The 144,179-nt window shown below is 41.0% G+C and overlaps 2 protein-coding genes across 3 annotated transcripts; both read left to right on the top strand.

Moving 5' to 3' along the window:
* The first annotated feature begins 23,426 nt into the window (after positions 1-23,426).
* LOC139754529 (xanthine dehydrogenase/oxidase-like) lies at positions 23,427-50,503 on the top strand. Of its 2 annotated transcripts, none has more exons than XM_071671835.1 (6): positions 23,427-23,582; positions 42,253-42,310; positions 46,859-46,955; positions 47,240-47,475; positions 49,645-49,770; positions 50,187-50,503. In XM_071671835.1, exons 1-6 carry the CDS (start codon positions 23,526-23,528, stop codon positions 50,486-50,488), a joined length of 876 nt encoding a protein of 291 aa, XP_071527936.1. In that variant the 5' UTR covers positions 23,427-23,525; the 3' UTR covers positions 50,489-50,503. The 2 variants fall into 2 exon arrangements, with proteins under 2 accessions (XP_071527936.1, XP_071527935.1); XM_071671834.1 differs by having other exon boundaries at positions 50,184-50,503.
* A 6,365-nt stretch (positions 50,504-56,868) lies between these two features.
* Positions 56,869-133,457, top strand: ry (xanthine dehydrogenase rosy). The gene is made up of 21 exons (XM_071671833.1): positions 56,869-57,109; positions 59,037-59,113; positions 62,847-62,940; positions 65,630-65,742; positions 69,947-70,117; positions 72,688-72,815; positions 80,463-80,607; positions 90,646-90,883; positions 95,432-95,613; positions 95,830-96,182; positions 99,552-99,767; positions 100,141-100,291; positions 101,080-101,225; positions 105,565-105,742; positions 112,433-112,561; positions 114,081-114,208; positions 115,132-115,249; positions 121,568-121,742; positions 128,252-128,331; positions 128,569-128,736; positions 131,769-133,457. Exons 1-21 carry the CDS (start codon positions 56,884-56,886, stop codon positions 131,817-131,819), a joined length of 3,267 nt encoding a protein of 1,088 aa, XP_071527934.1. The 5' UTR covers positions 56,869-56,883; the 3' UTR covers positions 131,820-133,457.
* The last annotated feature ends 10,722 nt before the right edge of the window (positions 133,458-144,179 follow it).

The following is a 144,179-nucleotide window of genomic DNA, read 5'->3' as shown; positions in this document are numbered from 1 at the left end:
ACCATCACCTACAGTTATCATGAAACTTAAAGCTAGAAGTTATAGTGATGATAGATGATTGAAAAGCAGAATGCTTTTAGGTACAAACGACTTTTTGTATCTATCAGTGTGCAGCTTGGGCAGAGCTAGCCTTCTACCAGATTTAAGATACGTGTAACAATTATGTAGCGGATGCGTTACATCTTTCATCATTCTGTCTACTTGTTTCACTGTACCTTTTTGATAAAGCTTATTCAGTGATGTAGTCTCTGCACCTAGTTTTCTTGCTTTCTTAACAATCCTTCCCAACTTCTTTTTATCTTTGCAAGTAAGTTTTCCATACTAGGCAGTATAAAGTATTTGCAAGACGTGAAAATGTTGAACAGAGAAATAAAGATGCATGTTTCTTTGTAGGGAGGAAAGGAACTTTAGATTCACTGATCAGCAGGAGTCCAACGTTTGAAAACATTGGCGTTTGCAATAAATCAATACATTAAGAAAAAGTTATAATGTTTAGTTCATGTAGATCCCTTTACATGTGGGGATTTGCCTTAAAGAAGCACTGGATATGACAACCAAAAGAGCCACTGAAAACGCCGGAAGTCGACATTACCAGAATTCAAACCTCGAGAGACAGGTAAAGATCAAAATAAGGATCACAGTCTGATGATCACTGAAGGAGTTTGTATCCAAGTTTTGCCCACGAGCGGGAAATCAGACGAATCAAGTCATAAGTAACTTGATAGATCAAGACTGTAAAAGCCTTTGATAAATGTGAATACTTGTATTAAATCATCTTAACATTCAATTTTCTGAGCCAAACTGAGGTCGTTTAATCGGCTTTCGTAGGATTACCTCCACAGCCGGGAATCATCTTGATAGCAGTGACTCAATGCCGCATTCACTCCATTCTTTTGTTTCTTTCTTTCTTTTCTTGATATGGTGACCAAAACTAAACACAATATTCAAGACGTGGACGAACCAATGAAGTGTAGAGCAAGGTTGATTTCCCTGGACTACATCCGAAAGCACTACCTATGAATCGAAGTGTTTTGTTCGCTCTTTTCACTACTTCTAAGCGTTGCTTATATGGTTTTTAGGTCATCAGAGATTATTACGTCCAAGTCGTTTTCCTCATTCAATTTTTGCAGTTTAACAGAATTCATATTGTACCACACCTCTTCGTTTTTCCTGTCGATATTTAAAACTTTGTACTTAATATTCATTTGCCACCAATGAGCTTAGTCCATCATCAGTTTGTCTACGTCAATTCGAAGCTGATACACTACATGTCATGTCTAACCATTCCGAGATTGCACATTAATCATAACTCTAGTTTACTGCCAGTCAACCCATGTCCTATCCACCGAAGTACAACTCCATCACGCCATGCGAATATAATTTTCGCTAATAACCTCTGACGCGGAGCTTTATCATCAAATACTTTCTGAAAATCTAGATGAATGAAGTTAACTGCTATAATTTCATGAAAAGAAATCAAATGGATTTGTCATACATGACCAGTTTCGCCAAAACCGATGCTGATCACGGTTTCTTAAAGGTGGTCCTCTAAATGGTTTACAATTTCATCTCGAATGATAGATTCTACAAGTTTTCCAACTATAAGCGTTAAGCTAATTGGACGAAAATATCCGGGCCATGACAATACCTTGTCTGAACATCGGTTTTACACTGCCATACTTCCAATCATCTGGAACTTTTCCCTTAGCATATGAATTACTGAAATGGGCAGACAAGGGCTTAACTATCTCGTTCTTCCCTTCTTTCATTGTTGATAATAAGTCTTCAGCTTTTATGTCAAAATATCGCAGAACGTTCTCCTCCTATCAATGAAACTGGATTCCGCATACGAGTGGTCTTCGATCGTAAATACATTAAAAAAAAAATAAATTTTGACCTGGTTTCGTTGTTTTGCACTAAGTCGCTGTTTTCTGTAATTCATCGACCAACACCGTTTTCTGCAATATAAGATTTACGCTAACAGGTATTCTGAGGCGATCTAGAGATATTTTTGTAACCAAACCATGTCGCATGCCTTGAATTGAACCTTAGGTAATATTTCCCTGGATTTACCTCAAAATGATGCGCGGCTACAAACAGTCTTTGACAACAACAACGAACCAACCTTACACGAGTCCATCGCGACAGCTACGCTTCTGTTTCATCCCCGACAAAATTCACTCTCCAGCACTGGTAAACTACCATATCCAGCAACTTCAGAGGAAGAAATCTGGCGAAATACTACAGTGAAGGTATCTTGTCAAAGCTTATATCTCAAACCTACCTGAATATAGTAAATAAACATGGACATGATCACCTTAACTAATTTTAAACACAACAAACTTATTCAGGCTTGGCAAGGCATAATAATTTTACCGTCTTAACCAGTCTCCTACGTATCAAGACCAGTAATTGAAAAACTACCTTACTCAGCACAACTTCAGTAGATACAGATCCTTTTTTGAGCAGAACCAGTTCCCAGTCAAGCTAAACCAGCGACGATTACCTGAACCATGATTCACTTTAAACACGATCAGATAAGAATTCAATAATCTATATCACATTAAAAAAAAATGAGATAGTTCATGTATCAAGTTTATGAAAAACAACAGCTCATATTATAATTAAAGATATAAAGATATACATACACTTTTCGGCCCGACATTATCTTTGATGTATACATCATACTTTTGTCATTAAATCGATTCAAATTACCTGTGGGTCGTGATGATGACGTATTAGTAGCTGGGGAAACTCTTGCTGCATTCAACTTTTAGCAGAATATCGTTCATTTTCATCTAGACACCGGTCTACTATCAGACACACACTGTCCTATACACTTTTTCTTCTAATAAATACCTCCAAAATACATATCAACAGACTTAAGTCAAATCCATGGACAAATGTTTGACATTTGACATGATCTGGAAACTGGGGTCCTTGTCTAATTACTCCAAACCTCTATAAAAAAAAAGCAAATGTCCTAACTTTATTTAATGCAAATCAATAAGATAATATATCCATATTCAACACAAGTCATTCGGCTTTATACCAAATGAACTTTGATCATTAAAACGTAACATATGTATCATTACCTGCCGTACTCTGGAAATAACAATCCCTCAACATTACTCAAACTGCATAACATTTCGATGTAGGTAAACTCCGGCAATGGGCCACCTCGCACATAGTCATCGACACGCTTTTCACACGCTGGTGGCTACACAAGAACCAGTTAGTGCTAGCATACTTGAGAACTGTAATTTCACCAATCTGTTTTTCTTATCGTTTACAGCTCGTCTATCACATAATATTCCGTTAGTATTTGCAATAACACTTACCCCGTAACCGAGCCTTACACATATTAACAATGGGTTCCTTGAGATGTAGTCGAGGATAATATTCTAGTTCACTATGGAATTGGGAAATCAAAAAAATCAAACCATCTTACACTTAGCAGTCTTAACCGATACAGGCGCACCGTGATTTGGAGTGTTAGATTTTACTCCTTGAAATTAATGTTGCCATAGCGATAAGGTTATAAAGATCATGGAAAACGTGGGTTATTTCAACATATCAATGCAGGTGAAATACTTTAAGAAAGCGAATGAACATATGAAACCCTACTTAACTCTTCTAGCCGATACTTACCTTAAATTTCAACCCTTCATCGAAATATGCTACCGTAATTCTCGCGCGCTTCATAAAGATGCGTAGTAAAAGGCGTTTGTCAATGGATTCAGTACAACTCTATAATCACGAAATGGAGGGGTTCCATAACGTAAAATAAGTAGGAACAATCTTAGAAATCAAGTTCGCCTACTTCATTATGTGGTAATATACTATAACATTGAAATCGTTGATATCCTCGTGTGTGTAAACGACCGTACATAAATCGCACAATACACATATCCTATAAATTTTAAAACAAACACTAGAAATTCTACAAATATCGGCTGCAAGGTGACATTTTCAAAGGTTTTGTTGATATCAATCGGTAGTTCACCTACTTTCACGTTAATCCCATGTTTAATCTATCTTCATGACCCTCACCACTCCCACCTTCCTGTCACTGAAAAAAAAAAAAATATCGCGCTGCTGTCAATCGATTCCAAGGGTAAAACATGCACTGATACCTGCTGCCTCCAATCTTATATTGAAATGAAGTGACAATCCTAAACTGGCATTTAACCAATTCAATCAAACATGAATGAAATCCTCCCCACCCTCTCAGTTAAAGAAAAAAAAAACTAGCCAGTTCTAGCTAACACTTATTAGTAACCATGAATATTATTCAAGAAACACGAGAAAGCAACAACATATTCATGACACAATAGTGTGAGCTGTTCATTTTCTCACAGCCCGCACCAGCGACAGTAAGCAAGGATACTTATAAGCTGCTAATTTAATATTCATGATTGGTGAATTATGATTTTCTCTGGTACATCTAAATATTCTGATTGCACCTGAGCTCATAAAATTTACTAGTATTCCACAGTGTTCGTTAATGGCCGTTAAGTAACTTCCTGAAAGTGAACGAATGCTTGTCGTTAAATCTGCTCGCGGGGTGACTGCCTCACATATAACTCTTAAATCATGTCACAGTCTTGTTTCTAGAGATATGACGCTATTATACACATTCTTAACGTAGACTACCGTCACAGTCATCCATCGCTAGTCTGCTGATAAAACACATAAAACAATGATAAGTACAGCAACATCAAATACCGTAAGCACAAAAGACAAGTACGTAGTCATATTAAATACCGGTACGTCTGAAGGGCATCCAACGATACAAGTGTCAGAGTAAGTCGCCTCAAGACGATTTATTCTTACCCAGTAACTTCTTCAGAGCACCACCATTTAGATGCACATACTGCCGCTGGTGTAGATGCAGTGGCGTCACTTTGACGGTCGAGTCAAAAACTTATCACAAGTCTCCACACTTACAAAAATACTGTCAGTCGGTCACGGAATCCGTGTATGGCGACGGCAAGAACACAATTTGGAGGAAGATTACAAAACAGACGACTCTCCTCAGCTAGGGGGGTGTGAGCATCAAACAACCTGGCAAGGATTAGGGGAGGGGGGGTTAAGAGGGAGCGTCACTGGCAGCACTACAAGCGACGGTATACACCCAACGCCGGCCGACCACACACTGCCTCCGGAACGTTAAATGAAGCCCCAGTTATGGCAAGTTTGCGCATGCGCATTGCGAGAAATTATTAGGGATTTTTAGCGATGAATAATCAGGATTTTATTCCCCTCGTACATATGTAACGGTGATTTTACAGTGGAAGGAACACAGGCGCTATTACTGTTACGGTTTGCTAATTTTCTGGATTTGCAGATATTACGGTACGCAAGGTTACAAGAAAACTATTGTGCACTACTGGCCTGGAAATGAAAAGCGCCAGCTATACGATCCGTGAGAGCAACGTAATTATACCCAATTTAAGCTAGTGAGATCCTGTCATCTATTGACACATATTATTGTGAAGGTAATTCAAACAGACAGCTAACTACAAAGCATGAAAATAATATATAGCCTAACCTAACCTAATAGCCCTGGTAACCATCCATTACTATATCCATGTCCGGCACATGGGCCCTTGTCGTAAAAAGACCGTCCTTTTAGTCATATTTTACTTGTTTATGTGTCACTAGTAGACACTGAGTAACATGGTATAAAGAGACTATTCACTTACAGATCATGTTCACTGGAATCACGCCGCCTGAGAATTCCTCCTCGTAGAATCGCGTCCCGAGACATGACTCACGTCACCTATTTTTTCTTTTTCTTTTTTTATAATTTCTCTTCGTTTCAGGATTTCGTGGCAAGACAAATGACGGCGACGAATGAAACATACTTGAAGGAAGTGAAAGGTTTTTAGGAACATCATATTTATATGAAATGAATATATGATACCATCGTGATACAAAATGGATATATTTTCAGTTTTAGATTTCATGACATCGTCAATTTGCAAATGCCAGAATTGCTCAGGTGTATTCCAAGTACTATCTGACGTAGCACTTAAACATCGGTAGAAGAGGATAACTTCATCTGAACAGTATTATAAGTAAGGCTCATACCACCACACACTTTATCCTTGAACAATTCTCTCCCTTTCTGTACTGAGAGCGCCCACTCCAGGTATACCTTACAAGTATATTTTGAGTCGCTTAACATTATACTACAGACTGAGAGAAATACTGAGGTATTTCTACTTTTCCTTTCTATTATACCAACTCATCTCTTCATCACTATCAGTCTTCACAACTAGCTAGTCACAGACGGCAGTTATAACACCTACAGAATTCTAAGGTTCATCATCTCCACATTCTGATTTTCCTCATGCGAAATTCTCTCTCTCTCTCTCTCTCTCTCTCTCTCTCTCTCTCTCTCTCTCTCTCTCTCTCTCTCTCTCTCTCTCTCTCTCTCTCTCTCTCATTCTCTATTATCATTACTATTATTATTATTCTCTCTCTATCTATATTATTTTTTCCCTCTTTAGTATGCACCAAACTAAAAAATATTTCCCCAAACACTTCTGATCAATGAGTTCATGTTACACTTAAGACCGCTCATCGCTGGGCGCTACACTGGGGATTTACGTTTTCCCAACTAAAAGTGTCGCGACTGTTCTTACCCCAAGAAATGAACTAGACTGGCAGCTAAAATCAGACAACAACCCGATTCCTTTTTACGATTACGTAAAGTTTCTTGGATTAAATTTTGACCGGAGATTGAATTGGAAAAATTATATTGATTGGCCCTCAGAATACGCTTCCTCGGTAAGAATTCTGATCTGAAAGTGCAAGATGTGCACACGCTGATCAGGAACATTATACCTCCGTGACAGATGTATAAAATATAAGTAAAGACGAACTGGCTTCCTGTAGGGAAGAGGAACGCGCCGGAGAGTGAGGCACGGCTGCCTCCACGTCCAACCGGGACAAGCAGCAGCGCTCTTAGCCCCCTCTTTCCGTGAGGTGTGAACCCAGGGAGTCATCGAGTTGCTACTTCCAAGTTCTCATTCTCTAGAGTTTCGTTTCTCACGTCGAGGTCGTCACTAGCATCCCCAACGTCTCATTGTATGCGATGTTAAACTTCGATTTCGATGAACTAACAACATGCGATGTCACTCCCTCTCCGTGGTGTGTGGACCGGAGAGGATCAGCTGATGAGTTCGAAACTAAAACGTGGGTAAACAGAAGCGGTCTCTGAGCTCAGGCCCGTGAGACCTCGCCATTCATACTTTTGACAACATTAATGCCACTGGTTGTGGTGCTGACGTTACCATGATCAAAATGGGAATTGAAAATTCCATGAAGGGAAGTGGCTCTTATCAAAGACTGATGATGATGAGCGATAACACTCCTTACTTGATTCCACTGCTATGGGTGTGGGTGGGGTTGGTGGGGGATTGAGGGTGGTGGGAAAGAAAACGTTGCATTATCAAGATAACATTAGCGATGAGGTTACATAGCAACGTTCGTGCAGGGTGTCATTCTCTAATAGCACTCCATTTGTTTCTTCCTGTTGGCTACCCTGCGCACCGCCCCAATTTTCTTCACTGTGGCTTAATTGTTCCAAAGCAGTGGATGGAATGTTTTCTTTTAACATTACTTTCTACAGGCTGGTCTTGTTGAAGACTCAGTGTAACATGCAATTACCGTTTAGATAAAAATATGCTTATATAACATATAATACACTTAGCACCACAATATAAAGTTTTACGTCAAAAAATCGTAGTGTGTATGACTGCAGCCTGTATGGATGAGTGTTCAGACGAAGTTCTACATTTCTCGTGGATGTTATATTCATTACGCAAACTTCATTAGTTCCCCGTAATGCTGATCATGTTTGGGGATTGATTAAGAAGCATAACATAAGACGTCAGGACAAATGAGGTCGATGTTTAGATTTTTCAAGGAGTGTGGCGTGGTGTAGTGTGGTGAGAGTGTGGCGTGGTGGAGTGTGGTGAGAGTGTGGCGTGGTGTAGTGTGGTGAGAGTGTGGCGTGGTGGAGTGTGGCGTGAGTGTGGTGGGAGTGAGGCTCTGAGGAGGTGGTCGCCACTGCGGGATCGGTCACCTATTAGCGAGTGATTCATACAGATATCGAGCTTGTCATTCGTCGATAAGATTACGAGGAACTCTTCATATATATATTGCTTCCCCTTGGAGACGAGTGTGAAATAACTTACCGACTATATATACTCAACACCATCATACTAAACCTACCAACAATATGAAGAATGAATCGTCGGAGAATGACACCATGTCCATATTACCAGTTTATTGAATTTGCTTACGCGATGCTGATATACTGTCTCTCATCAAACCCCTCATATAATCAAAATCATCAGATAAACTCGTGTAAATCACGTTTCTTAACATACAGCAGCAAACATGATTTAGGTATTGCCGAGAGTCAACAAAGATCACAAGTTATATTTCTACACGAAACAGCGGACGGCATCCAAACCAAACCACCAGCACAATACAGTATCGACATTCCCATAACGACTACTGCTACTTCCTCACTACAACATATGAGTGCACCAGTGTGGTGCTGACCCCAGCCCTTCTTCTGACATCACATCTCACTCTGCACACCGCCACCCTGCAGCTAACACCATACTTTTGTTAGACTAGGCTGTAAACTGTGAAACATTACGTGGAACAGTTGATGATGTGCTGCAAAATGATATTCCTTTTTCATAACCCCTTATATTGAAGACTGTTTGACAGATAACTGGGTCATTATGTTGATAATCGAAAGGTTAAGTAGCTGTTCAAATGCGTCCTCTTAGCTACTACATAGGTCGTAAGAGCTGCCCCTTACGACAAACCCAGCAGGTGTAAATGTCCCCCTCGAGTTGGTGACATTTGATTCTGTGGATGGAGGGAAGGATATGGACTGTGTGTGTGTGTGTGTGTGTGTGTGTGTGTGCTCGCGCTACTTATAAATGGAGGGAAGTTGCACTGTCATGGATTAATTCAGACCTCTAGCACTAGCTGCAAAATTAACGTCCTAATTCATCAACATCAATCTCAACATTTTTGCATAGTCCTTCTCATTTCTATATTTACATTACGAAACCCTGTCGTCATCTGTGGGTGTCAACCACCAGCGTCACTCCTCAGTCACCCCGGCACCACACTCCCGTCCTCACATTGTTTACGTTGACACCTCCTCACACTCCTCCACACCTTGGTCACCGATGAAAAGCTTCGAAGCAGCGACTCGATACTCCCTGGGTTCACACCCTGGGTTCACACCACACGGAAAGAGATTTTTTTTTTTTGAGGTCATTATACATCATTTGTCATATGTTCACTTATACACACACACACACACACACACATGGCTCTAAGACAGGTGAATGTGTAGGTGCAATCGTGTGGTCGAATGAAAGTTCTCTCTGGTACAGGATGCCACACCATTCATCCGTTTTCTACGAGGAATTAGTTGTCATTGATAAAGCCTTAGAATATATAATCAATCTAATTCATACTAATTCAGTAGCCTTCTCAGATTCGTTATCAGCTCTTGGAGCTCCGGGTACACAGAGTTAAATGAAAGTGAGGGCAACATTACTAATGAATTAAACTCATGTAACAAAGATGTCTTGATTTAGGTGGCTGGCGGGCCATTGCAACATTTACGGCAATGAACAGGTAGACAGGTTGGCTAAGTCGACCTCAGAACTCGAGAAGGTCGGTCCGATCCCTCAGGAGCTGGGGGGGTCCTGCCTTTCCTTGGGTAAATCCATATATCTTCTGTGGCAGAGTTTGTAGACCAGACTGACCATCACAAGGAAATACAAGCCACAAGGAGCATATTGGACGACCTCATACAGGAGGAACAGGAGGGAGGAAATCGTGCTCGCTCGTCTGCGCCTCAACTCCACATATGGCACCCTCTTACAAGAACATATCACAGGAAACTCTCCACCAAGATGTCCAACACGCTCAAGCAACCTAACAATTTACCACATACTGACTGACCGCAGCATATACCACAACCCAAGACAACAAATTTAATGCAATAGTTTAAGAGAATCGAAATAATCTTCACCTTGCATAACAATCTCCTTTAGGTGATAACATCCACATAACAAATTGATCATATCTTTCTTAGGGAGACGGTAATAATCAAGACGATATAAAGTGGTTCATTGGTTCGGATCTGTGGCGTGGTTTGGCTTCATGGTGTGGCTACTTTAGCGTTTGGGCTGGTGGTGTGCGTGGCTGGCGGATATCCTAGCTCAGTATGCTGCTGGCGCGGAGCAAGAGTGCTTTTTATCTGGATCTCGTTCCCGTATGGTGTAAAGCTGACGGATCACCAATGTTTAGTATTTCATAACTTGTGTATATATAATTTTTCCATACGCTGGTTGTAATGCCACAATACTTTCCCTTTGACTCACTTGGTTCTCGTTGAAAATTATCACCTATTTTAATCGTGTTCCTTCCTGTTCCATCTTATGTACACTGCAAGACTCAAGTCTCCTCCTGGGATTTGGTGAAACCCTCTCGTGAAAGGCGAGCATGCCGGCGCGCACTTCCTTCCTTGTGTAATACGAACAGTTGGCATCTTTGAGCAATGCCTCCAGACACACGTCACTGAATTTCTCGAGAAAAAGTATATAAAGTCCGAGGTTATCTTAATTTCCGTTGCCTGCAATGTATATGAAGCTTCATTGTAGTCAAGCTTGCCATCTGCAAAGATGTAGTTAAGGTAAGACTTTCACCAAGCTTCAACAGATGTAAGTAACCATCAGACAAGACCGGGGAAAGACTTTTGCGATAACTATTGATATGTCACAGGGGAGAGGGTTTTCCGCTTTCTTTGCCCCCGTCTCTTAACCTTATATGCACACCATGGCTTTACTCCCATGTATGTATGCATACACATACACACACACAACCTAGCTTATGCCAGGTACTCATTTTAATGACCAGCCCTTAAGGGAGGATGAACAGGTGGGTGAACTGAGGATCGGCTGCCGCGACCATGATTCGAACATATGCGTGACGGTCTGTAACGGTATCCGCAACCGGTTTTTCCTTAAGATACTGAGGATCAGGACATTTTCTCCATCAAGGGGGATACTTCTGACAATTTGTTATATATTTCACTAGTATATCTTCGCCATTAACATTCGGAATTGGACTTGTGTACTTTATCGTATCGTTACTATTATTAGCAAGCTAAACGCCAGCACTATCTTCAACCTCTGTACTAAAAAGTATTAGAAACTGTCGATCAAATTTCATGACAAGAACCACACGTATAAAGGAAAGCATAACCGGACGGTGGAGCCATTTTCTTCTGCATGCAATGTTGGTCACAATGGACCGAGGGCGTCAACAGAGCGCCGTCATACGATGCGGTCCACCACAGTACGGCTGTCAGTATTTTCGTGTCAGATACACAACACAAGATCTCTCCTCCTGCTTTCACTTTTGCGATCGACTTTTCCTGTTCGTCCCAGATGTACTTATTAATCATATTATCGTTTGCATTGCCTGCTAAAATTGACAGCAACGTGGGAAATACAGAAACTTGTCTCCACCAAATTCAAATGCTAGGCTACCGCTTCCCGTGGCCGCTTTCCGTACGTAGCTAGGCTACCGCTTCCCGTGGCCGCTAGGTTACCGCTTCCTGTACGTGGCACAATACAAGAAATGAATCTAAGTCATTCAAGGCCGCATAAGGTTATCAATTCCACATGTATGTTTGCGATGACAGGAACTTAGTGGCGTGGTCCAAAATGATAGGCGAGGGAGTCGATATCCTAACTTCCTGGTGAAGGATGATGGTCTATACAATGGAGTGGAGGGGAAATAAGTTCCACAAGTACTCGGAATGGCAGACAATGGAAGCGTTTATGGCCGTCGGAGAGCAGAGTACCGACGCTCAAACTAGACGCTGAACCTGGGGTCAGAATAGTAAGTTAGGGTTCATGCTCTTATCATACCCCGGCTCCACGGCTGCTCCCGACGCTCTCATCTGCCTTGAACCAGTATATTAACATTATTATTGCCAATAACATAAGACTCAAATCACAGCCTCTAAATGAGAGAACTTGACATACGTAACTCTCGTTTTGAATCCCCTCTGATATCAGGTTCAACCATCAGTTACGATGTTTGAAGAAAATGAAAAAATGAAAGTCTTAAACCAGAGATACGGCCTCAACATGGATGGTTCAAGTCCTGTTCGCAACACTCGGCCTCATTTAACGAAGGTGTTCATCCTTTCATTGGGGCTGGTCGATATGTCGTACTTGACTTAGGCTGCTTATATATATACATAGTATGCGAAGTCATATCCCTTTTTGGGGCGATCATAGCCTAGCTATAATACTCCCGCCTGCTACGCAGGGGTCCCGAGTTCGATCCTGGCTGTTGAAGGTTTGTATGATAAAGAAGTGCTCGTTCATAACATATATATATATATATATATATATATATATATATATATATATATATATATATATATATATATATATATACTAGCTGTAATATCAGTCCTGCAGAGGGAAATGATGTGAACTAATCATTAATGGAAGGTTATCTTGTGACATGAAGAGTTGCTGACCTTATAATTAACCAGATAAATTAACACAACGAAATAAGATCCTCAGAATAACTCTCCTCCTCGCAGCAGGGTTGGAACTCGCTTACTCCGTCTTCACGTTAATTCAAGATGTTTTCAGACGGCCGGGTTAGAAGTGCTTTGTCCCCTGCTCCCCATATGTTAGCGCGGTGGAAAGTGTGTCATTTTCTGTCGTAACAACATGTGTGGTAAATTATGAAAGGTTGTTTACCTCAGTGATAAAGCATTTTCTTGACTGTTTATCTCTGGTTGCGAAATAGAATGATATTAACAACACCTCAAGCGAATTATCTTTCCTGTTCTTTTTCTTGGGATATTTTGAGTTGTATTTCTTTATAACTTTCTCACCCAGATGCTGTCTCTTGTCTCGTCTCACTTTCTCTTTGCGCGTCTTAATTTCTTTCTTATTAGATGGGCATACAACAGACAGACGACAGACAGTACTTTCATGTCCAGAGCCACATCCTACGAAGTTCGCCAGTAACTCCTAAGTGTTCAGCATACATTCCTCACTTTTATATAGTCACGTAGCAGAGACTTGATTTTATGTTCCTTGAATCACAAGGCGCTGAGAAATCTAGGCACACCACTGAGGTATATTCCCCTTATACTTCTTTACTTTACAAGTTCAAGTGCTAGTTTAGTGCTAGTTTCGTGCTAATCTAGTGCTAGTCTCTTGCTAGTTTAGTGCTAGTTTCGTGCTATTCTAGGGCTAGTTTAGTGCTTGTCTAGTGCTAGTCTCTTGCTAGTTTAGTGCTAGTTTGGTGCTATTCTAGTGCTAGTTTAGTGCTTGTCTTGTGCTAGTCTCTTGCTAGTTTAGTGCTAGTTTGGTGCTATTCTAGTGCTAGTTTAGTGCTTGTCTCGTGCTATTCTAGACAGTGCCAGGGACTCGTCGAGGAGAAGCCTCGATGATACGGAGGGAAACAGGGATGAGGAGAGTAGCCTAAAGGTTTTGGGAGGGGGTGTAATACCTGCCTTTTAAAAACAGAGTCAGATCGTAATACGCATGAGAAGGGAAAGCGTTCCAAACCTCAGCCATATAGAGGATGGAGGAGGAGGTGGAGGAGGGGAAGATAAGAACAACCGACCTATTCGCATCTGATTCCCTTGTGTTCACTGATCCTACACACTCTGACGTCAAGGTTACATCCTTTCTGAGGTATGGGATGCCCTAAAGGCATACTTCGCAGGCCCTCTCATCCCCAACAGACTGCAAACTCGCCCCTCTCTCCAAAACTCTTGCACTTACACTTTAAGACAGATCAAAATGGGCGAGCCATACGCCATACCTACATACGGAGATCTGGGAAAGTACTCAGAACACCCAACGTACTGGAGATATAACGAACGACATAGATCCATCAGAACACATAGGAACACGACTTCACATTCAACATTATCCTGCGAGTCAAGTCTAATTATTTCCTTTTAATTCTTCTCCGCTGCTTCTCTCTAACTGATCATCAGCCATGTGGATATCAAATCTCCAATTTCAGGGACGTTCTGATTTTCGGTTTATATGATGAAATAGAAATAAGATTATAACTGAGCGTCAGACTGTTGTGTTCTGACATGGCGTACGTAAATACAGGTCGACGGATGTCTTGACGGTACCTTAACTCACTCAGCCTTGCAGTAGGTGCTCTGGGAGAGACAATCCCTAACTTCTATGTTAAGTCGGGACGTGTCTTGCCTAAGCCGCTCTGCCTCTGTTGTTATAAGGGTAGCAAAGTCAGGAGAGAACCCTACTCCATTCTATTTACCACGCCCGCTCAAACGCCGCAGTGGTGGAGAGGAGGACACTTTGACGCCACTGTGGTGGGGTTGGGTCGCGCTATCACCACTTTTACGACTTAGGAACCTGTGTGTGCCTTAAGCCGCGTTCAGACCTGTGCAACTTTTCGTGCACACTGAGCGCGTGCGCTTATCGCATGAATGAAGAGGCAAGCAGAGGCATGCATCGGTGCGAGGTAAGGCAGGCTTCAAATCCGTGCGCACAGGCCAACACGCGCAGACGCACGAGGGCGCCACCTGTCTTCCCATCCAAGACGGGGAGACGCGTTATCTTAGTTCGTCGTTTGTATTGCTCGTATGGCGGAGCGGTCCAATGAAAAGGAAAAAAAAAAAATAAGAGGAACGGTTTGCTTCCTAGCAGACATCCCGATGACCTAAAAAGGGAGAGTGTGCCTCTATCCAGGTGCGAATGGAAAGAGGCATGCGCATCCATCGATGAAGAGGCCATGCGTGAGTGTGCGTGTTGCATGTGTAGAGGCATAGGAAGATGCAGAGCAACTATATAGTCGCATGGCGCACAGGTCTGAACGCGCGCGCCCCTCAAGCAACACTGCCAACCGCCGCATGCAATGTCCCGCTGCATGCTGTTGCCATAAGCGAGTATCTGTTGCAGTTGCATGACTCTCACAGTTCACAAGTCTGTCACGATCATCCACTTCAGAAAGCCGGGGTTCAGTGAACGCTGTCACAAACACTGGCACTTTTCATGTACCTGCAGTGCGGGGCGGTGGTTGAGGAGGAGTGTGTGTGTATTTGTTTAAGCCAAATGTCTAGGTTTTTATCTTGTCCTAACTCTTCGCGTTAATCTTATCTGCTATGACGTTGAGAGAGAGAGAGAGAGAGAGAGAGAGAGAGAGAGAGAGAGAGAGAGAGAGAGAGAGAGAGAGAGAGAGAGAGAGAGAGAATGATACCTGGCTTATAGACGAACCTGCGTGTATGGACTGCGTCATACAAATGGGGTTGAGGATGAGGCAAATTACAACGATACCCAGAAACTCCCGTGTCTTTATCACAGTGACAACACACACACACACACACACACACACACATTACTGACTGGCTCTGTTACAGCCCATGAATGAAGACCGTACAATAATGCATCATGTATGTTGCAGAGACGGGGTTGACGGCTCCACGTTCTCAGTACATGGATAGTAAAAGGGGAAGGACCTAATTCGAAGTGTAGGATGAAGGACAGACTCCACAGCGTCAGAAAGCGATGGCACGGTACATTCTCCCAGCCAAACGGGTTCCTCCAACCAGGGTACGATTTTATTATCCTTTTTGGTTGGGCATTCATTGTGCTCAAGACACCAGGCGATAAGGTGTCCCTCGTCTCGTCTCGTCTCTCTCTCTCTCTCTCTCTCTCTCTCTCTCTCTCTCTCTCTCTCTCTCTCTCTCTCTCTCTCTCTCTCTCTCCTGCGACATTGTGCCTGCTTCATGCAGGCGACCATCTTCCCACATGATCGTCCGTGGTGTAGCATTTACCGTTCTTGACCGTGAGGCATTCAAGGGCAGCCCAAGGTCGAATGCTACATAGGTTCGAATCGTGGTTGGGGCTCAGACTAGGGTATATATATATATATATATATATATATATATATATATATATATATATATATATATATATATATATATATATTATTTTTTTTTTTATTATACTTTGTCGCTGTCTCCCGCGTTTGCGAGGTAGCGCAAGCAAACAGACGAAAGAAATGGCCCAACCCCCCCCCCCCCATACACATGTATATACATACGTCCACACACGCAAATATACATACCTACAAAGCTTTCCATGGTTTACCCCAGACGCTTCACATGCCCTGATTCAATCCACTGACAGCACGTCAACCCCGGTATACCACATCGCTCCAATTCACTCTATTCCTTGCCCTCCTTTCACCCTCCTGCATGTTCAGGCCCCGATCACACAAAATATTTTTCACTCCATCTTTCCACCTCCAATTTGGTCTCCCTCTTCTCCTCGTTCCCTCCACCTCCGACACATATATCCTCTTGGTCAATCTTTCCTCACTCATTCTCTCCATGTGCCCAAACCACTTCAAAACACCCTCTTCTGCTCTCTCAACCACGCTCTATTTCCACACATCTCTCTTACCCTTACGTTACTCACTCGATCAAACCACCTCACACCACACATTGTCCTCAAACATCTCATTTCCAGCACATCCATATATATATATATATATATATATATATATATATATATATATATGGGAGCGGGGGGCTAGAAATCCTTACCCCTCGTTTTTAATTTTCCAAAAGAAGTAACAGAGAAGGGGGCCAAGTGAGAATATTCCCTCTATAAGGCGGCTCAGTCCTCTGTTCTTAACAGAAGAGTTATATATATATATATATATATATATATATATATATATATATATATATAGTAAATTGGAGGGGTGTGGTATACCGGGTTCGACGTGCTATCAATGGATTGAACCAGGGCATGTGAAGCGTCTGGGGTAAACCATGGAAAGTTTTGTGGGGCCTGGATGTGGAAAGGGAGCTGTGGTTTCGGTGCATTATTACATGACAGCTAGAGACTGAGTGTGAACGAATGTGGCCTTTGTCGTCATTTCCTAGCGCTACCTCGCGCGCGCGCATAGGAAGGGTAGTGCCATTTCATGTGTGGCGGGATGGCGACGGGAATGGATGAAGGCAGCAAGTATGAATATGTACATGTGTATATATGTATATGTGTGCATATGCATGTATACGTTGAAATGTATAAGTATATATATGTGCGTGTGTGGGCGTTTATGTATATACATGTGTATGTGGGTGGGTTGGGCCATTCTTTCATCTGTTTCCTTGCGCTACCTCGCTAACGCGGGAGACAGCAACAAAGCATAATAAATAAGAACATAAATGAATAAGATATATATATATATATATATATATATATATATATATATATATATATATATATATATATACCTGTGGAAGGTATTAAGAATATATGGTGTGGGAGGCAAGTTGTTAGAAGCAGTGAAAAGTTTTTATCGAGGATGTAAGGCATGTGTACGTGTAGGAAGAGAGGAAAGTGATTGGTTCTCAGTGAATGTAGGTTTGCGGCAGGGGTGTGTGATGTCTCCATGGTTGTTTAATTTGTTTATGGATGGGGTTGTTAGGGAGGTAAATGCAAGAGTCCTGGAAAGAGGGGCAAGTATGAAGTCTGTTGGGGATGAGAGAGCTTGGGAAGTGAGTCAGTTGTTGTTCGCTGATGATACAGCGCTGGTGGCTGATTCATGTGAGAAACTGCAGAAGCTGGTGACTGAGTTTGGTAAAGTGTGTGGAAGAAGAAAGTTAAGAGTAAATGTGAATAAGAGCAAGGTTATTAGGTACAGTAGGGTTGAGTGTCAAGTCAATTGGGAGGTGAGTTTGAATGGAGAAAAACTGGAGGAAGTGAAGTGTTTTAGATATCTGGGAGTGGATCTGTCAGCGGATGGAACCATGGAAGCGGAAGTGGATCATAGGGTGGGGGAGGGGGCGAAAATTTTGGGAGCCTTGAAAAATGTGTGGAAGTCGAGAACATTATCTCGGAAAGCAAAAATGGGTATGTTTGAAGGAATAGTGGTTCCAACAATGTTGTATGGTTGCGAGGCGTGGGCTATGGATAGAGTTGTGCGCAGGAGGATGGATGTGCTGGAAATGAGATGTCTGAGGACAATGTGTGGTGTGAGGTGGTTTGATCGAGTAAGTAACGTAAGGGTAAGAGAGATGTGTGGAAATAAAAAGAGCGTGGTTGAGAGAGCAGAAGAGGGTGTTTTGAAATGGTTTGGGCACATGGAGAGAATGAGTGAGGAAAGATTGACCAAGAGGATATATGTGTCGGAGGTGGAGGGAACGAGGAGAAGAGGGAGACCAAATTGGAGGTGGAAAGATGGAGTGAAAAAGATTTTGTGTGATCGGGGCCTGAACATGCAGGAGGGTGAAAGGAGGGCAAGGAATAGAGTGAATTGGAGCGATGTGGTATACAGGGTTTGACGTGCTGTCAGTGGATTGAATCAAGGCATGTGAAGCGTCTGGGGTAAACCATGGAAAGCTGTGTAGGTATGTATATTTGCGTGTGTGGACGTGTGTATGTACATGTGTATGGGGGGGGGGGTTGGGCCATTTCTTTCGTCTGTTTCCTTGCGCTACCTCGCAAACGCGGGAGACAGCGACAAAGTATAAAAAAAAAAAAAAAAAAAAAAAAAAAAAATATATATATATATATATATATATATATATATATATATATATATATATATATATATATATATATATATATATATATATGACGTTAATGGGATGGCCTTGATGTGGGCCCTTGCTGTTTCAGCTGACACAGAAGAAAAAAAAAATGTTACTTTGGGAAGCAAACACATTTCCCTCAATACTGACGTCGTTGTACCACTCCTCGATTCCAGGTGTGTGGAACGGAACACTGCGTCTGTAAAGATCTCATTCGTTGTCCTCAACGCTCACCCATGTATTGGTTGGTTGGGTGGTGGGTTGGCTGGTCGCCTTCTAACTCCCTCTCGTTCCTAGCTCGGCTGGTCCAACAGGCTTAATGAATATAATTCATGATTTAGACATTTTTTTTTTTCTTGTGTGTCTGCTTTCGACCTGATAGTCTGTTAACAATGGCAAGAAGAACAGACCGTCCGAAGACAAGGTCCCGTGGCTGGTTTTACACCCGCCCCGCCTGACACCATCATTCTTCTTGATATTACTGACACACTGTGGTTCCACAGCTGGTTACACTTACCTCCTCTGGAACCACAACTATCCACACTTTACTTTCTTTGATTCTGTCACAGCCACGTCACATGTCCCCCACCCCGACATCTAACCAATAAGTTCTTCATTGTGATGCATCCATTAGTCGACCTGTTTCTCCAGAACCCGAGGGACTACGTCATCTTCCTGTATCTATGGGACGACTGTAGGCGAGGCGACGTGTCTGTGTGGCTATGACTCTGTATGTGTGTGTGTGTCGCAAGACGTGACGACAGATTTCTCCTGATATTTCTACAACCATCATGATTCAGTGGTGCTCCATGATGTCTCCAATTAATTTAGATTCTAGCTGGCATAAGACGTACGTTCTATAACGAGGTGATCTGCTGGAGGACAGTACATGGGTAAGCCAGATAACAGAAGATCTGATGGCCTATAACGAGGTGATCTGCTGGAGGACAGTACATGGGTAAGCCAGATAACAGAAGACCTGATGGCCTATAACGAGGTGATCTGCTGGAGGACAGTACATGGGTAAGCCAAACAACAGAAGACCTGATGGTCTATAACGAGGTGATCTGCTGGAGGACAGTACATGGGTGAGCCAGACAACAGAAGACCTAATGGTCTACAACGAGGTGATCTGCTGGAGGACAGTACATGGGAAACCAGACAACAGAAGACCTGATGGTCTATAACGAGGTGATCTGCTGGAGGACAGTACATGGGTGAGCCAGATAACAGAAGACCTGATGGTCTACAACGAGGTGATCTGCTAGAGGATAGTAACAGTATCCCACACTGCTAATCCTTACAGAGAGAGACAGTATAGCAATGCAGAAGAGTTCTCCCCCAAACCACCCACATCTACTCTTTCCAGCACATCAGTAGGCAGGGAAGAGAGCAATGAAGGAAAACCAGTTACTGTTTAGAAAGACAGTATACTGACGAGGAGCATTAGAGGAGCGGATGAATGGAAAACGCATTCTCAGGTCATCGCAGCGGACAGATAGTCCGTATGGGAAGGTCTTTAACGGCTACCCTGTCTTCATGATACATGAGGAGGAGGGAGAGCTAAGTGTACTGAGGGAACGCCTTCTTCTACGTCATGGTGAGGAGGGAGCAGCAGAGCTGGCAGGTGTGGTGCTGGGACGCATGGCCTCTGCTCCGTCATGGTTATACACTCATCTCTCCTAAGCTTAATTAAACTACAGAACCCATGTAGATCGTCGCGTGATTTTAATGTACTATTCATATTTCTATTTTACGTGTCTTTGTTCCCCGGCAGCACACACACACACACACACACACACACACACACACACACACACACCACACACACACACCAGTGAGCACACACGTGTTTTCTCTCACGTCTAAGATAACAACCACATGTGTGTGTCTGTATATATATATATATATATCCCTGGGGATAGGGGAGAAAGAATACTTCCCACGTATTCCCTGCGTGTCGTAGAAGGCGACTAAAAGGGGAGGGAGCGGGGGTCTGGAAATCCTCCCCTCTCGTTTTTTTTTTAAATTTTCCAAAAGAAGGAACAGAGGGGGCCAGGTGAGGATATTCCAAAAAAGGCCCAGTCCTCTGTTCTTAGCGCTACCTCGCTAACGCGGGAAATGGCGAATAGTTTAAATATATATATATATATATATATATATTTTTTTTTTGCTTTGTCGCTGTCTCCCGCGTTTGCGAGGTAGTGCAAGGAAACAGACGAAAGAAATGGCCCAACCCACCCTCATACACATGTATATACATACGTCCACACACGCAAATACACATACCTACACAGCTTTCCATGGTTTACCCCAGACGCTTCACATGCCTTGATTCAATCCACTGACAGCACGTCAACCCCGGTATATCGCATCGCTCCAATTCACTCTATTCCTTGCCCTCCTTTCACCCTCCTGCATGTTCAGGCCCCGATCACACAAAATCTTTTTCACTCCATCTTTCCACCTCCAATTTGGTCTCCCTATTCTCCTCGTTCCCTCCACCTCCGACACATATATCCTCTTGGTCAATCTTTCCTCACTCATTCTCTCCATGTGCCCAAACCATTTCAAAACACTCTCTTCTGCTCTCTCAACCACGCTCTTTTTATTTCCACACATCTCTCTTACCCTTACGTTACTTACTCGATCAAACCACCTCACACCACACATTGTCCTCAAACATCTCATTTCCAGCACATCCATCCTCCTGCGCACAACTCTATCCATAGCCCACGCCTCGCAACCATACAACATTGTTGGAACCACTATTCCTTCAAACATACCCATTTTTGCTTTCCGAGATAATGTTCTCGACTTCCACACATTCTTCAAGGCTCCCAGAATTTTCGCCCCCTCCCCCACCCTATGATCCACTTCCGCTTCCATGGTTCCATCCGCTGCCAGATCCACTCCCAGATATCTAAAACACTTCACTTCCTCCAGTTTTTCTCCATTCAAACTCACCTCCCAATTGACTTGACCCTCAACCCTACTGTACCTAATAACCTTGCTCTTATTCACATTTACTCTTAACTTTCTTCTTTCACACACTTTATATATATATACACAAAACCCTGTAGCAACTGGCACCGACAATGCTTCTGTGACAGGTGTTAACAGTGGAGTGTATGCTAAACTCAAGTTAGAAGTTCCTCATCTGATCGTGATCAAGTGTGTGTATGTGTGTGTCAATCTTTACAGCTGGCTGTGTCTCATGCTGCAGCAGAGTGTCTCTCTAGCAACCTAGATTCTATGATCAGCGAGACCTATAACTGGTTCTCCCACTCTGCTATTTGCCAAACAAGGTATACGGAGATGTTTACTTTGATCAATGACGGTCAGGCTCCATTGGAATTAATACAGCTAAGCCAGATTCCATGGCTGTCAACTGAACCAGCGACTCTCAGTACACTGCTGCAGTGGGTTAAACGTAAGACTCACTTTAAAACGCCAAGACACGGTGACAGGGTGTTACACAGCTCAGATCCTCTATGACATGTTCTGTGACAAGAATAACGATGCCTTCCTGATATGCCTGAAGCAGATTCTTGGAGAAGCTCAGCGAATGAATGAGAAATCTGAAGCGGAGGTACACAGGATCCAACCAAACTGCTGAGTGACCTTATTCAACTTATTGATTCCATAAGTTCTAAGGTTCTCATCCCCGGCAGAAGATTAAAGGAAGGGGATTCGGCGGAGCAAACTGCTAAGTGACCTTATTCAACTTATTGATTCCATAAGTTCTAAGGTTCTCATCCCCTGGCAGAAGATTAAAGGAAGAGGATTCGGCGGAGAAGTACGTAGACCCACATCTGTGCTTGGGGTACGAGTTGGGAAAAGGTGATGGCACAGTGTAAGTTTCCTGAGGAAAAGGATATTCGAGGAAGATGCAGACAAAGTTTGTCGTGGAGTGGATGAAACAGCTTCATCAACGTTTGCCAGACAATGTCCGAGTGTTACAGTCAATTGTCATCGCTGAGCGCAAGTGAAAGGCTGCAACCCATAAAGCCTGGAATACTGGAATTAACAAAGATGTTCACGGATAACGAAGAAATTCTCACACGCATTGAGTTCCAGTGGGGGAAGCTTCATCGTCTATTGTGGAAACAGAACACTGGCACCCCAGCACTCTGGGTTGAAATAGCCTCGTCCAGGGATGCAACAGAAAATTCCTTCAGTAACCTGTCTGAGTTGGCTTTGTGCTAACGTTGCCTCACTCCAACGCTGATGTAGAGCGTATCTTTAGTCATATGAACTTCGTGAAGTCAAAGCTTCGAAACATAGTAAGTATGAAAAGCTTAGATGCAATACTAAATATCAAGTATGGATTAAGAAGAAATGGAAACTGCTGTTATGATCATAAACTGCCTAAGGAAGTACTAAAAAACACTGGGTCTTTTAAAGCATACGAATCATCTCAACCGCGAACCACCACATAGACCAACACAATCCTAGGACACCGAGGACGAAGAGATTCCGGATTGGGAATTAGCAGATCTGGAATAATGGTGAGTGCTGTAGTGTTAAAGCCGCCAGTCGTACCTGTTATTAACAATTTGGCTGAAATGATTCGAAGACCATTCTTTTCCGCTATCATTTTATTACAATTTGCGCTTTTTTAGCGCTTTTTCGGGAGTGAATCTAACGCCACCTGAAATACTGAGTTGGCAACTCTGGGCCCTGTTAGGACTCAGTCACTCGGTGACTCAACTCGACTCTCGGAGTCTCGACTCTCCAGCTGGATGGTCAGTTGTGATCAAGACGCCGAAGGGGAAGGTTGTGCGAGCACCTTTCTCTGTCTCTACTTGTAAACTTGTTTAATTTTACCATCGCTATGCCTGAGAAGGCAAACTCAACTGGTACTCTGGTATTCTTCGTCAATGGGAAGAAGGTAAGGTCTGGAATATGCGAGGTATATGGTGTGGGAGGTAAGTTGCTATAGGTAGTGAAATTTTTTTTATGAAGGATGTAAGGCATGTGTACGAGTAGGAAGAGAGGAAAGTGATTGGTTCTCAGTGAATGTAGGTTTGCGGCAGGGGTGTGTGATGTCTCCATGGTTGTATAATTTGTTTATGGATGGGGTTGTCAGAGAGGTGAATGCAAGAGTTTTGGAGAGAGGGGCAAGTATGCAGTCTGTTGTCGATGAGAGGGCTTGGGAAGTGAGTCAGTTGTTGTTCGCTGATGATACAGCGCTAGTGGCTGATTTCGGTTGGGAAACTGCAGAAGTTGGTGACTGAGTTTGGTAAAGTGTGTGAAAGAAGAAAGCTGAGAGTAAATGGGAATAAGAGCAAGGTTATTATTAGGTTCAGTAAGGGTGAGGGACAAGTGAATTGGGAAGTAAGTTTGAATGGAGAAAAACTGGAGGAAGTGAAGAGTTTTAGATATCTGGGAGTGGATTTTATCAGCGAATGGAACCATGGAAGCGGAAGTGAGCCACAGGGTGGGGAAGGGGGCGAAGGTTCTGGGAGCGTTGAAGAATGTGTGGAAAACGAGAACGTTATCTCGGAGAGCAAAAATGGGTATATTTGAAGGAATAGTTGTTTCAACAATGTTATATAATTGCGAGGCATGGGCTCTGTAGCCCATGCCTCGCAACTATATAGGGTTGTGCGGAGAAGGGTGGATGTGCTGGAAATGAAATGTTTTAGGACAATATGTGGTGTGAGGTGGTTTGATCGAGTAAGTGATGAAGGGGTTTGAGAGATGTGTGATACTAAGAAGAGTGTGGTTTAGAAAGCAGAAGAGGGTGTATTGAAATGGTGTGGCCATGTGGAGAGGATGAGTGGGGGTGTGCCATTTCATGTGTGGTGGGGTGGCGACGAGATTGGATGAAGGCAGCAAGTATGAACATGTACATATGTATATGTCTGTGTATGTGTATGCACGTATAGGTTGAAATGTATAGGTATGTATATGTGCATGTGTGGGCGTTTATGTATATACATGTGTATGTCGGTGGGTTGGGCCATTCCTTCGTCTGTTTCATTGCGCTACCTCGCTAACGCGGGAGATAGCGACAAAGTTTGAAAAAAAAAAAATAGATAAGATTACTATACTTATATTTACTGGTTGGTCCCTGCAAGTGTCGTCGTATATTCTCGATTAATATATTCACCCTGTGTTGATATCAGCGCATATGTATGTACTATGAGATGGATGAATGGGGAAAAAGAGTAATCTATACGAAGGATGTGAATGGTATCACCACAAGGTCGTCGTTGCCGCTACGTTGCCAAATACCACAATGTTCCACCCCAGCCCCCAACAGCGCACATAGGATGACTGCGATGACTGCTGTGTCTTCCCTCATAATCATGTAAGAGTCATCTTTCCGTTAATCATGTATGCTGAACTTGTGTTCAACGATTTCTGGCTTGATAACGAATCAAGGATCGATATCTAACCAATACACACACAACACATACACAGATAACCCCACCTTCAACCGACGTAGGCTTAAAGAATAGATATCTTATCACAATGACACTACAGATGTCATACATGTTTGTGCGTGGTAAATCAGATATCTACCGGACCTATATAATGATAATGATACTAATTATTATTATTATCAACATTATTATTATTATTATTATTATTATTATTATTATTATTATTATTATTATTAACATTATTATTATTATTGTATAAGCCTGTAGCTTATTTTTCATTCCTGTATTATTCTAGTGAAGTGTTTAACCAAATGGCGTCCTAGCTTCGTCTCTTCGATGTATATCATCTGACTTTTATTTCTCTCCTGTGTCTCCCCTAATGATGTGATTATTACACGAAAGTGCACTTGGGAACTTATCGTGTTTCATTTTCCCCGTGGACTCATAGGAATATCTCGATTACGCGCAAAATTGTGATCTTTTCCAATATATATATATATATATATATATATATATATATATATATATATATATATATATATATATATATAAACTACAATCCATATGTATGGAGTGAGCTTTGACTAAGCTATTAAGAAGGGCCATGATAACTCAGGGTATACATACCACCTTGTTCAGCGGTTGTACCGACGCGTCGTGCTAAAGCGAGTAATATAACTTTTCTTTTGCTAAACTGCTCTCTTTTTTTTTCTTTCTTTTTCAAATATTTCAGTGTGGTCTGCACAGTGCTTGCCAGCGTGTTTTGTTCGTGTGTAATTCATTTATCTTTTGTTTCTCTATTCCGACGGTGTAACGTAACAGGCATTGGGTTAAATAGGGGGAGATAAATAATAAAAAAAACAGGATCGTCCCGTTTAGTTTTTCATGACCGCTCAACAGATTTATTCTCAAGGAGGTGCTACACACCACAGCTGGTGTGGAGGGTGTATGTAACGCGCCACGGCTAGGAAAGTTACCTAACGTAGGACGCATGAAACCCCCCCTAGGGTTAGGTCTGAATAGAAGACTGACGTTCTATTGAAGCCCATGTGATGTTTGAAACCAACGTTTACACTGCTAAAACTGGAGCAGCATCTGCTAGAAGCAGTGTACAATCTCATGAGACCACAGTGGTGTTTGCAGCGGACTCCGTGTCACTTCTAATCTTGATAATATGTAATCGTGTCCATCTAGGATAAAATTAGCCTCGAGAAGAACAGGTTACCGGCTATATGATACGCTCCTCATCTTCCTCAGCAACAGAGTAGTGTTAGATTATGAGAGAAAAAGAAAATGAGACGACACTGGTCACGCTGACCTGTCATCTTCGTCAATTTCTATATCAGGATAAATGGCGTTATTAATTTAGGTTTTAAATGTGCGTTATTTACATTTTTAAAAGCACATTTGAATGTAGACTGAAGAATTTCAAGACTGTTATAGAATTACTTTATAAAACCACAATAGAAACCCTGGCAATGGATAGTAGGGAATGTGGTAACGATGAGAGTCTCGTTTGGGTTGTGGTGGTGTTGCAAAATGTTGTTATCATGCAAACAAATATATAAGAGACAAACCACAGTACACAGAACGTATATGAGAGACAAACCACAGTACACAGAACGTATATGAGAGACAAACCACAGAACATAGAACGTATATGAGAGACAAACCACAGTACACAGAACGTATATGAGAGACAAACCACAGTACACAGAACGTATATGAGAGACAAACCACAGAACATAGAACGTATATGAGAGACAAACCACAGTACACAGAACGTATATGAGAGAAAAACCACAGAACATAGAACGTATATGAGAGACAAACCACAGAACATAGAACGTATATGAGAGACAAACCACAGAACATAGAACGTATATGAGAGACAAACCACAGAACATAGAACGAATATGAGAAACAAACCACAGTACATAGAGCGTATATGAGAAACAAAGCACAGTACATAGAGCGTATATGAGAAACAAACCACAGTACATAGAACGTATATGAGAAACAAACCACAGTACATGGAACGTATATGAGAAACAAACCACAGAATATACAACGTAAAATTGAGGGTAAAGCACTCTAAGAAATATAAATTAATAATGTTAATTTTGTATGGTTTACAGTATCTTCCCTCACTTCTTACGTCCCATATACAATGGTTTGGTTCTTATATATACAGATTTGCATTTTGTTCTATATTCAAGTTTTGTGACTCATTTTTATTCTTTTTTTTGTGTGTGTAAATTCCTGATGATGTTTCTGTGATGGCGAAAGTTTGCTTGACATGAAATGGATAATCTTGAACAAATGGTGCTTGAGCAACCACCTTACGGCAGAACAACAATGAGAAAATTAGAGAACATAAAAAAGGATATTAATAGCTGTAAGTATACTGTCGTATTCACTTCAATGTGCTTTAAAGAAAGCCTGCTCCCACCTTACACACACACACACATATATATATATATATATATATATATATATATATATAATGAACATCACTAACCTAATCATTTAAAAGACAACTAGATCACTGGCACTCCTTCCTCAACACAAGGCCCACAGAAACCAACTCTGTCGCACACACAGACACCTAAAGCCAGGTACCTATCCATAGAGTAGCGCCGAGGGTAGGATGAACACCTGGGTTGGGTGCACGCTAACTGCCACGCCCAGAATTCGAACTCATCCACACCCGACCCCGGCGGGGACGATGATGATCCATGGTCAGTAGCGTTAACCATTACCACTTTAACTGTGTTGTTGGGAGAAGTAGGGGCGAGGGGAGATTACAATGAAGACTGTAATAAATCGTATGGATAAACAGCTTTTACTGAAGTGTGTGCGTGTTTTGCTGTGTAAAGTACTTCTGGTTCGTTAATCTAGACGAGGAACTTGTTCAATGTTCGTATCGTGGATGACAGGAGCTTTTAACTCCTAGGTATTTGAGGTTCCATGGGAAGCAAGAGTGTTCCATATTAGTGCTGCTGTCCGGGTCATGGGCGCCTCGTTTTCTTCTGGATTCTAGCTTTTTTTGTATGTGGTAATTGCCTTTTGTATCGTACGAGGAGGGAATTTTACACGCGTGTGTGTGTGTGTGTGTGTGTGTGTGTGTGTTTTAATCCTGTGAAGCTTATACCAACAGACAGTATGTGAAATCATCAATGTTGTTCTTCGGTATTTTCCATGTCAAGATATATTCTTCATTTGTGGAGACGAACCGAATCCTTGTCTCACTACACAGTCTGAGTAGCTTCAGCTGGAGTGGCGTGCAGTTAAGAAGTACTGGGGCTGTAAGTCAATATGGGAAGGAACGTCCTCCCTGCACGGTGGAATGTTTGTACAAAGGCGAGTTTTACCTGATGCGGTTCCTGGTTTAACATGTGTTCGTCTATTAATTAAGCCTTGTAACGTTAGCGTGTGTGTGTGTGTGGGGGGGGGGGTTTCCCACCTGATACAACGTGTGGTCAACCCTCGACTACTTTCAGGCGGGGTTTTATTTCTACCAGTCGATCCACGGTGGAGAGAACAAGTTTGTGTTGCGGTCTATTTATAAGTCCAGTGTCGAAGCTTCGGACCCTGGCTGCTTAAGGTGACTGTGGAAGGTGCCCGAGGAGTTGTGGTGTTAGAGGCTTATATGACGAGTGGCGTCGTCTGCATAAAATATGTCCAGTTGCTTATGTTATTCATCGGTCGAGTTCTCCTCTCCTGCTGTATTAGTAAGAAAATATTAAAATAAAACAGGTAGTTGATAGAGGTCCGTATGCTTTACATGGTATGAGATGGTATGAACAAACAGTGCGATCGAGGAACCTAACAAAATTAAACAAGGCCTAAATTAACTTACATGCAGCCTAGCCTAGTCAAAATGTGTTTACGGCAGGAAATGCCGTTCACGCCTTAAGGAATGAATAACCATTTCCTTTTAAATAACTCAGAATAATTGTATCTGAGCACCTCTGAGAACTGTGTCCCTTCTTATCTTATCAGAAAACTAAGTCACCTATTCCACGCCAAGATACTAACCCTCATCAAACCATGGAACACGACGGTGCGAGTCTTGGGCAAGACAAAGTCACGCCCCTCATGCTCAAGGATCGTACATAAAGGTCACTTTAGGGATCCGAATGATCTCATTTCGTGAAAACATTACAAAATAAAAAAAACATACCACACAGACACACACACACACACACACACACCCCGTCGGCTGCAGCTCAACAGTGTTATATTGTGTTATTTCTAAGATACGAAATTACAATTTTTCAGTTATAACACGTAATGACAAAATGAATAACATACATTGCAGACTTCAGCATCTTTGCTCTTGATTAAGTTCTAATGGGTTGCCAGACATCTCACACACTCAGGGCAGTTTAAAGATATATGACCACCTGAAGATTCTCCCCCCTCTCCCTCTTTCCACCCCAACCGTTTTCGAAGCTAAGTTCCGTTACGTCGTTGGGTTGCGGTACAAACCTAACCTAACCTAACCTACCCAAACATAAGCTCGTGAGACGTTTGGGAGGCGAATGTTCAGGTGATCTGAGATATGGACACTAGCTGTGTGTAGGGTACGTTATATCAATACTGAGGTGATCACCGTTTGGTATATCACTGCTGGCGACATTTGGCACGTTTCACGAACTCTGTTCCCACGTAACCGAAGTCCAAAAACCAGCTTCAGAGCAGAGTTGCGGTATTAGGTGAACTTCAAGTGGTTGAAAATACTAGAGATCATATTATTTGTACATGGTGGTAAAAAAAAAAAAAAAGTGCTGTTTGTGCGACGTTAGCTTAAGGGCGATAACAAGATCCGACATTAGAGAGACGAAGTCAAGGTAAAACGAGTTCCGGGGAAAGTTTATATGGCCTAAGTTGAGCTTTTATATCACATCACAGACGAAGGCAACGAGGGGAGAAGGGATGGTCGCCGCTACCCCAGGGCCCAGGCATATTATAAGCTCCTCGATCTTCTGGAACCTCTTCTCATCCATTTTCAAATGTAAACGTGAACGTTCTCACGTCGTCTTCGCTACATAATGCACCACATGCACTTTGCTGCTCTGCTAAAGAGCTCGGTGCTTTCCTGTTTTTCTTTTTTCTTTTAAGTTTCCTTAAGGAAATAAAAAGAAGAGGAGGGGGGGGAGGGTGGACTCACGGTACTCTTGTGGTGAGGGGGAGTGCTAGTGCTGGCGCTCGACGTCATTGCCAGCGTCAACCTGATTATTTCTTTTGCTATTCTTTTCCTTTCTCCGCCTTGCGTGTTGTCTGGGTTATTACGACTAACAACATACAAAGATCCAACATTACCTAATCTTGAATGCGATAACAAGGCCACTTGACCTTGGAGAAGAGATAAGAGCAGATCAAAAAATATAAGTGGGTTACGTTGATCAACGTAGCCTGACTTACCGAAGACGAACTTAATTCACCGTTAAGTTAGCCAACTTAGGTTCGATAAGGTCAGGGAGTGTTCGTACGTGCGCGCGTGTGTGTGTGTCAGTATATACATTGGCAAACATTAAAAAAAAAAAACTGCTTTGTAATTTTTGGCCGTGACTGGAGACGTCATCAGCAACGCATTCGAACAAATAAAAAAAGGTAAGAGATAAATTTTCATATCTTGTCTGTCATCGATGATGATATGTAGTCAAAGGAATATGAACTTTCCCTTTATATCATCCCTGTTTAACAGCAAGAATTACTCTCATAATCGCATTAAAGATGTCTGAAAAATTCTTTGTGCTCGTCTCCTATTCACGAAGGCTTAAATTGATCCTATCGGTTTTGCTGTGTAACAAAGCAAAATCCAAAGCACTGATGTTGCCTTATGGGCAGGAGTTGTAGAAGGATTCCGATGTGATGTATTGCCCACGACTTCCTTACTATATTAACAATCATATATCAACTTGTTCCCTGTGCCTCTCTCCCGAATATTGAATGCTCTCTTCCCTTGACGATACTGACCGGTTAACTATTTTTTTTTTTTCTCTTTTCTTTTTTCGGTCGTCGTGGCCTGGTGGGTTTTACCGTGAGGGAATCGTGTTCCCTCTTACCCAGGCAAACCCTGTTGGTATCGTTAGCGTTGGAGCGTCGCCACTGTTTATGTAAGCTTGGAAGATGATTACATTCATGACCGCGTCGCTAGTATAGATGTAACGGACCGAGAAGGGAGTCGTCATAGATATTTGCCCAAGCCTCCTTTTGGGGGATGTGTAGGTATTCTGATCTCTTAATCCTATAGCATATAGAGGTTCTTTTATCACGGCAGAGGTTAGGTGGAGTGGCGTAAGTGTGATTGCCTCTAGCTACAAGGATGATTCTGGTGTTTTCATATCTTCAGTTCAGTCTCTCGTTCTCAACATCGAACCTGATCCCTGAAGCTAAAATGGAATACCGTAGAAACCCCCTCTGTTATTTCATTCTCCTCTATCGTATATATATATATATATATATATATATATATATATATATATATATATATATATATTCTTTTTTGTACAAGTATAATTCACAATAAAACAATGGCAATTATGTTTTCTCTGAGGATGACAAAATATGTAACTGTCACATCGCAAGGGTGAGTGTGTGCGTCTACGTTTTCATAGTAATCATGTGGGCCAGTCTTGTTACCTCAGTTCCCTGTTGTGGAGGAGAGCGCCACACATACAGGATGCATCACAATTACAGTTATTATTACTGGATAGGGAGCGGGGCTGGCCTCAGTGTAGGGACGGGGTCTGTGGTCCGGCACAACATGGTGGCTCTCAGCGGTCCAAGGACGCGGTATAAGGTTAGGGTTTCAAGTTGTACCTTAAAAGTGGGTATGGATGCGTTTATATATATATATATATATATATATATATATATATATATATATATATATATATATATATATATATATATATATATATATATATATATATATATTTTTTTTTTTTCATATATATATATATATATATATATTTTTTTTTTTTTTTTTATACTTTGTCGCTGTCTCCCGCGTTTGCGAGGTAGCGCAAGGAAACAGACGAAAGAAATGGGGGGGCCCCCCCCCCCCCATACACATGTACATACACACGTCCACACACGCAAATATACATACCTACACAGCTTTCCATGGTTTACCCCAGACGCTTCACATGCCTTGATTCAATCCACTGACAGCACGTCAACCCCTGTATACCACATGACTCCAATTCACTCTATTCCTTGCCCTCCTTTCACCCTCCTGCATGTTCAGGCCCCGATCACACAAAATCTTTTTCACTCCATCTTTCCACCTCCAATTTGGTCTCCCTCTTCTCCTCGTTCCCTCCACCTCCGACACATATATCCTCTTGGTCAATCTCTCCTCACTCATTCTCTCCATGTGCCCAAACCATTTCAAAACACCCTCTTCTGCTCTCTCAACCACGCTCTTTTTATTTCCACACATCTCTCTTACCCTTACGTTACTTACTCGATCAAACCACCTCACACCACACATTGTCCTCAAACATCTCATTTCCAGCACATCCATCCTCCTGCGCACATCTCTATCCATAGCCCACGCCTCGCAACCATACAACATTGTTGGAACCACTATTCCCTCAAACATACCCATTTTCGCTTTCCGAGATAATGTTCTCGACTTCCACACATTTTTCAAGGCTCCCAAAATTTTCGCCCCCTCCCCCACCCTATGATCCACTTCCGCTTCCATGGTTCCATCCGCTGACAGATCCACTCCCAGATATCTAAAACACTTCACTTCCTCCAGTTTTTCTCCATTCAAACTCACCTCCCAATTGACTTGACCCTCACCCCTACTGTACCTAATAACCTTGCTCTTATTCACATTTACTCTCAACTTTCTTCTTCCACACACTTTACCAAACTCAGTCACCAGCTTCTGCAGTTTCTCACATGAATCAGCCACCAGCGCTGTATCATCAGCGAACAACAACTGACTCACTTCCCAAGCTCTCTCATCCCCAACAGACTTCATACTTGCCCCTCTTTCCAGGACTCTTGCATTTACCTCCCTTACAACCCCATCCATAAACAAATTAAACAACCATGGAGACATCACACACCCCTGCCGCAAACCTACATTCACTGAGAACCAATCACTTTCCTCTCTTCCTACACGTACACATGCCTTACATCCTCGATAAAAACTTTTCACTGCTTCTAACAACTTGCCTCCCACACCATATATTCTTAATACCTTCAAAAGAGCATCTCTATCAACTCTATCATATATATATATATATATATATATATATATATATATATATATATATATATATATATATATATCATATATATATATATATATATATATATATATTACGTTGGAGGCTCCAGTCACAGACAAAACTCTACATCAACCCCGGGCCTTAATTGAGATGTAAATGAAAGGGAAAAGAAGGCACAAGGCAAACTATTTACGAATTTTGGAGGAAATGAAAAATCTGTCTTTTAAAATGCGCCAGGTCATAGTTCTTGGGAGACACCTGAAAGGATAGAGAGTTCCAGAGTTCCGATGAGTAGGGAAAGAAATAGTTATCAAAACGGCCCACGCTTGAGTTGCCAAAGGCCTCACCGTTAGTGGTGGGGGGCACAGAAGCAGCCAGCTTTCGGGAGCAAAAACCAGAGTAATACCTATAGAATAGGGAAAGTGAACCAACAACACGGCATACGGTAAGCAAGTCAAGTCTTGAAGTTGGCCTGGGACAGATTATAAGTCGGACCATTTCCGACTCTGTCAAGTAAGGATGCAGAGCTAGAATTACCCCAGATGTGAGAGCAGTACTCCATACAAGGACGAATCAATCCTTTGTATAAACGGAGCAACTGTTCGGATGAAAACAAATTTCGACATTTAAACAGGACAACCAGTTTCTTATACGCAGACTTAACTATTTCCCTAATGTGAGGTTTTCAATATGGAGTGGATGTTACAGTAAAAACAAGCATGTTCAATGAGTCAAGTGGTGGAATTACAGAACAGTCAAAGGCGAGAGGAAAGTTTTGAAGAATTTTCTATAGAGAGACGGGTAGAAACTGAGTTTTGGAGGCATTAAACATGACCAGATTTTGTTTACCCCGCTGAGATATCCTGTCCAAATATGAGTTTGTTGAGGAAGTTGTGTCAAGACAGGATGCAGATCGATTAAGAGAAGAAGGAACAGATGTGAAGGCTTTGGATGAACAGTATTGAAATGTTGAGGAGTCAGCGTATGAGTGTATTGGATTATTTGTGGAAGAAAGGAAATCGTTAATGAAAAGGAGAAAAAGTGTAGGAGAAGGATACAACCCTGAGGGACTCCGGCCGTACAGGAAGCCAGATATGAGGGAGCAAAGTGAGGGAGGGAAGCCAAAAGAGGGAAGTTTAAGGATGAGACCCCGATGCCTCACCCTGTCAAAAGTTCTGAATGTGTCATAGACAAATGCATACGATTCCCCATAATCTCTCAGGCATGATGACCAAGCATTAGTAATACAGAAAAGAATATCACCAGTGGATCTCACCTTACTGGTGATCAGAAAGTAGACTGTGGGATATGGGAGTTGAGGAGGGACTGAAAGACTTTGGAAATGGTAGATGTCAAAGAGACAGGACGATAGTTAGAGGGTGGGTTAGAAAACTTATCCATCTTAGGGATGGTATGTACCGACGCATGCTTCCAAGGAGAAGGAAAAGTTTTGGGTTTTAAACAAAGGAAGAAAAGACGAGCAAGCACAGGTGCAAGTTCAGAGACACTAAATAGATCAGGAGCTGCGAAACTGTATGGACAGGGATGTGGGATGCTGTGTGGACGGATCTGGGATGCTGTGTGGACGGAAATCTGGGATGCTGTGTGGACAGGAATCTGGGATGCTTTGTGGACGAATCTGGGATGCTGTGTGGACGGATCTGGGATGCGCTGTGGGAAAAAAGAGCCGACAGTAGTTTCTTAACCCGTATACCTCAGATTTCTACAATATATTTCCAGTCAGTCTCCTTTGCCGTACTGATCACCCTTTTAACTTCAAGATAAGGAATCACTGAATACCACGCTAATTTTACCCTCCCAAGAATTCAGCTGAAATCATGAACTCATTCTAGGACACATACCATATTCAAGAACTATAATAGCAATAAAAGCTCGCTTTAATGGTTCACATTGGCAGTTTAATCACTATAGTATTGCCCAAGACATCAGCCGGTTACTAGAGTAAAATTTCATCTCGTCTTTATGGGCGTCTTTCAAGTCGTAATTGGAGACATTTCCGAGGGTATAGAGGTATTAAGGTGAGAGGCTATAGCTTATACTTTACAGTCTACGCTGTTGTTACACATCTGAGAGGCAATGCATATTTCTATTTTAGTGAGACGATAGTTATATATATATATATATATATATATATATATATATATATATATATATATATATATATATATATATATATATATATGTATATATATATATATATATATATATATATATATATATATATATTTAAGGACCAATTTCTATGAAAGTCTTAGTGTTACTCAGGACCGTCTTGAAGGCTAGTGTAGCCCAAGGTTGCCCTGCTTTCAGTTGCAGGGAAATGAAGACTCCTTTGGAACAATAAGTTCTTTGATGATAATGTATTCCAACGATACAACCTCGCCAAAGGTGGATTTCTACTCTCGTTTCTTGATAGTTGACGATGATCACGTAAGATTACCATGGGGGGCCCATAAGCCAAGGTTCAAGTAAACCCCATAATGAGGACATTAATGGCCCAACTAGGCCAATGGACTGCCAAGCTCACTGTCACCACTTTCCAGGAGGCTAAGGAAAGGCCGCGGATATTCTTACCCTTTATCATCTAACATTTGTCGAATAATATGGCATGCATCCTGCTGATAATAATTAAACCACAAGAGAAAATTTACTTAATGACCCGAAACGCTTCAGAACAAGCAATATACTGCAATTCCTAGCGCACAGTATAATACTGACTAGCGGCTCTGCTTAGTCACCACATCTAGTGATCAAACTTCACTTAAGTGAGCATCAACTGGTTACACACGTCTTTCTGGTCATTTCGGTCCGTGCGTGCACGGGGATCCGGGCGTGCGACAGTCCTCGTTAAGCAACGGCTAACGTTGCCCAGATCAAGTCGGCCTGTAAGTGCACTATTCACATGCAGCGCGGTGCACCCAGCGTGCTTCATTGGTACAGCTGACTATTCCGTGCACACACTCTTAAGATTCTTTTGAGGCTCATGCTGGCGCACGACCCCTGTTGTTGACACTCGGCCCCATACTGGAACTGAGTTATCAGCTCTTCTAGACTTTTTATTAGCACAATTTATACAGACATCCTGTGTATCAGAGCGAGGTATGGCATATCTGGATTCCTGTTAGATATCAGCGTTATACCCCCCGTCTGGGGAAATAGTCTCCAACGGGGTTGGATTGTCAGAAACACTCGTCTCTGCTCTGCGTAATAGAATGCCATATGTTGCTATTGTCTCAGTATCCTTGGTTAATCACTAATTCACTTTTTCATTTCCCCACGCTCGATGCGGTTTTGTTGTGGCATTAACTGACACTTTCATTACTCTTCCAGTGTCAAGTTTTATTTACTACAAACTAAATAATCTTACAAGAATATCCTGAATCAGTAATCTCTTGACGCGTGACTGAGGCGTGGTGGTTCATAACCCTGGCCACGTGACCACATTGGCTGGTCACTTTGAAGTTTACACACACACACACACACATATATATATATATATATATATATATATATATATATATATATATATATATATATATATATATATATATATATATGATGCATTACACATGACAGCAAGAGAATGAATGTAAACGGATGTGGCCTTTCTTCGTCTGTTCCTGGAGCTCCTGGTTCAACTATGGCAAAAATATTATATATATATATATATATATATATATATATATATATATATATATATATATATATATATATATATATATATATGTATATATATATATATATATATATATATATATATATATATATATATATATATATATATATATATTGGAAAGGATCACAATTTTGCACGTGATCAAGATATTCCTGCGAGTCCAAGGGGAAAATTAAACACGATAAGTTCCCACGTGCACTTTCGTGTAATAATCACATCATCAGGGGAGGCACAAGAGAGAAATATAAGTCAGTTGATATACATCGAAGAGACGAAGCTAGGACGCCATTTGGTAAACATGTCCAAGGCATACAGAGCTTTTTTTTTTTCCCCTAAAGAAGGAACAGGGGGGGCCAGGTGAGGATATTCCAAAAAAGGCCCAGTCCTCTGTTCTTAACGCTACCTCGCTAACGCGGGAAATGGCGAATAGTTTAAAGGAAGAAAGAAAGTATATATATATATATATATATATATATATATATATATATATATATATATATATATGCAACTAACATCATTTCAGTGTTTGGCGAAATGTCTTCACCGTATGTGTTTGCAGTTCTGGCTTCCAAAGCCTACTGATCGAAGTTACGTAAATAATATGAATGTATTTAACAAACAGGACTCTGGTGTCGCATCACTGTTTCGTAATTGTATAACGTATATTGAAATATAGGTGCAGATGATCAGCTTATATTCAAGCCTAGGATTTGCCCCAGAGAAAACTAAGAATGCCTTTGTTGAGATCAAGAAAATCCCAACAGTAAGATTTTCCTGCTCAATTCACACAGTGGTGCCTGAATCACCCTTGGAATGTTCTTATGGATTTCCACACCTCTACACCAGAGAAACAAAAGCCTACAGTGTAAGAGGACACACAGCGACGTAACAGTGTTAACATTATTTAGGATTTAGGAGTCTGTGGTTGTGGTTCCAGTAATGTGATTATATGAGTTTATACAATGGTACTGTGTTAACATCTCGTGAGGTAGGGCACGCGTCTGGAGGCTTTATGGTACTATACGTACAGAGGGGTATTAAGGCTAGACACATAATCCTGATGACTCTCCAGTCTGTCACGATTGCCTATAGTCTGACACCCACCGCATCCAGCAAGTTGCGTGACGTAGAGAAAAATCTCTCTCTCTCTCTCTCTCTCTCTCTCTCTCTCTCTCTCTCTCTCTCTCTCTCTCTCTCTCTCTCTCTCTCTCTCTCTCTTCCCTACCTGTTTGTGTGTATATATATATATATATATATATATATATATATATATATATATATATATATATATATTAATTATACTTAGTCGCTGTCTCCCGCGTTAGCGTGGTAGCGCAAGGAAACAGACGAAAGAATGGCCCAACCCACTCACATACACATGTATACACATAAACGCCCACGCACGCACATATACATACCTATACATTTCAACGTATACATGCATATACATGCACAGACATATACATATATACACATGTACATATTCATACTTGCTGCCTTCATTCATTCTCGTCGCCATCCCGCCACATGAAATGGAACCCCACCTCCCCCCGCACGCGCGTGAGATACCGCTAGGAAAAGACAACAAAGGCCACATTCGACCAAACTCAGTCACCAACTTCTGCAGTTTTTCACCCGAATCAGCCACCAGCGCTGTGTCATCAGCGAACAACAACCGACTCACTTCCCAAGCCCTGTCATTCACAACAGAGTGCATACTTGTCGCTCTCTCTAAAACTCTTGCATTCACCTCCCTAACAAACCCATCCATAAACAAATTAAGCAATTTTGTGCGTGATCAAGATACTCCTATGAATCCATGGGGAAAATGAAACACAAGTTCTTGTCTCCCCTGATGATGTGATTATTACACGAAAGTGCACTTGGGAACTTATCGTGTTTCATTTTCCCCATGGACTCATAGGAATATATATATATATATATATATATATATATATATATATATATATATATATATATATATATATATTTTTTTTTTTTTTTTCATACTATTCGCCATTTCCCGCGTTAGCGAGGTAGCGTTAAGAACAGAGGACTGGGCTTCTGAGGGAATATCCTCACCTGGCCCCCTTCACTGTTCCTTCTTTTGGAAAATTGAAAAAAAAAACGAGAGGGGAGGATTTCCAGCCCCCCGCTCCCTCCCCTTTTAGTCGCCTTCTACGACATGCAGGGAATAAGTGTTCTTTCTCCCCTATCCCCAGGGATAATATATATATATATATATATATATATATATATATATATATATATATATATATATATATATATATATATATATATACATATATATATATATATATATATATATATATATATATATATATATATATATATATATATATATATATATATATATATGAACGTGAAATCTCACTTCAGTAGGAGTTTCTACAATTTGATTTAACATGTAATTTTTCTATACATGTGGCACATGTTTCGTGGAAACAATCCACCTCATCAGGTGCCAGTACTTAACAAAGTTATTTAAATCCAAACATCACATTTGGTTCCCGCCGTACACCAATATATCTAGGCCAAGCACTGTCTGCTATGTCTGGCCGTAACCCTTGTAAGGGAGAGTGATTAAGGAGGGCCAGGTGGCGGGGGATTGACCTGGGTATCTGGATGTGTCCTGGACTACTTTTTTATGTTTTCGTGTTTTGTCAATTCTCTCATATTGATTTGGTTAATGCTAGGATGGGCTTCAAAACTGCTTGGAGACAAATTAAAGTTCTTAGCAATGAATACAGATTGAATGAAGTTACGTGTGGCATAATCAGCAGATGAGGGGTATAAAATAAGCGGGATTTTCAAGAATCAAATGATTAAAGCCCTCACGTTCTCCATTCTCAATGATCTATAGCAAGTTATGTCCCACTTTACCCCATATTCCTGACCTCTGTGACCACTCTCCTATTATTCTAGATCTGTTTTTCACCCCTAATCTTCGCACTGTGACCAAACAGTCTTACCCACAGCTGGTTCATCTGACCACATTGTCGTAAATGCATCTGTCTGAACGGCATCTTCTCCTCAAAACGTGAATATTGGCACCTCAAGAAAAGCTGGCTGGAATAACTCACGAATTCGTTCCTGATCTTTCTTGGGTCAATTACCATCTCTCATGTGATGATGCTTCCGTCTCCGCCCAACGCAGAGCAGAGTTTAGTGTTGCGGGAATGGAAGGATTTATCCCCTCTTCTTCCAGTCCATGGCTCAACCATCCCTGTTCTGAGGCCATTCAGGCAAGGATCAGGTACATCGGGCTTGGAAAAACTCTCCTTCCTCTGACTCCCGGTCAGCTTTTATCACTGCCCTAATCGCTGCAAGCGAGTTATCCGTGAGACAAAGTGTTCTTTTATTCAGAGGAAGTGCGATAATCTCTCCTCGTCATCCACCGATAAGTCTTTCTGATCTGTAGCTAAGGGCATCGCTGACAACTTCTGTCGCTTTGTCTTTTTCACTTTTCTGCAATGACGATACTCTAGCTGTTTCTCCCGTAAGCAAAGCAACTCTGGTTTCCATTTCTCCTCTAACTCTACCAAGGATGACTAACATTTATTCATTCCCTGATGCTCCTCCTACTAACCCTATGCCCCATCTTCCCGTAATCTCTTCTGTCATAAAAGCGCTTCTCTCCCTGGACACAAGCAAGGCTTATGGTCCTAATGGCATCTATCCCCGTGCACTGAGAGGGTGCCTCTGAACTTACCCCTGTGCTTGCTCGTCTTGTCTTCCTCTGTTTAAAACCCAACATTTTTTCTTCTCCTTGGAAGCATGCGTCGGTACATACCATCCCTGAGAAGGATGACCGTTCTAACCTCTCAGACTACCGTCCTGTAGCTTTGACATCTACCGTTTCCAAAGTCTTTCACTCCCTCCTCAACTCCCATATACATCCTCAGACATCTTAAATCTCACAGATCTTATCTCTGATCACAATTATGGCTTCCGCAAGGTAAGGTACCTCGCTAACATGTCCATCATCCCACGTCCCTCTCCCCGGGTCTTGCTTGCATGTGTGTTAACTGAACACTTGTCCATCATCCCACGTCCCTCTCCCCGGGTCTTGCTTGCATGTGTTAACTGAACACTTGTCCATCATCCCACGTCCCTCTCCCCGGGTCTTGCTTGCATGTGTTAACTGAACACTTGTCCATCATCCCACGTCCCTCTCCCCGGGTCTTGCTTGCATGTGTTGTTAACTGAACACTTGTCCATCATCCCACGTCCCTCTCCCCGGGTCTTGCTTGCATGTGTTGTTAACTGAACACTTGTCCATCATCCCACGTCCCTCTCCCCGGGTCTTGCTTGCATGTGTTGTTAACTGAACACTTGTCCATCATCCCACGTCCCTCTCCCCGGGTCTTGCTTGCATGTGTTGTTAACTGAACACTTGTCCATCATCCCACGTCCCTCTCCCCGGGTCTTGCTTGCATGTGTTGTTAACTGAACACTTGTCCATCATCCCACGTCCCTCTCCCCGGGTCTTGCTTGCATGTGTTGTTAACTGAACACTTGTCCATCATCCCACGTCCCTCTCCCCGGGTCTTGCTTGCATGTGTTGTTAACTGAACACTTGTCCATCATCCCACGTCCCTCTCCCCGGGTCTTGCTTGCATGTGTTGTTAACTGAACACTTGTCCATCATCCCACGTCCCTCTCCCCGGGTCTTGCTTGCATGTGTTGTTAACTGAACACTTGTCCATCATCCCACGTCCCTCTCCCCGGGTCTTGCTTGCATGTGTTGTTAACTGAACACTTGTCCATCATCCCACGTCCCTCTCCCCGGGTCTTGCTTGCATGTGTTGTTAACTGAACACTTGTCCATCATCCCACGTCCCTCTCCCCGGGTCTTGCTTGCATGTGTTGTTAACTGAACACTTGTCCATCATCCCACGTCCCTCTCCCCGGGTCTTGCTTGCATGTGTTAACTGAACACTTGTCCATCATCCCACGTCCCTCTCCCCGGGTCTTGCTTGCATGTGTTGTTAACTGAACACTTGTCCATCATCCCACGTCCCTCTCCCCGGGTCTTGCTTGCATGTGTTAACTGAACACTTGTCCATCATCCCACGTCCCTCTCCCCGGGTCTTGCTTGCATGTGTTAACTGAACACTTGTCCATCATCCCACGTCCCTCTCCCCGGGTCTTGCTTGCATGTGTTAACTGAACTCCTTTCTGTCGCAGGTTGAGGACGATGACGTGGACCCTGAGTGGACGCTGCTCACCTACCTCCGGAACCGACGTATCCTTTTTTCAACTCAAGTGATCCTCTCGCAGTCTTTCTGGGACTGTATCATTGTGAGAGGTTGTCTGTGAACATGATTCACATGCAATTACACGATAGCCAGAATTAACATCTGGAGGTATCTAAAACGAAGTACAAAAATCACCTTTGTATCTCTCTCTCTCTCTCTCTCTCTCTCTCTCTCTCTCTCTCTCTCTCTCTCTCTCTCTTAACTTCTTGAGCTGGACGTTGGGGCACGATGTCGTAGCCTTTGACCTCATCCTTGCGGGGTTAGATCAAAGGTCACTCTATATCATACCCTAAAGGGTCGCAGCTTCGTGACCAAAGAGGTCAACACAAGATAAGGGAGGCGTGTCTCGTGAGAATGAGTCTGCAACCCTTTTCATTTTTCATTCTTAGAAAAAGAAATGAATGATGCGTCAAACTTAAATTCAATTTTAATTTCGTGATGACCGTGAGGCATTACATGAATACTTTAGTATCCTAAGACAGGCGAATTATGGAGCGGCAGTATCGGTACCGTGCATAAAGTAGGAGGATTTGAGGGTGTATCATGAGAAAGGATCGTGTGGTTATAAGGTGAAGGTATCGCACTTGGGTTTAAGGTGAGGGTAATGTACTTAGCTGCAAGGGGAAGGTCTCTTTCTTGGGGTTTAAGGTGAAGGTATCGTACCTGGGTTTATTGTGAAGGTTTATTGTGGGTTTATGGGGAAGGTGCTTTACTTGGATTTAATATGATGGAAAATTTTCTTATCTATGGTCAGGGATATGGCTTGTTTAGGTTCAATTTTAAGATAAGTTATTTAGATTTCAAGATGAAGGTATGTGGGTTTAAAATGATGCAAGTTTTAACCGTTAAAACGACGGTGTTTGGGTCTAAGATAGGAAGATTTTTGAATTTTAGATGAAGGAAGTTGTTTTAGATTTAAGTTTGTAAGTGTTTTGAAGATTAGAAAAGATATTTGGGTTTATGATTAGGGAGAAGTTTGGTTTAAGATTACGAATGTGCTAAGGTTTAAGATTTGGGAGAGTTATGGTTTAAGATTAGGGGACTTTGGATTTGAGATAAGGGGGGGGGGGTTAGTGTAAGATTAGGGAAGAGTTTTGGTTTAAGACATGGAAGAAATTTGGGATTTTGGTTTAGGATCAGGGAACTGTTTGAATTTCAGATTACGGAGGGATCTGGCTTAAGATTAGGGAGTCTGTGTGGGCTTTTACTCTGTGAGTGTGTCTGAGTTTGATGTGAGGAACGCGTGGGATTTAGATAAGAGAAGTGTTTGGGGTTTGATGTGGGAGGAGGTCGGAGAGCCCTCACTGAGGTGTATGGAACGCGGAAGAAGCACTGGAGTGTTGGCTGGGCTGTAGGAACTACGCTTGGGTGACAAGAATTTCCCCCCCATCATGTCAGGATGGGGTCAAGGTCCCGCCAGTGTGATGACACGACTTTTTCTTTTTCTTTTTCTAGTCCCATTATTAGCACGTTCATTTTGACTGACCGACAGAGAGTTGTCTACTTTACGACTGAGACTCTGTCCAAACGCGAGGTCAGCGCGCGCAACGCTCGCCCATCGAAGCTAGAATATTCATGAAGGTTACGAAGAACGAGTCTTGTGAGTTGTGCGGTCAAATGTTATCGCGTGAGATGGGGAGAGAGGATGCATGCACGTTTGTGGGCTGAAAGCACAGTTGTGCGGTCAAATGTTATCGCGTGAGATGGGGAGAGAGGATGCATGCACGTTTGTGGGCTGAAAGCACAGTTGTGCGGTCAAATGTTATCGCGTGAGATGGGGAGAGAGGATGCATGCACGTTTGTGGGCTGAAAGCACAGCTGCTCACGCACGAGTGACGCATGAAGAAAATGACTACTATGGGTATTGGGTCGCAGTCAGTAGTTGCCTATCACCTACTACATAAACAGACATGACGAGTGAAAAGTAAGAATTCTCATTAGATTATCACAGTTCTCTACCTATCATATTTCACGTTGCGAGTGTGGATAAACCTGATAAAAATTAAAATAACGCCTCGTTCTGTTGAATCTCTAACACTGCCGTGGGCCCAGCGGTTGGACGGTGGCCAGATATGGTCCCGTGGCGTAAGTTCTAAATGTCAGCCTTCAGCTCATGCTTATTTAAGTACGAACTGTCTGGTAGCCTCTGTAAATAAGGTGGGTTGTTATCGTATTGACTACGTATCGAGAGGCAGGGACGCACAGTGATAAGAATAATGAAGAAAATATATTATCTTATAATTCCAAACTAGCATCTTAGAAGCTTGAAAGCGAGTGGGTTCGATAACAGACGGGAAGCCCTGGCCGTGTTCTGAAAGTTCAGGTTGCTGTCAATTTATTGATTACCAGATCCTGCAAACTCTGCCAGTGTCAGGTATGAGAAAGGATATTCAGGTACAATGTATATAGGTAAATGTACCTAGATATGAATTACGTAGGTATAGGAGAGTACTACTGGTTCAATAAGTTTAAAGTGAGGTTAGGCATCGGACGGTGTGGCAATCAACGCTCACTAATATAAGCCAATGGCTAACGGCTTCTAGTAAACATGTTTTTTTTTGTTATGACGTCCAAGGAAAACAGGTCCTCGCCTATTCTGAAGGTGCACTGATGCCCCTCGTCTCCTATTCCTGTTGCTCATGGATGTGAGACGAAGGTTATTCGATTACTTGTAATCGAAGCTATTTATTTAATAGGGGGACGATCATAGCCTAGCTTAGTGTTCCCGTCTTGCACTCAAAAGGTCCCGGGTCCAATTCCTGGCTGTTGGAGAGAGAGGCCCAGTCCTCTGTTCTTAGTGCTACCTCGCTGACGCGGGAAATGGCGAATACTATGAAAGATATATATATATATATATATATATATATATATATATATATATATATATATATATATATATATATATGATGTTTATAAATGCTTACGCAGAACTACCCGAATGAATACATGTGTGTGTGTGTGTGTGTGTGTGTGTGTGTGTGTAAAGTTAGCGAGGACGTAACAGGTGAGGTGGGAGCATTTTGCTTTTAGTCTTCGAATATCTATGGTCTAGATATATATATAGACAAAGCATTTCAGCAGAGTATGGGTGAAGGGTACCTACCTAGGGGCAGGTGGGGCAGGTATAGAGCGTGCAGTGGGCACAGTAGATCGACGTAGGAGGGAGGCAGGTGGGCCCCCGTGGGCCCTGGGGACCAATCCCATAGCCCTTGAGGAAGGCAGGTTTAGGATACATGAAATAAATGGTACATAGTTACAGGATAGTAAGTGATGCTGACAGCAACATGGGTAACTATGTTTGTGTAATACAAAACGAATTTAAAATAATTTCGTATTATGATGCGGGTTAACAGCGTTGCAGAGAGGAGACGAGGTTGGTAGGCCTGTGTTTTTCTTCGGGCCGGGTATGTGTCGTGCTAGAAAGGCGCTCTTGTGCATCATTGTTTTATTTTATATCGTCTTTTTCTTAATTGTATATAGATACGTGTAACTGGACTACTCCTCTGGTGTTGTGAACACCACCGCAGTAATGATAACCTCTCCGGCCCTCACCACTGGGAGCTACCAGGGATGTCATAACGTTCTATGGTAACACAATAGGTCGTGTGGCTCTTGCCACACAACGGCTCAGAACTTCTGTCAAATCAAAATGTTATTACAGTTAATTCACTGTATTTTTTTTGAAAAGGAAATATTTAGAGGATTATTGTTGATTTATGGATTAACTGATTTAATTTAGGATTGTGGGAAATTAAAGATAATCACGATTATGTCGAAGTTTAAAGAACAACAACCACTGGCCACCATCACAGGTAGGCGAGTCAACATCCCTTGCAGCAGCACGACCACTTTTGTTTTTGTTGTTCAAACTCGTTTGGTTTACGCGTAACATCAACCCTTGGCCTCAGACAAGTCCGATCAAAGTCGCTATTGTTTTTTCTTTTTTTTTTTGTACGTTTTGTTTACGTAAGAACGAAGGAGAACGACTACAAATTTGGAGGAATAATGATAAAGTCAGGATATGTGTGCGAGGCCTCACGAAGCAGGGTGCAGTTACTGGTGCTAGACATCTTAAGGAAGACTAAAGGAAACAATATTTTAGTTATAGTTGTACAGCAGTGTTCTGGGAGCCTCAACTCAGATATTACATCTCGGAAGGCCAAGCGCATCAAAGCAGAGAGGCTATGAACGAGCCATGATAAACTGGATTTGGTTCTGTGTTCTACATTAGCATGGAAACTGGATGTCCACACAAAACAAAAGCATTTAAGCACAGCCGTGGTGGACCACGGGTGTACATATATCTCCCTCCCCACATACACAAATGGGTTATTACATCAAAAGGCAGGCTCCCATGTATAAACTAACCTTTCCGTATTCACAAGTAGGTAATTGTATGTGAAACTACGGTTAGAAAGGATGGGGCCCCATGCATATGAAATTTCCTCTCCGTACGTAGAAACACGCATATCACATAAAATAAAACTGAACCTATTGTCGTGAGTATTGGTGTGTGTTCCTTAATGGAGAGGAAGTGCGGCTGCCAGGGACGAAGCTAGGATGTGGGGAAGGTGGTTGTGGCGCCTGTACCGTGATGCTTTCAAAGTACGACCGCTCCAACGACAAAGTCAAGTGAGTAGCATTACACCATGCCACAATAAGTGCAAGCCAACGTGAGTATCCCTTATGCAATCTTGTTTACTGTGCTTACTCCTCTGCTCTCATAACAATTCCACTGGTCACCCCCCCCTGTAAACTCACCTGCCCAACCCTATTAATGCCAGTCTTCATCCCTTCTGGAGTTGATACCATACCAGTGCACAGTCTGTACCATTACCGTGCACTGTGTGTCTCCCGTAGTGGTCATCCTCCCTTCAGACATGGCCATGGTCAACACCCGTTGATCTCTCCTGCAGACACTATTCAGTGAACGCGTGCCTGGCGCCGGTCGCGTCCGTCCACGGCTTGGCGGTGACCACCGTGGAAGGCATCGGCTCCACCAGGACTGGGCTGCACGTCGTCCAGGAGCGCATCGCACGTGCGCATGGCTCGCAGTGTGGCTTCTGCACGCCGGGCATCGTCATGTCCATGTACACCCTGCTCAGGAACAACCCCAAGCCTACTATGGACCAACTCGATGAATACTTCACAGGTAGGATGGATACACACACACACACACACACTCACCCGTCTTAGGTACGGTTCAGTGTCATACGGCGCGTCCCATAGGATTTCATGGCAAAACCGGAAAAATCTGTGCTCGCCTACGCTTCGTCCAAATTAACTTGCAGAATATCAGATCTCAGTCAATCATAGATTCAGAGATTTTTTTTTAATGGAAAGTGTTTTCTCTTGGTCAGGAAGTAGTAATTTCTACCACCTATCTGATATTATGTAAGCAGAGCACTAGGCTGACAAACAAGATCGAGTGAGGTAACGTTATCTGTTGTGCCGGCAACACGGCCAAGCATCTAACCCGACGGTGGCGCCATCAGGCAGGCCGTGTCACCACTCGAACACAGCCATCCCTCCGTACACGTAATATTTACTGTTACATATCACAGTGAATGCTGTGTATAGATCTCGGTCATAAATCTACTAAATGTAAACGAAAGTGAAATATTGTGAAAAGATATGACAGTGGCGTGGGAAGGTTGTCATTAGAAGAAATAATTGGAATGCGAACCTATTAACAGACAGGTGTACAACAGACCGGTTGACAGCACAGATGATCACTGTGAACACAGCATGATAATCTTTGGGAGTTCTACTCATGTCTAACATGGGTACCTTCATAATGACCCACATCCTACCTAACTGCAAATTAACCATCATTTACCGTAAATTTGAAATTCATGGAAATGCTCCTATACTCTCTCTCTCTCTCTCTCTCTCTCTCTCTCTCTCTCTCTCTCTCTCACTCTCTCTCACAATATCATGAGACACCACAAAAAATCGGCGACAGACCAACCTTACTCCTGAACGGGAAAAGTCGTGAAAAACCAACATAAATTCCATCCAGAAAAACAACTGCCCACCGACACATGCAATACAATTAAAACCTTATAAAAAAACCCTCTCCTGGCTACAGGCACTGACAACGTATCGAGCTTTCACATGAAACATTATGGCCCACTTCCAATCACGCACTTAACATATCTACAACTATTCCTGGTTACGCAGCAAAATCTCTCTCACATTTGGAAACTTCCCAACGCAGTACCAGTCTTACAACCCTCCAAACCATCAAACTCCCCTTTCTATCGCCCTACATATATCACTTCTATCTGCAGTATCCAAACTCTGGGGATAAAAAAGATACACAACAGAATCAAAGAAAACATCCTACTTAACAAGGCTTCAAGCCCAAATACTCAACGACCACACTGCTAAGCACTGCGCTCTCACAAATCCTTATGGTATTCAACCAACCACAATCCCCCTCCCGCACAGTACTAGTGACAACAGACATTAACAAAGCCCCTCCCGCACAGTACTAGTGACAACAGACATTAACAAAGCCCCTCCCGCACAGTACTAGTGACAATAGACATTAACAAAGCCCCTCCCGCACAGTACTAGTGACAATAGACATTAACAAAGCCGCTCCCGCACAGTACTAGTGGCAATAGACATTAACAAAGCCCCTCCCGCGCAGTACTAGTGACAATCGACATTAACAAAGCCCCTCCCACACAGTACTAGTGACAACAGACATTAACAAAGCATTTGACAATGTCCTGATATCTCATCATAAAACATATTTGACACTACCCGCCACGACAATGACATGAAGTGTTTTGCCAGTTTCATAGCTGGCCGCCATGCCAATCACGATGGATTTCACTTTCAAAACAGTAAATCTCGACAGTGGAGTTCCCCAAGGAGAAGTGCTTACCCCGACAGTGTTTAGTCTATTCCTACACGACTGACCCCCCCCCCCCCCCATTACCTCAGGCAAATCTCAACATGAGGGGTCCCTTCGTATGCAGACGATGCCACCATCACATCACAACACTGACATCATAGCAGCAACATCAGACATGCAGCACTACATTACATGACTGGAACAGTGGCTCACCCAGAGCGGAAAGTCTGCACCTCCGCAGAAGTCTTCAATCACTTTTAACCCCAGACAGACATGAATCCAGCTCATACACACCAGACACCTTGAATGGGGTGTCAATCCCTCTGAAGAAAGCACCCATCAGTCATGTCATCATTCTCGAGGGTTGCACCATTATCAACGTAATCAGGGAGTTAAGATGACAGGTAAGAGAGGAAGGAGAGAGTCAGCAAGTGTAAAGTTGTGGCCTTGCAGGGAACCTGTGTCGCTGTACGGGATACCGACCCATCCTGGACGGCTTCCGGAGCCTGACCTCGGACGGCTGTGGCAGAACTGACTGCTGCAAACTCAACGGCAACGCGTGTGGTGGCAGCTCAGCAGGTGGGTGTCAGCCTGCAGGGCTAGGTGTGGTGGTGGTGTTGGAGGAGGAGGAGCAGAGGACGCGTGTGTGTGTGTTTGGGAGGAGGTGTCTGTAGGTGATGAGGACCTACCTGTTGCTGAGGAGGTGTGTGGATGGTAGGGTCTTGTGGATGGCTGAGTAAAGGTGTGCTTGCATGGTGGGGACTTGTGACCAGAGGTGAGTGTGGCTGATGTCATGTGCGGCGGGGAGAGGAAGGTGTGTGTGTGTGTGTGTGTGTGTGTGTGTGTGTAGTGCTAGGATACACTCAGCAACAGCTGTTTCATGTTTCCTATTTACTGAAAAGAACGCTCTCCATCCCCTGACCTTGGTAACTGTTCATTTCTCCCTACTAATTTCGTTTGATATCTTGCTATCTGATCTCAATGTTTCGCAGCAGTGAACGGCCAAAGCAACGGGGAAATCAATGGTACCAGCCGTGCCATGAATGGAGAGAACGGGGAAACAGAGGCACTGCCCATGCTCTTCGACCCTGCAAAGTTCAAACCATACGACCCTAGTCAGGAGCTCATTTTCCCGCCCGAGTTGAAGGTAATTCAAAGAGTTTTTCTGGTAAGCAATTGTGTGCGTGTGTGTGTATGTGTGTGGGTGTGTATGTGTATGTGTGTGTTTGTGTTGTGTGTGTGTGTGTGTTTGTGTGTGTGTGTGTGTAAGAGTGTGTGTGTGTGTGTGTGTGTGTGAGTGTGTGTGTGTGTAAATACATAGTTAATACAGATATTACAGAACTGGGAAATCATGGTAGTTCCTAATTAACTACCTTAACATTAGGGTGAACTGGATATTTCCACACTTTGGATAGGCATGTGGATGTGGCAGATTTAGACAGACAGGATGGCAGACATACGGGAATGTTTATAGAGTACATAGCATGGCTTAAACATTATGGACTTGATTGAACATTAAGTGATGAATAGTTACAGTAATTCAGATGACATACCACATAGCCTAACAGGAAATTGAGGTGTTCACTTGCATAGCTATGCACTTGTTCATAGACTAGTTACTTAGTTCATAATGGTAGGTATAAGACTGTCTTATATTTGTTTGTACGAGCTCTGATTGGAACAATTCGACTGTGGTGACGAACAGCGGTCCGTGGTGGAAGGGCGTCGGTGGGGAAGAGGCACTTGTGTTGAAGGTTTGTCATCAGTTTAATGCCAAACTGCCGTATGAGTTGTCAGTGTCGGTGGGAGAGGTTGGACAGGTTCACTGAGTTGAGGGCCTCTTGGTGGATGGTGTAAGAATGGGCCAGGATTATTCTGCGTGCTCTTTTTGGCAATGTTTCTAGCTGGTCCCTCTGTGTAGCTGTCAGTGAGGAGGACGAAGGCTAGGGAAGGCACTCGCGAGCTGAGGTAGAATGAAGATGGTATAGACATATCTGAGCTCAGTTGGTGGGACATCTAGTGTTTTCAGTTGGTGGAGAAGGCACAGGTGGTATGAGGAAGATTTGACGGCAGTGATGACACGACTCCTCCACTTTAGAACGTTGTCTACGGCGACACCAAGAAGTCTGAAGTCTCTGACGACCCGGAGGACGTCTGGGCCTAGTGTGACGTTGTGTGCGCCCGGGCTGATGTGCATCATCACAGTCTTTGTGTGGTGGATGGTGACGTCGTTGCCCGCAGTCCACTACTTAAGGTTGTTGATGATGTGTTGAAGCCAGGAGAGTTGTTGTCGACAGTAACGACAAAAGTGGAGTCGTGTACATACTTCCAGGGGTGGTTTGTGGCCTTCAAGACGTCAGGGATATGGATGAGGATGCAGAGTGGCCCCCATGGTGGTGGGTACGCTGCATGTTCCGGGTAGCGGTGCCGATGTGGCTCCCCTAAAGCGGAGGGTTTGGTGTCGCCCGGTCAGGGAGTCCGCCAGCCACGTGACGAGACACCCCCAGGTCGAAGGTTTTTCGTTTTGATGATGTGATGGAGTTTACCAAGTCGAAAGCCACCGATGAACTGCGTTTCTCCAAGTTGCTGTAAATGAGGTCTGGGAGGCTGACGTGGCAGGAGTGGCGGAGGAAGGGATCATGTTTCTAAAACTGCTGAGAGTCTACCGAATCAGCAGTGTCTACATAGGTCCGGTCGAACACGAAACTTTCACCCATTAGACTTGTGATTGAGGCGATTGCAACAGGTCATTAGCCGTTAAAGAAACTGTGCGTTGGTGGATTTGGGTAGTGGAGTGACATATGCTGTCTTCCAAGCTGTGGTGCATTTAGCCTGGTTGAGTGAGGCATTAACTATGATGGTTAGTGGTGCCTCACGTCACCTCACTTGTTTATCTAGTTTGAGGATAAACCAAAGCGTCTTTGTCTCGACATTTCTACACTTGCTGTCCAGTCATGGTGATCGTTGGCCAAGGCAAAGTTGTTAATCTGGTGTGCGGCCGCCTCGTTGCTACGTTGGTCTACAAAGGAGAAGAGGGAAGAGTCCTTCGCTTATCACAGCCAGTTACTTCTTTGTTTTTTCTGTCATTCCTCTGACCGATGTTAGCCAGCTTTAAATGCGGCTTTTATTTTGTTCTTTTTAATAGACCTTCTTCACGTTATGTACTTTATTGCTAAGTTGCTTGTTACACATGTTGAACGCTCGATTTCGCTGTTACAGAAGCTGGTCAGTGCGATGATGGGTGATCCAAGGAACGTTGGCTGCGTAGTGTTGCCATCTTCTGGTGAAAGAAGTATTGGTAGTCATGGTTGCTGGTTTCGTAATGCTTTTCCCATATAGTCTCTTCATTCTGGTATTGTTGCCCTTCTCTGGACCTTCTATATTAGCTCCGTGTGTGTCTTTAGGAACAGTGACCAAATGTGAGACGTATTTTCTGGTTTTAGGCCTTATTTAAAGGATATGAATAGCTTGCCAGATATATCCTTATCCATATATTTGAAAGCTACTGTGATGTTTGCCGGAAGACAGTTGGTCTCCTTTAGTATTTCCCTAATGTGGGACTCTGGCGGCAGGAATGTGTGTCTCAAGGTGATCAACATTCTCAGTTGTTTGTGTGTCTTGGTGATCTGCATTTTCATTGGTGTGGAGCATCACTTTTGGTGACCTTCATCCTGCTCTCTGGCCTGGTATGGGCATTATCGATGGTGACTTTCACTTTATGTTGATAATTAAATCATCCGCGAAGTAAGAACATTTTTAACTGCCAAAAAAGGAAAACAATTCCTATTTGACAGTTTATGTATCAGTGATACATCATAGGAGGCAGTAGTGACTTCAGATGAACCTCCGGGTTAGCTTTGATGGCCAGGTTCACAGGTGTGTTTCTCTGGTGATGTGAGCGTCAGCGTGACTGTCAAAGTGCCTTCTGTAGTGCGACGGTTGCTGTAGAAACGACGCACCTGACACTTACGTGTGGATTATGTTCCAGCATGACAGTGGACTAGTCAGCGCGCCTGAAGCTATATATATATATATATATAATATATATATATATATATATATATATATATTAATACTTAGTCGCTGTCTCCCGCGTTAGCGAGGTAGCGCAAGGAAACAGACGAAAGAAATGGCCCCCCCCCCCCATACACATGTATATACATACGTCCACACACGCAAATATACATACCTACACAGCTTTCCATGGTTTAACCCCAGACGCTTCACATGCCTTGATTCAATCCACTGACAGCACGTCAACCCCGGTATACCACATCGCTCCAATTCACTCTATTCCTTGCCCTCCTTTCACCCTCCTGCATGTTCAGGCCCCGATCACACAAAATCTTTTTCACTCCATCTTTCCACCTCCAATTTGGTCTCCCTCTTCTCCTCGTTCCCTCCACCTCCGACACATATATCCTCTTGGTCAATCTTTCCTCACTCATTCTCTCCATGTGCCCAAACCACTTCAAAACACCCTCTTCTGCTCTCTCAACCACGCTCTTTTTATTTCCACACATCTCTCTTACCCTTACGTTACTCACTCGATCAAACCACCTCACACCACACATTGTCCTCAAACATCTCATTTCCAGCACATCCATCCTCCTGCGCACAACTCTATCCATAGCCCACGCCTCGCAACCATACAACATTGTTGGAACCACTATTCCTTCAAACATACCCATTTTTGCTTTCCAAGATAATGTTCTCGACTTCCACACATTCTTCAAGGCCCCCAGAATTTTCGCCCCCTCCCCCACCCTATGATCCACTTCCGCTTCCATGGTTCCATCCGCTGACAGATCCACTCCCAGATATCTAAAACACTTCACTTCCTCCAGTTTTTCTCCATTCAAACTCACCTCCCAATTGACTTGACCCTCAACCCTACTGTACCTAATAACCTTGCTCTTATTCACATTTACTCTTAACTTTCTTCTTCCACACACTTTACCAAACTCAGTCACCAGCTTCTGCAGTTTCTCACATGAATCAGCCACCAGCGCTGTATCATCAGCGAACAACAACTGACTCACTTCCCAAGCTCTCTCATCCCCAACAGACTTCATAGTTGCCCCTCTTTCCAAAACTCTTGCATTTACCTCCCTAACAACCCCATCCCTAAACAAATTAAACAACCATGGAGACATCACACACCCCTGCCGCAAACCTACATTCACTGAGAACCAATCACTTTCCTCTCTTCCTACACGTACACATGCCTTACATCCTCGATAAAAACTTTTCACTGCTTCTAACAACTTTCCTCCCACACCATATATTCTTAATACCTTCCACAGAGCATCTCTATCAACTCTATCATATGCCTTCTCCAGATCCATAAATGCTACATACAAATCCATTTGCTTTTCTAAGTATTTCTCACATACATTCTTCAAAGCAAACACCTGATCCACACATCCTCTACCACTTCTGAAACCACACTGCTCTTCCCCAATCTGATGCTCTGTACATGCCTTCACCCTCTCAATCAATACCCTCCCATATAATTTACCAGGAATACTCAACAAACTTATACCTCTGTAATTTGAGCACTCACTCTTATCCCCTTTGCCTTTGTACAATGGCACTATGCACGCATTCCGCCAATCCTCAGGCACCTCACCATGAGTCATACATACATTAAATAACCTTACCAACCAGTCAACAATACAGTCACCCCCTTTTTTAATAAATTCCACTGCAATACCATCCAAACCTGCTGCCTTGCCGGCTTTCATCTTCCGCAAAGCTTTCACTACCTCTTCTCTGTTTACCAAATCATTTTCCCTAACCCTCTCACTTTGCACACCACCTCGACCAAAACACCCTATATCTGCCACTCTATCATCAAACACATTCAACAAACCTTCAAAATACTCACTCCATCTCCTTCTCACATCACCACTACTTGTTATCACCTCCCCATTTGCGCCCTTCACTGAAGTTCCCATTTGCTCCCTTGTCTTACGCACTTTATTTACCTCCTTCCAGAACATCAGTATTATTTGGATGGCTAAAAATGGAGGCAGTAATGACGAAGATGGTTAATTCACTCGGTTCTAAATCTCAGAAAATAAATACTGTAGCAGACAACTATTTTTGTTAATTTGAAATGTAGCTCTGACTTGGCCTGATGCTCCACTCCCGGTCCGCTCTCGCTCCGGTTAAATATTATTACACGTATTTGATCGAGTAAGTAATAATAGGGTAAGAGAGATGTGTGGTAATAAAAGGAGTGTGGTTGAGAGAGCAGAAGAGGGTGTTTTGAAATGGTTTGGGCACATGGAGAGAATGAGTGAGGAAAGATTGACCAAGAGGATATATGTGTCAGAGGTGGAGGGAACGAGGAGAAGTGGGAGACCAAATTGGAAGTGGAAAGATGGAGTGAAAAAAGATTTTGAGTGATCAGGGCCTGAACATGCAGGAGGGTGAAAGGCGTGCAAGGAATAGAGTGAAATGGAACGATGTGGTATACCGGGGTCGACGTGCTGTTAATGGATTGAACCAGGGCGTGTGAAGCGTCTGGGGTAAACCATGGAAAGTTCTGTGGGGCCTGGATGTGGAAAGGAAGCTGTGGTATCAGTGCATTATACATGATAGCTAGAGACTGAGTGTGAACGAATGTGGCCTTTGTTGTCTTTTCCTAGCGCTACCTCGCGCACATGGGGGGGAGGGGGTTGTTATTTCATGTGTGGCGGGGTGGCGATGGAAATGAATAAAGGCAGAAAGTATGAATCATGTACATGTGTATATATGTATATGTATGTGTGTGTGTATATATATGTATACGTTGAGATGTATAGGTATGTATATTTATGTGTGTGGACGTGTATGTATATACATGTGTATGTGGGTGGGTTGGGCCATTCTTTCGTCTGTTTCCTTGCGCTACCTCGCTAACGCGGGAGACAGCGACAAAGCAAAATAAATAAATGAATACGTATTTCAATTGGGAAATGCACACTATCGCTCATGGTTAGCTGCTTTCGCTCCGATCACTCGCAAGCAACGGTCAGCCAAAAGGTATTTTGAGCGTAGCGGGGAACACTACTTTGGTCCGCGGAGGGCAGTGTTCGAGCCCTTTGTAAATTACAATCATCGACCTTATGAATTAACAAAACAGTTGTCTGCGACAATATTTATTCTTTGAAACTCAAAATCGACTATGATTGACATCATCGATACACGCATTAACTGAATAAGAACAGATTTTGTATACTGTCTACCCAGAGCCTTTCGCTTTAACCTTCATCTATGGCTCCCCACAACTCATTCCTCTCTTTGTAGATGCCTTATTCAGATGCAGCTCCACAATCCTATCACTTAACCCCAGACTGATGCTCTATCACACTCCGTCCTCTCCCCTGCAACCTGATTCCTGCACCTCTCTGTCACCAAGACTCATCTTTTCTTTAAAAAAAAAAATTGGAGGATCACAGTCTACAAACAAAGGGTTACTTTGAGACAGTCTAAATGAAATATGGCTGTAGGATCATATTAAGTGTAGCTTTATCTAATACTACAATAAATCTAGAAAAAGAATAATCAACCTTCTCTTTGTCTTGACATCTGGTGTAATTGCATCTACGGATTCATGTATGGGCAAATCACTGGTCATTTATCATGCTTGTTGTGCCATACATATGTGTGCAACTTATATACATAAGACTTGGTGCCTCTGATATGCTCCAAGGAAGTGTTTGGTTTCAAAACATTACACGAGAGCTATTCTGTATACCAGGTGTGGAGGTCAAGTTCAAGAACCAGGTGTATCCAGTGTTGATCAATCCAACCAACGTGGAGGAGCTCACCTCAGTTCAAATCAGAGAGTCGGGAGTTGCCTTTGGTGCTTCTGTCACTCTGTCTACCCTAGAAGACGTCCTCTGGAACCAGGTCAACACTCAGCCAGGTCAGTAGGTCAGGTCAACAAACCAGGCTACCAACCCGGTCAGGTTAGTGCATTCAAGTGTGACCCGCTGACCTAGTTGGCGTATTTCTATGACCCATGTGCTTGCACACACACACACACACACACACACACACATATATATATATATATATATATATATATATATATATATATATATATATATATATATATTCCTATGAGTCCACGGGGAAAATGAAACACGAAAAGTTCCCCGTGGACTCATAGGAATATCTTGATCACGCGCAAAATTGTGATCCTTTCCAATATATATATATATATATATATATATATATATATATATATATATATATATATATATATATATATATATATAATGTCCATAACCAGACATGGTGATTACGGTCATTTCAGTATCCAGACAAATCACGGAGTCGGCATATTAGTTAAACAAGTCACTAAATATGACCAACACCTTTTAGTCTTCCTGAGTTAGGTCACAGCCTACCAAGTTAAAGGGTCTCATTAAAACAATTAAACGGTCAGACCCAGTCCTTAAACCATTCATCTCGGTCGGTCGGGTCAGGTGAGTGACTTGGTGAGCGGGTTAAGTTACCAATGTAGACAGGTCAGGGGATTTGGTCAGACCAGCCAGACGAGTGACTTTGATCAAAATCGTAACCAGTGCAGTGAACCAGGTCGAGAACAGCCGTAGTAGCTCATACCAAAATGACAGAGGGTAGTGGGTTATATCAACAGTCCATTTAGCCTAGTGAGTCAAATCAGCAGCCCACCATATAAGTATCAGTGGCTTAAATCAGTAAACCTTCTATGTCAACGAGTTAGCCAACAACCAAGGCGAGTATGTGGATAATGTGAGTAAGACAGCTACGCTAGAGGGTTAGTTCAACGACCCAGTTATAACACAAACCCTAACACAAACCCAAAGGGACCTTGGGATTTTTTTTTTCTATTTAATAATTAAATTATGATTCTCTGCTTCTTTTGAAAAGATGCATAATAATCTTTGTTATAAACTTTTATGCCAGTGTGTTCTAGTTTTAATGCCTTCATGCAAAGCTGTGGTCAATTTCTTTATTTTCCACTGTCACCTGTGGGTGATCTGCTCGTCTTAGTCTGCTCTTTACCATGATTATTCTCAGACATCCCTGTGTGTCCTTCACAGCTTGCATTCAAGTGTTAGTATATTTTCCCCTTCAGAGCACATGCAATTTAGACTCGTTCTTTCAACATATCCTGTCATCCACATGCAATGCTAGTCCTTTCTACATACCCTATCATCCTGATGTTATAAAATTTCTTCCTTTTGACCTGTATGAATCATGTTTGTACTGGCATACGTCATTGGTAGGGATTGAATTTGTAGAATTGGGATTCTCAACCCCGCACGCTAGCATAGGACAAGGATTCGTAATTTCCTGTGTAGACTTGCCACCTGCTCCTCTGCACATTCCATCGTATAATTACAACGTACACATGTATGTTTATGTATACTTTTTATCTTTGTACAATAAAGGTTCTTAGGTTTCATGAAATTCTTTGGAAATACTTACATTCCCTCATATCTCTTGGGATGAAGAGACCAAGTCTCTCTTATTAGACTACAGGAATGTACATCAACATATTCAAAACCAACACAGCAGTCTTGCTGGAGTTAAAAGAGTCACTCTTGCACTATATTTTTACTGTATATTGGTTTTCTTAAGGGAAATACATCTTGATATTAATCATTTTCTTATCTATTTTTAGTTTCCATTCTTCATTGTTGGATATTTATAAGTATACATTGAAGAGCTCGGCATTTATGAGGTCTTGTTTATGAAATGTAATGATGAAGGTTTTATAAGCTGGTTATGGCAACGGTATCATAATGTCCTTTATAAAGTTTGCATGCCATTATCCACGATTATTTTCACACTTCTGGCAGTGCACCGGACCCGTGTCTTCTCCGCCATACTCGAGATGCTTCGATGGTTTGCAGGGAAGCAGATTAGGAACGCAGCGGTGAGTATTTCCTCTGATGTGATAGGAGAGCATGGTCGTTCATATTTCTTCTCTGAATATGTCGGTGTTCAGCCGGCCATTGGTGTTATAAAGGCAGCAAGTATGCACTCATGCATGGTTTGGTACAGCATATATATATATATATATATATATATATATATATATATATATATATATATATATATATATATATATATATATATATATATATATATATGTGAATAAGAGCAAGGTTATTAGGTACAGTAGGGTTGAGGGTCAAGTCAATTGGGAGGTGAGTTTGAATGGAGAAAAACTGGAGGAAGTGAAGTGTTTTAGATATCTGGGAGTGGATCTGGCAGCGGATGGAACCATGGAAGCGGAAGTGGATCATAGGGTGGGGGAGGGGGCGAAAATTCTGGGGGCCTTGAAGAATGTTTGGAAGTCGAGAACATTATCTCGGAAAGCAAAAATGGGTATGTTTGAAGGAATAGTGGTTCCAACAATGTTGTATGGTTGCGAGGCGTGGGCTATGGATAGAGTTGTGCGCAGGAGGATGGATGTGCTGGAAATGAGATGTTTGAGGACAATGTGTGGTGTGAGGTGGTTTGATCGAGTGAGTAACGTAAGGGTAAGAGAGATGTGTGGAAATAAAAAGAGCGTGGTTGAGAGAGCAGAAGAGGGTGTTTTGAAGTGGTTTGGGCACATGGAGAGGATGAGTGAGGAAAGATTGATCAAGAGGATATATGTGTCGGAGGTGGAGGGAACAAGGAGAAGAGGGAGACCAAATTGGAGGTGGAAAGATGGAGTGAAAAAGATTTTGTGTGATCGGGGCCTGAACATGCAGGAGGGTGAAAGGAGGGCAAGGAACAGAGTGAATTGGAGCGATATGGTATACCGGGGCTGACGTGCTGTCAGTGGATTGAATCAAGGCATGTTAAGCGTCTGGGGTAAACCATGGAAAGCTGTGTAGGTATGTATATTTGCGTGTGTGGACGTATGTATATACATGTGTATGGGGGGGGGGGGGGGGGCCATTTCTTTCGTCTGTTTCCTTGCGCTACCTCGCAAACGCGGGAGACAGCGACAAAGTATAAAAAAATATATATATATATATATATATATATGAACAAAGTGCATATGAACGCGCAACTTCATAGGACATACAAATCTTCAGCAGCCAGGATTGAACCCGGGACCCATGAGCAACAGGCGGGAGCGCTACGCTAGGCTATGATCGCCCTTAATTAGGGAATAACTATTCGAATACTATGGACTCGAATACCCTTCGTCTCACGTTGGTGAGCAACGGGGTCTACACCGGTCATTTTCCCATCAGGCTCACATAACCAGCAGAAAGCATTTTACCGAACGAAGACATTGCAAATGAACGCGCACTTCCATATAACGTACATACCTCCCACTGCCAGGATCGAACCCGGGCATGAGAAGCGTCTGGGGTAAACCATGGAAAGGTCCGTGGGGTCTGTCTGTGGATACGAAGCTGTGGTTTCGGTGCATTACAGATGACAACTAGAGACTGAATGTGAACGAATGTGGTCTTTTTTTGTCTGTTTTCCTGACGCTACCTCGCTGATGCAGGGGTAGCGATGCTGTTTTCTGTGGGACTGGGTAGCGCCAAGAATGGATGAAGGCATACATATGTACATGCATATATATGTATATTTGTGTGTGTGTGTTTGTATATGTATTTATATGTTGATATATGTGCGTACACACACACACACACACCATTGGTGTGTGTGTGTGTGTGAGTGGATGGGCCATTCTTCGTCTGTTTACCTCGCTGACGCGGGAAACAGCGATTATATATATATATATATATATATATATATATATATATATATATATATATATATATATATATATATTTTTTTTTTTTTTTTTTTTTTTTTGCCGCTGTCTCCCGCGTTTGCGAGGTAGCGCAAGGAAACAGACGAAAGAAATGGCCCAACCCACCCCCATACACATGCCTTGATTCAATCCACTGACAGCACGTCAACCCCGGTATACCACATCGCTCCAATTCACTCTATTCTTTGCCCTCCTTTCACCCTCCTGCATGTTTAGGCCCCGATCACACAAAATCTTTTTCACTCCATCTTTCCACCTCCAATTTGGTCTCCCTCTTCTCCTCGTTCCCTCCACCTCCGACACATATATCCTCTTGGTCAATCTTTCCTCACTCATTCTCTCCATGTGACCAAACCATTTCAAAACACCCTCTTCTGCTCTCTCAACCACGCTCTTTTTATTTCCACACATCTCTCTTACCCTTACGTTACTCACTCGATCAAACCACCTCACACCACACATTGTCCTCAAACATCTCATTTCCAGCACATCCATCCTCCTGCGCACAACTCTATCCATAGTCCACGCCTCGCAACCATACAACATTGTTGGAACCACTATTCCTTCAAACATACCCATTTTTGCTTTCCGAGATAATGTTCTCGACTTCCACACATTCTTCAAGGCTCCCAGAATTTTCGCCCCCTCCCCCACCCTATGATCCACTTCCGCTTCCATGGTTCCATCCGCTGCCAGATCCACTCCCAGATATCTAAAACACTTCACTTCCTCCAGTTTTTCTCCATTCAAACTCACCTCCCAATTGAATTGACCCCCAACCCTACTGTCCCTAATAACCTTGCTCTTATTCACACATATATATATATATATATATATATATATATATATATATATATATATATATATATATATATATATTCAAAAGTTGGCCTGCCTTAGAATGTAAAATATAACAGAAATGACTTTCTACTTAACTTTTAAAAGCTTAGAAATGTAAAACTATATATTCTACTAATTAGAAATGAAGGAAAGGCAAGTGGGGCCTGTTCACGCAATGAATTTGAAAGAAGCCTTATACTATACATGGAAATACCTTAGTATGCTTTAAAGGTAAAAATTTTATCCTAACCATTTTCCAGGTCCCTTTAATTGCCTTATGCCTCCACACCTCGTAAGAAATGGTACATGCTGTCTGACTTATGATGATTTCTACTGATGACAGAATAAATGTTGTGACCATCTTAACACTTGAGATTTGTCTGAAAAATGCCTTTAGATTTCTTCTCTGCTGGGGATATATATCCCTGGGGATAGGGGAGAAAGAATACTTCCCACGTATTCCCTGTGTGTCGTAGAAGGCGACTAAAAGGGAAGGGAGCGGGGTGCTGGAAATCCTCCCCTTGTTTTTTTTTTTTTTTTAATTTTCCGAAAGAAGGAACAGAGAAGGGGGCCAGGTGAGGATATTCCCTCAGAGGCCCAGTCCTCTGTTCTTAACGCTACCTTGCTAACGCGGGAAATGGCGAATAGTTTGAAAGAAAGATATATATATATATATATATATATATATATATATATATATATATATATATATATATATATATATATATATAGCCACACACCTGACCTCTAATAGCCAGTGGAACTAACGCATGCCTTGGCCTCTTTGTGCCTGTAGGTTTCACCAGTGATGGGAGCACGGTTTCAGTTCACTCCTAAGGGCTTGTGTTGAAGATTTCACATCCTAGTATAACAAATGTTCAAGTCCTTATATTTCATAAATTTTTCGGGCTGCTACCGTATATTTCTTTTTTTTTTTTTTACAAGGAAATTATGTTGCAAGGAAGGTCATTACTCTGTTAACTTTTCTGTATCTGAGAATGACAGTGAGTTTAAGAATTCTATAGCATATATTTTACAGGCTATTGGTGGCAACATTATGACAAGCTCGCCCATTAGTGACCTCAACCCCTTACTGATGGCTGCTGGGGCCACTCTCACTCTCTGCAGTGCAGGTCAGTTCAGCTCAGCCTTTTGCGAGGCGGAATATTATTTAAGATTATGATAAGTTGTTTCTCTAAAGTGATTAGTCTTGCATCCAGTGTCCAATAAGTTTTCGGTTCAGTCATCAGTACTTCCATCTGACGAACAGAGCCCTGGGACTGCCTATCTAAGTTATGGTGTATCTGTCACCAGATTTACGATTATTATTCAAACTTTTCCAAGAGAGTTAAGCACTGGAGGCTATTAGGATGTAACAATTAACTTGAGTGGATGAGTGGACCTGGAAAGTGAGTCAGTTGTTTGCTGATGACATGGCACTGGTAGCAGGTTCGAATGAGAAACTGCTGAAATTGGAGTCTGTGTTTGTAAGTCGAGAAAGTTGAGAGTACATGTGAAAAAAGTAAGATTATTAGGTATAGCATTACAGAGAAACAGGTTAGTTGGGGTGTGAATTTCAATGGGGAAAACTTGGAGGAAGTTGGGTGGTTTAGATATCTTGGAGTGGACACGGCAGCAGATAGAGCCATGGAAGTGGAGGTGAGTTATAGGGTAAGGGAGTGAAGGTTCTGGGGGCATTAAGGAATGTGTGGAATGAGATTTCGTTGTCTGGGAGGGTGAAAATGTGTATGATTTAAGGTACAGCAGTCCCTGTGATGTATGGATGTGAGGCATGGCCTATGAATGAGAATGCAAGGAGGAAGGTGCATGTACTGAAAATGAGATGTTTGGAGACAATATGCAGTGTGAGGAGAGTTGATCAAGTAAGGAATGATAAAGTTATAAGAGAGGTGTGGACTCCCGTGGTGTGATGGTTAGTTTTCCTGACTGGTACATTCACGGCCCGCCTAGTCAATCCACCTGTCCATCCACCCCTAGGGGTTGGTCAGTGATGTGGGTACCTGGCTCAGGCTAGGGTATATACACACACACACACACATATATATATATATATATATATATATATATATCTTTCTTTTAAACTATTCGCCATTTCCCGTGTTAGCGAGGTAGCGTTAGGAACAGAGGACTGGGCCTTTTTTGGAATATCCTCACCTGGCCCCCTCTGTTCCTTCTTTTGGAAAATTAAAAAAAAAATGAGAGGGGAGGATTTCCAGCCCCCCGCTCCCTCCCCTTTTAGTCGCCTTCTACGACACGCAGGGAATACGTGGGAAGTATTCTTAATCCCCTATCCCCAGGGATAATATATATATATATATATATATATATATATATATATATATATATAATATATATATATCCCTGGGGATAGGGGAGAAAGAATACTTCCCACGTATTCCCTGCGTGTCGTAGAAGGCGACTAAAAGGGGAGGGAGCGGGTGGCTGGAAATCCTCCCCTCTCTTGTTTTTTTTTAATTTTCCAAAAGAAGGAACAGAGAAGGGGGTCAGGTGAGGATATTCCCTCTAAGACCCAGTTCTCTGTTCTTAACGCTACCTCGCTAACGCGGGAAATGGCAAATAGTATGAAAAAAAAAAAAAAAAAAAAAAAATATATATATATATATATATATATATATATATATACATATATACATATGTGTGTGTGTGTGTGTGTGTGGAAATAAAAAGAGCGTGGTTGAGAGAGCAGAAGAGGGTGTTTTGAAATGGTTTGGGCACATGGAGAGAATGAGTGAGGAAAGATTGACCAAGAGGATATATGTGTCGGAGGTGGAGGGAACGAGGAGAAGTGGGAGACCAAATTGGAGGTGGAAAGATGGAGTGAAAAAGATTTTATGTGATCGGGGCCTGAACATGCAGGAGGGTGAAAGGAAGGCAAGGAATAGAGTGAATTGGATCGATGTGGTATACCGGGGTTGACGTGCTGTCAGTGGATTGAATCAGGGCATGTGAAGCGTCTGGGGTAAACCATGGAAAGCTGTGTAGGTATGTATATTTGCGTGCGTGGACGTATGTATATACATGTGTATGGGGGTGGGTTGGGCCATTTCTTTCGTCTGTTTCCTTGCGCTACCTCGCAAACGTGGGAGACAGCGGCAAAAAAAAAAAAAAAAATATAAAATATATATATATATATATATATATATATATATATATATATATATATATATATATATATATAAATAACGTTAATGGGATGGCCTTGATTAGGGCCTCAGTTACCTGTGCCATCTCAGCTGACATAAAAAATAAAGAGTATGGTTGAGAAAGCTGAAGAACTTGTGCTGAAATGGTTTGGACATATGGAGAAACTGAGCAAGGAGAGATTGACAGAGGGTATATGTGCCAGAATTGGAGGAGATAAGGTGTGGTCGGGGCCTGAACATGCAGAAGGGTGAAAGGCATACATGGGATTTATCTGGAACGATGTGGTATACATGGGGAGACATGCTATCAGTGGACTGAGCCAGGGCTTATAAAGCAACCAGGGGAAACCACAGAATGGTCTGTAGGGCCTGGTAGTGGATGGGGAACTGTGGTTTCAGGGCATTACACATGACAGCCAGAGAATGGATTTGAGTGAATAAGGCCTTTTTTTCGTCTGTTCCTGGGCTACCTTGCTCACATGGGAAATGGTGAGCAAGTATATATAAAAAAGATATATAGCTCTTATAAACCAGGTCTTTTAAGGAGTTCATTTCCTGTGTATCATCTTGCTGCATAACAGAAAGTGATGTTGGTTGATACAAGTCTCCATTCACCATCCATGTCTTGTGTCTACAGCTGGGGGTGAACGTGAGGTAGTGATGGACCAGAATTTCTTCACCGGGTACAGACGGAACATTGTCAGACCTGAGGAAATACTGCTCACAGTCCATGTTCCTTACACTCAAGAGGTAAGCATTTCTTAATGTCTAGATGTGCAATGTCACATTCGCCAAGCAAATACACTATTCAATGCAGCCAGGAGAGGCATAGGATAAAACAACCAAAAGGTACAATCCCTTTCTCCCAGGAGTTATACTTTTCTTTACACCCAGATGGTACAGTATTGTCACATGTATCAGGTACACTGTCTAACCCCTGCACTCAAAAGGGTAAACTGTTCTTTGAGCTCAGAAGTTATAATGCTCTATACATCCAGAGATAGTGTTTCCTTTCACTCAACAGGTGCATTTTTTCTACACACAAAGGGTACACTGTCTACATCCAACAGATATATTGTCTTTTATATCATAAAGGTACACTGTCACCTCCACCTATCAGGTATACTTTTCCCTAGAGAAAAAAACACCTAATGTCTTCAAAATCCAGGGGTTACTTTTCTTTTCCAGACATAAAATGTATGTTGTCTCCCACTCAAGAGGTCCTGTACACTTTTAATGCATGTTCTACTTTGGATTTCATGAATGCTGTAAAAACTTTTCAAACTCTTCTTCGTACCTGACAGCAATTTTGACCTGCCCATTAGTTCCTTTTCTGTACAGTATTGGGAGGGAATCTGACGCTTGTAGAGCCCTATCTCTTCAACATTCTATACTATCATATAACCTTTTAAATTAATGTATGCTGTCTGGATTGACCATGTCCTCAGTCAGCGTGTTTCATTCATCCACCACTCTTATACTGTAACAGCATTTCTTTATATCGTTATTTACAAGTTTCTCAATTTAATGTTACTGAGAAAGGCTGTGCTAGATGCTAGAGTTGTAAGAGGATTCTATGGAGACTGACTATTTTGTGGTTCTTGTGGGTATAAGGATCAGGGAGAAATGGAGGTATGATGTAAGGAATGGAGAGACAGACAACAGGAGGCCTGATTGGCCCATGACTTGGTTGCCTGGTAAAAGAAAAAGTTTAACTTGACAAGAAAATGTAATTCCACTCTGCAGTTTTTTAAGCTATCACAGACTCCCTGCTGCTGCACATTAGCCTTCTAGTGTCCCTGTTACCATTGTCATTTATACAGCTTACTTCTGGCATTTTCCTGAGTATGCCTGAATTTATAAAATATTTGTCTAAATGACTTTTTTGAAGGTATTTACAGTCTTAGCATTCACTACATCTGACAGTAACTTATTCCAGTGCTCAACACACCTATAGGAAAAGAAGTTTTTTCCCATGTCTGTACTACATTTTTTAGCTTTGAATTGAATTCCATTTGTCTTGGTAACGGTACTTTCTTGTATTTCGAAAAGATGTTCGTGATTTACCTTATTGAACTTGTTCAGAATTTTGAACACTTGAATTAAGTCGCTGCAAAGTCAATGTTTTTTGAGGGAGAAGAGATCCAGTTGTTTTAGTATCTCATCGTATGCCAGATTTCTAAGGGATGGGATCAGTTGTTTTGCATGTTTTTGTACTTGCTCCAATTTTTCCTTGTCTTTTTTATAGTTTGGGACCAAAACTGGACTGCATATTTAAGGTGTGATCTTACTAGAGTATTATAAAGTGTGAGAATTGTTTCTGGTGTCTTGTAATCTATGTTCCTGGCAGTGAAACCTAACATTTGGTTGCATTTTTTTGCTTGGTGCTCAACACTGTTTAGTGTACTTCAGAATGACAACCCCGAGGTCCTTTTCTTCATTTACTTTAGTTAGAGAGTTTCCAAAGTCATAACGTATATTCTTGTCTCCAAAGTTCATAACTTTACACTTTTCTACATTAAACTTCATTTGCCATCTCTCTGACCACTCTGCTAGTAAGTTAAGATCTCTTTTAATCATTTTCACAGTCCCCCCTGTTTACAGCTCTACCTCCTAGTTTAGCATCATCAGCAAATTTGGAGATCTTAGATGAGACTGAGTTCTAGGTCATTAATGTATATTAGGAAAAGAAATAGACCTAAGACCAGCCCTGTGGCACACCACTCATTACATCTAGCCAATCTGAGGCTTCGCCATTTAAAAGTACATGCTGCTTTCTTCCAGTAAGCCAGTCTCTGTTCCATGTACAGAGTTCTTCACTCCAAGTGCTTTGAATTTATAGAAAATCTCTTGTGAGGTCCTATATCAAAAACCTTTTTGAAATAAAAATATACTACATGAGACTCTTTCATTCCACTGCTAATGAATAACATTAAAAAATTCCAGCAAATGTGTTAGGCAAATTTGTGGAAACTGTTTTGTTGTCCGATATGATTTTGTGTTCTAGAAATGACAATTTCATCTTGTATTATTTTTTCCATTGTTTTATGTAACACTGACATAAGGCTTATTGGATGGTAGTTCAAGACACAGTTTTTGTCTACTTTTTTATGTACAGGAGTAACATTTGCTAGTTTCCAGTCAGTTGGCACCAGACCATCTGATAGAGATTTGTTTAATAATTTTGTTATGGGGTATATCACTTGTCTCCTGACACCTTTTAAAAAACTTGGAGCTAAGTTATCTGGGCCATTGGATTTATTAGGATTTAATTGGGGTCCAGGTATTTAAGTACTTCAGAGCTCTTTATTTCTCTAACCTTCAACTCATCTTCATCAGATCCTTGAAATGTTTTCATTGATTGCAGTATTCGAGATGTTTCTTCACTTGTGAATATGGAGTTAAAGGAATAATTTAGTAGGAAAAGAAACATTTATCAAAACTGCCCAACCTTGAGTTGCCAGCAGCCACACAGTAATCATGTGATACAGTAGTTTGCCGAGTATTGCTTGGTCTAGCTAATGGTGGGGGCACACAAGCAACTAGATCTTAGAAGCAATAACCAAAGTATTACCTAGAGCAGAGGGAAAGTTAACCAATATTGCAGCATAGGCCAAGTGGGACAAGTTTTAGATTTAGCCTGGGAGAAGTTTATAAGTTGGACAGCTTTCGACTCAGCTCTGTTAGGTAAGGATGCAGAGATAGAACCGTGATGTGAGAGCAGTACTCCATACAAGGATGGATTAATCCCTTGTATAAACGGAACAACTGTTTAGGAGAAAGGAAATTTCAACATCTAAACAGGACTCACAGTTTCTTAAGAGGCAGATTTATCAATTTCTGTAATGTGGAGTTTCCAAGAAAGAGTGAATATTACAGTAATACCAAGAATGCTCACCGAGTTAAGACGTGGAATTACAGAACTGTCCAAGGAGAGTGGATAGTTGTCAGGAATTTTCAATAGAGAGATGGGTAGAAACTGGGTCTTGAAGGCATTAAACTTAACCAGATTTCATCTACCCTACTGAGAAGTCCTATCTAAGTATGAGTTTACCGAGAAAGTTGTGTTGAGATGCTGATCGAGTGAAGAAAGAGCAGAAGTGAAGGATACTGAGGAATGCAGTGTTAAGTTGTCAGTGTATGAGTGCATTTGGTTATTTGTGCAAGAGAAAATTATTGATAAAAAGGGCAGAACCTTAAGGGACACTGCTGTTGATTGGGGGATCCATCAACAACCACGGAGATAGATTGGCCGGGGAGGAAGCTAGGTATGAGGGGGCAAAGTGAGGGAGGGAAACTGAAAGAGGGGAACTGTGAGATGAGATCCCAATGCTGCACCCTTTCAAAAGATTTGGATATGTCAAGGGCAACTACATAGGATTCCATGTTTCAAGCAGACTGGAAAAACAGCAGCCCTAAGGATAAACTGTGTGTGATACTGCCAGTTGCTTTGATCCAGTTTGAAAAGGTATCTTTGATGTATGCACTTTCTGTTTTGCTTAGTTAATGTACAATTATTAAAGTGTTCTCTTGCTTGCTTTGAATTTGACAGATTTTCCATAGTCTTCCTGTAGAGAACACTGTTTAATGCTTTTAAGTAGTTCAGAGAATCACAGCCCACCTTTTTTTCATTGGTTCTATGTTCATATATTATAGGAAGGGTTTACTTATGAATCCTCAATTTTAAACTATTACAATTCATCTGTCTATATCTCTGATGCCTGTTCCCACCTGTAACTCCCTCAAGGATATGGCCACAGTGCTAGCAAACTTTAGTGCACTTTGAATTAAGTTTCACTTTTTATCTTGTATGACTCAGCCATAAGTGTGTGTGTGTGTGTGTCTGTGTGTAAGTAAAGAATACATTTACACAGAAACTTCTTCCTTTGTATATTATAATGTTTGGCAGTGCCATCTTGCCTCAGTGTGTTCATAAATCTCTCAACCCACACAGGATGAATACTTTCTGGGGTACAAGCAAGCTCGACGTCGAGATGATGACATAGCCATTGTGAATGCTGGTCTCAAAGTGAGGATTCAGCCTGGTTCCAATATAGTGACTCGACTAAAGTTGGCTTTTGGTGGCATGGCTCCCACCACTGTTATGGCCCTCAACACCATGGAGGTATAACACATGATACAGTATTAGCATCTATACTCATAACTCTTTCATCTGTTCATGGGCAGGATAGTGGAGGAAGTAAGAGGAAGGGTCTTTGGGCAAGGGAAAGGTCTTCAATATGTTGGGTGTGGGTGCAATGAGAAGTGAATCACTTCCCTTCAGATGAATTAGTTCTGGTGGAAGACTCTGCAGAATAGCTCCAGAGGCAAGTGACAGAATTTAGGTGTATGTAGATGAGAAATTTGAAATTAACGTTAACAAAAGTAAGGTAATGAGGTACAGAAGAGAAGAAACCATGAAGCTATAAGTGATTTTAATTAGGTAGGAGATGTAGAGTGCTTTAGTTATCTGTAAGTGGATGTGGTAGCAGATGGAACCTTGGTGGCTGAAGTGTAAGGAGTTAAGATGCTGGGTGCATTAAGAAGCATGTAGAAGGAAAGGTTAGTGCCTTTAAGGCAAAGGTGGGAATTTTTGAAGGTATATTGGTTCAGGTAATGTTACTGGGATGTGAGTCTTGGCCCGTATGTGCAAAAGAAAGTAAGAGGGTGTATATGTTGAAGATTTAATGACAAGGTGAAGTGTAGTGGAAGATGAACTATTAGTGAAGAAATAATACTGTCAAACAGAGGTATGGTTATGAAAATAACCTGATTGTGAGGGTTGATATAGCATTGCAGAAGTAATTTAGAATTATGAAGAGAGATTGACAGAGAGAACCTGTGTGTCATAAGTAATGGGAACAAGGAGAGGTGGGGTGACTGAGGGGAATATGGAAGATGAAGTGGAGGAAGCCTTTCTGGGTATCAGGGCATGAACTTGCAGGAGGGTTGGAGATATACTTGGATAAAATGAGTTGTGAAGTAGTGGTATCATAACCAATGAGTTTAGTAGATGCTGCTACTTTAGCAAGGGCTCAATAATTGGGAAAAGCTGAATTTCAGTTAGTTAAGGGGATACTCTAGTTTTCTGGAATATCCAAGTCTCACTTTGCCTCCTCATGCTGATCTCATTGGGACACCATTAGGGATGGAACCGTAGGAAGAGGCATTGCATAACTCCATTAGGGTAAGTTTTTAAATAGACGGACACTTGAGGTGTACTGTGATTTCAGTGTTTTGGACAATCTGAGAGTCCAGTCGCCTCTGACAAACACTGCACTGAAGTTATCCTCTTCCAGTGGCCTGTCACGGGTGAGGCACTAAATGCTAAGAAGCTGCACTGGAGTCCACCAGTTATGCTGAAGGGGGGGGGTTTAAAAGGAACAAGTGATTGATAGTGATGGCTCTAAATATTAATGGGATGACTGGTGAGAGTACAAGGAGGGAGCTTACGGAGAAATATAAAAGTTCCAGATTGGATATGCTGGGCAGGGTGTGGAAAAGATGAATGCAAGTTGTGGGGGGGGCATTGGGGGATGAATGGTATGGATAGGAATGAATGAAAACTATTAAGGAAGGGGAACAGAAGGATGTGCAATTGTGGTCACCAAGAGTTTGGGAGGGTGTTACAGAGCAAGGATAGAATGGATCAAGAATAGTGTAGGTGAAAGGAAGACTGGAATTGTGAAGTATGCATGTGTATGTGTACATGTACCTAAGAATATGAATATTCTGCAAGGTAAGGATAAAGCGAAGCATTTCTAGAGAAACTGGGATAACTGTATAAATGGGTTTGAGATGGAGAAAAAGGTGTTTGTAATGGATAATAGGAATACAGAGGTCAGATGTGATGAAACTGGTGATAGTTGGGAATTGTGATGTGTCTGGAGTAAATGAGAATAAAAGATAATGTACAAACAGATTTTTTCAGCACAGTATAATCCATATGAATATGTGGATGAGAAATGACAGAAGAGAAGAACAAAAGAGTTTGGTTAACAGTGTGACAGTGGATGAAAGGCTGAGAAAACTTTTATTTTATGCTAGAGTTGTGAGAGGATTCTTTGGAGATTCTGACCATTTTGCAGTTTTTGTGGAGGTTAGGACCAGGGAAATGAGGAGGTATGGTATGAGGATGAATGGAGAAACAAACATGTTAGCAAGAGATAAGATGAATCAAAAAGAATGTAAGGAGTGTGAAAGAAGAGTGACAGAAAGTTGAGATGAAAGTGCAGTAAATGTAGGGATGGAGTCATCTGTGGATAAGGTGTTTAGAATCCTTAAAAAAAACTGTTAAATGTTATACAATTAATAGTTGGATACAAGGGTGAATATCTAAGTATAAAAGGGGAAGTGCCTGGTGGACAGATGAGATTAGAAATGCTGTAGCACAGAAGAAAAAGGTATACATAGACATGTATACCATGCCTTAAACTTTTCTATATATACTCACACATACACATACCAGCTTCCACTTGGTGCCTATTTATCACCCAAACTTAACTAGGAGGATGAACTGTTGGGTAAGCTGTGAACAGGCTGCCCCATATAGGATTCGTATCTGGGGCCATCAGATTTAAGGGTTGTGGTGCTAATCATTGCATTACAGAGACTTATTAGAGAGACTTGTATATACAGTATGTGTGCCCCTGCAAGCATTAGGCTGTACCTTAACATGTCCTTGTGCCAATGCAGAAGCTGGTGGGGCTGCCATGGGATGCTTCATTGCTTGAGAGTGGCACCTCATTCATCCTCCAGGACCTGCCTGTCTCCCCTTCTGCACCAGGAGGAATGGTTGAGTATCGACGTGCCCTTACTGTCAGGTAGGTCATATTGTCCTCAGCTGAGCAATGTGCTGTCATGTTGAAATGCAGTACTATGATACTGTGCTGTTCAAAATATGCAATGATCTATTGTGCCTCAGTGGTTCTGTGTTGCTGTGCTGAGCTTTGATACTGTAATGTGGTAGTTTGCTGATGCTACATTTATAATGGTACCACACTGTTGTGTTGTACAACCTTTGTGTTATACGGTCTCTTGAGACAAGTTAGTGATACCATATAATACGTGACGCTATTCTGAAGTGTTGGGTAGTTGTTGTGTCACAGTATCATATTATATTCAACCATAGGACTTTCTGTTTTTGATGCTCTTGCAGTTTTGAGGCTCCACTATACTTTGGAGCAAGAAGTTCCTTTACAAGACTTGATTCCCTTTTGTCACTGTTCATTGATACAGTCTTGCTGAAGATGACTTTTCACAGGCAGATGGATTCTGATAACATCAACAGCATGTTATGAAGCATGATTTGTTGTAATGGTCTTGTGATGTTACATTGTTCTAATGAAGTAAGTTGTGCTAGTCAAGTGAAGCTATGTTTCAATACATACAAGATGGTGCTGTATTGTGACTGTTAATCCTTGATTGTGATTCTATTGTGTAATGCATATTTATGAGTTCTGATGGTCTTGTTTTATTTTACTTTGCTGTTATGCTGTTTTGAGGGAGTACTGTATATTGTTGTGATGCTTTGCTTTGGCAGTGAGTTGTGACAGTGTTTTGTGTTTTGACTGTATATACCGTGTTGGTATTTTGTTATGCTAATCCCACACTGTGACTGTGTGTTGTGATATGTTGTATAACCTCATTATCAAACCTTCTTGTGAGATTCTGTTGAAACTTTAAGGTTTTTCATTTCTCTTATAGCATCTTTTTATTGATGATTATCAAGGTCAGCAGTCTGTACCTCCTACATGATATGGTAAACAGTGGAATGCAGATCTTTTTCATTTGTGCTATCAGAAGAAAGAAATACATATGTGCTTTAATATATCATATTTTGGTCACTGCATCTTTCAAGATTTTTTAGAGCAAGAGAAAAGAGCTAAATAATACATTTTCCCCCCATTTCCAAATATGCTTCAGTTCCTCCTTCAAAGGGTCAGAGAGGTTACCAAAAATATGTGACTGTCCCTCCTTTTTTTCCAGTGTTGTCTCAATAATATTTTAGCTACGACCTAAGCTATCAGGTTATGGTTATAACCTTATTGCAAAAAGACATGATGTTGCACAGTATTTAAATCAGGTCTACAGCATTTTGATTAGGTAGTGTGCCCTAAGTATGAGCAAGCCCTTGTTATGACTTACTGTAAGGCCTCCAGCCAAAGGAAGTACAATTTGGACAACAGTCTGCTGAAAAATGCTAGCTAAAATTGGATGGATAGAGATGAGATTACTGCATAACGTACTTGTTTTGGGGAGATACTGGGATTTAGCATTTCCTGTATACTGGCTGATTTTGGTCAAAAAATATTAATTAATAAGAGGCTGCAAGTTTCCTTTTCTTTTGCTGAAGCATGGTAATAATGAAGGCTGAAGACTGTTCAAGACATTTTCTGAAAGTTGTGATATATGGAACATAGATATCATTTTAGAACTGCTGCTTTCTAGTCTGACATATTTCATATGTATGCAGTTAATCAAACTGATATGACTAACACAGTGGTAAAGTTTTAATAATTAGTGTAGTCATTTGCTATGTATTCTTTGAAGGTTCATGTGACATATTGTGTTTCTTGTGGATGTCTTGTCATTGAAGCTAGGATGTACATTACATATATGAATTTAGCAAACACACAGAGTTGATACTGTACTTGTACTACAGTAACTCTTCAACTTCCAGAATCCTTTTGTTGTCTGATGGTGGAATGTACCTTATGAAAATGATTATTGTATTGTTACTTCCAAAAAATTCCAAAAAATTCAAGATGGTTCTGGGGAAAGTTACTCTCTTTAAGATATAGACAGTGTAAGTATACTGAGAAAAATGAATCTCATTTCTACTTAGCCTTGTAGATTTCATGATATGAAACCTACTGGGCTCTTAGGTGACATGCATTGTCTAACAAGTAAACAATAAAGTATATACAAAGGAATGCAAACAGCAACAGACCACTGGGTTCATCTGAGAGTATCTGTGACAGTGGAAGAGATGACATACAGAAATGAATGTGGTAAAAGTAATGAAGACAAACATAGATATCCAGAGATAACAAATAAGCTGTAATGATATCAATCCAATTCAAAACTTCAATATATTTCCTATACAATGAGTAACTCATAACCAGTAAACCCAAAGTCCTGCAGATACTGAAATTCAGGACTAGAATAACCACTAAAGCTGGGGAGTTAGTCAATTTATTATATGATTTCACTGATAAAATGATATACATATGACTCTGAATATCAGCCTTTGAAAGGTATTGTTAGGGAGAGCTGATAGTAACTATACCCATATTTTGACAAAATGCTTTTCATTTCAAGCTGTTACCAATGCTCATTCTCTAAGTACTGTAGTCTCTTATTTTCCAAAAATACTAAATTGCATTACCAAGTTCCTCCTTAGCCTAAATGACCGAGGATCAGAGAGGCTGTTTTCTGTTCTGACATAGAAATTCCAGTGTCTCAATTGCTACCTTTGAGGGCTGCAATTCTTTCACCTTTTTAGTGTGACTGTGTCTCAACTTTGCATTTTTCCATTTCTCCACTAAATGATAATCCTAAATTACATGCTCTTGCCTAATGCTTCCTTTTTACAGTAGGAAACAGTGAACAAGTATGTGTTTATGTTAATTCCTTGCCTTACACAGTTTTCCTCATTTTTTAATTGGATTACATTTCTCAGTAGAATAGATATGAAGTCAAATTCAGTACTTTCGAAGTCTAATTTCGTATTTTTCTTCATCAAAAAATCCTTTTGGCATTTATTTCCTATGAAGAGTCTGTTGTTTATCTCTTCATCTTTATCATTTAACTTGGATATAATGTTTTACTTATAAGATATGAATTGCTAGGAGGCAGGCAAATAATAATTTATGCTTATGATATGTTGATAGTGAAACAATTCAGATAATGTAGAACTGTTGCAAGTATTATTTATGGTAAGATTTCACTTAAAGATGAGGATATGTTAATCAGCATGGTATTGTTAGCAAAAGCTGACCTGTACATAGAATCAAGAGTTTATATTGAATATTTTACAGAATGTTTTGAATACGTAAGAAATGTATGTATCGTATATACTCATCTATAAGTCTAACTCATGTATAGGTTGACCCTTGATTTCTTTTGGCCAAGAAATTATTAATCTATTATATGCCTTGAGTACAGGTCGGCCCAAGTTTTTGAGGATAATGGAACAGCAAATCTAGGTAGCAAAGCACCATATTTTATGGCATAATAAAAGTAATTTCAGAAAATCTTCACTAAAAAACACTCTATGTCCTATAAAGTGAGGTTCACTGTGCCCAAAACAGCAGGAGCCAAAGGCGAATTGTTTACCATTTATCATGGCCTTTACACTGAAATACAAGTAGTTTCAGCAAAAATATTGTACATTTACATTCAAGTATTTATTCAGTCAATCAGGATAGAATATTATTGTAATACAAGTTATTTTAACTGAAAATCATTCAAAAAGTGATTTTGGTAATATCTTTTGAACAGTGAAAGAAAGCGAGTCAATTATTTTTCTCATGAGTTTATCCCAATTCCCACTGTAATACATACATCACTCAAGCAAAAATACTACATTTCCATGAATGTACTATATCAAAGACAGTATGAATAGAATATCATTGTAATATGATGGTATTCTAACTGAAAACTATTGAAAAATGAGTAACATCTTGTGAATATTGGAATATTTGGTAAAGTCTTTTATTTTTGACATGTATTTTATCCTATTTTAGATTGAAATACATCATGTTTCAGCAAAACTATTGTTCATTTCAGAGAATATATTCATTCAGGCACACTTATGGTAAAATATATATATTTTTTTTTTTTATTATACTTTGTCGCTGTCTCCCGCGTTTGCGAGGTAGCGCAAGGAAACAGACGAAAGAAATGGCCCAACCCCCCCCCATACACATGTATATACATACGTCCACACACGCAAATATACATATCTACACAGCTTTCCATGGTTTACCCCAGACGCTTCACATGCCTTGATTCAATCCACTGACAGCACGTCAACCCCGGTATACCACATCGCTCCAATTCACTCTATTCCTTGCCCTCCTTTCACCCTCCTGCATGTTCAGGCCCCGATCACACAAAATCTTTTTCACTCCATCTTTCCACCTCCAATTTGGTCTCCCTCTTCTCCTCGTTCCCTCCACCTCCGACACATATATCCTCTTGGTCAATCTTTCCTCACTCATTCTCTCCATGTGCCCAAACCACTTCAAAACACCCTCTTCTGCTCTCTCAACCACGCTCTTTTTATTTCCACACATCTCTCTTACCCTTACGTTACTCACTCGATCAAACCACCTCACACCACACATTGTCCTCAAACATCTCATTTCCAGCACATCCATCCTCCTGCGCACAACTCTATCCATAGCCCACGCCTCGCAACCATACAACATTGTTGGAACCACTATTCCTTCAAACATACCCATTTTTGCTTTCCGAGATAATGTTCTCGACTTCCACACATTCTTCAAGGCCCCCAGAATTTTCGCCCCCTCCCCCACCCTATGATCCACTTCTGCTTCCATGGTTCCATCTGCTGCCAGATCCACTCCCATATATCTAAAACACTTCACTTCCTCCAGTTTTTCTCCATTCAAACTCACCTCCCAATTGACTTGACCCTCAACCCTACTGTACCTAATAACCTTGCTCTTATTCACATTTACTCTTAACTTTCTTCTTCCACACACTTTACCAAACTCAGTCACCAGCTTCTGCAGTTTCTCACATGAATCAGCCACCAGCGCTGTATCATCAGCGAACAACAACTGACTCACTTCCCAAGCTCTCTCATCCCCATCTGACTTCATACTTGCCCCTCTTTCCAAAACTCTTGCATTTACCTCCCTAACAACCCCATCCCTAAACAAATTAAACAACCATGGAGACATCACACACCCCTGCCGCAAACCTACATTCACTGAGAACCAATCACTTTCCTCTCTTCCTACACGTACACATGCCTTACATCCTCGATAAAGACTTTTCACTGCTTCTAACAACTTGCCTCCCACACCATATATTCTTAATACCTTCCACAGAGCATCTCTATCAACTCTATCATATGCCTTCTCCAGATCCATAAATGCTACATACAAATCCATTTGCTTTTCTAAGTATTTCTCACATACATTCTTCAAAGCAAACACCTGATCCACACATCCTCTACCACTTCTGAAACCACACTGCTCTTCCCCAATCTGATGCTCTGTACATGCCTTCCCCTCTCAATCAATACCCTCCCATATAATTTACCAGGAATACTCAACAAACTTATACCTCTGTAATTTGAGCACTCACTCTTATCCCCTTTGCCTTTGTACAATGGCACTATGCACGCATTCCGCCAATCCTCAGGCACCTCACCATGAGTCATACATACATTAAATAACCTTACCAACCAGTCAACAATACAGTCACCCCCTTTTTTAATAAATTCCACTGCAATACCATCCAAACCTGCTGCCTTGCCGGCTTTCATCTTCCGCAAAGCTTTCACTACCTCTTCTCTGTTTACCACATCATTTTCCCTAACCCTCTCACTTTGCACACCACCTCGACCAAAACACCCTATATCTGCCACTCTATCATCAAACACATTCAACAAACCTTCAAAATACTCACTCCATCTCCTTCTCACATCACCACTACTTGTTATCACCTCCCCATTTGCGCCCTTCACTGAAGTTCCCATTTGCTCCCTTGTCTTACGCACTTTATTTACCTCCTTCCAGAACATCTTTTTATTCTCCCTAAAATTTAATGATACTCTCTCACCCCAACTCTCATTTGCCCTTTTTTTCACCTCTTGCACCTTTCTCTTGACCTCCTGTCTCTTTCTTTTATACATCTCCCACTCAATTGCATTTTTTCCCTGCAAAAATCGTCCAAATGCCTCTCTCTTCTCTTTCACTAATACTCTTACTTCTTCATCCCACCACTCACTACCCTTTCTAATCAACCCACTTCCCACTCTTCTCATGCCACAAGCATCTTTTGCGCAATCCATCACTGATTCCCTAAATACATCCCATTCCTCCCCCACTCCCCTTACTTCCATTGTTCTCACCTTTTTCCATTCTGTACTCAGTCTCTCCTGGTACTTCCTCACACAGGTCTCCTTCCCAAGCTCACTTACTCTCACCACCCTCTTCACCCCAACATTCACTCTTCTTTTCTGAAAACCCATACAAATCTTCACCTTAGCCTCCACAAGATAATGATCGGACATCCCTCCAGTTGCACCTCTCAGCACATTAACATCCAAAAGTCTCTCTTTCGCACGCCTGTCAATTAACACGTAATCCAATAACGCTCTCTGGCCATGTCTCCTACTTACATAAGTATACTTATGTATATCTCGCTTTTTAAACCAGGTATTCCCAATCATCAGTCCTTTTTCAGCACATAAATCTACAAGCTCTTCACCATTTCCATTTACAACACTGAACACCCCATGTATACCAATTATTCCCTCAACTGCCACATTACTCACCTTTGCATTCAAATCACCCATCACTATAACCCGGTCTCGTGCATCAAAACCACTAACACACTCATTCAGCTGCTCCCAAAACACTTGCCTCTCATGATCTTTCTTCTCATGCCCGGGTGCATATGCACCAATAATCACCCACCTCTCTCCATCAACTTTCAGTTTTATCCATATTAATCGAGAATTTACTTTCTTACATTCTATCACATACTCCCACAACTCCTGTTTCAGGAGTATTGCTACTCCTTCCCTTGCTCTTGTCCTCTCACTAACCCCTGACTTTACTCCCCAGACATTCCCAAACCACTCTTCCCATTTACCCTTGAGCTTCGTTTCACTCAGAGCCAAAACATCCAGGTTCCTTTCCTCAAACATACTACCTATCTCTCCTTTTTTCACATCTTGGTTACATCCACACACATTTAGGCACCCCACTCTGAGCATTCGAGGAGGATGAGCACTCCCCGCGTGACTCCTTCTTCTGTTTCCCATTTTAGAAAGTTAATACAAGGAGGGGAGGATTTCTGGCCCCCCGCTCCCGTCCCCTCTAGTCGCTTTCTACGACACGCGAGAAATACGTGGGAAGTATTCTTTCACCCCTATCCCCAGGGATAGGGGTGAAAGAATATAAAATATACTTGTGATTAATAATTGTTGCCTATTCTGTTTCCATTGTTTACTGGCAGTAACTGGTAAATAATTTTTCATGCCTAAAGCTAAAAGTTGTTTCTAGCCCTTCCCATTGTGCACAGATTTCAATATAACGAAATTATTACTCCTGTATAATTCAACCCCCTAATTTTTTGTTTAAAAATTTGGTTTTAAAAACTCAAACTATACACAAGTATATATGGTATACTTAATCCTTCCCTAGGTTTTTGTAGCAATTTAACAAAAGTTTGTAATGTAATCCTGAGCCTTTTTTCTCCAGCTTTTTTTTCAAGTTTTACCTAAGTGTAAGGGGATGGCTGAGTGAAAGTTTGCCACACCAGGTCCCACCACTAACGCAGGAGGAGCAGCGAGCCATACAACCATACCATCATACTGCTCCTTCCAGCACACAGATATTCCAGAAGGTACTTACTATGAAAGGGGAGGTGAGGTTTAGGGTATGTGTCTTTACCCAGGAAGCTTTTCTGTGTAAGACTGAGGTTATGTCTGTTTAGTACACAGACAAATACAGATGTCTGATGATACATGATTAAGACAGGTACAGTAAGTGTCAGATAATACTGACACCAGCTACAAATGTAGTATTCATGTGTAAAAATGTCTTACAAGACGAAACATAAACTGACAGAACAGCGACTTACTGGGATGAAACATTTTTAGTATAATCTTTTAGTCTGACTCAGGCATCTTTTCTATCATATAAGCTCTTACCATTAGGTTTCAGGTACTGTATTTAGCTTGATATGCTTGACTGACAATTCTCCCATGACTTGTTTTTTCATATAGTCTCAGTAAAGTCATACTTAAATAATTAGAAAATTCTATCAGTCTCAGTTGCAGCTGTTTGTCCCTCTTGTTTTTAACCTTACATTTTTAGGAAATACTGAAATCTTCATATCATACTTAGGCTCTCTTAGAAGTTATAATTTCAAGGTTGGTTTAGTAACTATTACCAGTACTACCCGCCTGGATATCGGGAGAGCTAGTGGTGGCTGTGTAGAGAGCCAACACTTAAGAGGTTGTCTAGTTGCACTTCTCTGAGCCAGACAGCTGTCTTTTCTTTGCACCTCTCCCACATGTGGACTACTGGCATTTAGTCATAAACATACAATTTCTCCTTGTCATACATAACACTTGACAACACTTAACTCACACAGGTCATTCTTTTTAACTCTTTAACTCTAGATTTTCCTGCAGGAGCACTATGCACTAGCCCTGCCTTTTGGCAAAATGGTAGAAACAATAGATAGAAGCAATAGGTAGGAACATCTAAGCAGGATCATTAGGTAGAAAAATTGGATGTGGGAACATTAGGCAGGATCATTAGGTAGAAAAATTGGATGTAGGAACATTAGGCAGTAGTCATTAGGAACATTAGGTAGGAGCCTCTGCAAACAGTGTGCCAGAATTGCCCTCTGCCAGTGGCCTGCTAAGGGTGAGGCACTGGCATGCACTAGTCTCTACTGCTGTGGCCAGCCCCTTGAGGGAGTTCCAGATGAGACCATGTGTCAGAAGTGTAAACAGATAGATGCATTTAGCAAATAACAAAATTTTTATGTTTTCAACAGAGTTGTGCTTTATTACCATTTTATTTGTGGTACCATTTTTGAGTGACTTTGTTATTTGCTTTCTCTCAGATATCACATTCCTTAGCAAGAAATGTTTCACGAAACTACATAGTGCTCTTGCATTCTAATGATGCAATATATGAAACTTCAAAAACATACACCCTCATTCCATTAATATTTTTGCATCATTTGAAAATTTGGGTAGAATCTGTTTGTTCATAATATGCATCAGAAAGGTCAAATGGCATGCCATATGTAAAGGCTGTCATGAGGTTTGCAGTAATCTGTTTCTTTGCTTCAGTGAGTGAAAGTGAGCCTGCTTTTTTCACACGTGATTGTAATGATTTCTGGGGATTCTAGTGATATTCATTGCTGCCATTTATGAAGATATTGTGTATAACCCCATCACTAAGCAGCAGTTTGTATTGGTAGTATAATCAGTATCTGTAATACTGGTGAAGTGATTGGTAATGAAATTGTCAGCAGAGTTATTGTTAGTAATACTGGAAGTGCAGTAGTGGTGATGTTTAAATGGAATCAGTTATAGTGATACTGAAGCTGAAGTGGTTATGATGATGGTGGAGTTTGTGTTGGTACTGATGGAGAAGGAGTGATGGTGATATATATGTCAGAGCTAATGTTTTTATAATCACTATGATAGGGAAAACTAATTACATTTTTATATATGTAAAACTTCTCTGCACTACATACATGATATTGAGTTTGGCCATATCATTGGGGATATAGCAAATGTATTTGGAACCTTATTAATGAATGGTGGGATGACAAAGTTTGGTTGCCAGTTAAGGAGAAAAGAGAGGGGTATGAGTGTTACAGGGAAGATGTACAAGTGCTTGTGAGATGTACAGGAGAAAGTGGAAGGTTCAGGGGCTGAAAAGAGAGCAAATGAGAGATGAGGTTAGTGAATATTAGCAAACTTCAGGGATGATAAGAAAATGTCTTAGAGGGAGATGGTACTTGTGAGAGAGATAAGAGAATGAATGGAACATTGGTGAAGGGAGCAAATGGGAAAGTGGTGACAGGCAGAGATGAGATGAAGAGATGGAGTGATTGCTCTGAAGGCATGTTGAATGTGTTTGATGATAGGGTGAAAGATGTAAGGGGTTTGGGATGGTGAGGTATGAGAAGTGAGAAAGCCATGGCAAGTGTTTTAGGGAAAAGAGAAGAGGTGGTGAAAGCCTTGCATAAGATAGAATATGGCAAGGAAGTTAGAGTGGAAGGCATTGCAGGTGAATTTCTTTAGAAAGGGGGTTACTGTTGTTCACTGGTTAGTTAAGAGTTTAAGAGCATACGTAGATCGTGGTAAGGTGCTTCAGGAATGACAGAATGCATCTATTTTGCCATTGTATAAAGGTAAGGGGGATAAACGTGTGTTCAAATTACAGAGGTACAAGTTTGTTGAGAGTACTTTGTAAGTTTATGATTGAGAGGATGATGGCATGCACAGAGCATCAGCCTGGGAAAGAACAGTGTGATTTCTGGAATGGTAGATGTGTTGATTACGTGTTTGGTGTGAAGAATGTATGTGGAAAATAGAGAACAGAAGAATTAAGTGGCATTTTTGATTTAGGTGAAGGCATATGATAGGAATGATGGAGATGCCTTGTGAAAGATGTTATGAATAATTGGTGTAGGAGGAAAGCAACCAGAAGCAGTGAGGAATTTTTATCAAGAGAGTAAGGCATGTGTATGGTAGGTACAGAGGTTGAGTGGTTCCAGGTGAAGATGGATCTGCAGCAAGGGTGTGTGATGTCACCATGGCTGTTATATTTTTATTGACAGGGTTCTGAGGGAGGGTAATGTAAGGGTCTTTGACAGAAGGGAAGGTATGCACTATGTAGGATGTGGAGGGACCTGGGAAGCAAGTCAGTTTTTTTTTGCTTGGTGACACAATGATGATAGCAGATTCGAGTGAGAAACTGCAGAACTTGGTGTCTGAGTTTGGGAGAGTGTGTGAAAGGAAAGATTTGGGAATGAATGTGAATTAAAGCATGATTATTAGGTTTAGCAGTGGAGAGAGACATGTTAGAAAGGGTGTGAGTCTGAATGGAGAAAACTTGGAGGAAGGGAAGCGTTTTAGACGCCTAGGAGTTGACATGGCTGTTTACAACACTTTGCAATATGAGGTGAGTAATAGGATGGGTGAGGAGATGAAGATCATGTAATAATGAGGAATGAGTCATAGGATGGATGAGGGAGTGAAGATCATAGTAACACTGAGGAATGTGTGGAAAGAGAGATTCACTATCAGGGATGGCAAAGATGGGTATGCTTGAAGGTATAGTAGTCCCAACAGTGTTATATGGATGCAAGACATGTACTAATGATTGTAAGGAGGGTGAATACGGTGGAAATGAAATGTTTTGTGGATAATATGTGGTATGAGGAGGGTAGAATGAGCAAGAAATGATTGGGTAAGGAAGAGGTATATAATATGAAGTATATTGTTGATAGAACAGAAGAGGGCATGCTAGAATTATATGAAAATATAATGTCTGGGGAGTAAAGTCAGGGGTTAGTGAGAGGACAAGAGCAAGGGAAGGAGTAGCAATACTCCTGAAACAGGAGTTGTGGGAGTATGTGATAGAGTGTAAGAAAGTAAATTCTCGATTGATATGGGTAAAACTGAAAGTTGATGGAGAGAGGTGGGTGATTATTGGTGCATATGCACCTGGGCATGAGAAGAAAGATCAAGAGAGGCAAGTGTTTTGGGAGCAGCTGAATGAGTGTGTTAGTGGTTTTGATGCACGAGACCGGGTCATAGCGATGGGTGATTTGAATGCAAAGGTGAGTAATGTGGCAGTTGAGGGAATAATTGGTATACATGGGGTGTTCGGTGTTGTAAATGGAAATGGTGAAGAGCTTGTAGATTTATGTGCTGAAAAAGGACTGATGATTGGGAATACCTGGTTTAAAAAGCGAGATATACATAAGTATACTTATGTAAGTAGGAGAGATGGCCAGAGAGCGTTATTAGATTACGTGTTAATTGACAGGCGTGCGAAAGAGAGACTTTTGGATGTTAATGTGCTGAGAGGTGCAACTGGAGGGATGTCTGATCATTATCTTGTGGAGGCTAAGGTGAAGATTTGTATGGGTTTTCAGAAAAGAAGAGTGAATGTTGGGGTGAAGAGGGTGGTGAGAGTAAGTGAGCTTGAGAAGGAGACCTGTGTGAGGAAGTACCAGGAGAGACTGAGTACAGAATGGAAAAAGGTGAGAACAATGGAAGTAAGGGGAGTGGGAGAGGAATGGGATGTATTTAGGGAATCAGTGATGGATTGCGCAAAAGATGCTTGTGGCATGAGAAGAGTGGGAGGTGGGTTGATTAGAAAGGGTAGTGAGTGGTGGGATGAAGAAGTAAGAGTATTAGTGAAAGAGAAGAGAGAGGCATTTGGACGATTTTTGCAGGGAAAAAATGCAATTGAGTGGGAGATGTATAAAAGAAAGAGACAGGAGGTCAAGAGAAAGGTGCAAGAGGTGAAAAAAAGGGCAAATGAGAGTTGGGGTGAGAGAGTATCATTAAATTTTAGGGAGAATAAAAAGATGTTCTGGAAGGAGGTAAATAAAGTGCGTAAGACAAGGGAGCAAATGGGAACTTCGGTGAAGGGCGCAAGTGGGGAGGTGATAACAAGTAGTGGTGATGTGAGAAGGAGATGGAGTGAGTATTTTGAAGGTTTGTTGAATGTGTTTGATGATAGAGTGGCAGATATAGGGTGTTTTGGTCGAGGTGGTGTGCAAAGTGAGAGGTGATTTGGTAAACAGAGAAGAGGTAGTGAAAGCTTTGCGGAAGATGAAAGCCGGCAAGGCAGCAGGTTTGGATGGTATTGCAGTGGAATTTATTAAAAAAGGGGGTGACTGTATTGTTGACTGGTTGGTAAGGTTATTTAATGTATGTATGACTCATGGTGAGGTGCCTGAGGATTGGCGGAATGCGTGCATAGTGCCATTGTACAAAGGCAAAGGGGATAAGAGTGAGTGCTCAAATTACAGAGGTATAAGTTTGTTGAGTATTCCTGGTAAATTATATGGGAGGGTATTGATTGAGAGGGTGAAGGCATGTACAGAGCATCAGATTGGGGAAGAGCAGTGTGGTTTCAAAAGTGGTAGAGGATGTGTGGATCAGGTGTTTGCTTTGAAGAATGTATGTGAGAAATACTTAGAAAAGCAAATGGATTTGTATGTAGCATTTATGGATCTGGAGAAGGCATATGATAGAGTTGATAGAGATGCTCTGTGGAAGGTATTAAGAATATATGGTGTGGGAGGAAAGTTGTTAGAAGCAGTGAAAAGTTTTTATCGAGGATGTAAGGCATGTGTACGTGTAGGAAGAGAGGAAAGTGATTGGTTCTCAGTGAATGTAGGTTTGCGGCAGGGGTGTGTGATGTCTCCATGGTTGTTTAATTTGTTTAGGGATGGGGTTGTTAGGGAGGTAAATGCAAGAGTTTTGGAAAGAGGGGCAAGTATGCAGTCTGTTGGGGATGAGAGAGCTTGGGAAGTGAGTCAGTTGTTGTTCGCTGATGATACAGCGCTGGTGGCTGATTCATGTGAGAAACTGCAGAAGCTGGTGACTGAGTTTGGAAAAGTGTGTGGAAGAAGAAAGTTAAGAGTAAATGTGAATAAGAGCAAGGTTATTAGGTACAGTAGGGTTGAGGGTCAAGTCAATTGGGAGGTGAGTTTGAATGGAGAAAAACTGGAGGAAGTGAAGTGTTTTAGATATCTGGGAGTGGATCTGGCAGCGGATGGAACCATGGAAGCGGAAGTGGATCATAGGGTGGGGGAGGGGGCGAAAATCCTGGGGGCCTTGAAGAATGTGTGGAAGTCGAGAACATTATCTCGGAAAGCAAAAATGGGTATGTTTGAAGGAATAGTGGTTCCAACAATGTTGTATGGTTGCGAGGCGTGGGCTATGGATAGAGTTGTGCGCAGGAGGATGGATGTGCTGGAAATGAGATGTCTGAGGACAATGTGTGGTGTGAGGTGGTTTGATCGAGTGAGTAACGTAAGGGTAAGAGAGATGTGTGGAAATAGAAAGAGCGTGGTTGAGAGAGCAGAAGAGGGTGTTTTGAAGTGGTTTGGGCACATGGAGAGGATGAGTGAGGATAGATTGACCAAGAGGATATATGTGTCGGAGGTGGAGGGAACAAGGAGAAGAGGGAGACCAAATTGGAGGTGGAAAGATGGAGTGAAAAAGATTTTGTGTGATCGGGGCCTGAACATGCAGGAAGGTGAAAGGAGGGCAAGGAATAGAGTGAATTGGAGCGATGTGGTATACCGGGGTTGACGTGCTGTCAGTGGATTGAAGCAGGGCATGTGAAGCGTCTGGGGTAAGCCATGGAAAGCTGTGTAGGTATGTATATTTGCATGTGTGGACGTATGTATATACATGTGTATGGGGGGGGGGGTTGGGCCATTTCTTTCGTCTGTTTCCTTGCGCTACCTCGCAAACGCGGGAGACAGCGGCAAAGTATAATAATAATAATAATAGAAAAAAAATTCATGGAGATACTGAGAAAGAGTATGTGTCAGATGTGGAGGGGAGACAGAGAAAAAGGAGACTGAAATGGAGATGGAAGGATGGAGAGAATATGATTTTAAAATGCTTGGGACATGAACATGCAGAAGGGATAAAAGATGTGCACTAGTTTGAGGGAAATGGACTGATGTGGTAACAGGGAGTGACATGCTGTCAATGGACTGAAGAAAGGAATATGAAGCAGCTGGGGTAAACCATAGAGAGGGTAGTAGGGGGGTTTGGTACCTTATGCATAACAGCTAAAGAATAAAATTGAGCTAATGAGGCCTGTTCCTCATCTCTCCTGGTGCTACCTTGCCAATTTGGGAAATGGCAAACAAATTTGAAAGAATTATCAATATCATAAACATTATCAATTTTTTTTCACAGCCCCAGGACCTGTTTGTCAAAGAGGTCATGTGGACAAATGATAAGGAATATATTTACAAACATGAATGTAAAAACAATTCTTGTACTTTACCAAAAAAAAAGTATAAAGAAATGAAAATTAGTATAAACATATGCATTGCACACCCCTAGCCTGTCTCATGGTTTACCTCAAGGAAGGTAAGTGCGTGAACCTTATGTAGTATAAGAGTGTTATTATATGTTGTCAGATTTTAATGCCATACATTAATCTATGTTATCTGGTTTAATGTTAAACACTAGTTATGTTATAAAATGTTCCTATGCTACTAAGACTTTTAGGCATTTTTGTTCAACTTTTTCTACCAAACCTCGTGTCAGCTGTGCCCAGTACTTGATTTTATATTGGTTATCACTTCTGTTGACATGATACCTGTTCAGTAATTGATTTTCACCAGCTGTTCTAAACTTAGACAAGGAATTTTCGATAAATTATTGCAAGTCATACTAATACCTGAACTTGACCAAATATTAATTGTTTTTATGTACAAGTTAATTTTAGAGTAATTATGATCAACAGTCTTTTAGAATCACCATATTACTGAACTTGCTAAAATTGGCTCAAAAAAAATGTTCTCTCCACTAAATCCATACCTATCTTGTCTTCTTAAAGTTACCATATGCATGTATTACAAATCCATGTCTTCAAATATGGAGTACTAAGTATCATAAAAAGCCTTTGAATAAATCCAGCTTTATTCTGTATGCCACATTAACAACTTGCCTCCCTCTGCTTCATGTCTGTCACTTACTATTTATATTTTCCTTATTTTACTTGTGCTACCTCGCAAACGCGGGAGACAGCGACAAAGCAAAATAATAATAATAATAATATTTTACTTCTGTTCTGAGTGGTGTCCTGATGAAGTTCAATTCACTTTCCAACTCCTTTCATAATCTACAAACATTACCAACCACTTCATAGGCTGTAATAGATAAACAGTAATGTTCAAATCCTATACCTGTAAACCTCCTTCTCCCTCCTGTGAATATTTTATTTGTATAACTTCCATCCAGAACATTTTTCATTTGTATATCTACATATTTTCAATTGTAGGCCATACACTTGTTAATAACTCATGAATTAGTAGTCTCACCTCTTTTCATGTTTAAGGCAACTTCCATCACTGCCTAAAGTACAGTGGTAGCTGCATCACTGGGCACTGTTACTTTCTTGTGCATCTTCATGAACAGTACTTAGCACACTTCCATCATCCTTTATTCACTCGTCAATTTTCAATTTCCCCAACTTTCAACATTAAAACTACCTGCCTCCAACTCCATTTTCATTATCTATGACTTTCATTCTTCAGTATCCTTGTAAACACACAAATTCCTTTTCATGTCTGCAAATGTCCTGCCTGGCCTTATTGCTTACTAAACCTATCCAATTGGATAATTAACACATTAATTATCCTGTCATTTGTTTACACGTGAGAGGTTTCATTAATGATTTTGGCCTATAGATGCATACACATGACTTTATTTGCTAGTTTTGTAGGAAAAATTTCCACATAATATTTTGCCATTAGGTGCATAAGTTGGCACTTTCCCACAACATGAATGAAAGAGGAATCCCCCCAGGCCTGGCATTTTAGCTAGGATTCCATTCTATCACCTCCTACCGTGTTATCCCCAAATCCCTCTTATATGTATAGTAAATTTTGTTTTTTAAGGGTGTAGAATGCTTTACAGTTTATCTAGGTGATATTTCAACACTCAAAATGCCACTAGAATTTCCTTTTGATATTCATCTTTTGAGATTTCCATTTTGTTGTAAAGTTAAGTGGAAGGTAAAGTATGACTGACACTGCACTTTTCATATTTTCTTCTACATTTATACATATTTTCCAAACATCAGTATGCATTAATGGAAACTTCCCTGGTAACCTTTTTGAGTGCTAGAAAGTCCTAGCTCTTCTTATACTTAAAAGAAATTGCAAGAACAATTAAATATAAAAGTTAAAACAACTATTATGAGAGAAGTGATGATGGCTCAACTAGACTGATCTAAGATTTTTATCAGTATCCTGTAGTATCACATTATACTTCATATTCAATTTTCAGTGACTATAGTTATATCTTTCAAATGTATTTTCCACTAACTGATACATTCTAAAGTTTTTTCTTTCATACTTGTTTGCCATTTTTCTGTGTTAGTGAGACAGGAACAGGAACATACAAAGAAAAGGCCTGAATTGTTGGTGTCTATTCCCAAGCAAATGAGGCCTTTTTCTTCATTTTTCCTGTTATTACCTTGCTAAAGCAGGAAATGGCAAACAAGTATGACAGAAAAAGGAAACTTTTGAGAATAATCAGTAAGTGTGAAAAACTTCTGGATGGTCTCAATAGTTATCGAAAAGTAAGTATGAAATAATATACAGTACTACAGGTTATTGATAAGAATCTTAGATTAGCACAGTATGATTTTTGCTATGGGGCCATCATCATTTCTCAAATAAAAGTTGTTTTAGCTTTTGCATCTTATTGTTCTTACAGTTTTTTGTAAACAGTATAAGAGGATTTATGACTTTCAAACCTTAGAAATGGTTATCAGAGGAGTTTCCATGAATGCAAAATGTCCCTTGGAAAGTATAATAATAATTCTTGAAAAGTGCAATGTAATGATAATTCTTTACCTCCCACCTTACCTTACTGTAAAAAGAATAGTTTCAAGAGATAACATAAAAGACAAAAATCTCTGACATAATTTGAAGTAAAGAATAAAGAGAAAGATAGCTTAAATCCACTGATGTAGGAGTTGTGGACAGCATCTTCAAATGGACAGTACTGTATACAGTACTGTATATCTTGCTTATGTCAGGACATACATGAAAATGTGTAAGACAAATAGTGTCACACATGTATTATCATAATGTTTGCTGAACATATAGATAGTGATCCTTAATTGACAGGTTCCTCCTGGGCAAAGTTCTGTGGACCCTATTGGCCGCCCCATGGCCCACACCTCGTCCCTGAAGCAGGCGACAGGGGAAGCAGTATATGTGGATGACATGCCCACTTTTCAGAATGAATTATATGCTGCTCTTGTCCTCTCTTCACATGCCCATGCTAAGATCCTCAACATTGATGAATCTGAGGCACTGAAGTTGGAAGGGGTCAAGGGGTTCTTTTGTGCCCGAGACCTCCCAGGTGATTTATCATGAAGACTTGCAATGGTTTTCTCAGTAAATGAAAATGCAGAGTAAAATATTAGAAAATAATCTTGCTAGAGCTAGGCAAATTTTTTATATCAAAACTAACTTACATTAGCATAAGTATGATAATCTCAAATCATTGATTTTCATATGAACAGAAGTCTATGAAAAAAATCTGCAACTAATCATATTAATTAGTTATATCCAAATGTATGTAAATAGCCAAATCTAAAGTAGCCTACAGAGGAATAGGTTGGTCAAAGTTTCTAAGGTTTTTTAGGCTGTTTGACTATTTCTTTATTCATCCAGGAAAGTGTGGTTTCCATAAATTGAACCACTAAGTGATTCTCTTGTATGAGATAGGTTGAAAGGTATTCTTTTTGAGAGGAGGGATGAAAGTGTTCATCTAAACAAGAAAAAATTAATATACTTTTATGTCTTAACTCTTAGGTGTTTTATCACTGGATACTGGGGAGGCAACCAAGAAGGGAGGGATTGGGGGCTGGAAATCCTTTTCTGTTTTTAATTTTCCAAAAGAAGGAATAGAGAAAGGGGCCAAGTGAGGATATTTCCTCTGAGGCTCAGTCCTCTGTTCTTAATGCCACCTCACTAATGTGGGAAATGCTTCACATGCCTTGGTTCAATCCATTGACAGCACGTCGACCCCGGTATACCACATTGTTCCAATTCACTCTATTCCTTGCACGCCTTTCACCCTCCTGTATGTTCAGGCTCCAATCGCTCAAAATCTTTTTCACTCCATCCTTCCACCTCCAATTTGGTCTCCAGCTTCTTGTTCCCTCTACCTCTGACACATATATCCTCTTTGTCAATCTTTCCTCACTCATTCTCTCCATGTGTCCAAACCATTTCAACACATCCTCTTCTGCTCTCTCAACCACACTCTTTTTATTACCACACATCTCTCTTACCCTTACATTACATACTCGATCAAACCACCTCACACCATATATTGTCCTCAAACATTTCATTTCCAACACGTCCACCCTCCTCTGTACAAAGCTATCTATCACCCATGCCTTGCAACCATATAGCATTGTTGGAATTACTGTTCCTTCAAACATACCCATTTTTGCTCTCTGAGATAATGTTCTCTCCTTCCACACATTCTTCATTGCCCCCTCCCCCACCCTGTGACTCACTTCCGCTTCCATGGTTCCATCCACAGCTAAGTCCACTCCCAGGTACCTAAAACACCTCGCTTCCTCCAGTTTTTCTCCATTCAAACTCACATCCCAGTTAACTTGTCCCTCAACCCTACGAAACCTAATAACCTTGCTCTTATTCACATTCACTCTCAGCTTTCTTCTTTCACACACTTTACCAAACTCAGCCACCAACTTTTGCAGATTCTCACCAGAATCAGCCACTAGAGCTGTATCATTGGCAAACAACAACTGACTCACTTCCCAGGCCCTCTTATCCCCAACATACTGCATACTCACCCCTCTCTCCAAAAGTCCTATCACCCCATCCATTAACAAATCAAACAACTAAACCACCTCACACCACACATTGTCCTCAAACATCTCATTTCCATCACATCCACCCTCCTGTGCACAACTCTATCCATAGCCCATGCCTCGCAACCATAAAACATTGTTGGAACCACTATTCCTTCAAACATAGCCATTTTTGCTTTCCGAGATAATGTTCTCGACTTCCACACATTCTTCAAGGCTCCCGGGATTTTCGCCCCCTCCCCCACCCTATGATTCACTTCCGCTTCCATGGTTCCATCCGCTGCCAGATCCACTCCAAGATATCTAAAACACTTTACTTCCTCCAGTTTTTCTCCATTCAAACTTACCTCCCAATTGACTTGACCCTCAACCCTACTGTACCTAATAACCTTGCTCTTATTCACATTTACTCTTAACTTTCTTCTTTCACACACTTTACCAAACTCAGTCACCAGCTTCTGCAGTTTCTCACATGAATCAGCCACCAGCGCTGTATCATCAGCGAACAACAACTGACTCACTTCCCAAGCTCTCTCATCCACAAGAGACTTCATACTTGCCCCTCTTTCCCCTATATATATATATATATATATATATATATATATATATATATATATATATATATATATACACATGTGTATGGGGGTGGGTTGGGCCATTTCTTTCATCTGTTTCCTTGCGCTACCTCACAAACGCAGGAGACAGCGGCAAAAAAAAAAAATATATATATATATATATTTTGTCTTTTCCTAGTGCTACCTTGCATGCACGCGGGGGGAAGGGGTGCCATTTCATGTGTGGTGGGGTGGCGGCGGGAATGGATGTAGGCAGCATGTATGAATATGTACATGTGTATATATGTATATATCTGTGTATGTATATGTATGTATACGTTGAAATGTATAGGTATGTATAAGTGTGTGTGTGTGGGCGTTTATGTATATATATGTGTATATGGGTGGGTTGGGCCATTCTTTCGTCCGTTTCCTTGCGCTACCTCGCTAACGCGGGAGACAGCGACATAGTATAATAAAAATAAAAAAATAAATAATATATATATATATATATTTTTTTTTTTTTTTTTATACCTCATCGCTGTCTCCCGCGGTTGTGAGGTAGCGCAAGGAAACAGACGAAAGAAATGGCCCAACCCCCCCAATACACATGTACATACACACGTCCACACACGCAAATATACATACCTACACAGCTTTCCATGGTTTACCCCGGACGCTTCACATGCCTTGATTCAATCCACTGACAGCACGTCAACCCCTGTATACCACATCGCTCCAATTCACTCTATTCCTTGCCCTCCTTTCACCCTCCTGCATGTTCAGGCCCCGATCACACAAAATCCTTTTCACTCCATCTTTCCACCTCCAATTTGGTCTCCCTCTTCTCCTCGTTCCCTCCACCTCCGACACATATATCCTCTTGGTCAATCTTTCCTCACTCATTCTCTCCATGTGCCCAAACCATTTCAAAACACCCTCTTCTGCTCTGTCAACCACGCTCTTTTTATTTCCACACATCTCTCTTACCCTTACGTTACTTACTCGATCAAACCACCTCACACCACACATTGTCCTCAAACATCTCATTTCCAGCACATCCATCCTCCTGCGCACAACTCTATCCATAGCCCACGCCTCGCAACCATACAATATATATATATATATATATATATATATATATATATATTTTTGTTTTTGTTTTTTTTCTTTATTTCTTTTTATTATTTTTATTATACTTGTGGAATAATTGTACAGCACTGGAAACACTGATATATTTGAACAGCTCAATATGCCTCCTCAGCTTTGCAGTACTATCAAAAGATGTGATGAGCTAAACTTAAAAGAATGTTTTACACTTTAGAAGAGGACTATCCCTCTGTCCATGATCAGCTCCAAGTCCAGAGGATCATGATACTTCATAATACTATAGGGGGATTCCTGTTGTTGTATTTAAGAAGTTAAATAGAAACTTAAACTAGGACTCAAAAGGTACAAGTTTTCAAGCATAAAAAAGAAATAATTATAGGTTTATAAGCAGAATTTCTAGGATTGGAGCATCAGATTTTCATCCTTCAGACAATGCAAGTGTCAGCGGGAGAATGGTTAGAGAGCTTCTGCCTGGGGAGTAATCATTGTCACAAGGATGCAAGGTTATATTACCTATATGCCATTTGGACCATTTATAGCTCCAAAGACCACTTGTACTCCAAAGAAATTATATTTGAGAACATAGGCTCAGTGGGAGGAATAGGATGGGGAGGACTTGATATGGAATCATGTTAAGTAGAATTAGAGGAAATAAAGGGCTGAAAAGAGCAGTTGTATCAGTTAAAGAGTTAGCTGTGTATTGATCAGAATGAAAGAAATGAGAAAAAGTTGCACTGCAAAAGTTATTAGAGCTGCTTTTAGTTAAGAACCAGAATGATTTATCAACTGCAGAATAGGGGGAGATAAAGATTCAGTGGAAGATGGGACACAGGACTCCATCCTAGGTAAGATGACTTTTGTTAAATGGATAGCATAGCTGGAGGAATCCCAGCCAGCAAAATGGAAGTGATCCTAAGGAAAATGTATAAAAGCTTTATGAAGATGACCATTGAGCCCTCCATCAGTGCCAGCATTTATGTTTTATTAGGGGATTATAGGTGGGAGTGGTTAGTGGAAGTGATAGAGATAAGATTGTTGTCATATGATTTTCAGGGGGCAAGAATGGTTCCTATATATACTGGGAAGAGGCAGAGGTAAAAAAAAAAAAAAAATGCATTGTAGGAATTATCTTAACAAATCAGGAACTTGTTTTAAGTGTTTAATAATTCAATAAACTGATCCTTTCTTATTGGTTCACATGAGCAAGAATAATTCTGTTTTGGCTGTCAAGAAAAACAGAGGTGTCAGTTTGACTCTTGCATATTTTCACAGATAAGTGTCTTTGTCCATGGTATTTTTCTCAACTGTTGTCATCAAATCCTCCAACACTCATTTAATTTAGGATTCTCTGCTATAAAATGTAAAGAAATAACTTGTCTGTTTCTGCCACAACAGTGGAGAGGAACAAGACTGGCAGTACCATCTTAGATGAAGAAGTTTTTGTATCAGAGAAGGTAACTTGTGTTGGGCAACTTTTGGGTCTAGTGGTAGCCAGGGATCAGGCCACAGCACAGAGAGCAGCCAAGCTTGTCAAGATACAGTACCAAGATATTAAGCCTCTCATCATCACCCTCCAGGTATGTTGTTTTAAATAAAATGTAAATTCTTTAAGATAACAAAGCAGAGGATACTAATGATAGTGAACGAAGTGAACTTGAAGTACTGTAAGAATTCTTTTAAGAATGAACAAATTTCATTGTTGTTTATAGATAACCAAGGCTTACATTAAGTGCTAAGAATTAAAACATCAACCTATATTTGCTACTAAAACATTGATTATTGTATTTGTGAAGGATGCGATCAATGAGAAGTCTTGGTGGGAGCCCATTACAATCCACAGAGGTGACCCAGATGCCAGTCTCGAGACCTCAGCTCATGTGATGGAAGGTGAAATGCACATGGGTGGACAGGAACACTTTTATTTGGAGACCAATGCCCACCTTGCTGTACCTAAAGGTGAAGATGGAGAGATAGAGTTATTTTCTTCTTCCCAGAACCCTATGAAGACACAGGAACTAGTTGCAAAGGCTCTAGGAGTGTCTATCAACAAGGTTGTATGCCGAGTGAAGAGGATGGGTGGAGGGTTTGGAGGGAAGGAAACACGCACCACCATTGTTTCTGTGCCCATCTGTGTGGCTGCTTCTGTGTGAGTTTGTCTTCATGGCTGTTGATTTTTCATCTTAGCAAATATAACTAATGAGCAATTAGGACTGGAAGAAATTCGTAAAATCCATCACATTGTCATACATACACACCACAGCTACCTAGCATTTAGCTTTAGAAGGAAATTACTTTTTATCTTTTACATTTTACATAATTTTTGTGTCCATATGTGATGAAGAGTTGTTCTGATACATCTTCCCACCATAATCATTATATGTATTCCTAAAAATAGGCTTTATTTAATGTTTTTCTTAGTTTCACTTAAAAGTTTCACAACCCTTTTACTTTGTCTTACACACACACCTGACATGCAGAACAGTCTTTCTTTCCTTCTTTTTTTTTCATACATATGCGCCATTTCCATGTTATCAAAGTAATGTCAAGAACAGAGGACTAAGCCTCAGAGGAAGAATCTTCACTTTGCTCCCTTTTCTGTTCCTTCTTATGGAAAACTAAAAAGTGGAGAGGAGGATTTCCAGCCCCCCACTCCTACCCCTTTAAGTCGTCATGTACAACATGCAGGGAATACGTGGGAAGCATTCTTTCTCCCCTATCCCAAGGGATATCTTTATTTATTATCATTATGATATGCTTTATAGCCTTCATGCTCTTACATTTATCATTCATTCCTCGTATATTCTATTTACTCTTAAGAATACTTCTTTTTTAAGTTGTGTAACAAGCCACATCTTTTGTTTGTATCCACTTGCATACAAAGAAAAGATGCAATGAAAGCTCTGAAGAATGGGAAGGGTTAATGTTAAAAATGGTATGAAGCCTTCATATTAGGGATTTTGTCTCAACTGTGATATATGGATGTGAAAGAGCAGTTTTCTTAAATACATATAAGTAAAAAGTAAGAGCTATAGAGATGAAAAGCATATTAAGGTTAGTTGACGTAGAATAATAGACAGAGAATAAATATGATGTATGAGAAAGGTATAGAGCACGAAGAAATCAATAGAAGAATGCTTGGATGAAAGCCTTGCACTCTACTATGGTCATGGTGGAGGCAGAAAATGACCGGTTGGTGAAAGAGATACATGGTGGTATAATGGAGGGTATATACAGAAAATGTAGACAGCAAACGAGGTAGGAAGATGAGTTCAGTGGACTGTGTAGTGGTGGAAGCATTGCTGATAAGGATGCATAATAAATAATTCATGGCTGTTTGTGGTGGAAAGCCTTCTGTGTGGTGGAGGCATGAATACAGATGTTAGGATCTCTTGATAAGTCATCTAAATGTGCAGAGTAAAAGATTAAGGATTGCTTATAATTGAGTGGAAGTTTAGAGTCACTTTCTTTTATTGGATATGAAGATGCTTGTGAGCAAGGCTACTCCAGTAATACTGGGAGCCTGGGTGCAAGAATTAGTTTTAGGGTCATGTGCAACAAAGTACATGAAATTGTATGTATTCATATATGTTTGTATGTGTGTGTTCACTGTTTCCCACAAGATAGCGCCAGGAACAGGTGAGGAAAAGGCCTTGTTTGCTAATATCCATTCTTTAACTGTCATGTGTAAACAACTAAAACCACAGCTCCCTATCCAAAACTAAGCCTCACAAACCTTTCAGTGGTTTCCCTCTATTGCCCTCTGTATATCACATCACTCCAGTTCACTCAGTTCCATTGCATCCCCTTCACCGTCCTGCATTTTCAGGCCCTGAACACTCAAAATCTTTTTCACCCCATCCCTTCCTCTCCAGTTTGGTCTCTCCAATCTTCTTTACCCCTCCACATCTGACACATACATCTTCTTTGTCACTCATTATTTCCTCATGTCCAAACCATTCAGTGCACCCTCTTCACCTTGTAATAATGTTGATGTTACTACAATTATATAAAAATCATATTAGTATGACAGTCCTTTCAAGTGCACACAATATTACATCTCATCTCAACACCCTGACACTATGCTAGTAGCAACAGACTTGAAACACTACAGCATACTACTGGAACATTAGCCCACCCAAAACCAAAACACATCACACTACTGAAACATATGCTTGCCTGGAACAGAATGTCTATATCATCAGAGAAGTCCTCTGTCACCTTTTTAACACCAGACAGACACGAATCCAACATACACCCTTCTGTCACCTTGAATGGCCAAGTGCTTTCACTTATCAAACCTTCAGCTATTCTGAGTACCACATATGACGAATACAACATTCATTCCCACACAAACACTGACATAAAACAACAAACACAGTAAATGCCTTGAGAATACTTACTTGTAACAAAAGTGGACAAGTAAAAGAATGTCATAGTATTCTCTATGAACAATTCATACATTCCACCAAAACTGGGCCTAACCTGCCTGGTCATCTACTCAGATGAAAGCAAACATAATAAAGCTGTAAAACCTAACAAAACAGAGCAATTAGAAAAATCATTGCCTACCAAGCAATAAAAAACACTCAGTATCTTCAAAGTGAAACAAAGATTCTCCCAGTACAATCCTTATCACTGTGCTCAGTGCTCATTTCTCAGCACTAATAGATACTTCCCATTGAAACCACTCCATAACTAATCACCAACCCCATGTAGAAATGGAAAGCTTACTCATGCTTAACATGTCAACAGTTTATATTCATGTATCCCCCACCCAACAACAAACCCACTACTGATGAAACATATGCACACTGAAATGACCTGAAAAGCACTAAAAAAACCATCCTCCTAACCCAGCCTTCAACACCATCTTACTAGAAATACAGTCAGCAGAAACCACACTTCCCTTACATGTGCAAGTTACACTTTTTCATATGCATCCTGGACACCACCCATCTTCACATTACAAATTCTAATGCAACATATCAAAAGACCCTTAATTCCCAAGATGTAACTTTCATACTGAGGAAACTGAACACTTGCATCTAAATTGCCATGTACTCACCTCAAACAAATGCACAGATCTACACTCCTTGACCTATAATCATGCTCAATGGGTGTAGCTGGTTTCTTGAGCATAGTGGAGTTCCATAGAATAGGTTTTTAGAGCAGGAAGGTTAAGGTATTTGCTGCACCAAAAGGACTACAAAGCAACAGTGACAACCATGCATATTAGACATGTGCTTTACTTTTGAAATACAAGGTGAATATTATTGACAAAGCATTTTTTTTTGTCTAGTATTGAGTTATCCCTCTTGATCAAAACAAACACAAACAAAAAAAGAGACAAAAATTCACTAGGTATTGCTTTTCTTTTTCAGAGGTATCAGTTTTTGTTGGGATATTTTCCAAAAATACATTTTAAAAATAAAATGAGTCACACCAGATTAGAAAACTATGCATGCTATGATAGTGATAGAGCACAGGCTACAAGTATGTGCATCTTTCTTTCCAGGCTACGTTGTCCAGTACGCATCATGCTGGACCGTGATGAGGATATGGTGATGACAGGAGGCCGACACCCATTCCTCTGTCGCTGGAAGATTGGATTCACGGAGCAGGGGGTTTTGAATGCTGTAAAGATGGATCTTTATGCTAATGGTGGTTGCACCATAGACCTCTCTGGTGCAGTTGTACAGAGAGCTATGTTTTCTATGGATAATGCCTACAAGTTAGTCAAAATCTTAATGGATTTTTATGGGAATATATTCAGTGTTACAATATATTTGAATTATGTTTACAAACCTACAATACTGTCCAGATGAAGTAGTTTTTATATAACAGTACAATCTGTTAAGAATTTTCAACTTTGAGTATGGTAAACCTATTTATATGTTTATTTCTTACCTAAAACTAGTTTGAAATATATAAAGATTCCTTCTCTTAGGAATTTCTGGAAAATAAATAAGAAGGTTATAGGAACAGAGTAATAAGAACAAAATTACTTTTAAAACAGTTACACTTCAAATATTAATGTTCATGGTTCTAAAGTTTGATGATGATACCCTGAGTAACTGATTGATTCTTCTTTGTGTTTACATTAGGTTTGAGAATGTGCATGTGACTGGGTATGCCTGCAAGACTAATTTGCCTTCCAACACTGCCTTTAGGGGCTTTGGGGGACCTCAGGGAATGATGTTTATTGAGGATATAATGTCAAGAGTGGCTACCTTCCTCAAAATGGACCCTATCCTGGTGCGTATCCACACTCTCAGATGTTCTCGCCACCACATGTTTTTGGTATCATTATATGTTCTCTCTAACATTTTTAGTTACCATTACACATTTGCAAAACTACTAGTAAGTGTTTTAGTCATTGTCATTCTGTAATACAATATCACCATATGTGTTTGCTATCATCTCTGCCCTTTCCACCTCACTTGTCCATACTGCCACTTGATGTATTTGATTCTTCACATTCTAGCTTTCACCACATTTTAATTTCATAACGTATTCTCAGCTATCAGGTCTTTGTTTTCACCATATGTTCTCAGTAACACCTTATGTCCCATCTAACACCATCTATATTACAATTCACACTACTGCAGTTCTCAGTACTCATTTTGCCCTTACATGACCTCATTAACTTTCAAAAAAGAAAAAAAAAAATCCAGAACATTGCAAACCACATTGTCTTCACAGCCACCAGGTGTTATGAAGATCACTACCACTAGAACCATAAAGACACAACTATGTATTTTAGGTATATTCTCACTGATATCAAGACCACTAACATCCACCTTGAAATGATTATGGTACCACTATCATCACATGTCATCATTGCCAGGCCACTGTTGCCACTCATGTTTATTCTAATTTTCACCACCTTACTCACCATGATGATGCATACAATCAACACTACATATGATACCCCCATCATCACCATCATCATAATCTCCATCAACAGTACTAACCACAGCCACCATCATTATTTACAATCCATTCTGGCATTCAAGTGAGGTAATTGGATATTGTGTGAACAGGTACGTGAGAGGAACATGTACCAGACTGGGGACCTTACCCACTTCAACCAATTGCTAGAGAGATGTACCATCCGCCGTTGCTGGGAAGAAGTCATTACACAGGCTGATTACCATGCCCGTGCCACTGCAGTTAAACAGTTTAATCAGTGAGTTCCACACCTTTCTTTATAGCTTAAAACTCCTACTACTGCTTTTGTAATTCTGGTGGCTGCTGTTGTTACTCTTATAGGCAGTAATTGCAGCTGCTACCAATGTTGCAGCTCTGTTAATTGTTGCTGCTGTTGTTTCAGCCTGTGACACTTGCTACTGATGTTTCAACTCTGACAATTTCTGTAACAACAGCCTTTTCTGCTATTACTATCTCTTAAAATATTTTGGTGAAATAGGTGCTTTTAATATTCATATTTGTAGTGTTAATGCTGCTGTTGTTACTTAACATGCTTTTATTAATGGTCTTTAAAAACTGTAAAAGAGCTTTCTTTGACTTTTCACTAAGAATGAGATCAGTCTCATTTGCTAAACATGGGATACAGGAGTACCAAATACACCAGGACAGGTCTGATCACTGACACTGGGATCCTGTGACTCTTGAGTTTTCTTTTTTGCAAGATCTTCAAAAAGAAAAGTGCTAGTAATTCCCTGTAATAAAATTGTGGACACAAACAAACAAAAAAAAATCATAGGTAGGCTTTTCAGTAATCATATATGGAGACTTCACGTGATACAGAAGCTAACATTAACCCCTTAAAACTTAGACAGATATTTACATGATCTGAGTGATACCTCTGCTATTAACTATTTGCAATTATCTATTTGCACTGTATGGGGAGAGTTTTATACTTGTGGGGCCCCATCCATGGTGGGGTTAGAGGAGAAATGGGAACCAAAGACCATTCTTTGGTGCAAATTCTTATGCTTAGAAGGGGCTGCTGGAAGGTGAGGTGCTGTCAAAATAGATATATTTATGAGAGTGTGATCAAGTGAACCAAATGGGGGAGAGATTGTCTGGTTACAGCAGGATGGATTAGAGGTGAGAAACATCCAGAATATTAGGCAAGTGGTCAAAGCAAACAGAAATATGGGTGGGGGGGCGGGGGAGATAATTTGTTCTCGATCATTGAGAATGGAGAATGTGGAAGCCTCAGTCTCCTCTCCCTACCATCCATATGCGAGGAATTCAATCATCCCCTTTGGTGAATATTAAAATCCCCTAAGTAGAGGATCTTGACTTGCAGGTGAGAGGATGGCACAGTCTTAGTGAAGGAGTTTAGATAGTCAAAAATATATAAAAAAAAATTGTAGAAGTAGGAGAGCAAGAAGTGAAACAGAGGAAAAGTGTGGTAGTTAGGATACAGACCTTGAGCCACAAAACTTCTAAGTTTGGGGACTCAAGATCCTTGAGGCTTGCAACAAGTGTTTTGATGTTGGAATATGCACAGACACCACCTCTGAACATGGGTGTCTTTGAAACTGTAAGATTAAATACAATATTCAAGCAACTTGAAAAATGTGAATTTTGAGAGTTGAAAATGATGATTTAGTGGAACATTAATGGGTTAAAGGACAGCAACTTTTTATATGTTTCCAGTACATGATATTGGAAATCTCCTCTGAATATCAGCAAACACAGTAGCTCAGAACAAAATGTTTCTAGTTGCATGAAGCTATCATTTATAACTGAATTTAAGTTATTACAAATGTAGCAAATGCTAGTTCTTCATCACATAAGGTAGTGCCTGTTTTGGAAAATAATGGAAATGTTAATCCCTGCTCACAGAGATAATGCATGTCATGCCCCTGTGGTAGTGCAGAATTTGGAGAGATGATCCAACATTTCTCCCATGCTCTACCCAAAGAATCCAATCTCCCATTGCCTTAAGAGAGTTCAGCCTGGATACCCTCTCAATTGTTACATAAATGGGCTCTGTCCTATATAAGTCACACATCACTGAAATTTTGAGGCTCATTGGCTGATGCATGGTATCTAGTAGTTTATCATGTGGTGTGATGCTGGACCATGACATTGTTAGGTCAGAGTAAAGGGCTAAGTCTTCTTAGTCCCAGAGTATATTTCTGGTTTGGATAAGAACTCAAGGTCTAATATACTATCATGGATATCTGTTGTTTCTAGTATTACCTATCCCATCAGATGGTCCTTGACTAGTTCTGGAATTACCTTCATCTGGCACTGAATGGTAACTGGGGCTTCCCCTAGGATTTCTCCTAGGGATCATGAGAGCTTGGAAAAACTTCAGTTTGTGACCTTATTGAGCTTCCTATAATTGTCCAGCAAGATGGGAGATATGGATTTTAAGCCAGCAGAAAAGGATGCCTCTCCATAGGTACAAGATGACAGCCAAAGACTGATAATTTCTCTCTATGCCAAAGCTGGCACCTCAGTTTCTGCTGTGGAAGCTATCCCGGGATCCTTATTAGATACGTGATTATGTTTCCAGAACTTACAAGACAGTTGCCTGGTTTTTTACATTTCTTCATTACATGCCTGTGGAGGATTTTTAGGTGAAATTTCCTTGAAGTTTTATGTATCAAATGATAATCTTTCTTTTGACATTTTTTGTTTCCATACTTGATCGCTGTTTTCCACAATGAGGTAGTGCAAGGAACAGATGAAGAAAGGCCACATCCACATCCATTCTCTAGCTGTGATGTATAATGCACTGAAACCAGAGCACCCTATCCACAATCAGCAGCATGTATACCCCAGTATACCACTTTGTTCCAATTCACTTTGCACATATTTCACCCTCTTGCATGTTCAGGCCCCAATCACTCAAAATCTTTTTCAATTCATCCTTCCATCTCCAATTTGGTTTCCCAATTTACAAATATCCTCTCTGTCAACCTTGCCTCGCTCATTCTCTCCACATGTCCAAACCATTTCAGCACACCCTCTTCAGATCTCTAAACCATAGTTTTTGTTACCAAACATCTCTCTTACTCTTGCATTACTTGATCAAACCACCTCACACTACATACTGTCCTCAGACATTTCATTTCCAACACACCCACCTTCCTCCACACATCCTGAACTTCAGCCCATGCCTTGCATTGATATAATAATTTTGGAACTATTATATCTTCAAACAACTATTTTTGCCCATTTTTGACAATTATGAGGGTAAATTTTTTTAAATGAACAATACAATTAGAAAGCAAGGCAGCAATGTCTTTTGAGGTTACTATTTTTTTTATTTTGCTTTGTCGCTGTCTCCCGCGTTAGCGAGGTAGCGCAAGGAAACAGACGAAAGAATGGCCCAACCCGCCCACATACACATGTATATACATACAAGTCCACACACACACAATATACATACCTATACATCTCAATGTATACATATATATACACACACAGACATATACATATATACACATGTACATAATTCATACTGTCTGCCTTTACTTGTTCCCATCGCCACCTCGCCACACATGGAATAACAACCCCCTCCCCCCTCATGTGTGCTAGGTAGCGCTAGGAAAAACACCAAAGGCCCCATTCGTTCACACTTAGTCTCTAGCAGTCATGTAATAATGCCCCGAAACCACAGCTCCCTTTCCACATCCAGGCCCCACACGCTTTGCATGGTTTACCCCAGACGCTTCACATGCCCTGGTTCAATCCATTGACAGCACGTCGACCCCGGTATACCACATTGTTCCAGTTCACTCTATTCCTTGCACGCCTTTCACCCTCCTGCATGTTCAGGCCCCGATCACTCAAAATCTTTTTCACTCCATCTTTCCACCTCCAATTTGGTCTCCCACTTCTCCTCGTTCCCTCCACCTCTGACACATATATCCTCTTGGTCAATCTTTCCCCACTCATTCTCTCCATGTGACCAAACCATTTCAAAACACTCTCTTCTGCTCTCTCAACCACACTCTTTTTATTTCCACACATCTCTCTCACCCTTACATTACTTACTCGATCAAACCACCTTACACCACATATTGTCCTCAAACATCTCATTTCCAGCACATCCACCCTCCTGCGCACAACTCTAATCCATAGCCCATGCCTCGCAACCATACAACATGAGGTTACTGTCCAATAATATTTATTTCCCTAGGGTAAGGATGTGAGACTGATTCCACCTTTGGTTAGTATGATAGCAGATAAACCAAATAATGTAATAAATTCATGGTTACTATTGAAGATGTGAAATATATGGTGAAATCAATAACTCAGTATTCTTTTTCCAAGAAGAACAAGCACAAAGTAAATCAGCTTAGATAAATAGTAATTCATATCTAAGAAAACACAGGTACAAAAGATGCATGAATTAAAGAAATAAATTTACCCAAGACAACCACTTACATGAAATTTGAAAGTCAATGAAAACTTTACCCCTACAGAAAACAAGAACTGAAATAGGTAACATAATTCACTTTCACATAGAAAGTGTTAACATAAAATGTGGAAATAGCACAGTTCTGAGACACTCAACTGATATCTTCTTCCCTTAGGAAAAACAAATATAGGAAAAGAGGAATTTCTGTGATCCCAGTCAAGTTTGGGATTTCCTTCACATTCCTACCTCTGAACCAGGCTGGGGCACTGGTCCATATCTACACTGACGGCTCTGTGCTCCTTACCCATGGTGGTACTGAGATGGGGCAGGGGCTTCACACTAAGATGATACAGGTATGTTGATAACTTTAGAAAGGAAGGTGGCTAACAAGGAAGGATGGACTTATAGGAAGAGGGGAACAAAGAGGAATAAAATTTTGGAGTGAGAGGAAAAGGAAGAAAAATTATCAAGAACGTAAAATAAAAATGGAGGGAGAGAGAAGAGGGGAGAGGAAAAAAGTCAAGAAACTAAAGGAAGAGAAAATAAGAGAAACTAAGAGAGTGTGTGTAATTATACACTTTTGGGCTACACTCATGGGGCCCCACCTCTTTTAACTTTCTCAGACATAAAATTCAAACATTTACAAAACAATCTTTGTCATCCTCAAGACTCTTTCCATTAGTTCTTTATGCTTTTTCAATTTTGCTCCGATATACACTGTAAAGATTGCTCAACATTTCCTTATCTGAGCAGGTCATTTATTTGTACAGTATGTTCTTTTATTGTGATCCAATTCTTGAACTTTCTTTACCATCATACATTTCAAACTTTTGTATACTTTCAACAATTTAATTTCTTTTCTTAGTTTACTCCATTTATATACTTCTCAGATACTAAAGAAGCACTTCTTTATATCATTTCTAGCAAGTCTTATGATCGGTTTCTTGTCAGGACTTGGTTGGCCCATCTTTGCAATCAAGAAAATCTATTAACTGTTGACTTTGTCCAATGGCCTTAAAAGTTTTGAAGTTATAATGAAGTCTCTCCATAGTCTTCATTCTCCATGGTGGCAAATTTATGGATTTTAACCTCATGTAGTAACTCAGCTGTCTTATTTCAGACACTATTTTTGTTGCCCTCCTCTGGCTTTCTCATTTAGTTCTATGTGTTTTTTTAAGTGGAGTGACCAAGTGACAATTCTTCAAGGCTCCCAGAATTTTCGCCCCCTCCCCCACCCTATGATCCACTTCCGCTTCCATGGTTCCATCCGCTGCCAGATCCACTCCCAGATATCTAAAACACTTTACTTCCTCCAGTTTTTCTCCATTCAAACTTACCTCCCAATTGACTTGACCCTCAACCCTACTGTACCTAATAACCTTGCTCTTATTCACATTTACTTTTAACTTTCTTCTTTCACACACTTTACCAAACTCAGTCACCAGCTTCTGCAGTTTCTCACATGAATCAGCCACCAGCGCTGTATCATCAGCGAACAACAACTGACTCACTTCCCAAGCTCTCTCATCCCCAACAGACTTCATACTTGCCCCTCTTTCCAAAACTCTTGCATTCACCTCCCTAACAACCCCATCCATAAACAAATTAAACAACCATGGAGACATCACACACCCCTGCCACAAACCTACATTCACTGAGAACCAATCACTTTCCTCTCTTCCTACACGTACACATGCCTTACATCCTCGATAAAAACTTTTCACTGCTTCTAACAACTTGCCTCCCACACCATATATTCTTAATACCTTCCACAGAGCATCTCTATCAACTCTATCATATGCCTTCTCCAGATCCATACATGCTACATACAAATCCATTTGCTTTTCTAAGTATTTCTCACATACATTCTTCAAAGCAAACACCTGATCCACACATCCTCTACCACTTCTGAAACCACACTCCTCTTCCCCAATCTGATGCTCTGTACATGCCTTCACCCTCTCAATCAATACTCTCCCATATAATTTACCAGGAATACTCAACAAACTTATTTATTTTTATTTTATTTATTATACTTTGTCGCTGTCTCCCGCGTTTGCGAGGTAGCGCAAGGAAACAGACGAAAGAAATGGCCCAACCCCCCCCCCATACACATGTATATACATACGTCCACACACGCAAATATACATACCTACACAGCTTTCCATGGTTTACCCCAGACGCTTCACATGCCCTGCTTCAATCCACTGACAGCACGTCAACCCCGGTATACCACATCGCTCCAATTCACTCTATTCCTTGCCCTCCTTTCACCCTCCTGCATGCTCAGGCCCCGATCACACAAAATCTTTTTCACTCCATCTTTCCACCTCCAATTTGGTCTCCCTCTTCTCCTTGTTCCCTCCACCTCCGACACATATATCCTCTTGGTCAATCTTTCCTCACTCATCCTCTCCATGTGCCCAAACCACTTCAAAACACCCTCTTCTGCTCTCTCAACCACGCTCTTTTTATTTCCACACATCTCTCTTACCCTTACGTTACTCACTCGATCAAACCACCTCACACCACACATTGTCCTCAAACATCTCATTTCCAGCACATCCATCCTCCTGCGCACAACTCTATCCATAGCCCACGCCTCGCAACCATACAACATTGTTGGAACCACTATTCCTTCAAACATACCCATTTTTGCTTTCTGAGATAATGTTCTCGACTTCCACACATTCTTCAAGGCCCCCAGGATTTTCGCCCCCTCCCCCACCCTATGATCCACTTCCGCTTCCATGGTTCCATCCGCTGCCAGATCCACTCCCAGATATCTAAAACACTTCACTTCCTCTAGTTTTTCTCCATTCAAACTCACCTCCCAATTGACTTGACCCTCAACCCTACTGTACCTAATAACCTTGCTCTTATTCACATTTACTCTTAACTTTCTTCTTCCACACACTTTTCCAAACTCAGTCACCAGCTTCTGCAGTTTCTCACATGAATCAGCCACCAGCGCTGTATCATCAGCGAACAACAACTGACTCACTTCCTAAGCTCTCTCATCCCCAACAGACTTCATACTTGCCCCTCTTTCCAAAACTCTTGCATTCACCTCCCTAACAACCCCATCCATAAACAAATTAAACAACCATGGAGACATCACACACCCCTGCCGCAACCTACATTCAATGAGAACCAATCACTTTCCTCTCTTCCTACACGTACACATGCCTTACATCCTCGATAAAAACTTTTCACTGCTTCTGACAACTTGCCTCCCACACCATATATTCTTAATACCTTCCACAGAGCATCTCTATCAACTCTATCATATGCCTTCTCCAGATCCATAATTTTTTTTTTTTTTTTTTTTTTTTTGCCGGTCTCCCGCATTTGCGAGGTAGTGCAAGGAAACAGACGAAAGAAATGGCCCAACCCATCCCCATACACATGTATATACATATGTCCACACACGCAAATATACATACCTACACAGCTTTCCATGGTTTACCCCAGACGCTTCACATGCCCTGATTCAATCCACTGACAGCATGTCAACCCCGGTATACCACATCACTCCAATTCACTCTATTCCTTGCCCTCCTTTCACCCTCCTGCATGTTCAGGCCCCGATCACACAAAATCTTTTTCACTCCATCTTTCCACCTCCAATTTGGTCTCCCTCTTCTCCTCGTTCCCTCCACCTCCGACACATATATCCTCTTGGTCAATCTTTCCTCACTCATTCTCTCCATGTGCCCAAACCATTTCAAAACACCCTCTTCTGCTTTCTCAACCACACTCTTTTTATTTCCACACATCTCTCTTACCCTTACGTTACTTACTCGATCAAACCACCTCACACCACACATTGTCCTCAAACATCTCAATTCCAGCACATCCATCCTCCTGCGCACAACTCTATCCATAGCCCACGCCTCGCAACCATACAACATTGTTGGAACCACTATTCCATCAAACATACCCATTTTTGCTTTCCGAGATAATGTTCTCGACTTCCACACATTCTTCAAGGCTCCCAGAATTTTCGCCCCCTCCCCCACCCTATGATCCACTTCCGCTTCCATGGTTCCATCCGCTGCCAGATCCACTCCCAGATATCTAAAACACTTCACTTCCTCCAGTTTTTCTCCATTCAAACTCACCTCCCAATTGACTTGACCCTCAACCCTACTGTACCTAATAACCTTGCTCTTATTCAAATTTACTCTTAGCTTTCTTCCATAAATGCTACATACAAATCCATTTGCTTTTCTAAGTATTTCTCACATACATTCCTCAAAGCAAACACCTGATCCACACATCCTCTACCACTTCTGAAACCACACTGCTCTTCCCCAATCTGATGCTCTGTACATGCCTTCACCCTCTCAATCAATACCCTCCCATATAATTTACCAGGAATACTCAACAAACTTATACCTCTGTAATTTGAGCACTCACTCTTATCCCCTTTGCCTTTGTACAATGGCACTATGCATGCATTCCGCCAATCCTCAGGCACCTCACCATGAGTCATACATACATTAAATAACCTTACCAACCAGTCAATAATACAGTCACCCCCATTTTTAATAAATTCCACTGCAATACTATCCAAACCTGCTGCCTTGCCGGCTTTCATCTTCCGCAAAGCTTTTACTACCTCTTCTCTGTTTACCAAATCATTTTCCCTAACCCTCTCACTTTACACACCACCTCGACCAAAACCTTTGTTTGTTTTTTTTTTTTTTTGCTTTGTCGCTGTCTCCCGTGTTTGCGAGGTAGCGCAAGGAAACAGACGAAAGAAATGGCCCAACTCACCCCCATACACATGTTTATACATACGTCCACACACGCAAATATACATACCTACACAGCTTTTCATGGTTTACCCCAGACGCTTCACATGCCTTGATTCAATCCACTGACAGCACGTCAACCCCGGTATACCACATTGCTCCAATTCACTCTATTCCTTGCCCTCCTTTCACCCTCCTGCATGTTCAGGCCCCGATCACACAAAATCTTTTTCACTCCATCTTTCCACCTCCAATTTGGTCTCCCTCTTCTCCTCGTTCCCTCCACCCCTGACACATATATCCTCTTGGTCAATCTTTCCTCACTCATTCTCTCCATGTGCCCAAACCATTTCAAAACACCCTCTTCTGCTCTCTCAACCACGCTCTTTTTATTTCCACACATCTCTCTTACCCTTACGTTACTTACTCGATCAAACCACCTCACACCACACATTGTCCTCAAACATCTCATTTCCAGCACATCCATCCTCCTGCGCACAACTCTATCCATAGCCCACGCCTCGCAACCATACAACATTGTTGGAACCACTATTCCTTCAAACATACCCATTTTTGCTTTCCGAGATAATGTTCTAGACTTCCACACATTCTTCAAGGCTCCCAGAATTTTCGCCCCCTCCCCCACCCTATGATCCACTTCCGCTTCCATGGTTCCATCCGCTGCCAGATCCACCCCCAGATATCTAAAACACTTCACTTCCTCCAGTTTTTCTCCATTCAAACTCACCTCCCAATTGACTTGACCCTCAACCCTACTGTACCTAATAACCTTGCTCTTATTCACATTTACTCTTAACTTTCTTCTTTCACACACTTTACCAAACTCAGTCACCAGCTTCTGCAGTTATAATCCAGTAAAAAAAAAAAGTTTCTGGAACTAAAGAATACCTTGGCAATTTTTGGAGGGTATTAGATATGCCCTAAAACTTCACTATAAGGACTTTTTTTCATAGTGAATACAAATCTTGGGTTGAAGTTTTGTTTGGGTGTCTTTAAGGCCCATAATTACTAATCACATGTTAAGATTATGTCATTTTTTGTTTCATATTCACTGGGTACCTGTCAGCTAGTGTAAGCATTATGAGATATTTTCTGTGATTATCATAAGTATAGAAGTATTTCATTATGTTATATTACAATTTTAAAAGAAAAAGTTTTGGGGGCTGAAAAATATCTTAAACCAGCAATTTTTGGTATTTTTTGAAGGGATACTAGATTTACTGAATAAGAATCTGGGGTTGAAATATTGCTCAGGGGTCATTAAGTCCTATGATGGATGATTTCCATGATTATTTGATGTATAGAAGCATTTTATTTTGCTATACCACCGGTTTAAAAAAAAATGTTTTGGGGCTAAAAATACACTAAATTATTACTTGTACTTTTTGGTGTCTTTTCAGAGGTATTAGATTTGATTGAAAACCTTAGTATAAGGATTATTTTTCATGTTGAATACGAATCTGGGCTGGAAATATTGTTTGGGTGTCATTAAGCCTGTAACGGATGATTACAAATTAAGCAGATTGTGTCGTTATTCATTTCATATTTATCAGATATCTGCCAGCTAGGGAAGCTTTGTGAGGCATTTTCCTTTATTATTTTAAGTACAGAAGCATTTCATGGTATCATTAAGGCCTGTACTTAATGATTATGTATAAAGAAGATTGTGTCATTATTGATTTCATATTCATCAGATATCTGTTGATTCAGGCAAACATTACAAGATATTTTCCATGATTATCTTTATTTCATGTGTGAAGCATTTCATTATGTAATAGTGCAGCTTTAAAAGAAAAAGTTTTTGAGTCTAAAAATACCTAGCAATTTATGGTATTTTTTGAAGGGTATTAGATTTGTTTGAAAACTTTCAGTATAAAGACATTTTTTTTCATGCTGAATATGAAGATGCTGTTCAGAATATTGTTTGGGAGTCATTAAGACCTGTAATTGATGATTACATTTTAAGAAATACCAAAAATTGTGCAGGAGGCATATAAAGTTCTATGATGCAAGTGTGTGATGTAGTGTTTATCTCAATGGAGATTGCCAAAATGTAGTAAGAGAGTTGAGATTTAAGTGATGTTATCTATATATAATCACCAGCTTTTTCTGAAACCAATCTGTAAGCCCGGTAGAATTAACTTTTTATAATTTGTCTTAAAATGAGCATAATTTCTCTTCTGGAAGTATTAAGTCCTTTCATTGCAGCACTTGTCTTTTCCAATGAGTGATTTTTGTTTTCTTTATGGATGTTTGTAACAGGTGGCATCAAGAACACTGAAAATCCCTACTGACCAGATCCACATAGCAGAGACATCCACAGACAAAGTGCCCAATGCATCTCCTACAGCTGCTTCTGCATCCTCTGATCTTAATGGCATGGCTGTCTTGGTGAGTGTAGAAACTTTTTAGGCTTCTTCAAAGCATCTAGTGAACTGCAGAAATATTATGATATCTTGGTAACCAATGATGTTTTTCCTGCTGTCCCCATTAAAAACTTTCTGAAATTAGCTGAAAGATATTGGTAATAAAATCTGAATCAATTTACTCCAGTCAGTTTCAGGACACAACATTTCCAGATAACATTATGTCTCTAATACTGAAAAAGTTATGTAATGTAAGTTCAATTAGGTACTGCTGAACTGCCCATTATTAGAGAAAGGATGAGAGTGAATGAGGCCATTTTTTTGTGTGTTCTTGGCATTGCTTCACTAATGCAAGAAACTGCAAACAAGTATTAAATCCTCCCCTCCAGTTTTACTTTTCCAAAGGAAGCAACAAAGATGGGGGCTAATGCGGGAAATGGCGAGCACAGATAACCCCTGACTTACGATGGTTTGACTCACGATTTTTTATTTTACTATGATGTGATAACGATACGCAGTCATTAGAAATTTGAATTTTGATCTTTTCCTGGGCTAACAATATGCAGTGCAATACTCACATGATGCTGTGCAGTCAGCTATGGGATCATGAGTGTAAAGAACCATTACTCTACAGAGTCCTGTGTTGTCAGCATTTTTTGGATTTTGTGTTTTGTGTTTTTGCATCCCATTATGTTTACAAAATGCCCATCTGTGTAGGCTAGGACTCTCCAGTGTCCTGTGTTGCCAGCATTTTCTGGATTTTGTGTTTTGTGTTTTTGCATCCCATTATGTTTACAAAATGCCCATCTGTGTAGGCTAGGCTAAGCTAAGATGTTTGGTAGGTTAAATGTACAGAATTAAAGGTATTAAATGTATTTTTGACTTTTGATATTTTCAATACAGTGGATTTATCAGAATGTAATCCCATTGTAAGTTAAAGAGCATTTGTATGTATTTTCAGTGATCAGGGCCCAAACATACAGGAGGGTGAAAGGCATGCAAGGAATAGTGTGCATTGGAATGATGTGGTATACCGGGGTCGACGTGCTGTCAATGGACTGAACCAGGGCATGTGAAGCGTCTGGGGTAAACGATGGAAAGGTCTGTGGGCCCTCGATGAGGATAGGGAACTGTGGTTTCAGTGCATTACACTTGACAGCTAGATACTGGGTAAATGAACGGGGCCTTTTTGTCTGTATTCCTGGCACTGCCTCGCTGAAGCAGGGGATAGCAATGCCGTTTTCTTGTGGGGCAGGGTAATGCTGGGAATGGATGAATGCAAGCAAGTATGAATGTGCACATGCGTATGTATGTAGTGTCTGCGTATGTTTATTCATATGTTGATATGAATGTGTATGAATATGTGCGTATGTACATATATGTGTATATGAGTGGATGGGTCATTCTTTGTCTGTTTCCTGGCGCTACCTCGCTGACGCAAGAAACGGCGATTATGTATAATGAATAAGATAAAGAAGGGTGTGTGGATTTTTAGTGTACAGTACAAGATTTGTCAATAATAATGTTTATTCTCTAACCCTCAGAATGCCTGTAACAAAATCATGGCACGACTGGAACCCTACATAATGCAAAAACCTAAAGGTACTTGGACGGAGTGGGTTCGAGCAGCATACTTTGATCGTGTCTCACTCTCTGCTACAGGATTCTACAAGTAAGAATTACAGTGTGAAATTAAGCTTGTTATTATTGTGTATATAAGGCAGAATTGTCAATGGCTTTTGATCAGGTGATAATACAGTGAATGAATGAAACACTGGGCACATACCATGTTAACAATTACCTTCCAGCTTCTAGGCATTGGTATTCAAAGTGTACTAAATGAAGACATTTTGCTAGCTAGAAAACCTGACTCATTTGACTATTATTTATAAGTATTCCAGGTGCCATCTCAATCCTACTCAGTGAATCAGTAAAACTTTGATCTTACTAGCTACCATTTGAAAATTCAAATGCTTGGGTAGGTAGTAAAAATAGATTTGTAAAATCATATCTCACACGATAAGAAATATTATCCATTTGTGAGTTTTGTTGTTGCACTTGATAGCTTAATGATGGAACATTAATGACCTCTAATAAATAGACTGAGAAACAATTTGCCATTTGATATACATTTTTGTAGTACATTGTATTAGTTCACATTTGCATACAGTCTAATATCTCACAAATGTGGACTTGCGGTGAATGAATATAAACTGAATATCATCTAATGGAGTATGTCCTAAAAACAGAATGATCTAAGTCTCAGCTAGGAAGTATGTTAAAGTATGTGAAGCAGAATTCTTTAGGAACATGTTTACAGCAAATCAGAACATAGTTCACATTAAGAGTATTACAGGTTGAAATCAATATGGTCATATCTCATGGTTACTTTCAGTTAGTGTTCTTGGGTTAGCTGACTGGGTATGTGGATCCAGATTCTACCGGTTAGCCTCGTAACGAAATAGGTGTCATTCGGTTCATCATCATTTTTTTCTTGGATATACAGTTTACTTGAAAGTCAGTTTTTCTGTACAAATTGAGTATATAGTAACTTGCCTTTTCATGTGTATACACTTCATATCTTTAATGGTACAGGACTCCTGACATAGGCAACTATGACTTTGAGCGGAATGAGGGTCGACCATTCTCTTACTTCACGTATGGGGCAGCAGTGTCTGAAGTGGAGGTGGACTGTCTGACGGGTGACCATTCAGTAAGTTATTAGCTTATGCAAGGGAGGTGAAAATAATCAGCTATGTTCAGTAAACTTGGGCAGTGACTGATGAACTATTTATCTTATATTTTATTATACTTTGTCGCTGTCTCCCCCGCGTTAGCGAGGTAGCGCAAGAAAACAGACGAAAGAATGGCCCAACCCACCCATATACACATGTATATACATAAATGCCCACACATGCACATATACATACCTACGTATACATACATATACATACACATATATACACATGTACATATTCATACATTCTGCCTTAATCAATTCCCACCGCCACCTTGCCACACATGAAATGCATCCCCCTCCCCCTGTGTGCGCGCAAGGTAGCACTAGGAAAAGACAACAAGGCCACATTCGTTCACACTCAGTCTCTAGCTGATGAACTAAAAATAGATTTATCCTCCTGCACATATGGGTATATACATAATTACTTACTTGTAACAGTATGGAGAGGAAGATTTACACATACAAGGCCTCATTCTTGACCTTTTTCTTGTACTGTATCATACAACTTCTTAAATCTTTATATGTTGCCAGATTTTGCAGTTTCATCACTTTGGATATTACTTTCATCATTACTCTCATCATAGGTAAAACACTTCCTTACATCTTTTATAACAAACTCCTTGTTTAAGTTCTTGTCATGACCAGTTATTTTGGTGTTGCATCTTTCAAAGAACTGTTCACTGTTGACATCATCAAACTGGTTTGAAAATTTAAAGATTGTGATCAAGTCACCCTTAACTCTTCTCTGTTTCATGTTGTCAATATTCATGACTTCTAACCTTTCATTCTAACCCAGCAACCTGAATTCTGGCACTATTTTTCTTGCCCTTCTCTATTGGGCCTGTGTGCTTCTCTAAATGCTGTTACAACTCTTGAGAAGCATATTCTTGTCCTGGCCTAATATAGGATGTGAATAATTTGCTACGTATTTCCCTATCTGTATACATTAAAATGTTCCTAATACCATATATACTCGTCTATAAGTCTACCTCTTGTATAAGTTGACCGTTGATTTTTGGCCAAGAATCATTAATTCATGATATGTCTAGTTCTAGTATAGATGGATCCATTTTGGGGGGTCATGGAACAACAACTTAGGCTAATAAAGCACCATATTTTATGGTTGTTTAACTTGTTTATGGATAGGGTGGTTAGGGAGATATATGCAAGAGTTTTAGAGAGAGGGGTGAGTATGCAGTATGTTGTGGATAAGAAGGCCTCAGAAGTGAGTCAGTTGTTTGCTGATGACACAGCTCTGGTCGCTGATTCGTGTGCAAAACTGCCAAAGTTGGAGACTGAGTTTAGAAAAGTGAGTGAAAGAGGAAAGTTGAGAGTAAATGTGCATAAGAGCAAGGTAATATATTAGGTTCAATAGGGTTGAGGGACAAGTTAATTGGGATATAAGTTGGAATGGAGTTAATTGGAGGAAGTGAAGTGTTTTAGATATCTCAGAATGGATTTAGCAGCAAATGGTACCATGGAAGTGGAAGCGAATCACAGGGTGGGGGAGGGGGCGAAGGTTCTGGGAGCGATGAAGAATGTTTGGGAAGAATGTTCTCTCAGAAAGAAAAAATGGGTATGTATGAAGGAACAATATCATATGGTTGCATGGCATGGTCTATAGATAGGGTTGTAAGGAGGAGGTTGGATGTGTTGGAAATGAAATGTTTGAGGACAGTATGTTGTGTGAGGTGGTTTGATTGAGTAAGAAATGAAAGGGTAAAAAAGATGTAGGAAATAAAAAGTGCGGTTGAGGGAACAGAAGAAGGTGTGTTGAAATGGTTTGGCAATATGGAAAGAATGAGAGGAAAGATTGACAAAAAGGATATATGTGCCAGAGGTTGAGGGAACAAGGAGAAGCAGGAGACCAAAATGGAGGTGGAAGGATGGAGTGAAAAAAGTTTTGAGTGATCAGGGCCTAAACATAAAGAAGGGTGAGAGGTGTGCAAGGAATAGAGAGAATTGGAACAACGTGGTATACTGGGGTCGATGTGCTGCCAATGGACTGAACCAGGGAATGTGAAAAGTCTAGGATAAATCATAGAAAGGTCTGTGGGGCCTGGATAGGGATAGGGAGCTGTGGTTTCAGTGCATTACACATGACATCTAGACACTGTGTGAACAAATGTGGCCTTTTTGTCTGTTTTCTGGGTGCTACCTTGCTGAAGCAGGGGGTAGTGATGCTATTTCCTGTGGGGCAGGGTAGCACTGGGAATGGATGAAGGCAAGCAAGTTGAATATGTACATGTGTATATATGTGTATATGTTGATATGTATGTGTATGTATATGTGCGCGTGTGGGCGCTTAGGTATATATATGTGTATATGAGTGGATGGGGCATTCTTCATCTGTTTCCTGGTGCTACCTTGCTGACGCAGGAAGCAGCAATCTAGGATAATAATTTTTTTTATATTTTGCTTTGTCGCTGTCTCCCGCGTTTGCGAGGTAGCGCAAGGAAAAGACGAAAGAAACGGCCCAACCCATCCCCATACATAATGTATACACACACACACGTCCACACACGCAAATATACATACCTATACATCTCAATGTACACATATATATACATACACAGACACATACATATATACCCATGCACACAATTCACACTGTCTGCCCCCATTCACTCCCATCGCCACCTCGCCACACATGGAATACCATCCCCCTCCCCCCTTATGTGTGCGAGGTAGCACTAGGAAAAGACAACAAAGGCCCCATTCGTGAATCATAGGGTGGGGGAGGGGGTGAAAATCCTGGGAGCCTTGAAGAATGTGTGGAAGTGGAGAACATTATCTCGGAAAGCAAAAATGGGTATGTTTGAAGGAATAGTGGTTCCAACAATGTTGTATGGTTGCGAGGCTTGGGCTCTGGATAGAGTTGTGCACAGGAGGGTGGATGTGCTGGAAATGAGATGTTTGAGGACAATGTGTGGTGTGAGGTGGTCTGATCGAGTAAGTAATGTAAGGGTAAGAGAGATGTGTGGAAATAAAAAGAGCATGGTTGAGAGAGCAGAAGAGGGTGTTTTGAAATGGTTTGGGCACATGGAGAGAATGAGTGAGGAAAGATTGACCAAGAGGATATATGTGTCAGAGGTGGAGGGAACGAGGAGAAGTGGGAGACCAAATTGGAGGTGGAAAGATGGAGTGAAAAAGATTTTGTGTGATCGGGGCCTGAACATGCAGGAGGGTGAAAGGAGGGCAAGGAATAGAGTGAATTGGATCGATGTGGTATACCGGGGTTGACGTGCTGTCATTGGATTGAATCAGGGCATGTGAAGCATCTGGGGTAAACCATGGAAAGTTGTGTGGGGCCTGGATGTGGAAAGGGAGCTGTGGTTTCGGGCAGGATAATAAATGAACATAAATAAAAACTCAAATAAAAAAATCTTCTCTAAAACACACTCTGCATCCTATAAACTGAGATTCTCTGAGTCTGAAACACCAAGTGCCAAAGGCAAATTGTTTACCATTTATTATTACGGCACTTTACATTGAAATGCAAGTAGTTCCAGCAAAATTATTGTACATTTTGATTCAAGTCAATTAGGATAGAATATTATTGTAACAAGTATTTTACACTGAAAATATTTTGGAAAGTGATTATAACATCGTTTGAACACCAAAAGGAAGCGAGTCGATTGTTTTTGTCATGATTTTGTCCTACTTTCCACTGTAATACTTATGTCATTTCAGCAAAATATTACATTTTAGTAAATGTATCATATCAAGCACAGTATGAATAAAATATCATTGTAATATAACAGTATTTTAATGGAAAGTTATGAAAACAAACAAGTAACATCTCTTGAACATCGGAAGGTTAGGTAAAGTGTTTTGTTTCTGTCATGTATTTTATCCTATTTTACAACACGTACCATCTAGCTGGTACAGGATAGCCCTAGTCACGGAGGCTTTGCCTTTGCATCGGCCCTTCCTAAGCAACCTTTAATATTACCCAGGTTGAAATTATGTTTATTCTCTTATTGTCTTCTTATTTTCCAGAAATAAGACAAGTGTGTGTAAAATATAGTGTTTCAGTACTTTCAATTTACAAGTATTCATTTTTAAAAATACATAAGACACCAAGCATATACCATTAAGGGTATTTACACGATTCTCCCGCCAAAAAAGACCAAATTGCTGGTACTCTCTCCCTCAGCCTTACAGAAAACAGCCTAAAGGCATCTTATTTATTCTCTTCCTATTTCTCACATTTACTGGTATTTTCTACTTCATACTGCCTACATCAGATAAACTACAGTAATTGAGGATAGATATTGTTATAAATTGATTGCAGGCAGGAAGCCATTACAACTACCTTACCCTACCAATAGTTTTTCAAGTCAGACACAGCATTTTTCTTATTTTTGGTGTCTTCATTTTTTTTTCTGTGGGGTCTGCATAATATTTCCTGCTATAGTAAACTGTTTTACCTACAGTATTGTAAAACAATTTGGAAAAAGAAATACTCAGTAACTTAAAATTTCAAATAGAAAATCTAGGAACTGGCAACTTTGTGTAGATGACCTAACACATTGTCATCACTAGTCTATTGTAAGTTGGTGAGCTTCATATACTGAAGGCACTACACAGCTTTTCATTCCTAATTAGTATACATAATTTGCATTTCCATTGTTTATTGACAAATAACTGGTAAACATTTCTCATGTCTAAAGCTAAAAGTTGTTCCTAGCCCTTCCCATCATGCATGGATTTCAAGCTAAAGAAACTATTACCCATGTATAGGTCAATTTCCTAATTTTTTACCTAAAAATTTGGTCTTAAAAACTTGAACAACACACAAGTATTTACCGTATTTGCCTGTCTCAATTAAATGTCCCCAACAGTTCTCCTAAGGTTGGGCTATGGTGGCAGTTTAAGTATCAACTCCCATCTCCCTCTGTCACACATACCTACAGTTGTTTCTTTGCAAGGTAACATTTGTATCGAGACTTTGTCTCTATATGTAAACAGTGTTAAGGTCTAAGACATCTTTCTTCTTGTTAAAGAATGCATTATAAATATAAAATGAGTAGCAGAAATCTATGTGTGAGAGAAACTTGGGAGTTGACATCATCACCATCACCAGTATCCCATTTTAGAAGAGTAAAGGAAACCAACAGTCTGCATGTTACTATTTGAATTGCATTCAAGCTCATAGATAAGAAAATATTCAGCATGCTGTTCACATCTTACATAAGGCCAAAAGTAGAAAATGCTTCTTAAGTTTGGTTACTGCATCTAGAAAAGCTCAAGGAGTTTATTGTACAGGAGGTCCAGAAGAGAGCAACAAAGATGGTATTAGAATAAAGAGTACTGCATTACAGGGGAAAGGTGAAGGTCTTAAACTAGACCACCTTGGAAAAGAGAAAAGTGATGGGTACTCTGTTCACAACCTAAAAGTTTTTTTTTATAAAAGACTGATGTAGACAGTGATCAGTTCTTTGAGAAATGTAGGAATAGAACAACCAGAGGACATAACATGAAATTATGTTAGTGACTTGTAATAAAAGATGTGAAGAGGTACCTATGGTGAAACAGTAATGGATAAGTGCAACAAATGAACAAAGACATGATAGATTCAGAAAGCATCCAGAAATTTAAAAAGTTTTATGACTGTGGAGAATGTCTAAGAGATAGAACCCCAGTGTAAAAGTTCCTTCCTTCACAGTTCAAACAGATGATCACAAATAGGGACTATGCAGATGCTCCCTGATTTATGATGGTTCTACTTATGATTTTTTGACTTTACAATGGTGTGATATTCAGCACTTTATTATAAAATAGGCTTTGTGTTAGATGATTTGTCCAATTGTAGGCTAATGTAAGTGTTCTGAGAACATCTAAGGTAAGCTAGGCTAAGCTATGATGCTCAGTAAGCTATGATGTTCAGTAGGTTAGATGTACAGTATTAAATGTACATATCAAATGTATTTTCGGCTCACAATATTCAACTTACGATAGGTTTATCGGAACATAACCCCATCATAAGTCAAAGAGCATCTGTACACACATATGCAAGCTCATGTATTTCTATAATTAGACACCCAGGATAGAATTACATTTACCTAATTAGAAGAATGCAGTTATTCCTTTCTCCTCTATGTAGCTGTTTCTAATGCTGTAGAAAAGTCTGCATTCACATTATGATACAGCAAATACAATTTGGTAAAAGAGCCAGCCATTGTCATGTTCTGAAATTTCATTGTGTATATACAGAATTAAGCAGAAAAAAAAAAAGGTTTTCATTAGAGAAAAAAACTTAGTTCCTCTGTATTTCCCCTTGAACAGGTGCTGCGAACAGATATTGTAATGGACTTGGGTGACTCCTTAAACCCAGCTGTAGACATAGGGCAAGTGGAGGGTGCCTTCATGCAGGGCCTGGGCTTATTCACCCTGGAGGAATTGCGCTACACACCTGAAGGTGTCCTTCTCACACGGGGTCCTGGAGCATATAAAATACCAGGTACATACTAGTTTGATTTGTGTGGTGTAAGATCAAGCTTCGAGTATACCTAAAAATTGTTTCTCTCTTTTTATTTTGAATGTAACATAGTTGAAAATTGGATAGTGAATTACAGCAGCATTATGTTCATATTCCTTAACAGGGATCAGTCTTCTGAATTGTTCTCTTTCTCATATATTGTTTTGAAATTGATAATTGGCTGCAATGTAAGATGTCAAGTTCACAGATGATATTAAACTTGGAAATGAATTTACAAATGAATTTAAGTGTCTTCATCTTCAAACTGATGGAGTGGACTCATACACCTCCATGGTGTAGCAGTTAGCATTCCTGACCGTAATGCATTCATGGGCTGCCCATGGTTGAGAGCATACGTTTGAATACTGATTGTGGCAGTCAGTACACAGTCAGACCAGCTGATCATCCACTCCGAGGGGTTGGTAAAAAAATTGGGTACCTGGCTCAGGCTAGGGTATATATTTTTTTTTTGTTTTGTTTTTTATACTTTGTCGCTGTCTCCTGCGTTTGCGAGGTAGCGCAAGGAAACAGACGAAAGAAATGGCCCAACCCCCCCCCATACACATGTATATACATACGTCCACACACGCAAATATACATACCTACACAGCTTTCCATGGTTTACCCCAGACGCTTCACATGCCTTGATTCAATCCACTGATAGCACGTCAACCCTGGTATACCACATCGCTCCAATTCACTCTATTCCTTGCCCTCCTTTCACCCTCCTGCATGTTCAGGCCCCGATCACACAAAATCTTTTTCACTCCATCTTTCCACCTCCAATTTGGTCTCCCTCTTCTCCTTGTTCCCTCCACCTCCGACACATATATCCTCTTGGTCAATCTTTCCTCACTCATCCTCTCCATGTGCCCAAACCACTTCAAAACACCCTCTTCTGCTCTCTCAACCACGCTCTTTTTATTTCCACACATCTCTCTTACCCTTACGTTACTCACTCGATCAAACCACCTCACACCACACATTGTCCTCAAACATCTCATTTCCAGCACATCCATCCTCCTGCGCACATCTCTATCCATAGCCCACGCCTCGCAACCATACAACATTGTTGGAACCACTATTCCTTCAAACATACCCATTTTTGCTTTCCGAGATAATGTTCTCGACTTCCACACATTCTTCAAGGCCCCCAGAATTTTCGCCCCCTCCCCCACCCTATGATCCACTTCCGCTTCCATGGTTCCATCCGCTGCCAGATCCACTCCAAGATATCTAAAACACTTCACTTCCTCCAGTTTTTCTCCATTCAAACTCACCTCCCAATTGACTTGACCCTCAACCCTACTGTACCTAATAACCTTGCTCTTATTCACATTTACTCTTAACTTTCTTCTTTCACACACTTTACCAAACTCAGTCACCAGCTTCTGCAGTTTCTCACATGAATCAGCCACCATCGCTGTATCATCAGCGAACAACAACTGACTCACTTCCCAAGCTCTCTCATCCCCAACAGACTTCATACTTGCCCCTCTTTCCAAAACTCTTGCATTTACCTCCCTAACAACCCCATCCATAAACAAATTAAACAACCATGGAGACATCACACACCCCTGCCGCAAACCTACATTCACTGAGAACCAATCACTTTCCTCTCTTCCTACACGTACACATGCCTTACATCCTCGATAAAAACTTTTCACTGCTTCTAACAACTTTCCTCCCACACCATATATTCTTAATACCTTCCACAGAGCATCTCTATCAACTCTATCATATGCCTTCTCCAGATCCATAAATGCTACATACAAATCCATTTGCTTTTCTAAGTATTTCTCACATACATTCTTCAAAGCAAACACCTGATCCACACATCCTCTACCACTTCTGAAACCACACTGCTCTTCCCCAATCTGATGCTCTGTACATGCCTTCACCCTCTCAATCAATACCCTCCCATATAATTTACCAGGAATACTCAACAAACTTATACCTCTGTAATTTGAGCACTCACTCTTATCCCCTTTGCCTTTGTACAATGGCACTATGCACGCATTCCGCCAATCCTCAGGCACCTCACCATGAGTCATACATACATTAAATAACCTTACCAACCAGTCAACAATACAGTCACCCCCTTTTTTAATAAATTCCACTGCAATACCATCCAAACCTGCTGCCTTGCCGGCTTTCATCTTCCGCAAAGCTTTCACTACCTCTTCTCTGTTTACCAAATCATTTTCCCTAACCCTCTCACTTTGCACACCACCTCGACCAAAACACCCTATATCTGCCACTCTATCATCAAACACATTCAACAAACCTTCAAAATACTCACTCCATCTCCTTCTCACATCACCACTACTTGTTATCACCTCCCCATTTGCGCCCTTCACTGAAGTTCCCATTTGCTCCCTTGTCTTACGCACTTTATTTACCTCCTTCCAGAACATCTTTTTATTCTCCCTAAAATTTAATGATACTCTCTCACCCCAACTCTCATTTGCCCTTTTTTTCACCTCTTGCACCTTTCTCTTGACCTCCTGTCTCTTTCTTTTATACATCTCCCACTCAATTGCATTTTTTCCCTGCAAAAATCGTCCAAATGCCTCTCTCTTCTCTTTCAATAATACTCTTACTTCTTCATCCCACCACTCACTACCCTTTCTAATCAACCCACCTCCCACTCTTCTCATGCCACAAGCATCTTTTGCGCAATCCATCACTGATTCCCTAAATACATCCCATTCCTCCCCACTCCCCTTGCTTCCATTGTTCTCACCTTTTTCCATTCTGTACTCAGTCTCTCCTGGTACTTCCTCACACAGGTCTCCTTCTCAAGCTCACTTTCTCTCACCACCCTCTTCACCCCACCATTCACTCTTCTTTTCTGAAAATCCATACAAATCTTCACCTTAGCCTCCACAATATAATGATCAGACATCCCTCCAGTTGCACCTCTCAGCACATTAACATCCAAAAGTCTCTCTTTCGCACGCCTGTCAATTAACACGTAATCCAATAACGCTCTCTGGCCATCTCTCCTACTTACATAAGTATACTTATGTATATCTCGCTTTTTAAACCAGGTATTCCCAATCATCAGTCCTTTTTCAGCACATAAATCTACAAGCTCTTCACCATTTCCATTTACAACACTGAACACCCCATGTATACCAATTATTCCCTCAACTGCCACATTACTCACCTTTGCATTCAAATCACCCATCACTATGACCCGGTCTCATGCATCAAAACCACTAACACACTCATTCAGCTGCTCCCAAAACACTTGCCTCTCTTGATCTTTCTTCTCATGCCCAGGTGCATATGCACCAATAATCACCCACCTCTCTCCATCAACTTTCAGTTTTACCCATATTAATCGAGAATTTACTTTCTTACACTCTATCACATACTCCCACAACTCCTGTTTCAGGAGTATTGCTACTCCTTCCCTTGCTCTTGTCCTCTCACTAACCCCTGACTTTACTCCCCAGACATTCCCAAACCAGTAAACAGAGAAGAGGTAGTGAAAGCTTTGCGGATGATGAAAGCCGGCAAGGCAGCAGGTTTGGATGGTATTGCAGTGGAATTTATTAAAAAAGGGGGTGACTGCATTATTGACTGGTTGGTAAGGTTATTTAATGTATGTATGACTCATGGTGAGGTGCCTGAGGATTGGCGGAATGCGTGCATAGTGCCATTGTACAAAGGCAAAGGGGATAAGAGTGAGTGCTCAAATTACAGAGTTATAAGTTTGTTGAGTATTCCTGGTAAATTATATGGGAGGGTATTGATTGAGAGGGTGAAGGCATGTACAGAGCATCAGATTGGGGAAGAGCAGTGTGGTTTCAGAAGTGGTAGAGGATGTGTGGATCAGGTGTTTGCTTTGAAGAATGTATGTGAGAAATACTTAGAAAAGCAAATGGATTTGTATGTAGCATTTATGGATCTGGAGAAGGCATATGATAGAGTTGATAGAGATGCTCTGTGGAAGGTATTAAGAATATATGGTGTGGGAGGAAAGTTGTTAGAAGCAGTGAAAAGTTTTTATCGAGAATGTAAGGCATGTGTACGTGTAGGAAGAGAGGAAAGTGATTGGTTCTCAGTGAATGTAGGTTTGCGGCAGGGGTGTGTGATGTCTCCATGGTTGTTTAATTTGTTTATGGATGGGGTTGTTAGGGAGGTGAATGCAAGAGTTTTGGAAAGAGGGGCAAGTATGAAGTCTGTTGGGGATGAGAGAGCTTGGGAAGTGAGTCAGTTGTTGTTCGCTGATGATACAGCACTGGTGGCTGATTCATGTGAGAAACTGCAAAAGCTGGTGACTGAGTTTGGTAAAATGTGAAAGAAGAAAGTTAAGAGTAAATGTGAATAAGAGCAAGGTAATTAGGTACAGTAGGGTTGAGGGTCAAGTCAATTGGGAGGTAAGTTTGAATGGAGAAAAACTGGAGGAAGTAAAGTGTTTTAGATATCTGGGAGTGGATCTGGCAGCAGATGGAACCATGGAAGCGGAAGTGGATCATAGGGTGGGGGAGGGGGCGAAAATCCTGGGAGCCTTGAAAAATGTGTGGAAGTCGAGAACATTATCTTGGAAAGCAAAAATGGGTATGTTTGAAGGAATAGTGGTTCCAACAATGTTGTATGGTTGCGAGGCGTGGGCTATGGATAGAGTTGTGGGCAGGAGGGTGGATGTGCTGGAAATGAGATGTTTGAGGACAATGTGTGGTGTGAGGTGGTTTGATCGAGTAAGTAACGTAAGGGTAAGAGAGATGTGTGGAAATAAAAAGAGCGTGGTTGAGAGAGCAGAAGAGGGTGTTTTGAAATGGTTTGGGCACATGGAGAAAATGAGTGAGGAAAGATTGACCAAGAGGATATATGTGTCGGAGGTGGAGGGAACGAAGAGAAGTGGGAGACCAAATTGGAGGTGGAAAGATGGAGTGAAAAAGATTTTGTGTGATCGGGACCTGAACATGCAGGAGGGTGAAAGGAGGGCAAGGAATAGAGTGAATAGGTTCGATGTGGTATACCGGGGTTGACGTGCTGTCAGTGGATTGAATCAGGGCATGTGAAGCGTCTGGGGTAAACCATGGAAAGCTGTGTAGGTATGTACACTTGCGTGTGTGGACGTATGTATATACATGTGTATGGGGGTGGGTTGAGCCATTTCTTTCGTCTGTTTCCTTGCGCTACCTCGCAAACGCGGGAGACAGCGACAAAAAAAGAAAAAAAAAATATATATATATATATATATATATATATGTATAACATCATTAATGAGATGGCCTTGATTAGGGTCTTAGCTAGGGAGAAAGAATACCTTCCATGTATTCCCTGTGTGTTGCAGAAGGCAACTAAAAGAATGGGAGCAGCGGGGTGGAAATCCTCCACTTGTCTTTTCCTTTTCCCAAAGAAGGAACAGAGAAGGGGGCCAAGTGAGGATTTTTCCCTCTAAGGCCCAGTCACGTTCTTGATGCTACCTCACAAATGTTGGAAAGAGCAAATATGTAAAAAAAAATATTTGTCATTACCTGCATTAGTGAGGAAGCATCATGAGCAGATGAATGAGCATTAGAAAGAAAATCCTCACTTGGCCCCCTTCTCTGTTCCTTCTTTTGTGCCTCCTTAGCAATATTTACAGTTTGCATGGTTTTATTTCTGAATTATCTGCATGCCTCACATTTTTTACCACACTCATCTGTGACCTTACATCTTCCACTATTACAAACAGCCTCAAAGGGACCCAGTGGTTTGTTGCTGTTTGAATTCCTTTGTTTAACTCAGTACTATAGTAAGCAGAAGAGAGGTAAAAGATCCCATTTTGCAGACATATCAGTTCTTACACATCCTTCACTATGGTTACACGTGATCTTTTTCTCACACTTTTATGTTCAGTACCTTCTCCTGAAATGAAACTGCCTGAAAGTACTACAGAAACAGAAAAATTGAGTAAATGGGTCAAACAATGCTGGAACTGTGTTATGGATCTTGCAACAAATATGAGGGCCATGTACAGTGTAAGTATATTGAGATTTCTGAAAAAAGACATGTCATATGGTCAAAAGGGGAAAATTATCCTTTTGAGAGATTAGTTGGGATTAACCAACCCTTATTTTGATATGTGGATTCTTGCCCAAATGGTCCTTGCTAATATGAGAAAAGTGGACTAGTACTGACACTGCTTTAATATAACATTCAGAAGAGTCCTTGGACTTTATAAAAACCACAAAAGCACAAGATAACGAACACTTAAGTATTGTTATGGAAACTGCGATATTCGGCTGGACAGCTATTAATCTGAAACATGATGTTGGACACTGGCTGCTGCTAAGCCCAAGACCTAAATTCAATTTTTAAGTAAATCTTTTCATGATAGATCATCTCAGAACAATTTCCCTTGAAACACAGCATAACTTTGACGTAAATTCATCTTTATCATGAACTTAACTGAAAGATGTCTTTTACTGTATTTGCAATTCCAGGCATACTTTGTGCATTGATTATTACCACTGTGATACTACTGACAGGTTTCCAAGATATACCGAAGGAATTTAATGTGTCACTTCTGCGGGGAGCACCAAACCCAAGGGCTGTCTTCTCATCTAAGGTATGAATTTATCTGTTCCAGAAACCAAACTCATCTTTGTAGGAAAATTGAGCAGCTAATTAGCATTCTTAAATTTTCAGTGATGGAAGTTACTCGCATCCTCTTTCTTATATACGTGGGAAGGAATTTTGCATAGTCTTTAGTGGATGTCCATTATACACTGGAAAAGGTGGAAATTTTTTCTAATCCTATAGTTGGCATGACTCGAATCTAGTGTGTAACATCAAATTTCTACAGGCAGTGGGAGAGCCACCTCTTTTCCTGTCATCATCAGTTTTCTATGCAATCAAAGAAGCAGTGGCAGCAGCTCGTACTGATCAAGGCTTAGAAACCCTCCTCCGGTTTGACTCCCCTGCCACGGCAGAATGCATCCGCATGGCATGCCATGATTTCCTCACTGAGAAGGTAAACTATCACTGTGAAATTTGGGTTTACAAGAGTGGGCACCTGGTTGTTGTCAAAATGTAAAACACTTTAGTCTTTTCTTAAATTCTTGCACAAAGATACTAGATACTGTCTTCAACATTTATGTTTACTCATCTAGTCTTTTACTCAAGCAGTAGAGTTACACGGATACACAAACCCAAGGTCCAAGTGAGGTGGTCTGGCCCTTAAAAGAGAGAGAGAGAGAGAGAGAGAGAGAGAGAGAGAGAGAGAGAGAGAGAGAGAGAGAGAGAGAGAGAGATAACCAAACCCAAGGTCCAAGTGAGGTGGTCTGGCCCTGAGAGAGAGAGAGAGAGAGAGAGAGAGAGAGAGAGCTCTTCTCACCTTCCACTCCTGCTGTCAACATGTGTAAGGGAAAACAGGTAGAAAAAGAGAATTGCTTTTTCTTGAGCAGCTGTCATGTATCACTCTCCTGTAATTATTCATACTGAATGGAAGGAAGTTTTGCACTTGTGGGGCCCTATCTCTTGACATTCTTTACTATTGTACAAATTCTTATATTTATTCATACTTGTTTGCATTAACCAGTTCTCAGTCATTCTGTTCCATTCATCCACCACTCTTATACTATACAAAATACTTCTTTACATCTTTTTTAGCAATTTTCTTCTTAATCTCACATTCAGTCTTCTGGTTCCTCTATCCCAACATCTCGTGAAGAACTGTTCACTGTCCGTGTCATCAGTCTGTTTTAAAAACCTAGAGGTTGTGAGTTGTGATCTGATCCAGTCACCCCTCTCTCCTCTCCTCCAAGGTGGACAAAGTTAAAGCCTTAAGTCTTTCCCTGTTACTTAGTTTTCTAAATCTTGGTACCATCTGTGTTGCCCTCCTCTGACCTTCTGTTAGTTAAATTTGCACAGCATATTCTAGTTTTGGCCTTATGTAGGATATGAACAGTTTGATAAATATTTCCTTACGCATGCACCTAAAGTTATTCTGATATTTGCCAGAAGAGGGTTTGTCTCCTTTTCTGTTCTCCTAACTGATTAAAGACAATGTAGATTCCCAAGTTCTCACACACAGAATCCTGAAGCTTATTTCCTGAAAGCTAGTAATCACACTGAGGCCTTCTTTCACTTTGTCCCATCCTCCTCACTTTACATATGCTAGGGTTGAATTTCATCAACCATGTATCAGAGCAACTTTGGAATCTGTTTTGGTCCCTTTGTAAGCTTATGCAATCCTCTTTGCTTTTCACTTCCCTCATGATTTTTGCATTACCTGTAGACATATACAGGGAGGAATCCATACTTTTAGGCAAGTTATTCACATAGATCAAGAAGAGTAACAGTCCCACAACAGAACCTTGGGATGGATGAGGGCAAACAAGTATGAATAAGTATGTGTGTATGTATATGTATATGAGCGTGTTATGTACATATATGTGTACATGAGTGGATGTGTGTTTCATTGTCTGTTTCCTGGCACTACCTCACTAATGCAGGAAACAGCAATCAAATATAAGTATAATGATGTATTTTTAGTTTTTATTATTATACTTAATCACCGTTACCCGCATCAGCGAGGTAGCGTCTGGGAACAGAAGAAAGGCCCATCCACTCATATACACTTGTATATACATAAATACCCATACACGCACATATACATACATATACATATCAACATATACACATATACATACACATACACAGACATACATATATATATACATGCACATATTCATACTTGCTTGCCTTCATCATTCCTGCCATTCCTGGTGCTAACCCGCCAGACAGGGAACAGCATCACTATCCCTTGCTTCAGTGAGGTAGTGCCAAGAAAACACACACACAAAAAAAAAAAGGCCACATTTGTTCACACGCAGATCTCTAGCTGTCATGTGTAATGCACCGAAACCACAGTTCCCTATCCACATCCAGGCCCCACAGACCTTCCATGGTTTACCGGAGCCATTTCACATTCCCTGGTTCAGTCCACTGACACCACATCAACCCCGGTATACCACATCATTCCAATTCACTCTTTTCCTTGCGTGCCAGGTACTCATTTTACTGACCAACGCAACAGTTATCCTGTTATGGGTGAGGCATTAAAGGCTAGGAGGAAACACTGGAGTTCACCAGTTATGAAGACTTGCAATGGCCACGCCCTCGAGGGAGTTCCTGGAGGGAACAGGTGGTAGAGATATAGATAGCAGATGTTACTGAATAAACTGTTGTCAGTGTTGCCATCAGGTTGTATATATTTTACCCTATGAACATTTGCTTTCAGTGACATTTCTTTACATCATTTCCTAATACATCTGCTCACTGCTCCCAAGTCATCCTCTCACAGTATTTGTTGGATATTCTTTATACTATCAGTATTTTGAACTCTTGCTTTGCTGAGAGTGGCAACACTCTGGGCATTCAATTTAAAAACTAATGCCTGACCATTCCCACTGTTACTGAAAATCTTAGAAACTCTACAAACAGATTTGATATCCAGTGTATATATTTATTAGGGGCTCCTTCACACTCCTCTTCCCCTAATTTGTATATAATAGACCTGCTTTAACGAAGGCCTTTCAAAATCTTCAATAAGATTCACTGATTCCAAGGAGCATCCGTCTGTACCACTCTGTTTGTAATTACCGATTTGTATTATATGGGGATGGAGTTTACATTCATGGCGCCCCATCTCGTGAACACTTTCTAGTATTGTACAGCCCCTAAAATTTATACATGTCTGCATCAACCATGTCCTCAGGCAATCTGTCCCATGCATCTACCACTCTTACATTACGAAAGTATTTCTTTACATCCTTATTTACGAGAATCTGGTACTACTAAACTTTTCATCTAGGTCTCAGAAAGTTAGGCAGTTGGCCGATTATGACTTCTGCAATATAAATAGACTGAAGTCTACATCATCTACCTGTAAATCTGTGAAAGTAAAGTTGTATGATGCATGCACATTATCTGTAATGTTTACATCCTGTTAATCAGTAGAGAATTATGCATTTATCATCTTTGTACTTCATTTTTCCCCAGATTGAGAAAGCTACACCTGGAACCTTCAAACCTTGGTCAGTGACAGTGTAGCTGAATGCCAAGATGATGGTAGTTGTGAAGGTGAAGCTCAAGAGTGGATGCTGAGGTCAAGTGATGATGAAGCAATCAGAATTGGAGTAACTGTCGAGTTTACCTGAAGTTCATCAGACATTAAGATTTAAGTGCCTGGTGGTCACAAGTATGAGAGACGACAGACACAGGAGCCAATGCATTTATTCAAGGGAAGAGAAACCTATTCTTTACCCCAGGAGTCCCTTCTATCCTCATGAGGTTTCGACAGCACTCATTTGCTCTGTTTTTCAACCCTTGCACCTTCTTGACCTCCAGCCATTTTCTCTTAAAGATACCAGAGTCATTTTGATTTCTTCCCTGTAAGTACTGCCCAAATGCCTCTCTTTTTATATTTCTTCAAATCTGCTCACCTTCCACGTTTCGTATACCACATGCATTTCTTGCACATGCCATCACCGCTTCCCTAAATTCCGTTCCTTACGTACTCTCCACACTTCATTTACTCTCACCTTTTGCCATTCTACACTCAATCTCTCCCGGTATTTCTTCACACAAGTCTATTTTTTAGTTTTACTTAATCTTTACACTTTCTTTCCACTCATATTTTTTCCTCTTTTTTGAAAACTGCAAATCTTCTCCCTCGCATCCACACAACAGTGATGAGACATCCCACCAGCTGCTCCTTTCAGCGATTTACATTCAAAGGTTTCTCTTTTATATGCCAGTCAGTTAATATTTTATCTAATAATGAATGCTAACCAACTCGTACTCACATTTGTATACTTGTGTATATCTCTCTTTTTACACCAGGTATTCCTAACACCTGTCTTTTTCAGCACACACCTCCACAAGCTGTTCACCACTTCCATTCATAACACTGAATACTGAATACCCCATTCCCCCCACCGGGGTGGCGGCGAGAATGGTTGGAGGCAGCATGTATGAATATGTATATGTGTATATATGTATATGTTTGTGTATGTATATGTATGTATATGTTGAAATGTATAGGTATGTATATGTGCATGTATGGGCATTTATGTATATACATGTGTATGTGTGTGGGTTGGGCCGTTCTTTCGTCTGTTTCCTTGTGCATCCTCGCTAACGCGGGAGACAGCGACAAAGTGTGTGTATATATATATATATATATATATATATATATATATATATATATATAGAGAGAGAGAGAGAGAGAGAGAGAGAGAGAGAGAGAGAGCGTCTGGGGTGGGCCATGGAAGGTTGTGTGGGGCCTGGATGTGGAAGGGGAGCTGTGGTTTCGGGTATTATTGCATGACAGCTGGAGACTGAGTGTGAACGAATGGGGCCTTTGTTGTCTTTTCCTAGCGCTACCTCGCACACATGAGTGGGGAGGGGGATGGTATTCCATGTGTGGCGAGGTGGCGATGGGAATGAATAAAGGCAGACAGTGTGAATTGTGTGCATGGGTATATATGTATGTGTCTGTTTGTGTATATATATATATGTGTACATTGAGATGTATAGGTATGTGTATTTGCGTGTGTGGACGTGTATGTATATACATGTGTATGGGGGTGGGTTGGGCCATGTCTTTCGTCTGTTTCCTTGCGCTACCTCGCAAACGCGGGAGACAGCGACAAAGCAAAATAAAAAAAATATAAAAAAATATATATATATATATATATATATATATATATATATATATATATATATATATATTCTTACTCTCTTTGATACATAATGTTTCCCCTTTCTGGCAAGGTACTGCCTGAAACAGATGAACAATGTGCGGGCCTCTGTGGTTTACTGGTTAGTGTTATTGACCATGAGTTAGCACAAGGTCAGACCTACATGGATTCAAATCCTGGGCGTGTCAGTCGACCCACACCCAACCCAGGTGTTCTTCCTTCCCTCTGTGGTGGTCAATAACTAGGTACCTAGCACAGTAATGGTTTCATTTGCTATATTCACTATCTAGCTGTCGAATAAAACACACTGAAACCAGACCACATCATCCACAACCAAGCCCCACGGACGGACTATTCCAAGGTTTCCATTAACCCTTTCATTTGCCTTGATTCAGCCTACTGACGGCTTGTCACACCCCCCCCCCCCTCCCAACTATGTATATATACGTTAATACTTTCCACATGGAAAGTGGGTAGGGGGTTAGGCCTTACATACACCACAGTGAAAGGGCTAAACTTAAACTTTTACTTACATATTTGATACATGAAAAGTATGAGGTATAAGAAGTTTTATTGGTTTTATGTTAAAATGTGACAATTTAGATGTTACATTCCGCCATAAATGTTGCTTGTACAACCATTTATAATTACAGATTATTTTGCTACGTGGCATCAGAGTATGTTACATCAATGTGAGATGCTTTTATGCACACATGATTAAAGAGTGTTAAAAGAATTTTCTTTACTTTCGATATCCAATTGAATTTTTTTTTTTTTGGTGCAGAAGTGCCCGTGGCTGTACGTGATAACCTTTTCGTGCAGGTGACCAAGAAGTTTTCACATTCGTGAATCCTATCTCCATGCAAATATTTTCTGCCATGAAATTCCTTAAAATCTTAAATACTCAGGTGTCTTTTGCTTTTCAATCAGCTCATACTACTCACCTAATTGTTCATGCATAGTTATCTCTCTATATCATCTATGAGGCATCTTGCTTATTATCTTAATATATCATTTATTTCATTCAGCTAATACTTAACTGCTTCGTTTGCTTAAGTTAGCCCGACCAACTATTCTATGGATTACCTTAACCTTTTCACAAGCCTACTGACAATACGTTACCCCCCACAAATACCTTGGTGATCCATTTTTTCCTATACCATGCACAACCTCAAACCCTTCATGAATGCTCACACCCTTCAACATTCCTTCCTTCTATCTACTTCTGAGACTCATCTCTCCCATTCTGACATGTAGATCCTCTTTAGTCTCTCCTTGTTCATCCTCATCATGTATCGAAACAAATTCAGCACATCCACGTCATCTCTTAATCAGAATGTATTTATCAACATTTCTCCGTCTTTCACTGCTATTCCTCACACCATCATCACCGTGCCTCACATCACATGTCTTCAGGCATATCATTTGCAACTTGTTCACCCTCTTCCTCTCTTTTAAACATTCATGGCTTAAGACTCGCTGAACTATAATACTATCAAGCACTTGCCCTTTCTACTGGGCAACAGAGGTCCGACGATCTTAAACCAACCTTCTCCTCCTCCCTCCTCAATGCTCCTTGTGCCACATGGACCTATGTCGTATCACTCACGTCATCTTCCCATGGTGCCATCTGCTTCCACATCCACTCCCAGGTACGGAAAGTAATCCACTTCCTCTCATTTCAGACTTACAATCAAATCATCATGTGTCATCTTACCTTACCATTTCGGTTCAAATTTATTCTCATCTTCGCCCTTCACATAGACTCCTAGACTTATCACATTCTTTTTTCTAATAATTTCACGGAAATGATCAGTACTCACACTGTAAAACTGATCAATAAACTTTACAGTTGTCATATTGTCTTCTCTCTTGGGACACTTTTCAGCTGCTACCATCCTTTTCCTCTTACTGAGCTGTCTGGCTTCAGGTACATTATTTGGTGCTTGTTGATGGTCTTCTATAACACAGATATGTCTTCTCAAAGCGGGCGACCGAAGTGGTAACGCATCCTCTAATTTGGATCTAATGTATGCTGTTGATGTTTTTCTTTTCACCCGTGTTTTTTTCACTGATAATTATCCGTGCATGACAAGATGGGGGGGTTTTCACACATATATCTTTATGTCTTATTAACCTTTACTATCATGCAGTGCAAATTTTTGGATTTCTGCACTCACACACAGTCTCTCTCTGTACCTGTCTGATTCATCAAATATTCTACTTAGCTTCCTGACTACTGCATGAGCCTCTAAAGGATAAAAGGGACTCCGGGGAAATTAAAGTAAAACAAAAGCCGAAGGTCTACAGCTTCAAGCTGACACCGTCTCATCATCTGAGCTCACCACAGTTGGCACACGAATATTCAGAAGTAAAAAATTTTTGGTGTTACCAGACTCTGCCTCTTCGAGGTTACACCGCGGACAAAATGTCGCTTTGGCGAGGCTGTGTCACTGAGAGTACAGTCTCCTCAAGGAACCAATCACTCTCAAGGAGTCTACTTTTCCCTGCTACTTGAAGGAGAGCAGCTTCGAAAAAGTTTTCTGGGTTAGATCAAGATTTTCTTATAAAGTCGCACGCTGCCAGAAAAAAAAAGACATTAGCGTTTTTTCCTCTGTTAGGAAATAATAATATGCTGCTGTATATTCGCGAGGTGACGGAACACGGCCGGTACGTGCTGTGCCTGGTGGCTCAAGCGGGGTCGCTGCTCGTGGCGGTGGTGGGTCTGGTGTTACTGCTGGGGCCGGGGGACCTGCACGACCAGGCTCTGAGGCTCTTCCTGGACACCTCCCACCTCCGGGAGTTCCCCTCGCGAACCATGGAACTCTACTACAACCTCTTCGCCAGCAACCGAATGGGCATCAACATCTTCCTCGGCATCATGGTGTTCACCCACATCATCTGTATCTTCATGTTCAGGATACTGAGCGACCACTTCGGCCGACGGGAGCGCCTGTGGACGCTGTACACGGTGAGGTTCGTTTACAACCTGCACGAGTTCACCCTGGCGTTCTGCGTGGTGTCGTGGCTCGTGCTGGGGAACTGGGCCGGGGTGGAGATGCTACCGCTCCTGAAGACGGGATGGCTGAAGGCCATGAAGATGTACCTCTACGACCACAACACGCAGAGGGTCATCAACGACGTGCAGCTGCTGCTGGACTGCTGCGGGTACGAGCGGGGTTACCAGACGTGGCAGGAGATCCTCAACTGGACGGAGCCGGTGCCGTACTCCTGCTGCCGCCCTGACTCCCTCGTCCCTTGCCCGGTCACCAACGTCCACGTCTTCCTGAGCTACGACTCGGAGGGCTTCGGTGAGCCGCTAGGGACCCGCCTGGTGGAGGGCATCATCAGCGACCGGGAGTGTCCTGACGCTGTACTTCAGTACCTCCTGGAGTGGCCGCTCTCATACTTCCCCATGCTTCTCATCATCTTGTGGCCGTCTTTCGTGTTCGGGAAACTGGCGCTGTCCAGCGTCCACAACGCCACCAAGAACAGGGACCCGCTCGCCCTCACTCCGGCCACCGTCTTCAACTGGCTGGGTCAACCGCCTGTGCCCAAGGACCAGGTATACCCTCACAGTAGGTACTGAGCCTCTTCATTACGGATTTCCACCAAGTACAACGCACCACACACACACACACACACACACGACAATTCAGTCTGGTTTAACACCCCCACAAACAAGTGTTTATTCATACCATACTAACACATAGTAACTACTTCCCGATATACTTATCTTTCTGAGAGAAAAAGGTAGTAATCATAACGTACCTCTCGCTCAGGTTTATACCTTACATCGTGTTCATCAATCTAGTCGTCAAATACTATCTCTACCAACATACGAAGAGACAAACTGCTTCAAACACAGAATCTTCCGAAGAAAAGAAAAAAAAAACTTTCAGTAAATCTTCAGCAATCCTCCTCATTAGTGCCAGGGGAGTCCCTCAGGTTGCGTCGCGGGAAAATATCAATACCACACCGAAGAGGAAAACGAAGTAACAAAGTTCAGCGACCCACCGTCGCTCCACGAGCGTCCACTTAATGACGTCGCCATTGACTGGGAGGCAGGTGACACATCCTGTGACCTCACCTGACGTAATAATCCTCGGACAAATGGGTTTGGCGACCCAAGCTACGGCTGCACCTGAAGTATAGACCCCCCTCCCCCGACACCCACACTCGATGTACGGCGGTGGCCGGATCAGAAGCTGCCGCTGAAATTACAGATGACCTCACTACTTCCATGAGAGGCGCCGCTCTTACGGACTTAACCTCAAGTCTAACAGTATGGAAAGAGAGAGAGAGAGAGAGAGAGAGAGAGAGAGAGGTCACAGTCTGCGACATTCGGCTTCGACGCCTCTAATTCCCTTTCGGGGAATAGCTACACCTCCCCAAGACCTGACCTCGCCGCCTCTTATTATACCCGGGCATCACAGAAATCAAACAGCCAAGCTGTAACCTGTACCTTTAGAGACACAAGCTTACTTACCAGCGCCTTGACGTCTCCTACCAGGGCGCTGACTCGGAGCCACTGTGGTATTTTCTTAGCTGGCAGAAGTCCTCAGTGTTGTATTAACTCTTCACCTTCACACCACCTGCTCATTAACCCCCTGTTACCTCATCTTGCATATCCTATCCAATAAAGCACTGCCATTGTTGTTTAACATGTTTCCCTGCCCTCTTAGTTATACCACTCCCAACAACCCAGTCAGAACACCCGGTAAAGTTATTACATGGCAAAACATCTAGCCTTGAGACAGAACGAATAGTGTGTGTGACAAGGCGAGTGTAGCAGAAAGGAGTGGAAAAAAAAATGTGGCCTGCTGTTGCTGCCGTCATGCCCACCAGTGAATTACAAGTGGCAGTGTCGCACACATTATGAAATGCATCACGCGTGAGGGGGTGTGGGTACACTGGCTAGCATGGCGGAGGCGACAGGTGTTACGTGCGTGTGACGTGAGACTTTACATCTGTCTCTTCTGGATCAACAAAACAAGACATCTGACCTGCTTGCTAGAGGGGCCGCGGTCAGGGTAAGACGACAAGTTCTTTGCCTGTGATGCTCTTGTGTGGGTGTGGGTGGGGTGTTTGTGAATAGGTTCGTAAGTGGGTTACATTCTTTACTCTTTTCCTAGAACACTCCCTAAACTCTGCTGTAGCGTTTGAAAAAGTTTTCATTCACAAACCTTAGCAAAAAATCTTGGGTTATCCAAGCATCACATGACATTCTCCACCACACAGATTTGGCGTCGTGGTTTCAGTTACCACACCATCGCAGGAAAAGCAAAACAGCTAGGCTAAAATACTGTCTCAACGCACAGTGGTTACCTAGAAACGCTAACATTAGCGTTTCTAGCAGCATGCCTTCCACGGCTCCGTCATTCGACTACGTATTTAGCAAAGACCCTGATTGGGGTCTTTGGTATTTACCATGGGTGGAGACAATAATCGCATCTTCAATACACCTTTGTGATCACTACAACCCTCGAAGCCTGACCCTTACAGCTGAGGTCAATAGGTCATCAACGCTATTAAAACGACGTAATCACTGATTTACCTGGGGTATATACATTGTGAAATGATAACTTCTTACACCATTATAAACATAACGTAATGGCTCCCTACGACCCACTCATTTTGAACGGTTTGATCTTCCCTGCCAGACGTAGGTATGAAGGAACCCTCCCTAAATACACAATACCATTCCAAAGATGACGTAATGTCAGCACTGTGGCGTTGGGGGATACATGACTGTCATCTTTGATAAGGTTAATCCTTATATAGAAAAGACACCATGAGTTTTACAGTATGATATCAGATGGTCCGGCAATTGTCAACAAAGTAAATTTTGACGGTCAAATGAGGTATCACAAGCCCACTTACATCTCTACCACAATCTACTCTACAAATATTATATACTTCTCATGTCTGCACTTACCTTGGCTATGGCGTGTGTGCATGAAATCCTGTCTTGTCACAAAACAAATGATAAACAACAACTACAAATATGGTAATCACAATATGTCTTTCTAAAACACGCTTGTTTTCCGTCCACATCTCAAGCGTAAACCTAGAGTTATGGAACAGATGAAAATGCTGCACTACAACCCACAGTTAATTAATCACTTTGTTAATGAATGTTTAGGTTCATTTCCCATATACACGAGACTGAATCATGTGTCTCTTTATTCATGCAAGCTGACGCAATAAGAAGTTATTGCCTGTACTCATACACTGCAGGTTGTAGCTTGTAACAATGTCCTCGTGCAATTTGTGGAATAAACTGAATTTCCATAAAACTGTGGATCCACTTACCTTGAAGAACCACTTCTGAGAGTCACTGAACCACAGATATGCTCTCGTCGTCCTCTGGCGTTATCTAAACCACCTGGGTCTCAATTTAGCGAACTGACTGTAAGACCCAGAACTTCCCGGGCTTTTGTGAGAATCAAGTGATAGGAAACACATCCGCCAGGACCGAGTAACTGAAAAAAAAAAAAAATAACAAAACGTAAGCGTAAAGAAATAGGTCAGGTTGACTGTACTGTACTGCGGTCCAAAATAACCTTCTATGTTTCATTTCCTGCAATGAACTTTAAGCTTTTATCTTTTCTTCTACTTTGACTTTCACAAAGTTTTTTATTATACATATACGGTGAACAAAGCAAAATATTTAACAATGACTAGATGTCAAATATGCAGAAGAGAGTATATAGGTAAAGCATAAACATACCTACTCCCAAAGGATGTGTAAAGCCTATACAACAATACTTTCCTCCTGGATTAGAACTTCAAATTTACTATTTTCAATCTTCTCTTACAGGGTAAAAGTATTGCACTGAAAGGTGCCCCTACATTACCTAATAGTTTTGTTCAGAAAATCTGGCACATTATACTGAAAGAAGTCCTAAGGGATGATAATAATAATAATAATAATAATAATAATAATAATAATAATTTTTTTTTTTTTTTTTTTTTTTATACTTTGTCGCTGTCTCCCGCGTTTGCGAGGTAGCGCAAGGAAACAGACGAAAGAAATGGCCCAACCCCCCCCCCCCCCCCCATACACATGTACATACACACGTCCACACACGCAAATATACATACCTACACAGCTTTCCATGGTTTACCCCAGACGCTTCACATGCCTTGATTCAATCCACTGACAGCACGTCAACCCCTGTATACCACATGACTCCAATTCACTCTATTTCTTGCCCTCCTTTCACCCTCCTGCATGTTCAGGCCCCGATCACACAAAATCTTTTTCACTCCATCTTTCCACCTCCAATTTGGTCTCCCTCTTCTCCTCGTTCCCTCCACCTCCGACACATATATCCTCTTGGTCAATCTCTCCTCACTCATTCTCTCCATGTGCCCAAACCATTTCAAAACACCCTCTTCTGCTCTCTCAACCACGCTCTTTTTATTTCCACACATCTCTCTTACCCTTACGTTACTTACTCGATCCAACCACCTCACACCACACATTGTCCTCAAACATCTCATTTCCAGCACATCCATCCTCCTGCGCACATCTCTATCCATAGCCCACGCCTCGCAACCATACAACATTGTTGGAACCACTATTCCCTCAAACATACCCATTTTTGCTTTCCGAGATAGTGTTCTCGACTTCCACACATTTTTCAAGGCTCCCAAAATTTTCGCCCCCTCCCCCACCCTATGATAATAATAATAATAATATTATTATTATCATTATTATTATCATCCCTTTACTTATTATCAAAATTATCATTATCATTTCATAACAGTAGATAAGTTAAGGTGATTATCATTAAACTATACCAGAAGTTATTGGTGACCCTAAGAGAGCATTATGATAGTTACATTCCCTGTGTAGAAGACAGTTTGAAAGCACCGCTTTCCCGCAGCACTACAAGCACATTAACATCTAAATCTACAACGTTGCATAATCATGATGCTACACACTGAATTTCCCCTCAGAACACTTAAGCATTTAATCCCATGAGCACAAGGCCACCATACTCGAGAATCGTAGCATCTACAACATACAACCTTGCGGAACCTACCCTCACACGAGTATGTTTAGCTCAATACGTAGTAGCAAGAAGCATCCTAGTACTATGTGTGCGTTGCGGGGGGAAAAGGGCTTTACACTCGTGTTGCCCATTCTCTTAACCTTGTATATGTATGTACACACACACACACACACACACACACAATCTAGCCTATGCCAAGTAGTGTGTGTGTGTGTGTGTGTGTGTGTGTGTGTGTGTGTGTGTGTGTGTGTGTTTTAAGAACGGTTATGTGATCACTGCATGTCTGGTAGCTGACCGCCAAGTATATTTCTGTTGGATGATCCTGTCTCGGTATTCTACATCAAGGCAATTCACACACACACACACACAATTCTGATGGAGAATCCAGACACAGTGATGCAGCCTTAAATATTTAATCAACAAAGTTTGGTACGTAAAAGCGTCATTTATTACACGCTCGAGTTCACAGACTTAATTAGTCTGAATATTCTTTCTGGTGAGGACAACTTCAAACGCTGTTTGTACGGAAGAAAATATGGTGTTTCTTGTGGGGCGGGGTGTCGCCGAATGATGAAGGCAAGCATGAATATTACATGTGTATATATTTGTCTGTATATATATATATATATATATGTATATATATATATATATATATATATATGTATATATATATATATATAATATATATATATATATTCCTATGAGTCCACGGGGAAAATGAAACACGATAAGTTCCCAAGTGCACTTTTGTGTAATAATCACATCATCAGGGGAGACACAAGAGAGAAATATAACAGTCAGTTGATATACATCGAAGAGGCGAAGCTAGGACGCCATTTGGTAAACATGCGATTGTCCAAGACATATATATATATATTTATGTGGAAGATTGTAAATTTTTTTGAACCAGGGTGTCTTAACTTTGTGCTGGTGCGATTTCATAAAGTGTTCCTTAACCTGACCAACAGCGGAGCTCGAGAGCAAAAGACCAAGAGACTTCAGTCTCAGTGAACTTGAATATTTGAATTCATCGCTGGACATGACGCACCCGCTTCAACATTATGATTTATTTTCACATTCACAGAATCATCTGACTGAATGAACAAATCTCCTGTGCTACAGTGTGGGGCAATATAAGTTCTTGCAATATTTGGAACAAAACGCACTTGTGAAAGAACGTGCGTGTGTTTGCACTGACGAAAAACAGCAAAAACTAGAAACAAGCAAGGTTGCCGAGAGAACATATACTAAACGATGAATGAATATTCAGTCTAATAATTGATGTTCAAAGCCATGGACAGAGTTGTGCGCAGGAGGATGGATGTGCTGGAAATGAGATGCTTGAGGACAATGTGTGGTGTGAGGTGGTTTGATCGAGTAAGTAACGTAAGGGTAAGAGAGATGTGTGGAAATAAAAAGAGCGTGGTTGAGAGAGCAGAAGAGGGTGTTTTGAAATGGTTTGGGCACATGGAGAGAATGAGTGAGGAAAGATTGACCAAGAGGATATATGTGTCGGAGGTGGAGGGAACGAGGAGAAGAGGGAGACCAAATTGGAGGTGGAAAGATGGAGTGAAAAAGATTTTGTGTGATGGCATGTGAAGCGTCTGGGGTAAACCATGGAGAGCTGTGTAGGTATGTATATTTGCGTGTGTGGACGTATGTATATACATGTGTATGGGGGTGGGTTGGGCCATTTCTTTCGTCTGTTTCCTTGCGCTACCTCGCAAACGCGGGAGACAGCGACAAAGCAAAAAAAAAAATAAAAAAAATCTATATATATATATATATATATATATATATATATATATATATATATATATATATATATATATATATATATATATATATATGTGTGTGTGTGGTATACCGGGGTTGACGTGCTGTCAGTGGATGGAATCAGGGCATGTGAAAGCGTCTGGGGTAAACCATGGAAAGTTGTGTGGGGCCTGGATGTGGAAAGGGAGCTGTGGTTTCGGGCATTATTGCATGACAGCTAGAGACTGAGTGTGAACGAATGGGGCCTTTATTGTCTTTTCCTAGTGCTACCTCGCACACATGAGGGGTAAGGGGGATGGTATTCCATGTGTGGCGAGGTGGCGATGGGAATGAATAAAGGCAGACAGTGTGAATTGTGTGCATGGGTATATATGTATGTGTCTGTGTGTGTATATATATGTGTACATTGAGATGTATAGGTATGTACATTTGCGTGTGTGAACGTGTATGTATATACATGTGTATGGGGGTGGGTTGGGCCATTTCTTTCGTCTGTTTCCTTGCGCTACCTCGCAAACGCGGGAGACAGCGACAGAGCAAAATAAATAAATAAATAAATAAATAAATATATATATATATATATATATATATATATATATATATATATATATATATATATATATATATATATATATATTGACATCATTCTAACAGTTATACAACCTTGTTTATCATAGAAACAGAACATCTGCATTATCTATAATCTCCTTTACATCTGTCAATGAAAAACGTAAATACTGGTAACGACTCTTATGTCTGATTTTCACTGTGCTCCACGGAAAAGGCTGAGTCTGTACAGCAGCGCTCGTCAATGTAAAAAGAAAAGAACCCGTAATTCAAAAAGATTTTTTTTCGGAGTTTTATTTTGTCACATTTTCAACACGCAGAGACATGAATACAGGCATTCT

The sequence above is a fragment of the Panulirus ornatus genome, chromosome 17 (genome assembly GCF_036320965.1).
Source record: "Panulirus ornatus isolate Po-2019 chromosome 17, ASM3632096v1, whole genome shotgun sequence".
NCBI lineage: Eukaryota > Metazoa > Arthropoda > Malacostraca > Decapoda > Palinuridae > Panulirus > Panulirus ornatus.
This window is presented reverse-complemented; position numbering and strand designations above follow the sequence as displayed.

What these genes read in the sequence shown, in the direction of transcription:
- LOC139754529 (XM_071671834.1), top strand. Translation starts at nt 23,526, where the DNA reads ATGCCTGAGAAGGCAAACTCAACTGGTACTCTGGTATTCTTCGTCAAT. An exon ending in CACCTACCTCCGGAACCGAC is followed by an intron (nt 42,311 to 46,858) that starts GTATCCTTTTTT and finishes ATGGAGAGGAAG; the next exon opens with TGCGGCTGCCAGGGACGAAG. An exon ending in GTGTGGTGGCAGCTCAGCAG is followed by an intron (nt 49,771 to 50,183) that starts GTGGGTGTCAGC and finishes AATGTTTCGCAG; the next exon opens with CAGTGAACGGCCAAAGCAAC.
- ry (XM_071671833.1), top strand. Translation starts at nt 56,884, where the DNA reads ATGCTCCAAGGAAGTGTTTGGTTTCAAAACATTACACGAGAGCTATTC. An exon ending in GCACACAGATATTCCAGAAG is followed by an intron (nt 80,608 to 90,645) that starts GTACTTACTATG and finishes CTTAATTGACAG; the next exon opens with GTTCCTCCTGGGCAAAGTTC. An exon ending in CTCTCATCATCACCCTCCAG is followed by an intron (nt 95,614 to 95,829) that starts GTATGTTGTTTT and finishes GTATTTGTGAAG; the next exon opens with GATGCGATCAATGAGAAGTC.